This window comes from Mchenga conophoros, linkage group LG19, assembly GCF_057382185.1.
Source record: "Mchenga conophoros isolate Kocher_MC1m ecotype Shallow Benthic linkage group LG19, M_conophoros_male_GT1.1, whole genome shotgun sequence".
Classification (NCBI taxonomy): domain Eukaryota; kingdom Metazoa; phylum Chordata; class Actinopteri; order Cichliformes; family Cichlidae; genus Mchenga; species Mchenga conophoros.
The window spans coordinates 5,035,420-5,179,598 of record NC_140544.1 but is presented as its reverse complement, the minus strand read 5'-3'; the positions used below and the strand labels follow the sequence as shown (position 1 = coordinate 5,179,598).

Below are 144,179 nucleotides of genomic sequence, written 5' to 3'. Positions count from 1 at the left end.
CAGTATAAGTGTTAATAATAATGATACTCATAACTGATTCACAGTCTTATTATAGTAAGACGGCATTAGAAAAAAAACTGAGCAGAAAGGCCCGAAGCATCAACAGCACACCATACTTTTAACATCAGCGAATGAGACAAAGTAAATAAATAACACTACGACTCTTTTCAGCCGTGTTATTGTCGGCTTTGCAACACATCACTGCCGAGGCGCCTGAAAGAGAAAGGTCTGTCTAAAAGCAGGAACATGGTTTCAGGGGGTGTACACGCACTAAAATTCACATGTATACAAAGAAAACAAAACCTGGAGCTCAGTTATTTTTGGTGTCATCCCCACTTAAACTCTAACGAGTCTTTACAGAATTATCACAGTGTGCAGGTGCTTATGCAGCTGAAAACAAAACTGTCTTTGGACGTATCAAATGAAAAATGTGCCGAGAGATCAGCAGTTTTATAGGTTCAATACATACGGTTCCTCAAAAGCTGTAAAATATAAATGAGAGATTAGGCTAGAAATGAAAACAGCTTAAGGCAAATCCTGTCTTAAATTGCATCTCTGTTCGACATTACAAAGCATCAAAAAAAGAAGCACTTGAAGGCGCAACCTTTGCCAGGTAAACACTGCCCACTCTCTGGGCTGTGTTTACCGTTAAGGGTAATAGTATTGTATTGTCTATATATTAATTTTGTTTTATTTATTGTTTTTTAAACGTACTTTAAGAACTTTGTAGCGCAGTAAAAATCAGATAAAGATCAGATGTGAAAAGGCAGTAGAATTTAAGAATAATTTTGAAGGCAAGACATTTCAAGAAAGTTTGACTTTATTGACCTTGAAGAGGTCGGAGGTCCAAAGTATCGTGATATTTAGAATCTTCATATATTATTCTCTGTATGCCTAAATGTCAATACAAACAGTGGCAGTACGAAACATGGTTTTAAATAGCTCTACAGAGCATTATTATCTTGTTGACCTTCAGATCCATATTGTAGGAGAGGTCAGAGGTCAAATGTGACCTGACATTTAAAAACTTTATACAGTAGACACCACACTTGGAAGAATCATAGTTTCTAAGTTAGAAGGTATTTTGTCAATTTTCCACCAATAAATCATTAAGTTGACCTTGACGATCTTGGTGGATGTGATTATTTACATGACTCCACTCTATACGTCTACAAGGTTTTATCAGAATTCATTCAAAACCTTTTGAGCTGTTGTGTTTGCAGCCAGAATTACAGAAACGCACACGGTAGCAAAAACATTAACACCTTGGTGGAAGTAATAAGTCAGTTTATGTAGTATGAACTACTTTCAAACTTGAACGTATAATAATATGAGTCAGTGGAGTGTAAGCTGATATTGCTCCATTACTAAACAGCATATTGCTGATAAGTAACTAGAAGCTGCAAATGCAACAGAAGAGATGGCAACTAGTCCATACGTTGGTCAACATTATGACATCATCCAATGATTTTCATTCAGCTAGTAAGTAAGCTCCCTCTGCTACCAGTGTTTGTCTTCTAAATAGATTCCTTCATATTTTCTTTATGTCAAAAATCTACACATACCCAGTGAGCAGAGAACAAGGCTCATAAAAATAAACATAAGTCATTCATTCTTCTTAAAAACAGGAGTAGCAGCCAGGACCCCGGAGGCTTCTGCACGCTCTGCACAAAGTGTTTTAACACAGTTAACAAAGCTGAGTATTCAGAGCAGCAGGGGCCAACACTGTACAGCCCCTAGCTAAATATTTACAACATTAGAAAATAAAAATTCTCAACTTTGAAGCAAAAAGATGGAACAGAAGACGGGGCCAGAGCCAGGAGGGTTATCTAAGGATGTTATGTAATAAAGAGGGAGATTGCTGAGCAGACGAGCTGCAGTTTTCTGTGAGCCTTCACCTCCATCCTGACATCAGCATTCAACCTCAGTTTCCCCGTCTGCAGCTGGAAGCCAGCTCACTTGACTCCCTCGTTTTACTCTGACCTGAGTAGAAGACCAGAGCTTTGCTCTTTAGCTTTACAGTAAAACATTATTTCACTCTGACTGAAAGCCTGACAGCATCACTAGACTGATATTCATATTCATGTATGTTTTCTAGGAGATTTTTTTTTCCCTCCAATTCAGTACAACAGTTATCGGAAACCATCTGAAAAAGTCTTTAAAAACAAACTGACAAATGCACCTTGGGTACAAATGAGATAGACTTGCTTACTAATTCTTTCCAGATTAACAGCTTTCAATTAGCCTGACAGGAAGTAATCTGGCATTTAATCATTGAGGGGAAAGGAAGTGACCAGGGAGCTAAAAGTGCAGTGAAACTGACTCAACTAAATAGGTCCAAAAAATGCTGTTTGTTGCTTGTATGATCCAGGTAGTAGATGCATATGGTAGCTACAGTGGAAGAAACTAACTGAGAATATGTGAGTAAGAGAGAAAGTAGAACTACTTTTATATGTTACGTGCTTTATAAATAAGGATACCTGAGAGAACGAGGAATGTGAGCTGAATTTAATGTGTTGCAAATCTCCCTTTATATGTATACAAGGAAAAACTGTTTAAGTAAATTGTATCGTTTGGGTTAAAACAGTGTGCTATGCAAATAGTGACATATGGGATGTATCGGGGGAAAAATAGTATTTATCAGCATTTGATTCTATCCATTGTTTTTCTTAACTACTTGTCTAGTCAAAGGTTAGGGAGGTGCAGGAGTCCATCTCATTACTATGGCAACAGGACCTAATTCATACAACAAAACGAAATCAAAATTTCAGATTTTACTAAAGATTACACATCCTATCACGTATCGTACAGCATATGGGGATCTTCCTACAAGTTCACTACAGCGTGTTCAGCTCTGAGACTGAGCTGCATCTTTAGTTGGAACCTCCTCTCCCATCAAAGCCGAAGTGTGAGCTGCTTCACACCCTAGCACCAGTTTTAGATCCAGCTCTTGTCGCAACAGTCCTGGTGCCAGAAATTACAATACCTCAGGCTCTCACACACGCTTCCAAAATACTAAAAGCACTGGCTGCACAACATATAAGGATGAATCTGTGTCTGTGCTCATCTTCAAGGCATTGATAGAGAAACATTTTATGTCACTACTATTGCTGTTGAAGACTCATTTTAATATTGAGTTCTTTGTTAACTTGGCCTGGTCTTCACTGGACCAAGAAGGTCAAAGCTGCAACTTCAACTTAACTCCTGCTGCAGGTTTTGAGTCACTCTCTCACGCCACAATCCCAGGCAGCCCTCTGCAGCCCTCCCCACCTCTCCTCTCTGCAGGCGCAGCTTCAAAGGCCTCCCCAAGGACTCGGACAGCTCCCAGCTCATATGTAAATGCCTCTAAATTAAGCAGCCACAGGACAGAGCAGCGCAGATGAAAAGAGCATGAGTCAAGAGCAAGCAACGCATGTAAAATCATGGCTCATAAGCACCTGTTTATCAAAAGAAAGCATGGCGAAGAGAGACGGAGTACAGGCAGAAATTATGTGTCCATCGGGAAGCTCTTTTTCACAGTGCAGGCTTTTTCTTTTATTATTTCCACAGCTCAGGACACATTGTTGAGTATTCCTCACAGCGCTGGGAGCTTAGTGTGTTGTCAGGGTTTAATGCGACAAGCATTAAAACTCAAAATTGTTGTAAAATCTCATGATTCGACTGTGTTTTCAATTGTCCCTTCATGCAAAACAGGAACCAAAACGCAAAATCCTCTCCAAGCAGCCAAAAAAGAATGAAAAAATTATTTTTATATGGGTTTTGATCCCATATAATGTTTGATTTAACATTAAAACATGAGAGAAAATGTGAAAGTAAATATCTTTCCCATATCCTAGTACCCCAAAATAGCTCCAATAACAACATATACAATTCATCCATCCATCCATTCACTTCCGCTTATCCTTTTCAGGGTCGCGGGGGGCGCTGGAGCCTATCCCAGCTGTCATAGGGCGAGAGGCGGGTACACCCTGGACAGGTCGCCAGTCTAACACACAGGGACAAACAACCATTCGCACTCACATTCATTTGCACATTCACACCTAGTGACAATTTGGATTATCCAATTAACCTATCCCCACAAGCTGCATGTCTTTGGACGGTGGGAGGAAGCCGGAGTACCCGGAGAGAACCCACGCAAACACGGGAAGAACATGCAAACTCCACACAGAAAGACCCCGGCCTGATGTTGGAATTGAACTCAGGACCTTCTTGCTGTGCGGCAACAGTGCTAACCACCGTGCCTATACAATTCATATCTTCAGATATAGAAAGTGAGGAGACACAACACCAAAACAAATTAGCAAAAAATTAGAACAAATAATTAGAGGGCATCTTCATCACCAGTTTTGTTTTGCATCTGTTTCAAAATGGCTCAGTGTTGTACATCATTTTGGTCAGAAACTATGTCAGAGGTTAACCCTGCTAACCAGGCATGCTATAGCTAGTAAAATGTGATTTCTGTTCATTTTATATAATGCATTAACTTGCACTACAAATTTTCCCACAGCTAGTACCTGTTACATTTCTGCTCATACAGTAGGGGTCAATCTAAAACACAGTCACCAACAGATAATGCAGAGAGTGCAACACATCAACAGTTTTCTTTCGTCAAACCAGTGGTGACAACAGGAAAAGACTGAGGTGAGCTATTTAACAGTTAACTGAGGGCCACCATAACTCACATACACATACTTTCTTTTGGCTATTCCACTGAGGTTGAGAGAAGATGGCCGGTCGGTGTTGAACAGAATGAGTCAGCGAGCCGCTGATGGAATTTTATGCTTTCCAAAATAAATGAGAAGCAAATCATTTTTCACATATTTTTTCACTGCTGTGCCAAAATGTATTAAACCTATAAATGGAGAAATGCAGTTTTTGAACCATCTGTACTTTTCCTGCCATCGCATATCTAAAGGTCTGCTCTCTCCGTTCCGTGCTGAATTCACACAATGCAAAACAGAAAGAACGGGACGGGCTCTGATCATGCACTATTAATGCGATCCAAATCTTTAATGAGTTCTTCATGTGCTCATGACCTAACTTTACACAAACTGTCAAAAAAAACTGTTGTTGTAGTTTTTATTGCAGTCTTGCTGACAGACAACTGATCAAATAAACACTTTCAACCTTAAATAAGAAACAGGTTATGAAATCTCTGGAGAATCCCTCCATTTTTCCAATTCCTAACACAATTACAGGCCTGATAAGGACTTTTTATGTAATGTTATCAGTTTTAAAGTCATGTTTTCTTCAAAGCTTCGCAGCCATTTTGACACAGACTTGTTTACACTTGTGTAGTTTATATTGCCAAGTGGGTGATAGCTTACAGCTATCATTAATTTTCACATCTCTCACACTTGTGATGACAACTGAGAGGATGACTGAATGGCTTTACCACAACTCAGAGTATGATATACTGTAATACACTGTATTAAATATTAACATAAGATAGTTTAGACAGAACAATGTTATAACCTCACCATTCAATCGTTATCTAGAGCAAAGCTTGGGCTGTACACTGTGCAGCAAGTGTGCTCAGGATCGAATCAAAATAGATATGTTTTTTTTCTTATACTACTGTCTGGTTTTCAAGAATGGCAAATGAAAACAATGCTATGATATCCAAGTGAAGTTGAACTTTGACCTGTTGATTATCTATGTTAACTTGTGATTATAATCTGCGAACTAAAATGTGTAAAACTAAATTTACAATTAACGTATGAACTACTGAATTATGGATAAAAAATGACATTTGAACTTTAAACAGCAAAATTTGAATTAATTTAATAGAATCCAGTTCAACTGTATCTATAAAGCACAAATATCATCAGCTCTAGAGGTGACAACAGTGGCATAAAGTGATATAAAGTGCCTTGACAGCTCCCTAAAGGCATCTCATATTGAAACCCAACCATCAGACAACCCGCTATAAGCAAGCACTTGGCAACAGCAGGAAGGAAAACCTCCTAATTAACAGGAAGAAACTCTGGCAGGACCAGGCTCAGGGAGAAGCGACCATCTGCCACGACTGGTTGGGGATGAGGGAAGGGAGACAGGACAACGGAGATTAATAATAAGCCAGAAATTAAATGCAAAGTGGTGCATTTAATCTTTGTGGCATCTGCATTTGATGCAGAACACCTGATTGTTCTGTAAATAGTTTGAAATCGTTATAATTTTTAGGTAAATAGCTGCAAATAACTTTGTTGTTTGCAAAACTTGTGCACAAGTTTTTAAAATTTACAATTTATATTTGCATTTCAAGTTATGAAAATGATCCATTAAACATTGTTGTGGTTGTTACAGTAAAAAAAAGAACTTTTTTCTACACTGATTTTATGTTTTTGTCTGATTTTAGATCAATTGTGTTAACACGGTATGTCAAAATGAAAAAGTAACAGTAAATTCAGACATGTGAGGCCAAACGAGCCAAGGTGAAATGTAGAGGTAAAATCAAAAGTAAAACAGGCAGTTATATCCTGGACCCCAGAGGGTTAAACATTCTTTTAAAGTAACGCTTTCCTAGTAATTAGTTACTTTTATAATATTGTAACTCAGTTACTAACTCGATTACTTTTTTTGAAGAAGTAGCTGGTAACTATAACTAATTACTTTTTCAAAGTAACTTGCCCAACACTGCTCATACATAGAATCTCCCACATCTAAACACTGATCTTTGATCACTTCTCTACTGCTCCATACAGTTCTTTCAATAATAACTCATTTGCTGCAAGCGCATTCATTTCCCACTTTCTGTTATCTTCCTTCAGCCTTACAGTCTCTGTGTTCACACGCAGTTTTAATATCCCCACCCCTAGCTGCATGGCACACAGCTTCCTCCCGGCCCTGTCAGCTTGGCCAGCCATGGCTGTGGCAACATGCACGGCACGCAGAAAGGTCAGGGTGGATTAGACCTTTTTGAGCAGCCGCAGCGCCTGCAGATGCACACTGTGAACTCCCAATGGCCTTCCGGGCTCCTCTGTGACAGCAGGTGGCTTCGGGCCCGTGGGGGGTTCCTCCGTGCCTGACTCCCACACTTGCGTATCAAAGACCCACTTCAGCACACACGCACAAATCCTCATCCAACACCAACCCTGCTGCAACCTGAGGGAGAGTCAGCACCACTCCTTATGCGAGCGTTACATCATTTTTTCTGCTGCTGTGATTTTACAGTAATAGCCCGACTACTTCACTTGCTCTGTTCATGTTATTGCTGACCTCCATGCATCTTGTGTATGTGTGGGTGTTGCTATTTTTGAGCTATCTATAACCTCTATCTCCAAAATGCCAACTAGAACGAACAGAAGAGGAGAGTGGAAAGTTTTGTACAACTTCAGGGTTTTGCTCTTGTCCTTTCTAACACACTCACTATCCTGTGAAAAAAACATTTCACTCAAAGACTTAACTGCAGAGATCTTTGGAAGTGGCACCACTAACCACTGGATTCGAAAAGGATAAACACCACCAGCTGTCAGATCACGAACTGAAAAACAAACTATGAAAAAGCCATTTAACCACTTGTCTTGGGGTATCCTGTGGAGGATTCTTCAGAATCACAGGCCACTCAGTCACTGTACAACCAAAGCAAGAGCTTGGCGCATATTGCCATCAGTACTCTGGGGGGTTGTCATGGATTCTGTTCATTTTAGTTGTATTACTGTATATATATAACTAAAATGTTACCTCCACGTCCACCGACTCACTCACCTACTCAGCCAGAGACGGAGGTCGAGGAGCCAGAGGGACCTGCTGTGCAGACAGAGGGCATGGACAGAGGGCCGGAGAGTCCTGCTCAAATGGAGCTAGAGGTCAGTGTGAGTGAGGGACCTGCACAGCCAAAGCCATGTCGGCTGGTCCAACAGCGTCCACGCCAGAGGCCAGCGCGCCGTGAGGTCCGCCGGTTGCTACGCAGGTGGCCCCCGGACCTAACTCGTCACCACCGCCACTGGATACGCGGGCAGCCCCCTGAACTAAGACATCCCTGCATGCCTCAGCCGGGCGATGAGGTTATGTGGTCTGTGGTGCAGCTGCGAGGGAGACGGACGCACCTGAGCTGCATCTACAATCACACCACGCCGGCATAAATCAACTGAACTAGGTCCCGTCACTGTTATTGTTGGTGTGTGCTCGGCTGTGAGCTGAAAAACTGAAGCCGTCTCTGTGAAACAGCAGCCGTAAATAAAAGTTTATGTTGAAAAGCATGAAAATGCCTGTGGGTCTGTCGTGGATCTTTCACAATTACATATTAGATCATTTGGACAGGATGATAGAGAGTCTGTACTTTGTTGACTTCCAGATTTCATCTTTGCTTTTTGCAGATGATGTTGTTCTCTTGGCTTGGTTGTGAACTCCAGCTCGCACTGATGTGTAAAACAGCAGGAATGACAATCAGTACTTCCCAGTTCAAGATCATGGTTCTCAATGAGGGAGTGCTCCGGGATTAGACCTCTGGGACTAGTTACTATACCAGGTGGACAAAATTAAGTATCTTCTTGTTCAAGAGTGAAGGGAGAGTGATAGTTACCAATCTGTTGTGGTAAAGAAAGAGCTGAGCATAAAAGCGATGTTGTCGATTTACAAGTGAATCTACGTTCCTAACCTCAACTTTGGTCATGAACTCTGGGTAATGACCAAAACAATGAGGTCACGGACACTAGCAGTGGAAATGAGTTTCCTCTAAAGGGTGGCTGGAGTGAGAAGCTCAGTTATTCAAGACATACTGGTGTTACCTGTGGGCTCTGTCATGGTTTGGAGTTGAATTTAATGTGATGATGGGATTTTGTCAAAATTGATGAAATTATGACAATACAAAAATACCTGATGATCTATACCTAGAAGAAAGCTTGCCTAAGACAGCTCAGACTGTGATGAAGAATAAAGGTGGTCAAACCAAATACTGACTTTAAGGCTTGTTCAAATTCTACAAACTCAAACTTGTTGTTGCCTTAACTACTGTTTTTCCATGTATGTTTGTCAAATATAAAGAAGTGAGGTAGAGCTCAGGACTTTTGCACAGAACTCTATCTTCTATCAACCTCTTCCTATGTGACGTTGTCAAAACAAACTGTCACATTAAGCTCTGGGTGAATGTGATGGGCATATACAAACAAGCAAAGATTAAAAACCATTAATCACATTCCTACAAAATGCTAGTTTTTAACTGATGACAAATAACAACCTTTAATTGCTACTCCTAGTTTATGACCAGAACACCTCACCAGTGTGCAAGATGAATGTAGCTGTGTGCACTTTTTTAAAGCAGACTCAGGAAACAGCAGTGCAAAACTGGACTGATTTGTAATGCTTTACTTTATATGCTTTAGGGTTAATTTATTTTTATTTTTCTGAATTGTTCAGAAAATACTTTCTTGTTGTTTCATGTGCTGAAACAATTATGTTAATTAGGTAGATAGAATTTAATTCTTTTCTTGTTTTCACTGCTGTAATGACTTTGTCTTTTTCACTTTCCCTCAAATACCCTAAAAATGGAAAACATTTTCACAAGTTTTCTCTGTTTTGCATCGTTGTAAAGTGATTATCTCTGAGTATGGGATAGCTGGCCAGGCAAAGCAGCTCTCTGAGGACATTAGGTTTATTTTCTGACACTTAAAATGCTTCAAAGTCAAAGTCAATCATTGAAAGATGAGCAATAGAGGAACTGCATCTCTAGTTTTGATTAGCCACAATGTTAAGCAGTGTTGTGGCTCAAAGTACTGTCACTGATTGTCAAAAACAATATAATTGGGACTAACGAGCCTTGTTATTATGAAAAATACTGAACATTGCCATATGGCTATACTATGTTGTTATTCAGACAGAAAAGAAAAGTTCTCCAAACTCTGGTATCTTCTGCATATACATATATATATACATATACATATATATACATATATACATATATATATATATGGCTGGTTATGACTTTTAAGGCTCTTATGAGAGCTCTTATGACAGCCCTAAAAGTCATGCGTTTGTGTGTAAGCAAGTATGTGTAAGGATGTGTTGGCAGCACCTACATCTCACCATGCTTTGGCATGGCTTGACAACATTTGAAACCTGCGTTAAAATACAACTAAAAATACTCCCCGCCTGCTTCAGCCATAGAATGCATCAACACGAGGATGAAATGAGGCTAAAATAATTTCTGCCTTTCTCCTTTCACATTACACCTTAAGCCGCCCAAACACCGTCCTCAGTCAGCATGCATCCATTCTTCTAGCCTGCTAATACAGAAAAGCAGCAGCAAAAATGTCAATTAGGCAAAGAGGGGCAGAGAGGCTTTGACTGTGTCCTCTGGAAATTTACGTGCCATTGATTTCCTCTCTGCCTGTCTCCCCCACACTCCACTTCCTCTCCCAGTTCACTGTTGTCTACTATTTGAAAGGCAGCAACACAAAACTCCACCTAGCAGGGATCTCATCGAATCCATCAGCGACCGGCGGTGAGAGGCCGGAGGACAAGAGACACCTGAACTAACACGCAGCACAGCTCCAGACACTTACTGAATGATCCACAATATAATACATCATTCACTCTGACAGTGGACACAGTCAGCCAGCCAATGCAAACAACCACAAAAACATGCTGAGGGGGAGGTTTAAGGCTGGCTGTGACACTGGGCCATGAATTAATTACCAGTAATTCAACCCTCACGCCATGTTTCAGCTGAAATAGAAAAAGGAAATAGTTTGAAAACCCTGTAACCGTTTTCACTCAGTGTTTACTGCATATTTATGCACATGTCATTAATATGCTGTTCACTGTTAACAGGTCATAATGTAATACTGCAAGTAATGAGTTGAACTGAAACAGAAACTATAAAACATGAATCGATTCATTTAACTTTTTTTCTTACCTTTACCAAAAACGTAATATTACAATATCTGACTGGTCCAACTGATCTATGGGTGCTACCAATATATCAGCTAGTATTAGGTATTTGCAATTATATATTGGTATCATCATTTGTGACGGCAGCTAAATAAACATTTTAAACTTTCTACTCAACACTTATGATTGTTGCTATTGCTCATTTGTTCACCAGAGGGCACTCTGCAACTCCTCTGTTGGCAACGTATCTTTGCAATGCCACAAACACAACAACCAGCTGAGCCAAGCAGTTGGGCAAGAATGTAAACAAGTAATCCTCGACTTGTTGTGACAGTGAAATTAGTTTATTTTTAAACTGCGTAAGTAAGGATAAATTACTAAATATAACAAATGTAAGGGGAAATCTGTAACATATGTTGAATCTGACACGTGAAAGAAACGCAAACAGAGAAGGTAACATCGCATTTGCGGAGAAATGAATGTAACATGTCAAAAAGCCAAAGAATTGCCATTTAGAATAATTTTTTTAAACGTATAAATCTAGATAACTGCAGTATGTGTGACATTGTTCATGCAAAGTTTCATTCAGATTTCCAGAAGATAGAGTACATACAGTACAGATCTATGTATATGACAAACTGTTTAGTAAATATCTATTTGTTTCTTTCAGAACAAATGATCTCTCTAAAACACTGGGATTTTTAAAGAATTATAAAATATAAAAATACAAAAAAAGTTAATTAACAACATCTGTACATCCTGAAAATGAAAATACCTGTCAGTGTGATATTTTTTTATCTCTTCTGTGTATGATTTTGGAGATATTTTTATGCATTAGAGCTATTTGTGACAGTGACTGTATTATTTAATACTGTTGGTACTTCTGTCCTTACTGTCTTTGAGCAGCTGTAACCACATAATTTCCTCTGGGATTAATAAAGTATTCTGGTTCTGATTCGTAGGTGCACATTTAAGTTAGAAAACACAGAAAGATAACTTTGTTGTGCCTTTAAGAGCTGTTAAGAATAGTTACCAAAAAAAGCCACTAGAATGTGTGAGCATTTCAGCATGTTGTGTCAGTCCAAATGTTAACAAGAACAAAATGCCAAGAGAGGTGTGAAATGAAAAATTAATAGATGATTAAAATTCATCTGCTGGTAGTTTAAATGCTGGTATTATTATTGTTATTCCTGGCATCTGAGCACTCATGTGATTAAAGCCCAGCTTGGCAGACACACATGTATGCATGTATACACTGAATGCAAAAAACACAAGTCGCACTTTGTTTTTTCACAAGCTCAGAAGCACGTGTCACAACAAGAGCAAAAATCAAACATAAATAATTAAATGTTGAAACACATAAAAAACGAAGAATTACACGAGTAAAACTTCAGTAGATATTAGTTGTTCTTTTCATTCTACGTTCAATTGATTACTCCGTACACTCGGGCTGAAATATAATTAACTGCTGGGAAATCAAGTGGACTTGAGGCCATATTGATATAACTGCACGATATCTGATGGAGGTAAGTGGGCGTGAAAAATACTCCGAATGAGCTCGATCTCATTATGAAACCTTAACCAGAAATCAAACTCTCTAATGTGCAGGAGAACATCAGTACAACAGTATTTTCTCTAACCTCCTTGTGAGGAAAAGCTGGGACATAGGAGTTCTCCACCACTCTGAAAATCTGATGGCAGTACCTTTTAGCATGTTTAAAAATCCATGCAACTCATGTTCAGTCATTATGCCCTAGAGCAGACACTCACTTTCTTCTGGGAAGAGGAAGAGCAAATCCTGTCTCCAATATTCAAAATCTTTCCTCCTCTGTGCATCCCTTTAACCTAAAAAGATTTTAAATCTGCCAAAATACAACCTAATAGCATCACAGAAGCAAGATGAGCTTAGATTTTGCTTCATATTCGTCCCCTTCATATTAGTACATGACCCCATGTACATCTGATTTCAACATATAACCTGCAGCTGCATTTGGTATTAATCATAATTCTTGGCTTTCCAACATATGTTTGATTTCATCAAATGTTTTGATGTTTTTATTTCTTTAAATAGTGACCACACTGGACAGAATTCAATTACATTACAAGATCCAATTACAGCTCAAGCTGTGACCATCTCCAGACCTGGTTTGGCCAATGTCATCACATTTTACATTTGCATTTACACCTGAATTAAATGCCTACTTACCTTGTCCTGATAAGACGTGCAGACACAGACTGCCTGTTAATAGCAGGTGTAAATGGGGTCACAAACATTTACTGTGACTCATCTGTGCCCCTGAGCTTTAAACTCAACCAATCAGCAAACTGTGGGAAACGACTGACATAATGGCTTGATGAGTCATCATCTCGAGAGAACTTACAGTAATCTTGGAAGTATAACACGAAGCCTGATTTTTGCTGTGTAATGACATCCCTTTCATTTAGATGTAAATGAATTACGGAGCCACTAAAGCCCATGTGGTGAATCAAAAAACAATCATCAGTCATCTTCTGAATCATCTGAAAATAATCTGTTACACATCTGGCTCAAACTGACAGACTGACTACAGACAGAACAGTACCGGGAAACATATTAGTCCCTTTTAAATGTTTACTCATTTCAGCCACAAAAAGAAGAAGCCCACTCTCATACGAACCCGTCATCTCAAGATCACGCATTGAGACGAGGACTGCATGAATAGACAAAAGATAGCGAGACAATCCTAGAAGAACTATAAAGTTTGAGCACTTAGGCATTGTTTATTTTAAAAAAGCTCAAAAGCTTCTGTTCATTCACTGCATCTTGTACTTCAGTAACGATTTTTAACCCTGAAGTCTAAAGAAGGCAAAAAATTTGACGAATAGTCAAAAAGGTTATTTGAGAGGTGCACAATTCAGCCACAACATTAAAAGCACTGACAGGTAAAGTGAATAATTATATAAATCATCTTGTTACCATGGCACCTGTAAAGGGGTGAAATATATTAGGAAGAAACAGATCTATTACATTTTGAAATGGATGTGTTGAGTAGGAGGAGGGAAGAAAATGAGCAAAAGGGCCTGAGCACCTTTGACAAGAGGGAAATGTTTGGTCCTGGCATTAATGCGAATGTTACACTGACATGTACCAAAACCAAAGCAACACTGCAGGACAAGTGCACCTCGTAAAGTCAACTGTATCTTCAGCCCCATTCAGCAGAACAATGCGTACTGCCACACTTTAAAAAAAGGTTTGAGGTTCAAGATGTTGCTTTGGCTTCCAAATGCCACCTCAACATGACTCTGCATGGCTTAAAGGATATGCTGCTAGCATCTTGGTAATTAGTACAACAACGTCACCGTAACAGGTCTAATGGAGAACATACCTTGATGGATCAGAGCAGCTTTGGAAGCACAAGAGGCAGCTACACAATATTTAGACCGGTGGTTTTAATGTTGTCGGCCACTTTCAGGGCTGAATTGAGATTTAGGTTTGTGAGAATTCTAGGTAATTGCACCTCTAACAACAGTAGAAATGCCCAAACTTACCTCATCCACATTCTCAAAGGCATTGATGATGTCATAGGGCAGGCACGACAGCAGGTCGATGACGAACCAAGTCTTCAGATAGTTCATCCGAATGAGTTTGGGGTCAGAGATCACCTCTCCACCGGGCCCCACGAAGGTGGTGTGGAAGTTGAGAACGATATCCACCAGGAAGATGACGTCGACTACGCTGTCTAGCACCAGCCAAACAATGTTGTTCTGCTTGGTCTTAAAAGAGACATTGTAGGGCACCATGATGGCTGTGTAGAAGGTGAGGATGAGGATGACCCAGTCCCAAGTGGTCTTGAAGGTGCAGTAGTGAAGTATTATGTGAGGTGGTGTCTTGGGGGCTTCCTGCTTGTACTGCGGGAGGATGTCAGAGTTTAGCTGCAAAACCTGGAGGTGGTTTTGCAGATGGAAACAGCAATATGATTAGACTTCAGTTCTTCATCAAAAGCACCCTTAATCTAAACAAAATACAACAGTAAATGTACAGTATGGGTAAAAAACAGGTTAATGCTTTAGACATCTGTGGCTTTTGTATATTTAAGTGTACATTTTACTAATAACATGAATTAATAAGTGATTGCAGCTCTTCGGCATCTTTGTGTGTTAAAAACTTGTAAATATTGAACTGCCAGTTTTGTTTATGCATTTTATGCATTTCCAGCTCTTTTTTTAAACTCTGAGAATGCATAAGGGTAAGCTTTTGTTTTGTTTTTATTTCTATCTCTGGGCTCTTAGTTGATTGTCTATCAGAAACAAGTCATTTTTATCTGTTGTCTGTTTAAGAAATCCCTCCCTAAAAGCCCATTTTCACTTCATTAGCCAATTCCTGGAATCCTGCTAAGAGCAGCCGGGTGAGCCATACTAACTGTACTGCTGGACCTGCTTTTGCATGAAGTGAAAGACACTGGAAACATTGGGAAACCAGTTTCATATCAACATTGTGGCATTGAAATGAACTAAAGGAAAGCATGATGCTGCAGGTTTCCTTTAATACTGATTTGAATTAGCAGAAAATTTTATATATGCAAGAATTCCAAAGAAAGCTAAAATTCCCCTGGTTCTTTCTCCAGCGTGAGTCCGATTTATTAGTTCATTAGAGAAAAGTTTGTCCTGTCAAGCGAATTTCTAACTGTCAGCGATGTTTGTAACAGCAGTCCAAGAAAGACGGTTGCACGTTTCTGTTTTTTACTAACTACATGCACGGTTTCCAGAAAGGAAACGAGAGAAAGGGGGAAATTAAATTAGTGAAATAGATGAAAGAAAGCTCAACAAAAACAGTCCTTGTTTTGTTTTTGTTTATTAAGTCTAACGATCATCAGCCCATGGTGCTCAGCACTGTGAAGGAAAAGTTTTTCCTCTCAGTTTTAATCTGTGTTCATCACGTCTGTTCTTCTGTAAGGCTGTTGGTGACAGAAATGTATTATGAATACATTTTGGCTTGACGTGGGGAAGACACAGAAGGGGGACTGAAATTGGCAAGAAGAAAAGGAGAGAGGGGGGAAAGAATAGATGACCAAAAAATTAAATTAAAAACATTTTTTTTAAAGAATACGTAGTCTATTTCCTAGCGTGGTGATGATCACCCTTGCCAAGCTCAGCCACCTCTACAGAACAGACTCCATTAAATCCAGCAGCTCCACATGCAGATCACACATTAACCATTCGACTCATTATTTATACAAAATAATAGTCTATTTGTGTCAGCTACAGAGCTGTAATATATTCTGCCGCCGCAAACATAACACATTAACAGGTTTCTGTATTCGGTGAAAGAAGCCTGTTAAATATACATATTTAGTAGTAATACAGCTCTAATAGTAAAATTGCTGTTTTTATAGTTACTACCAATACAGCTCTTCTGGTTCTGGTATTATTGTATTTGCGATGACTACAAGTAATAACCCTAAACTACTGATACTGCATGTCATCATCATTTTCTCCTGACAAAACAGTTGGGACAGCGTGGCCTCAGTTAGCCCAAATTGTCCTCACACTGGGATTCAGTTTGATGCTAAATAAAACGATGGATTGACAGAGCTGAGGTTTAACAGCAAGCTTCATAACATCAGAGCTCAGTCACTTCTAATTCTCTTCATCAAAGCTGTCAGTCAAACTGGTCAAGAGCTGCACCACAGCTCAGAAACGAGGCTGCCAATTAACCCACAGAAGCATTGTGAGGAGAAGAAAAAAAAACACTCGCACACATCCCTGCTTACACGTGAGACACTCAACAGCATCCTTGACAGACGCCAGCTGTGCCTTTCAGACTGCAGAGCAGATGGCTCACCTGCAGTGTCTGCTGAGCACCCTCAACACATTACCCTGCAACCCATCCAGCACCAGGCCAGGAAAACGGCTAAGAGAGTGCATTAGCTTGTTATACCAGGTCTAACTTATTTCTTTTTCCAGTCCTTCCTTCCTACTTCTCTCCTAAACATTACTGCTCTTACATTATGTCAGACGATTTTGTTTTATTTCATTATATATTTTTTTGTTTATCTGAACACATACGTGTGTGTGTGTATATCTACATATATATTCGTATCTGTAAATGAAAATATATGTAGTGTGTATATATTGTTTTTTGTTTTATATGTCTGAAACAAATAAAGATACAATACAATACAATACAATACATTCTCCCACATCTCCTTCTCTCATGCCATTCTTTCCCTCTTAAGTTGCTACTTCCACTCCTTTCTCTTCCCTCTCTTTGTAGTTCTTTTTCTCCACCTTTCTCAGTTCACCTCTGTTTCACCTTTAGGACACCTGAGTCGGTAACACCTTCCCAGAAACCCTCACAACTTCTTGCATCATGCACTAAACACAAACAAACTCTGATTAAAGGCATCACACCTTCCTCAAACATTCATGAATAAAACAGGTTGATGAAAACTGGGAAAATGAACCATCTTCTTTCCACCCTGCAATCCATTTTCTAACTTTATAGCACAATCATTTGGAGTGCTCGCACCACCCTATTCTGTCTCTCCACCTGTCCTGAATGGTGCCCACAGTTCAGAGGAGCAGCAGGGAATGTGTTACTTCCAACAACAGCAGTTAAGGGGAGGGTGGTGTGCGTGTTTAGGAAAAGGTGAAGCCTGTGACTGCATATGCATGTTTTTGACTGTAAAAGTTGATGTTCTCTTTTAGTGAGCTTTGGGAATATGGTCAGAAGGAGGCTATACATCTTTTATACGGGGATTTTTTTGATGCAGAAATATTTCAAGGGTGGCAAATTTACAGTGTGTGTGTTTATACAGAAGACTCCTTCTGGTGTGACAGGGTAGCTACACAGCAAATTCAAAAGTGTTAAATGTTTTGGTGTTAATAGTCTTCTTGCAAAAGTAGAGTTAATTTTACTCTAAGTAGAGTCACATTCTTTTAATGTAACTCTGAGGTGTAAAATGATAGTAGTTAAAATCGAGTGTTAAAAATGAGTGTTTCTATGTCAAATCTGGAGGTGTTACAATGGAAACATTAACTCTTGACCTCTTAACTCTGAACTCCTAGAGGGGCTATGACACCAACAGAGTAAATTCACAGACTCCGCCCCCAGCACGGCTCCAATCGAAGCTGAAGTGAAGCCGTTTCAGAACATTTTGCTCTACATATTTGAGTTGTTTGCCATGCTTGGTAAGTCATTTTTTCAAAGATTGTTTCAATTATTATTATGAGCTTTTACTTCTGTGGCTCTTTGGAGTTGAGACAAAGCTGTGTGAAAGGCATTAGCCATGTTGCTCGGTGATAGCATAATATTCTGTTTTAGCTAGCTGAAAGGTATTGTTTGCGGGCAAATACCACAGCCTTGAAAAAAAGCTTGCATGTGAATTTTCAGTCAAATTTTTGGTCAAATACACCTAAAACAATGTCTAGAATGTGAAATGTTGGTATAATGGTGCTACTTGAAGCCTGAAAACGATCGCCCATAAAAAAAAACGAGCAAACAGCAGTAGCAGACGTCCTGACTGGTTTCTACGTTAGCATAGATCCCTCCAGAGTTTTGTGCACACGGTTTAGGTAAAAATTAAAAAGGTTGAGGTTTTACATTTAGTTCAGTATTACCTGGTGCCTGCGTCTTTGTCTTTTGGGAAAATACTTTACACAAGTAATGGCTCAAAGAGGATTCCTTTTTTTTTTTTACTGTGCTGCAATTGTTTACTGGATTATTTGTGCCATTAATTAGTGTCAACTAATTTTTATTCGATCTCCACACAGGATATGCTTGTGAAGATGGAATATGGGGGAGAGCAGAAGTGCGTTGAAGTTCCACAAAGTGATGAATGAAGGACATGCATATTGTATTGAAGAAATAAGTGATGAGAATGCTGTTATTTGCATTTACCATGTCAGACCTTTTGATAAACAAAATTCTAATGAAAGTGAGAACATGTATACTGTTACATCTTTCAGAAAATGTTTTGAAATTGTGGTGCACAGTTCAGAATAAATGTTTTTCAAAAACCATTGCGTCTTTTTAGTAAATGTTTATTTCCAAAAGAAATTTCTAGAAGTTCAGAACAGTAAAATTCCCGCTTTTTAGAATGAATTAGAAGATAACTCTTACGTAGTTAAACTAAAATACTCTTTGAGAGTTAATATATAAACTCTTAACACCAAGTGTTAAATTATCAACTCCAGACAGATTTGGTGTTTAACACTAAATCAGAGTTAACGTACCAACTCTCCAAAAAGAGTTAAATTAACACTCTCTGGTGTGGACCCATATAGACACTTTAATAGTGTTGAAATCAAATCCGACAGTGTTAATTTGGACATGCTGGATTTGCTGTGTACAGTTAGCGACTATGTTGTTTGCAGAATGAAGAAATGGGAATGATTTTCAGTTTAAGTTGAAGAACTAAGCTGCTGCTTAAATGGAACAATTAATAGAAGGTTTTGCACTGCTTAAAGGTTAGCAGGCAAACAGAAAACGCACTTAAATTTACAATAATACAATTTCTTTTTTTTTTATCAAGCTAGGATTAGCCAGCTAGCTGCTATTACTAGGTAACCAGCAAATTATCTATCTGTGTGAGCAGTTCAGCTTGTGTTACCAACTTCAGCCAGATAAAAAACTATTTGTATCTAGTGAAACCTTGTGCACACATGGCATAAGTACAATTTAGGTGAGGAAAAAAGCTTTTTAAACCTCAAAGTTGAGCAAGCTAATACTCAAATCATAACAACAGTTTCCTCAAGGTGCTTAATATTGTAAAGATACTACAATAATACAGAGCACCCTCAAAAATCAGGCAACCCCCTATGACAGGGGTGGGCAATCTCAGTCTAATTTAGCCATTTAAATCAGCTGTGTTGGTTCGAGGACACATCTAAAACCTGCAGGGACACCGGCCCTCGTGGACTAAGATTGCCCACCCCTGTATGAGCAAGCACTTTGGCAACAGTGGGAAGGAAAACCTCCCTTTTAACAGGAAGAAACCTCCGACAGAAGCAGGCTCGGGGGGCAACGATCTGCCGCGAGCGATTGGGGTGAGGGAAGGAAGACAGGATAAAAGACATGCTGTGGAAGAGAGCCAGAGATTAATAATAGCTCATAATTAATAGCCACCAACAGCCTTGCAGCATAACTAAGGGTAGGTTCAGTGTCACCTGATCCAGCCCTAGCTACAAGCTTTGCCAAACAGGAAAGTCTTAAGCCCAACATTATAAAGACATAGACATATGTCTGTCTCCTACATCAGGACATCCTGAAAATAACAAAGTAATAAATAGATGAGCACATGTCCCCTTCTTGGCCAGTTACAATGTCTCAAACACAACTTTAGATCACTCCATGAAGTCCTGTTGCACTTGTACATCTTTGGGTCATAATCTGTGGTCTGGTTCTTATCACCAGTGATGAGCCATTATGCAAAACCCAAATCTACGAGATGATTACCTTGAAGGGGCGATGTGCCAAAATTGGTTTGGGTCTCTTTTTTTTTTTTTATAGGTGGCACTGAGTAACTTTTTCATCGGACCTAGGATAAGTACCTGCAAAAAAAACTACAAAAATGTTCTTCATATAACGTATGTGCTCACCTCAGCCAGTCTGGACTGTTTATGGCTGACTTCAGGTTTGCCAATAGGCGCCAGTTGCTGTAGGGTGTTGCGGTTGTTGGTGAGTGCACGTGTTAGCCGTGCAAATTTGGTCCATCCTGAAAAAATGAGAAGTCAATTATTGCCAAAATCACAGTCATTACACTTTAACCGGTCTTGTCATCTATGTCAGCTGATACTTTATGAGCTACACAAACACAATCAGACCCCAGGCAGCTGTATGTTACCACTGCCCATGCAGTTTCCCTGCTCAAGGCTCACAGCAGTTCATCAGATTTTCACAAAATGTTGTCTACTGAATCACTGTGCTTTCATTGCAAAGCAGCACAGTTTGCTTTAGGAGGTCAGAGCCATGGATTAAGTAACAGGACTTTCACCTACTACAGTCATAATTCCAATATTTTTCAAACCACTGACACTTTCTTCATGCCAATTGTACTCTTAATTAAAAGTGAAGCTACTTAGGATTATGAAAAGATCATGGTAGCATTTAAGCACCTGTTTGACAACAACTGTGGGGAGCCTCACTTACACTTCTAGCACAGCAGCAAAACCCTTCCTAGTAAAATACATTATTTGTCTTCATGTAAACAAAAAGATGACATTTTGTCTCCATTTCACTAATTCATGTAAACACAGCGCAAAACCCAGAGCCATCCGGTGTGCCCTGACCACACAGGAATCACTGAAAATTTTGCACATTTTTGTCTTGTGAAAAAGCGAAGGCTTAGGGAACCTGCTGTCTGTATGTACTAGTCAACCAGACATTATTCCTAGGGAAATTCCCAGTAATCTGATATTTATTCACACCATCATCTGCGGTCGACCGCATGCAACACTCAGAGATCCGTACACCCTGATAGTCGTGAAAATCAGTGTTTAAATGGCAGAAGTGAACTGTCATTGTAAATTGTTCCAGTTCAAAAGAAGAAAAAGGGTAGAGAAGAGCCATCCATAACCAATCAAACACAGAAATGCTGAAGATGCATCTCACACATCTGGATCAAACCATGTTAATAGTCCGTCCCATGTTTCCCAATCAGTATTGTTAGATAGATCTTTGTTGGGTTTTTCTCTGTATCTATGAAGCGCCTTGAGGCGACTTATGTTGTGATTTGGCGCTATATAAATAAAATTGAATTGAATTGAATTGAATTTCCTCTTTTGGTCTTTTAAACTGAAGCCTTCCGTCCTATCTCTGACTTCCATTTGATTCTTTCATCTCATGGAAAAAACTAGAAAAACAAGGATTAAGATGAACGAACACTTCTTGAGCCCTCTGAGCCCTCGTGTTTGTGCGTCTTTGTCATTTTTTTAAGACATGGTCATAAGAAATATTCCAATAAATAAAGATAGTAAAAGCTGCAGTTTCTTTGGAAAATGTAATTATTAACTAAAAACAGATTCATATAAAAGTTTGTAAGTCTACCTAAAAATACAGCCATGTCAGCAGAGGTCATTTCAGTAATGACGGCCACACCTTTCTCAGTGAGAGCAAACACAGTTTTGGAGGTCAGGTGCTTCCTGCTCTATTGCTCTAAAAATAAAATAAAATATTTCAAAGAGAAAAGGGTCACACAACAGGGGCACATCACTTACAGTAGTCACACGTCGTGATCGACCCGGCCCTTTGAAGAAACCATTACGAATAAAAAGCAGACTTTGAAATGGCTTTTAACCCTCAGGCCTCCAGCTATGTGAAAATCCTCCTTTCATTCTCTGTTAGAACGGAGAGAAACTCAGGCGCTCACTTCTTTGTGCAGCGGTGTAGAAAAGCATGAGACAATGCTGTGCTGATGTCAATACGGGAGGAATATCAACACGACATCCAATTTATTCTGAAACCCAATCATCAGCTTCCCTCGAGCAAAACTGCTGCTGCAGCTATTGTAAAACTTACTGTACGGCTTCAGTTTCTAAGGCTTCTTTTCTTTTTCTACACATTTTTAAAGTTGGTGTTGCACAACCACAGAAAATGAGCCTTAATTTTTAGCTAAAATGAGTATTTTAAAGTATATATTCTTCAGGGAAATTGCTGCAGCATATGTACACTAGCATTGATTGTGTAACTCACTGTATAATATACTGTATTTTGTTGGCTGTTGATCAATTTCACTTGTTCGTCATAATCCCTGCAGTGTGTTCCTATCTTTTCTACCTCACATTCTACATCAGTGCGCTTTAATATTACCTGTATACTTCCTACGCTTATGCTGTAATGTTACCTATTACCTTTTAACAACTACAGCTAATACATTTGAAGATTCTAATTTCATATTTACACAAAAATACATGTAAACCCACGAAACATCCTGCGGCTCAGGCGGAAGACTGGGTCGGCTACCGATCGGAAGGTCGGTGAATCAATCCCTGGCTTCTCCAGTTTGTATGCTGAAGTATCCGTGGGCAAGATACAGAAAAAGGTACAGAGTTCCTCCCTGCATCCATCAGAGTATAAGTTCATGTCTGAACGATGCTATATGAACAACTTGTCACATCCTCAACAGAAAAAAGTGCTTTACCTGTCCATTTACCAAATTCACATCCCATCTCGAAAGGCTTAATTTGTTATCTTTGGGTTGTTTTTTTAAAAAAGGGTGTAGTTTTTTCTTTCCTCAAACTTTGGACTGTTACAATTAAACTGTTAAATTACAAATAATTATTACTCATCATTATTATTATTAATAATATTATTCCTATGTTTCATTCACAAGAACACAGCTGTGCTCACTTGTGTACATGTAAATAGATATTGCTGAGTAAACAACATTCTGTGCGTAGATGTGTTGAAATGGTTGCAGCAGAGTACAACAAATACAACACATGGGGCAATTGGGAAGTGATGAATAAATACAGCCCCAGAGCCTACAGGTGGATGCTGGCTGGGGGAGGGGGTTAAAGTAACATGCAGTGATGCTGAGCAGTAGCAGCTGTCAGAGGTAAAGCTGGGAACTTATGAACATAAATGTACTGTCAAAATGAAAGTAAGGCAACCAGTTTGGGAAAACAATGAGACAAATTACTGTGTAGGACACGATGCAGCTCGAGTTGATTTGGCGCATAACTGCCAATTTTTAGTCAAGGTGGCTACTGATTAAAAAATGTCAATGTTGCTCAGTGGATGCTAAATGTACCTATTAATAATATGAGATAATAATAAAAACACAATATTCTGAGACTCCTAGTTGGTCTCTCTACTGACATCATTGCACAAGTGAGACAGGATATCAGCCAAAAAAACACACTAACCCAAATAACTTCAACAAGCAAGGGAGAGAGCAGAGGCCCTCAATGCTGACCCACATTAATGTAGCACTACTAATGCATTATAACACTAAAAACTTTCTTCCTCAGAATTTTTAGGGACACACTACACACAATGCTGAGTTTCTAACTCAGGGGTGCCCAATCCCGGTCCTCGAGAGCTACCGTCCTGCAGCTTTTAGATGCATCCTTGTTCCCACACACCCGAATCAAATGAATGGCTTGTTATCAGGCCTTTGCCAAACATGATGGCATGCTGAAGAGGTAATCAAACCATTTGATTCAGCTGTGTTGGAGTAGGGATGCATCTAAAAGCTGCAGGATAGTAGCTCTTGAGGACTGGGATTGGGCAGCCCTGTTCTAACTTATAAGAAATCAACTTGGGGACAAAGCCTTTCAAGATGTGTTATCTTTGGCATTTTTGTAGATTCAGCTGAAGAGACTGGAACATATAAAATGTTTTTGATAGAGGCTGCAAGTAATTAATTCAGCAAATTTAATGTTTAGACAACACTGGATCATCCTTGAGTTGGGTGCCTTTTTATACTTGAATGGCTCATAGATCACAATAATAATAATAATGATGATGATGATGATGATATTAAACATTCTTCTGAAAAAGGTACAAGGACTAGACTGAAAATGCATGAAAAGCAATGTTTACGTTGGCTAACAAGCTGCTAACAATATAAACTAGATCATTACTAATAAAAATCTTGCTGCCTATGCTTTTCAAGTAGTTTCAATTTACTATGAAGCTGACCACTAGGAGCTGTGATCGAGGCTTACATTAACTAAGCATCCTTTTCACTCATGACAGCAAATTAATAGTCCACAACTAACTCTCTTAAACAGGGAAATCCATCATGACACGTGATTTGTTGTGAAACCTGAACTATTTCTAACACCTAAATCTTGCATATGAATTTATGTTAGAAACCGTGACAAAGAATGATTTGACTGTAGCGCCTTTCCTTTGTGATGTAATTCTTATCATTTTCATGTCATTCTTAAGACTTTTTTTCTGTGCTGCCTATAATGGCTGAATAGTTCACGGTAAAATGTGCATGCATTACAGAGCAGCACAATGCATTAACAGAAAAACAGCGAGCCGCTGGCAGAGAAAATGAGCCAATGGGCTCTTTTTCATACAAACATTTTCATCATGAAGCAAAATGGGAGAATTTGTTATGCTGGCATTCACGTAAATACATACTGACAGCCCACAGGCTTCCACTGTACATTGTGGCAAAAAAAGGACAAAAAGCCCTCACAGAGAGCATGAACGGAAACTGCAGGACAAGAAAATAAGCGGTCTTTTTCACGGTTAATAGTGCTGCGTCTGCCTATGTTTCACAAGAATGCAGCAACCGTGTGATTTATCAGACTTGAAATGGAAATTGAAAAAAAAAAAGAAAAAGGCATTCGGCTAAAAATAACACAGGAGCAGAACTAGTGCACGCACCAAAGTAAGTAGAGTCTGAGATTAGATTTTGGTTGAAAATACTACACACAGCAAACTGCATTGCATGACATGCGCCTTTATAAACAGTACATGTGGGACACATGACTTATATACATGCAGTGCAAAAGCACATCATTCTTTTTCATTTTGTAATACCTGGAAGTGCAGGTGAAAAAAGATGTCCTGTAAGAGGGGAGATATAGAGGTCACAACAGAGTTTGGCAAGAGGTCACAGACGGTTTTAAAGATTAACTCTACATCCACGTATGGCGCAGGTTGAAGCAAATTGCAGCAAATCATGTTTGTTGCTAAGAATTGAGTGGAATTAAACAGACCCAATCATTTTTATGACTTAGAGGATAAATTCAACAAATGTTAACAATATTGCTGCATAATGATAACCTTGGAAAAAGAACCCTAAATCCAAGCAATAATTTGGACATTTAGCCAAAATGGAAGTCCGATTGTTAAATGAGTTTTATGTGGCCATTGAAATGCCGTGAAGTTCACAGCACACAGTTTTTGTGCTGATGGAGATACCATAATCAGTCAGCAGAGTGTTGGCAAACGTTTCCCAGCCTCAGCACTCGCCAACCCTGCTCTGTAAATTTACGTGGTCTGCCACTTCATGACTGAGCTTCTCTGGGTCTTCACCTTGCAGTAATGCCACTTCCAGCTGATCGTGGAATACAAGCAGACTTGTTACAAAGATGGCATTCAGTTACAGCACTGTGGTTGAATCAAGTGGACACAAATGTTTGTAAAAGCAGACTGCATGGTTAGGTGCTGTGATTTTATACACGCGTGTGTTCGGGACTGAAAACACCCAAATTCAAAGATTCAACAGTGTGGTCCTATGTTTTTTTTACATATAGTGTAGCTATTGAACAATTTGTTGTAATATATCAGTGCTTAGTAAGGTTCCTTGAGCTTTCCAAGTTGTAAAAAACTTGTGTGTGACAAGTTGTTCTCACCCAAAGATGGATTACAATTAACTAACTTGGATAGTGAGACAGAGTGACGAACCCGACCACACAGTTCGCACGTTTTGACCCCTTTTATTTAGCAGTTCGTGCCTTTAATACACGGTCGCAGCTTTTCAGCTGCCAGCCACACGCACAACCCCAACTCAGGTCCCGGTACATTTCTTTATAGGGGAGACGTAATTGGCTGACGGAGCTCCGGTGTGTCTCAGCCTCCCTTGCAGCTGAGCCCCAAGCCACACCCTGCCACAGATAGATTTCCAACAAATGAAATGAAATCTATGCATTTTTTAAACACAATGGAGAACAATTCAATTAAATGTCTTCCACATTCTCAAATATTGTATTCCTTAAAAAAAGGTCACCATTTAAAAAGACTTCCGTTCTTCTCAACAGAGCGGACTGTAATTTCCACAGCACAAAACCACTTTGAGTAAAGGTAACTGTTACTGGTCAAGCTAAATCAAACTATTGGTTTAAAAAAACTGAAGGATTACACTTAGTGCCTGAGGCACTTGTGTTCCTGCCACAGTACTCGTCACTCATTGTGATCAGCCGTCAGCCTGAAATGTTGTCTCGCCTGAGGCTGAGGTAACAGCACTTTGTGAAGCACTCACAGGTGCTGACAAAGCAAAGCAGTCAACACAGCCACTCTACCATAAAACAACAACAACACAGTGACCATTATTTTTTAATAGTTCTGCTTTCCTGTGTTTTCTTTTTCCTCTTTTTTTTCTTACTGCTTCAGTCAGTGGATGATACTGAGACGAATAAGCACCGGGCAGCTGGTTCACCTTGATAACCACAATCAGCCACGTGCAAAGAAAATTGTCTCGATCCAGATGTTTTAGGTTCGTGGGAGAAGCACCATTTAAAGCTCAGTTTAAGTGGAAACATGAAGGAAAGAATGCAAATCTCTTCTCACATGCAGAAACATCCAGGTTTTAGACCAATAAATGTGTATAAATGGTTTATTTTTAGGTGAAACGGGGACACGGTGTCAAGAAAGCACACAATGAATTTGAAATCCCCTGTTAGATTTTTACTGCAATATCTCCCACTCTGATGACGCTGACATGCTGTGGCATGCCGCGCTGTGGGAGCAGCCAGAGACGGAGCCCAGAGTGAATTTTAGTCTGCAGCACGAGCCAACTCCACCAACGCCTGCAGCAGCGAATCTCCCTTCCCTACAAACGGCCTCTCCCACCCCCCTTATCACCAGGCGGGCTAAACTGCTGAACCCAGTACGCCCCTGTGTGCTCTGTGGCACAGCAGGCAAAGGCTGCATCCTCTCTGTGGCTTCTAATGAGCTGTACTGTACTGAAATACACCACAGTGCACTAGCTGGTCTGAAGTTGGAGTATGCCAGTCAAACCACCACCTGCGAGGTGGAGCTTTGTTACCAAGGAGATTGTCTTTTAAAAGGTCAAACTATACGCACTTACATGCATGTCCAGAACAAGAAGCCATATCTTTAATAGTCCATTCCTTTTTAACAATATGTTTATTTTCATGTTGAAATGTCAGAAATTAAAAGATTAAAAGTATTAAATGCTAAACTGTTTTCTGCTCAAACCAACCCTGTTTACATTAGCTTGAACTTATATTAACTGTAAATAAATTTTAAGTAAATTAGTGTTGTGTTTTATACACACAAAGCATTGCTTTGACTTTTAATGAACTATGACTTTAAAAAACTTTTAATATACCATCCAAAACTGACAGACATGAAAATGCATTTTCTTTATTGGCAGTAAATATTCATCCACTTTATTATCAGGTACACTTGTTCAACTTGTTAACATAACTATATAGTCAGACAATCACCTGGCAGCAGGTCACGAGTGTCAGTTTGGGGAAGAAATATGACTTAAGTAACTCTGAATGTGGCATGGTTGTTTGTACCAGGCAGGCTGGTTTGAGAAACTGCTGATCGACTGAGATTTTCCTGCACAACCATCTGTGGGGTTAACATAGGATGGCGTACAGGAAAAGTGAAACTATCCAGTGCAGATCCAAAATGGATAAAGATCATAGATTCAGACCAGATCAGGCCCAGATCCATTTCAGATGAGGTAATTTCCCAGCTCTTCCCATTCAGGTGAATCAAGGCGGGCTTATTTTGTCTGTATTCCTGATTTTAACCCGTAAGAGCCCAGACCAATTTTTACTGTCAGGAAAGCTATGGGAGAGTCAGTGTTGAAACTTTAACAAGAACACCTGTGTGACCTTGGTTTCTCATGGGTTGAAATAGGTCATCTCGCCAAAGCTATAATGAAATATGTCAAATCTAGCTGATGTACAGTAGACAGCGCTATATATGTCTTACAAAACTTGGAAAGCTGCATTTTTTTTAGTTAAATGTGAAACAGTTACTACTGACTGTATGACAGCTATCAGCTATCAGTAAAGGCTGATCTTAGATCAGATTAAAAAAAGGTTAAACTGGGAAACAAAGCATAGTTTTTCTGTAAATCTCATTAAGCATTTTTATCCAGTAATGGAAGAAATAATTAAATCCTCTAACATTAAAAATCAGACTGTTACAGCACATCAGTACATTAAATGCTGATTGAATTTCATTTAAAAAAAAATGAAGTGGCCATAAACTGTTACATGTCTGATGTGTCAGTCAATGTTTTTATCTTCAGCTTCTGTCACCTACATTTTTCCTCTGTTAACTTGCTGAATAATTAGATGGAATCACAAACTGTGATGTCAAATTAAGATTGCAGCTTTAGCTAATGAAAACTCACGTTAGCTAAGATAAATGGTGACCATGGAGAGCACGAAAAATGTAAATATTTGTATGCAACTTTTTTTTTCTGTGTCTGATGATGACAGAGTGAACTAAACTTTCCCCTTTTTTATTTTTATTTTCTTAAATCAATATTCTGGGCCTTACTGGCACATGTTCATATTCAGCACTGGTACAATTTACCCATAATTATAACTTGTGTTATTACAGCTCCACAGACGAGGAGCTTTTTTCTCTACGCATGCATGTAGTTAACTCAAGATGATCATACTCAGAGTCTATTGGACTCACTCTGATCTTATGGCTAGACTCAGAGTTTGATGAACCTGCTTCCTGGAAAAAGGCCCTGATTGAATACTGTTACAGCATAACTGAGGGAACAACTCAGTAATTTGGTGCCACTGCTTTTTCAGATTCTACATAGCTTTGGGGTTATTAATATGTAACAACTGTAATGTTTGTGAGAATACTTTAATACAACATTTTTAGAGCTTCTCTACAGCACCATTACTGTACAAAAATACTTTAACTTGGATAAGCTAAGTACACTCATACTGCATAAAACTTGATGCCTCACTTTGTCAAAATGTTAAGCAAAGTTTGTCACACTGTCAGAGGCAGCAGCCACAGCTAAATCACAAAGATGTCAACACGCTAATGTGACGAATAGATCCACTAAGGCTTCGATCGTTCGATTGCTTTGATTCAGGCCATGTTTTTCATGTCGCTGAGAACACTTTAAATTAATTAATTAAAAGAAACACACATGAGAACAGTGAGGAGATCTTTGCAGCGAGGAGGCAGGAATACATCAGTGCATGTGTGCGCACATGTTTACAGGTGCCTGTATATCAATGAAGGGGGAAGGGTGCATGATCCTTGTAAAAAGGGAAAACACACCAGAATGGCAGCACCAGAACTGACTCCCAAGGCGGGGAGCTGACACTGTACATCAGTCAGGGCACGGAGGATAACACCGGTACCCACTCCTCCAGTGACTCCTGACAGCATCAGAACCTTGTCAAACACAACCTGACAGCTTTGCAGGGAAACTGCAGAGAGACTTGACATGTTCCTTTTTTCACATTCAGCTTGGGATGAAAAACAAAAGAAAGGAAAAAGGTTTGTAGCAAGTACTAATCTTCTGAGACTTCTCAGCGTGAGAGAAAGGACAGAGGAGAGTTTGGTACGCAGAGTCAAAGGGAGCAGAAGGATGAGGTGGATGACAATTGAGACTAATTTGCTAATTGGAACTTGACACAAAGTGCAGGCCAGACTAACAGAAATCACATTAACTTGGAGATAATAAGACAGATAAATTTTGCCTGACGATGGCACATACCGATAAGTCAACAGATCACCAACGATATCAGGCATTTCCTGAGGGTAATGTAAATTTGAGTATCCATTTTCACAGCCATCCACTGAGAAAAAAGAACAAGTGTCAACATCATAAGGGCCCCAGGGGGAAAAACCTCTAAAGCTGCAGTTTGAAGCAAAAGTGGTGGACCAGTCAGCCAACTGGTATTGGAATGCACTGTGCCAGCAAGGATAAAAAGAATAATGGGCATAATTACACAGAGAATGTAACGGAGGTAGCAATCAGTAACCAGAGAATATCAGAGAAAATTCAATGCAAGGCGAAGACGATGACTGAGCAAAACAGAAGAAGAGAGAGAAGGATGATAAACAAAACAGGTGTTCAAAGAAAAAGCTGCAAGAACGAGGAGGAAAAGCTAAGAAACTAGGATAAGGAAGAGAAAGTCAGTACCGTAAATGAAGGGCAAGAAAAGGTAGAGAATGATAAAGAAAAGTTAAAGATAAGGTGAAGGAAGTTTAGAGAAACATCAAGTAATAAAAGGAAAAGAATAAAGTGTAGGAGTGTACATATGCAGAAGGAGATGGAGAGAAAGGAAGAAAAAAGCTGTTGAAGGACAAGGATGAAGAAAGCTAATTACACGTCCGATCACAAGCCAAGTGGCGTTAGATTGCATTGGAGCATCCAGCCATGTATTAATTTCTTTTGCTCTCAGACATTTTGTCACATGTCATGCCCTGCACTGCTCTGCTGTTATTCTTCATAGTGTGTTGCTGTCTAATAAACCAGAAACACAACACAATCTTTTCAAGTGGTTCAGAGCACCAAGCTGATCATCATCTGCACTAGGGAGCGTCGGGTTTTCAAATCTGTCAAGACTTTGGGCCCTCCGTCGTCCTCCACACAAAACTTATCTTCAACAAAAGGAGAGAAACATTTGTGCAGTGTGAAAACACCCACCTTTAGTAGTTTCATCTTCGATGGGCTGCTTGAAGAGGGTAATGTCCTTAAAAGTGCAGAGGAACAGCACCACCTTGTCATTCTCATTCCTGATGGGAGCCACTTGCATGTAGAACCAAACAGGACTTCCTGCAACAAAACATCATCAAATCTTAGAGTACATATGTCCAAAGGGAGTCACTATAAAACAAAATAACAAATAGACCCAAGACAGTGTCACCATTGAGGATTTAACATCCATGATGCTCGAAATAACCTTACCAAATGTAATCTGAACAATCTCTTGTGGAATCCTTACTAGGTTTGAAACATTATACTTTTATGTTGCTTTACTAAAAGAATTTTTCAAACTACTTATCAATGCTTCCATTAGGGGTTTGTGTTAGGGTGTCCACAAACCTTTGACCACTTCTTTCAAAATGTGAAAAATATATGTTGGAACAATTTGTGGAACAATTTGTGGAAAAAAAATGTTTTATTACTGCACTAGCTTTTATGACATCTCTGCTGTCTTTGCAGAAAACAGATTAAAGTGATTTCACATCTAAATTGCTGCTCTGGGCTTGCTCAAACAATCAACAGAGGGCAGATATAAATATAATCTAGCCATTAATTATGCTCCATTATCAGGACCAAGCAACCACATTAAGACTCTCAGAAGACAATCTTTGTGCCACTGAGTCAAATGTGGTTGGTTTCATAAGTCTGTATCAGATATTAAAATAAATGTAAAAAAAAAAAAATATATATATATATATATATATATACGTTTAAATCTATATGCCAATAATGGATTTTAGAGATATTTATCTTAATAAAGAAAACAACTGAATTACACACCAGTGTGTGATAACCATTATTTTTATATCTGGTTAAAGGGTATTTTTTTCAAAAAGTGCTTGCTCATAGGGGGTCGTCTGATTGTATATAAGCACCTTGAGATGAATGTTGTTGTAATTTGGTGCTATATAAATAAAATTTAATTTAATTTATTTTAAAAACACAAGTCAAATAAAAAGAAATATCATATTCTGCTTTCTTACTTTGAAATTTAAGCAATTTTGTGGCAATGAACATGCTAACTCATTAGTACAAAAGGCTGAGTTGAGTCCTGAACCAGCACTCGCGTGGCACTTGGGTACTTTGTGAGAGTGGTAAACATGGCAATTGAACTAAGTGGATGTGTCAGAGGTCAAAGTGATATTCTTTCCGCTTTTAAGGGGGCAGTGGATGGCACCCTAAGGAAGCCAGTAGATAAAGAAGCAAAACAATTAATCTACGTGTACTAAGGAAAAGAAGAGAAAATACTTCACACATAAAGAATTCGCCTCATTCACGTATTACACAAACGCCTCTATGAGGGCCCTGCTCTCATAATTTGTCATCAAATTTGTGCCATGGTAAAAGTTTTTATTTCCTTCTCCATTCTGCACTCAAAGATGGACCATTTTGTAGTTCCAGCTTGTCAGTTGTCCTAACACGCTGATCTAGTACCTCTCAGGTTAACATTATAAGCACTGACAGGTAAAGTGAATGGCTCATGGCTCCTGTTAGTGGGTGGGATATCCGGTCTTTAAGTGTTGACATATGAACCCTGCTTCCGGGTCCAAACTACTCTGCGTTTATTAAGGTTGTTGTGTTTTTAACGTATTTTAATGCTTTGTATCTTGTTCTACTTAATCTGAAGAAGCCTCTAAAAAAAAGGCTGTAATCACTGTCCACCTCTCTCAGTTTTTATTACCACTGTTCATTCTAAAGCTCAGTTTTTAAAACCTTGTTATGTGATTACAGCCCAGCACAGGCAGCAGTATATTAATGACTAACCTGGTATTGTGGATGGATTATCTCAGTTGTTCAGTTGTTTGGTCCATTTTCAGGATTCTGTCATACAATTGTGTTTGTCCCTAACCATCGGGAACCCTCACGTTAACTTTTATCAAGTGGAAAAAAGTTTTCACTGTGGTAATGTGTTTATAGTATGCTAACCCTAGCTGTGTAGCTAGCCACCATGTAGCACACCGTTACATACCAGCTAGCCCAACTTCAGTAGCCCTACAAACGTCACTACTGTTTAGTTTTCTGTCTTCATTTATGTCAGAAGTGATAACAGAGCTGTATGTTTTAATTTTTTCAGAAATCCCTCAGTCAGAACATGGTATGTTTAGATGGAAACTAGCGAGCTAACTCCCTGCTATCTTCTTACTCTGTTTAACTTCATAAAACCTGTTTTCATGGATGCCTGAATGTTAAACTTAATTGTTACACCTGGTAGAGCAGCCATACTGATCATTTTATTACAGATGACAGAATTTATACAGTTTTTAAACTCTCAGTGATGCTGCAGTGTTCGTTTGACTTTGGACCCGGACACAGCTCAGACTTAAAGACCTTATACAGATAAAGAGTCCATTTAGTCCTTAAAGTTAATGTGTTAGAAGAAGGAAAAAGAGGCAAGTGTAAGGATTTAAGCAACTTTCACAAGGACCTGTGACGGGCTCTGGGTTTTTCCTGCAGTGGATAGTATCTATCAAAAGAGGCCCACAGAAGAAACAGTGGTGAACCAGCAACAGGGTCATGGGCAGCCAAGTCTCATTCATATGTGTCGAGCGAAATCTGTTCCATGTGATCCAACAGATGAGCTATTTTAGCTCAAATTGCCAGTAAAGTTAAAGCTGGTTCTGATAGAAACATGTCAGAATCCACAGTACATCACAATTTGTTCTGTATGGGGCTGCATAGCCGCAGACCAGTCAGGGTGACCACGCTGACTAATATCCATGCCGAGAGCACCAACAGTGGCCATGTGAGCATCAGCATTGGAGAACGGAGGAATGGAAAAAGGTGATGATGAATCTTTTACATCGTGTGGAAAACCGGATACATCTGCGTCACTTACATGGGAAATACCTGGCACCAGGATGCACTATGGAAAGAAGTCAAGCTGGATGAGGCAAGGCAGGTGGTCATAATGTTATGCCCAGTTGGTATACTTTACTATTGTTCAAATACACAGTCAACAACACTGTGTTTACATTTTTAAATTCATTTTATCAAATTGTATCTGCCCTCCATTTATTGCCTTTATCTAACATGAGCAGTGATTTAAATCTCACATCCTTAAAGACATATAAATAAAAAAAAGTCTGTCAAGGACATGTAAAATAAAATAAAAATGAAAAGAACATGTTCATTAGAAATAATCGATTGATAGAATGTTAAAATCAGAATACAAAAACATAACTGAACTTAACATAACTCAACTGAATACACACTGATAGAAATGGTGACAACAATGCAGACAGAAGGCTATCAGTAATGTATATGTGTTAAAAAATTACATAAAAGACATGATGAGACACATCAAGAAATAACTGAAGTGAACACTCACTGTTCTTTCTGTACAGCAGGATTTCAAAGCAGTTAGATTCATAATTGTCGAACGTCTGTCTGACTTTATCGATGGTCTTCTTGTCTGTCAGCTCTCCGTACATAAAACTGTGAAGGGAAATAAGCAATATGAGAAACTGCAACAATCAATCATCAGTCTTTCATGCCTCTGTATGATATTTCATATATGTTATTAATGGTACTGTCAATGTGTTATCTCACCATCAAAACTCCATTAATTCTTATGTTTGGTTCAATAGAATAAAGTGATGCAACGGCTAAAGGATAAATTGGGCTCACAGGGATGTCCCATAAAGGGAACATTTATACATTTCTCCTACTTTGTTTTCCAAGATCAAATTCCAGTTCCAGTTTGCACATCCACACACATTTGTACTTTTTAGAGTGGGCACAGATTCAGTCACTATTTTATCCATTATGCTGCCACAGTGCAGGTGACCATCGACCATTTGAAAATGAAATACCAGTTTAGACTTTCACTTGATCTTTCCTTGATACACAAACAAACTCAGTGACCAGATCCTGATCAGTTCATCCTTGAGTTCAGTAAATGCTTTTATGTTTTCTTCCAGCTTTGCCAAAGAACTTAAAATGAGGATTTTATTAAATTTCAACATCTTTTGGTTAGAAATGCAGAGTATAGCCATCCATTTTTTTAAATCCAAATCAGGGATGCAGGAGCCAACAGCAGCTATCATACAACAAGAGACAGGGTACACCCCGGACAGGTCTACCAAAGAAAGGCTAAAGCCCCACATGGAAAGACTACAGACTGGATTCAAACCTAGGACCATTACTGTAAGGCACCAGTGCTACCCACCACAGCACCATGATGTGAACACAGAAATTGGACATTTTCAGAAAACTGGGATTTGACATCTAACCCCACCCTCTAACCTCTAATGGAATGGGCCAAAGTTGAATGTCGCCTTCTAGCAATGTCACCAGTGATGTCAGACATATTAGTAAGCAGAGTGGAAAATTCAACCTGGCCTTACTGCGAGCTGAAGACAGGCATAAGGAAAATTGTTCAGTGAAATGATGTGAAAAATCAAGCACAGCATTAGTTTAGGATTAGCTGTTGTCAGTGCCAGCCCACATCCTCCGCTGGCCTTTCTATCCATCCAATAAGTGAATCTGTGAATCAGTGTGGGCAGACTAAAGCTGCTTAATCTGCCCACAGTTCTTAAGTTAATTAATGTCATATCTTTCTTGTTCTGTATGGGGGTCTCCTGCTTTCACGGGCTTTGGCTTTCCACATTTGCATGTTGAATTACTGGGAAATCCAGCAATACACGTGTAGTGGTGTGGTGATCGGCCTATGGGACCAGTCTAAGACACGAGTCCTTTGTAGGTTGGCTGATAAAAATCCAAAAGCAAAACACTGCAATTTGTATAGCATAATGTTTCATCTTCAATTCGCAGCTGAAGAGGTCTACCTTCACTTTTTATGAAATTGTTTTGTTTTTTCCTTGACTTACTGCTATTAGGATTTTATGTGAAATGTCAGCACATCTGCACCACTGTTACCGATTCATACCTTTTGTACCACAGTTAAAAGACTAAAAAGAAAAAGAAATGTCTCTGGACCCCATTAACAGGCTGCTGTCTTCCATCAGTTTGGCAGCAGCCTGTAAGTTTAAGCTCTCAGTGGCCTCTTCAATCCTCTCAGTGTCACGACTGAGCGCATTGTCAGTCTCAGTGTCCTCTTCAGCCCAGAGCAGCAGGAAGCACAGGGATAAATCCGTGTCTCTGTTCTCACTCAGCTCAGTGTCCGAATGGAGTCTTTTTAGCTGCAGGCTAGTCAAGGCCGACCCCACCCCCACCCACGCCACACACACACACACACACACCACCCTCCAGTCACATCTGAGAGCAGCCTGAGGAAAGGGAGTCAAATTTTAAAACATCTTGACTGACAGGCGAGCAGGGCACCGTCCTCGAGGTGGACCGGGAAGAGCTCCCCTGACAGCTCCAGACTGGATTCATTTCAGACACTCACTGAGTGGTGTGCCATCCTCTCTCTACTTCCTCTCTTTCAAAACAAGAGTTTTTCTTTTGGCTAGAGGAGGACAGAATTAGGGAGGTGCAAAACAACTGACACTTTGAAACCTTTTCTTTGTTTGTGTGTATCTTTGCAGGCTAAATAGAGAACTTTGAAAGTGACAGGGTTTGAGCTGTGAATCATGGCTAGTCTGGTGTGGTTATAAATACAATAGTGTTGAAAAAAATATATAAATATATATTGGTTTTTTATGAGTCCCACTCTTCACTGAAGAATAAACCATTAAAAATGCATAAACCCGGGAGCTAAATAAGACATATGAGTCTACTAGAAATTCAGCAAAGGACTGTATGCAAATGTGAAGATGAAATTTAATGCATATATACCTAAACTGGGATTGGATTATTGCTCCATTACCACGCTATAACTAATAATGCTGTTACACAACAATACGTGCATATTTGCAGTCTTTAAAATGAACCTATTCTTATTTCCACCTTTTTTCTTCTTGGACTCAAAGACAGTAGCTCTGCATAATTCAGAGTTCAAAATAGTTGATCTCATGCTGGACCTTGATGCACCCCTCAATCAACCCACTGTCTTAAGCTGTGTTTTAGCCAACTTTCTTCTGATTGGCTGTTCCTTCCAGATGTTAGGCTCAAACAACAAGCAGGCAGGTCGACTTTGGTCGCAGCCAATCACATACAAGTAAACTGCTCTGACTGCAGTTTACTAAGTTTTTCAGTTTATTACCTGAACTTTCAGATATTTTTAATTTGAACATCCTTCAGTGCAACAGTAAATATATGCCAGAAAACAAATAAAAACATATCAGGTCCACTTCAAATGTCTGGTAATGATACAAAATCTAATTTGACTTGTACCTGCATGTGCTGCTCTTCTGCATGACCTCGGCTCTGTGGAAGCCAGACAGCTTGCAGAATCCGTCATTACTGTAAACTATGGGCCACTCCACGATCTGGGCGTTTCCCAGGAGAAAGCTGGTCTCTGACAGACAGACAGGAAAGACAGAACATCAGCTCCAGACAGCATCAAATATAAATAACAGATAAAAGGCTACAAAGCTTCTTAGCCTCTGAGGAGGACTGGATAAAGATGTGTTAGACTGGCCGTGTCAGTTTTAGTTTTGCTTTTCATGAAGCCAACATGTTGTTCTGTTTGTAGTCTTAGTGGGAAGAGATTAAAGGAGAGTCTCTGGTTTGAGGACCTCAGAATTTCAGAGGATGCATACTTTAATTGATCTTTGAAAACTGATTGTAAAGGTTCATTAAGCTTTGCTTTAAATATACTATATTATTATACTAGTAATGAACCTTTTGTTTAGCCAAACCACAAAAAAGTGATTCGACTTTAAACCGATTTGTTAGAGCTCTTGTTGCAAAGCTATTAAACCAGAGGAAATGGTTTGACCATCAATAAAGCTAAAAGCAGGTTTAGAGGGTGTTTTACACTAAAAAGACTAACTCTGAAACAACTTCTCACAGCGGAGGGGACATGCTGCACTGGTAACATGAGGAGGAACGATTACAGCAAGCAAGAACTCTGTGAGCCAGCATGCAGTAAGACAGACTTCAAAAACTCTGAACTTAAAAGCTGCAGCCGTATGTGTGCCCTATGGAATAAGGAACTGAGTAAGGCTTACTTCAAGACAGTCAGCCTGAATCAAATCAACACTGGTTAGGCTACTCAATGACCTTAATGTGCTTCTGGTGCCTGAGCAAAATGTTTTGGGTCATTGCCATGCTGGAAGCTCCATGATCCATCTTCAGTGTCTCGTCCATGATTTTAAGGGGTAAATCGACTGATTCTTATATAGTGCTTTTCTACTCCCCCTGAGCACTCAAAGCTATAACATGCACATTCACCCAATCACACCCATTCACACAAGCACATCCTTCAATGTTTACTATCTAATATTCACGCTCATTCATACTCCGATGGATGTATCGAAGAGAACTTGGGGTTAGTATCTTGGCATGCCCGGGATCGGCAGGGATCGAAGCACTAACCTTCCGATCAGTAGATGATCTGCTCTACCTCCCGAGCTACAGCCACTCCTTAATACTGTGAAGTCATCCTGTACCCTTAACAGAAAAACAACCCTAAAGCATAATGTTTCCACCTCCATGCTTGACTGTGAGGATGATGTTCTTTGGGTCATCCTCAGCATTTCTCTTCCTCCAAACATGGCGAGTCGAGCTTAATTTTGGTTCTTCTTTGACCACGACACTTTCTCCTAAGCCTTCTCCAACTCATTTAGATGTTTACTGTCAAACCTAAGATGGGGCTGCAAAATTTGAGTCCATTATAATGTAGTGTGTTACCAGTGCAGTTCTTGGTTACTGTGGTTGTCTTCAGATCGTTAACAAGCTCCTCTTGTGTAGCTTTGGGCTGATCCACCACCTGTTTTATGAGCCTCCTCAACCCTTGAGACTTGATGGAGCTGGATGGAGATGCACAGAGCTCCAGACTGAAGGCGACTGAAGTTCATTTCCTCTGTTTCCAAATAACTGAACCAAAAGTTGTCACCTTCTCACCAAGCTTCCTGTTTGCCTTTTGATGGTTTTGTAGGGATCAAATACTTATTTCTCTTAAACACTGTAACATTGTATTATAAATAATTCCCTGCCTGTACAAAGACTAACACTGAGCAGTGCTGATTTTCTAACACTGGAATATTTCTAACATTTTGAGTTATTTTCCAGTGTTAGAAAATCAGCACTGCTCAGTGTTAGTCTTTGTTAATCTTCAAAACTGACTAGGTTACTTTTAAACATATAACACTGTCAAAAGTGTTAATTTAACACTCAACAGTGTTGTATTTAACACTCAGAGGTGTGGACCCATATAGACACTCTCTAGTGTTAATTTAACACTGGAGATTTTGCTGTGTACAGTGTACCATGTAGGGCTTGCGCCATATCATACCGTTCACGGTAATACCGGTATAATGTTAGTGAAGATATAATGTTACTGACCTCGAACTGATTTTATGTGGTACACGGCGCTCGAAAATCTGTCAAAAAATGTTTTACTACGAAGCTACGAACCTGCACCGCTTGATGGATTGTCGGAGCATTACGGCTATTGTAGGCAGGAGCCTCGCGGAGTGATACGTACTGTGCTTCAACATAATATTACCCTATTGTGTGTGTATAATCTAGGTTTTGTGGAAATTATACATGGCTGAAGATATGTCGGCCAATTTCCACTGGACATGCCTTTTAGTTAAACTTTCAGCAAGGAATTTGCATTTGCACTGTTAAATTTTTATATAACTTTAATGCACATAAAAAACAGCTGCTTGTTTAAGTGAAAATATATTGATGGGTTGTGGATGTGGAGTTGTAAAGTATTTTGTCTCGCGTCATTTATATCGTCAGTTATATCGTTATCGTAAATTTTAAAATATTATATCGTGATAAATATTTTTGGCCATATTGCCCTGCCCTAATACCATGTATAGTATGCTATATATTTTGTTAGTGTTTATTACTGTTTTCATTTTATTCATTGTTTAGCTTATCAGATAGAAAAACACATCTGCATCATGAATATTTGGTCGAACTTTATGGATACAAAAATCACCTGAACCTGATTCTTCAAGTCAGTTTTACTTATAAGGACAAAATAAATAATGGACATGACCTTATGAACAAGAATGAACACAAATTCCCCCAGACATGCAATCTATAAGAATGAGTGAGAAAATCATAAACCTCCCCAACCCTCTTGTTCAACCTGAATGAGTTACCCAGCAGCTACAGTCTGGCAAAAATGAGACTGCAGAAACATCAGGGCAGAGGAAAAATACCACCAGCAGCTTCTTGCCCTTTCTCCTTTCCCTTTTTAACCACACAGACATTAATAATTCATTTGATATATTCTGCATGGTGATAGCTTGGTCACTGAGGAGAACAATGCAGAAGGTTTTGACTGTTTAACAATTAGCTGTACAAATCTCATGCACATCATAATGCTGCTAAAGTTTAACAGATGTGAGCAGTCCCAATGACATATTCAATTTTTTGTACATAAATTATCTGGAGTATATTAAAACACACACACATTGGGTTTCAGGATTAGCGAGGTTCAGTTTTTTACTCTTAATGTATTTGAGGTGTAGCGCCTGTGCTCCAATGACCAGTAAAAAAGGCTACACTTGTGAAAAGACTAAGTCCTGCATTTCAATACAATCAAAGCTAAAAATGATAAATGACTCTTTATCAGGAGCAACTATGACTAAAGAAATATGGAGGACGGGTATTGTTTGTGTACAACAATGAAATAAAACAAAACACATTATTCCTTTACTTGAAATTAAAACAGCCCATGAGAAAGATTTACTTACTTGATGGCTCTGGCCCCACTGTGCCTTTGATTCCCTCCTTGTGCCTAACCCAACAAATTATCACTGCTCATGAGTTATGCATCAACCTATCACACTAAACACAGCCCAATCAGCAGCACTGCAGGGTAGGCCAAAACTTTGTTTAATTCCTTAGAGTCTTTTCAAAGTAAAAGCCATCTAGTGCATCAACTTTTACCATCTTGTTTTTGGAAAAGCTGGAAACAGCCATGACTGCTCTTCATGCTATGAAATACCCAGATATTGCTGAACCATTTAATAATATATATAACTGATAGCCAAACTCAGAGAAATAACACCCTAATCATAATGGGCCAAGATGATCTTTTAAGGGTTTTTTTTTTTTTTTTTTTTTTGGCATGTTTACATGGGCAGCACGGTGGCACGGTGGTTAGCACTGTTGCCTCACAGCAAGAAGGTCCTGAGTTCAATTCCAACACCAGGCCGGGGTCTTTCTGTGTGGAGTTTGCATGTTCTCCCCGTGTTTGCGTGGGTTCTCTCCGGGTACTCCGGCTTCCTCCCACCGTCCAAAGACATGCAGCTTGTGGGGATAGGTTAATTGGATAATCCAAATTGCCACTAGGTGTGAATGGTTGTCTGTCCCTATGTGTTAGCCCTGCGACAGACTGGCGACCTGTCCAGGGTGTACCCCGCCTTTCGCCCTATGACAGCTGGGATAGGCTCCAGCGCCCCCCGTGACCCTGAAAAAGGATAAGTGGAAGTGAATGGATGGATGGATGTTTGCATTTATTAAATAGTAAAGCAGTGAAAATGGACAGAAAAGGGGGAGGGAGAGAGAGAGAAGAGGGAAGACATGCTACAAAGGTCCATGGGTTACTTGAAGCCAGGCTGCTGCACTCTGGCCACGAGGTTGTCTGCTCACCCGCTGAGCTAAAGAGGCAGCTGAGCTTTTAAAGTAAATAACCTTTTCATTGTTAAGCCGTGCACAACACATCTCCCAAACTCTCCTGTCGCTGTCTGTTTTATACACCTAAACATCCTCAAGCTGACAGTCAGCTGCTGCATAAGGAAATCCCAAAAGACTTCAGCTAAATCTATCCGATCTCTCCGATGTTTGCATCTCCTTGAAATCACAACAAAACACACGAGCAAGAAAATAGTAACAACTGTTTCATTTTCAAGGCTCTTTCCATTAAAAAGTAGGTGATTACAGCAAATAACAATATCATAATGTTAACAAAGTAAATAAAGGTTCACTGTAATAGTAACTAATTATATAAAGTATATTTAAGGGCTGCATGGTGGTGCAGTGATTAACACTGTTGCCTCACAGCATACACCTCCTTTTCCACCATCAGGCCGGTCTTTCTGTGTGGAGCATGTTCAACCCGTGTTTGCGTTCTCTCCAGGTACTCCAGCTTCCTCCCACAGCCCAGAGACATGCAGTTAGTGGGGTTAGATTAAATGATGTTTCTAGGTGCCCGAATGGTTGTCTCTATGTGAGGCTAACGGTCTCTTGCCTCTCACCCTAAGACAGCGCTCCCATACCCCCGGGCCACAGACCTGTACTGGTCCGTGAGTTGTTTGGTACCTGGCCGCGAGAGATAAGGCTCGGGTGTGAAATTTATGGTTTTCAGGGTTTTTATCATTAACTCTGTCTTTTCCCGTGTTGTAGTTGTGTGTCTTATTTTGAAAGAAATATTTACGCATTACCATAGCGACCAGAGAGCATTAAAGGAGGACGTTGCTCTCAATGTTGTTGGCGCATTTCAGGAGGACGCTGCTAATAAATTTACACAATTACACAGTGAATTCACATTTATTATTATATTTACAAAAGACCACAGTTTTTGTCTTGGTTGTATCATTTTATTTTGTTGTATTTGTCCGCGACACCTGAAAGGCCGGTCCGTGCAAACATTGTCTGACATTAAACTGGTCTGTGGCGCAAAAAAGGTTGGGGACCGCTGATTTAAGACAGCTGGGATAGGCTCCAACCCCAATGTGGGCCTGAATTGAATAAGCGGAAGAGAATGGATATTTATGAAGCTAACTCATTGGTTAACATGTCTGAGAAGTCAAAAAAACAGACAGCAGTATTTGGAATGAACATGCAAAAGCAGTGATGTCCCTTATCACCTGCCAGGAATATTGTCCTGGTAACTCAGAGAGACTTCTCTCTTCCAAAATAAAAACAGTTGGCTGGTAAAAGGCTGGATTTTAGGATGAAAAGATACTGTAGCAGCCAATCAAATAAGACTGCATGTATGCACAAAAAGCAGCATTTCCACCTATTCTACATTTACAGCATTGAGGAAAACTCTGTGAAACAGCATTTAAGCTCTGGAAAGACAATAAAATTTCTGCAGTGAGACACGAGCGGATGAGTTGTTGAAGGTGTGTCAGCAGCTCTTTCAGCCATTTACAGACTGATGAGTAAAACCCTCAAGCAGCACACTCTATTGATTTCACCAGTCAGCCATCTAATGATAAAAAAAAAGCGATCATAAAAACGTTCTTGCTGTAGTCAGGGGAAAACCTCTATCACTGCATTGGCCTGCCAGCACTGACTGGGTGATATTTGATTTTTAACAATTGTATATTTTTTAAAAACTCATCAGCTGAACGCCTTGCAATGATCATGTGACCACAGATATACTGGAAAAGCATATAGATGGCATTTGAAAGTGTGCGAGTATATTCAAAGGGGAACGGTGACCTTTTATAATATTAACTGTCTTCATGAAGCCGTAACAGCAGGCTGACAGTCAAAGTATCACCTGGGGCTGGTTTTCAGTGACTTTGTTTTAAAATGATATTCTCACTGATTTTATGTCTCCACTGACACGTTTTTCTTTCCTGCTACAAGAAGAGAAGTTTTTTTCTTTTAACAGCCCCTCCTGTTATGAGAAAGCGCTTCTACAACATGAAAAATGAGGAGTGGAAGGCCATATCCAAACAGGACATGGCTTGTAAAAACACCTTGAATTTTGTTTTTGTGGTTGTGGAAGCATCACGGATAATATTTTTAAACTTCACTGTAACTATTTTTTTTCCTGGATTCAATGGAAAAGAAAATCCAAGTACTGTATAGAGTGGGTTCTTTAGAGCTCAGCAGGGATATTATTTGTGTGAAATAAAACCTTTGAATCAATGTCCCACAACACCAGATTAGCTGGAAATTTCCATCAATCCACTTCCACGTAGTGGAGCCTGTCCCTGCTCCATAGGGCAAGAGGTGGGATTATACAGAGAGACAGACCATTCACACCTACGTCCAACTTAGAACCACCAATTAACCCCACAAACTGCGTGTCTTTGGACTGTGGGAGAAAACCAGAGTACCCAGAGAGAACATTCAAACACCCTACAGAAAATGGAAATGTGGTATGTGGTTTCAGGAAAACTGAAGATTTTTAAATGCACAAAGCAAAAACAAACAATTTGCTTCTAGGAGGACTTTTGGTGTAAGTTCACTTATAATCAGCTCAGCAAAGCATAACCTCAAATCTTATTCAGAGTTCAGCGAACTGATGAAAACTAAGCCAAGTCTTACACGAGTCTCAGATGTCTGCACTAACAATCTAGTAAATGAACAACTGAAAAAACTTATGGGTTGCCAATACATCTGAGACTTTCACCTGGTCTTGTCCACCTTCCACCATCTCCACTGAGCCTAATATGATGTGTTCTCTGGCACCACCCACAGGAGAACATCTCCAGATTTTTCATTCACCCAAAAGTTTAGTTTGAAACAGGCATTTGATTAAAATAACTTTTTTATTTAATTTAGTGCAAAATGCTTCAGGCTCACATGCTGATGGAGCTGAAAAATGATTCCCCAAAAAATCCGCAGAGCATCATGGGTAAGGGGTGAGATGGACAGAAGAGTCCGGAACAAGATCAGCCTCATCTGTTCTCTGCATCACTTTCCAAACAATTACTTAACAGATTTTTCAGCACTAAAGGGAACGGGAGTTACTTAATTTATCACCTTCTCGTTTTAAGCCTGAAACCTGATGACTGCAGCCTCCTGTGGGCTCTTTAAAATTAAAGTGCTGACTAAGACTTAATGCCACACACACAAAAAACACATTGAATCATCTTGACCTTTTCCCACTCTCCTCTTTCATCCCAGCCAAGTTGTTAGCTGGACTGTGGTATCTGCCCAGTATGGCTGCCTGAAGGCAGATACCACGGGAGCACCTGAAGAAAAACTAAAGCCATCGTGGGACTTTATTAAAACCCACTTTTAATAGATTATTCCAAAGTTAACAGCTCTGATTCAATTTTCAGAGAACTGTGTGACAGGCTATGAAACCTGTTACTGTTTAATTTTTATTAAAGCCGAATGAAAGAAATAATACATTTAAAGTCTTTTGTTTTTTTTAATCTGTTGTGCTGTAAGAGCTCATCCTACCAACACATTCCAATGTCCTTAAAAATGACAGGAGGTGCTTAGCAGTACTCAACTTCCAGCTGGAAATACAACCCCAACTCCAAAAAACTAGGATGCTTTTTAAAATATAAAACAAAACAGAATGCTGTGATTTGCATATCTTGTACTGACTGGGTAGGCAGAGAGCTCAGGCCGGAAAGGATGAGCAGCAGGTTAGAGCGATTGAAGATAGAGAGGGAAATGTACTAATGAGTGAAGCGTGTGTCCTGAGAAAATGTTAGGAGTGTTTTGAGGAGCTGATGAATGAAGTAAATGAGATAGAGACAAAGGTGGATGGAGGAAAGTTAACGAATAAGGAAGTGAAGAGGAACAATAAGGAGGAATCGATGGCAGCTATGAAGAGTAGAGGTTGGGCAATAAAGTTAGAGAGGCAAAACTGAGATGGTTTGGACATGTGCAGAGGAGGGATAGTGGATATGCATGAGCAAACAAAGAAGACTTCAGCGACGTTTCATAGATTTAGTGAAACAGAACATGCAGAGGGCTGGAAAAGTAAAACAAACTGCTAAAGGAACTTTTGTTAACTGGTCAGTACCATGATTGGATATAAAATTAGCATCTTAGGGAGGGAGAGTTTCTCAGAAGTGATGATGGGCAGAGGTTCACCTCAATCTGCAAAAAAACAATGTCTATAAACTGTAGAACGGAATTGAAAGAGATGCTGTCGGAAATCACAGCATCATTTTCTAGAAATCGTTGTCTGTGAGCAGAGTTCACCATGCCAGCCACAAATCCAGGTTGCAAAGAAGAAGCCATGATCCATTTTTTGGAATTGGGGTTGTATACCCATCATTACTCACTGAAGTTCTACATAAACACACTTCGGCTGCTGTCATCATTTAAATGTAAGTTTACATTTGTAAATGTAAAACGTAAATTTGAATTTTGCTATTTTTTTGGCTCTCCTTGTGCCCTTGATGGAAGAGTGATTGGCGTGTTTTCAGGCTTTTATCCTGGGACAGAACATTTTGGCACTGGTGAAGTTGTCAGTGTTACCGATGACCACGCTCACTTCTATAGGGCACATAAACACCAAATCTGAAAGTGATGTGAGCCAGGTGCTGTGAATTTTGCAGTCACTAACCTCCGTTCAGTTGAATAGTTATGGGAGATTTTGGATTTATGTGACAGCACTCTCCTCCACTATAATTAAAATATCAAATATCAAATGAATATGGTTTTGGAAAAAAATATTCCAGCACTCCAGCAGAGCATCAGAGACTTGGACAATCAATGCCAAGGTGCACTGAAACAGTCGGTGATGGATTTTGTTCAATCCTGAGGTATGGAGGAGCTGACAGGCCAGAGAACAATGTACAACATCAACATCTTTTGCTACTCACATCATCCCAGACAGTTTCATTTGTGATTTCTTAAACAGAAAAAAAAAAAAAACGAAATAACACGAGAGAAACTACAACAAATTTTTTTTTTTGACTAAGGGCAAGCGACAGAAACACCTTTCCGGAACCATCTTTTTGACCTCAATACCACCACACAGCCTGAACCTCCTCAGTTCACAAGTCATTCCGGCCAATTACCCGGCAGACGTTTTTGGGAAGATAAAGGAAAGCAATCAATCTAATAGAGACGAGAGCGCGTTTTCAGGCCGGTGCCAAGACAAGGCGCAGTTTACGAGAAAGATAGCTTTTTTCCCTCTCGTGCAGAAACAACACAAAAAAGCAGTCAACAGTGATGCAGAGTAATACCTAGCAATTCAAGGAAAGGGGGGCACGTTTTTATTATTTAACCAGGCAGATCGTTCATTCCGTCTAACTAAACCTAACGCAGATACAGCATTACATGACGGAGCATGCTATAAAAAATTCAAACCACTGTGTAGTCCTTTCAGTCTGTTCCCGTGTAATAATAATAATAATAATAATAATAATAATAATAATAATAACTTCAGTTTATGACAAAAAAAACTTTATTTTAAAAAAACTGGCGACATAATGGCCTCGCATAAACTCAATAATTTAACATGAAAAGTTAAAGGCGATGCGTAAACTGTAACTGTTGAGGGACCTTAACGCAAACAAAATCCAATGTGATTGGAAAATATTCTCATTTCTGAAATCAGCTTCTTTTTTATCTCTTGCTTGGGTTTGACGGGCATCAGCTGATGAATAATATTGGGTTCACGTTGCCTCACACGGGGAGCAAACAAATAAATGCAGGTATAAAGTGACTTTATGTGATTATATCCTCCAAACCTCCCTCGTTGCACTGATATAAAACACACACACACACACACACACACACACACACACACACACACACACACACACACACACACACACACACTGTTTTCCATCAAAGTCCTGGTCCAAGCGATCTGGTAAAACCAAACCCAAAGCAAGCTTCGCTCCTACGCGTGGACTCACCACTTGAACGCCGGACTATGTTCTCCAGAAAAGTGTTTTGCGGTGCCACAAGCCCTCTCTTTCCCCCGGGCATCCTGCTGCGGGCGGACGGAGCTGGTGTCTGTGGCGGTGTGTCTGCTGCTGGGATGTCGGTACTGACGCTGGCTCTCAGTCGGACCGATGGGGAAGCTCATTGTAACCGTGCGCTCTGGATGCTCGGTGCGCACTGAGCCACAGCAGCGGCGCTACATCCCGCTGCCTGCACGGAGCTCCAGGACGCATGCGTGTCGGCTGCCGAGTGCTCGCTCTTCAAAATAACGATGTACTGTAATGTTTGTGTAATAAATGCTGTTTACTGGCTAATATTTAGCAATAAGTGGAACCTTTATATATTTATCACACATTCGGTTTGCATCGTTAGTAACGCAGATGGCAATATCAGACTAGTTATGTTTTTCATTTGCATTTTGATGAGATTTTCTAAACAATTTACATAACTGCTCAATAACGCATTAGAATTAAAATTATTTGGCACTAGAACTGCAGCTTATTTATTTCTTATTGTTCTGATTAGGGTTAATCTGCCAAGTGTTTTCCTCTGTTGACTAATTTATTGTTTGCTCTCCAACATCACAGAAAATGGTGGTAATCAGTCATAGTTTCATGCATTTTAAGATTGAAGAAGAATTTATGAAAACAGAAAATCAGCCCAGACTGAAAGAAAGCAGCAAATACTTCCAATGGAGAAGCTGGAACCAGAGGACCAAAAGGTAGCTGTAGATTATTAATAAATCAGCTATACTTGGTCAGTTTACAGACATCAAGTTTTAATGGCAATTTCTTTCAAAAGATCTATTCATAAAAGCGTGTTAAAACCATAATACAGTTCTTTTTAAGTTGATTTCATAGACACGTCCATCTACGGTTATAGGATACACAGCATCGACAATCTACAGATCAAGAATATAAGGTTAACAATTTAACTGTTTAGGCACCAGAAAGGAAAACTTAAATGTTGGTCTACTGGAGCAGAGGGCCCAACTAGAGGAAGGAGGAAGGTATAATGAGTTAAACCTGGCAGGTTTTCATCGACAAACTTGTAACACAGCAGGAATTAATGCCAGGAGAAATAAAGAGCCAAGTGAAACAAACAACCACAAAATTCCCCTTTTTAACTTTATTTCAATTCATGCTGAGCAAAAGTGATATAGTGTGTTAATCAGTGAGATTTAGAGCTGTCAACAGATGCATTTTTTAATCTCAGGACAGAGTCAGGCTGGCTGTTTCCTGCATCCACCCTTAATAAACTATCTGTGCTTCCTAATTCAAACATGGTACATGAGAGAAATCTAGCAGAATAATTCAAAATAGTGAGCAGATAAGTAACTGTGAGTTGCTTTAGTATGAAGCAGTAAAACTAGTGTCTCCCTCTGCGAGCTTCCCCCAGGAACGCTCATTAGCTTGCATAAAGGATTAATGGGGCACCTGGGAGCAGAAGGCCTCCACTGGAGCAAGAGACCACACTTCATGCTGACGTCACCACCAGTGATGGGAATAACGGCGTTACAATAACGGCGTCACTAACGGCATTACTTTTTTGAGTAACGAGTAATCTAACTAATTACTATTCCTATCGTTACAACGCCGTTACAGTTACTAACAAGAAAACGCGGTCCACTACTATTTTTCAACAAACAGACAGTTGGAGCTGTGTTCAGCTTACCGCATTTTATATCAGTTGCATGGAAGTAGCTGTAAGTAATCTGAACGCTACAGCTTTAAGCAGCGGCGCGCGCTCCCGCAGACGGCAATCACGATCACTGTCTAGCACAACACCTGGAGCTAAGGGGGCAAAACAATCACATGAGTGCTGCTGTTTGACTGAGGAAGAATAAAGTAGTCGTGGTAAGCCAATCACATGACCACTTAAAGAAAAAAACAAAAAAAACAGGGGAAGTTTTAGGAGTGACGAGAGAGAGAGAGAGAGAGAGAGAGAGAGACCGCAGAAAAAGAGAGAGAGAGCGAGTTTTAAGATGTGAGAGATTTGTGACGTTTAGCGTGTTTGGAGTGTGTAGTTCATGTGTTGTCTTGTGTAGTTAGTGTGTAGTGTTGTGGATAGTTTTGTGTTGTGTGTCAGAACAATGAGGCGGTTGCTGTCTCCAGGTAGAAACAGGAGTGATACACCTGCTGCTGTCAGACCTGCAGGTATCAGGCTGTGATGTTCTCCTTTATAGTGGACAGAAATTATTTTTTTGGAGTGGCACAAATAATTTGTGTGGCATCTTATTGAATAAAGAACAGCTGATTGTTCTGTAAATAGTTTGAAATGGTTATTAAAAAAATCAAGGTAAAAGGTAAATTGATGCAAATAACTTTGTTGTTTGCAAAACTTGTGCACAGGATTTTAAAATTGACCATTTATATTTGCATTTAAAGTTATGAAATATGATTCATTAAACATGTTTAGTGGTTGTTACAGTGAAAAATATAACTTTTTCTACTCTGATTTTATGTTTTTTGTCTGATTTTAGATCAATTGTGTTAATGCAGTATGTCAAAATGAAAACATAACTGTAAATTCAGACACGTGAGGTTGTGCTGAAAAGGATGATACCAAACAAGGCAAATAAACTGTTTTTAAAGGTGAAATGTAGAGGAAACATCAAAAGTAGTTAAAATGGCCAATTACACGCTGGACCCCAGAGGGTTAAACTTTTTTTTAAAGTAACGCAATAGTTACTTTTCAAGTAATTAATTACTTTTAGAATATTGTAACTTAGTTACTAACTCAGTTTTTTAAGAAGTAACTAATTAATTACTTTTTCAAAGTAACTTGCCCAACACTGGTCACCACATTGTATCTACTGCACTGTACATAGCAGGTCTAAAAACTACACTAAAGCTGATCAGATTGTCTCAATCTTTGACTGTTTGCACTTTAAATACCTGGTGACCCTCTCTTCTACTGTAACCCCTAAGAAAATCAACCCTGAGTTTGAAAACTAAGTTACTAACCTTATTAAGAATTTGAATGTGTCTGTGGAGATGATCCAAAAACACAATTATAAATGTTCAAAAAGGACAAAAAACACCTACAGTAACCATCCCATTGAGCTTTAAGTGGCCATTAAAACCAACATTATGGAAACCATACGTTGACTAAGTCTTTGAGTTAACACTCAAATGTTGGACTCTATCCCAAAGTCTTACGTGCAAATCTCCCTTTTTGCACCTACTAACACTCTTTTCATCTGATGCTGTCAAGAAATCTGTCAGCATCACCTCGGATATTCCAGCATGTGTGTAAACACGCGAGGTGGCAAATGCTCTCATGGGATAACCTTAATTGGCCCAGTTGCATCATGGGGTATCAACCATATGTGACAGCACAGGTCGGACAGCTGCCGTCTGCTCTAACAGAGCTGTGCAGACGAGCCTCTCTCTCTTTTACACAAGGTGAATGTCTCTCACTCTACAGAGGTTCATTAACGACAAATCTGTTGCTGGAAAGGAACCAGTCAGTTGGTGTAGCTGACTTTATATTGAAGTGGACGGAAGAGAGTGTTTTCAGCGTGTCAACTAACTGAAGAATACTAGTGAGCTCAATATGCACCTTGTTTATGCTTGTTTGTCTGAAAGTTGTTCTGGCACACGAAAAATTAGCAGTCAGACGAGGTCATGGCATGTTAGAATGCAAAGGTGTCTGTGTCAGGGTCCTGGGTCGGAGTGACCCAGGATCCCTGAGCAGTTATGAATTATATTATCATTGTATGTATATTTGGTGTTGCTGTCCTTCTCCCTGTTTGCGTGTGTGAATATGTGTTTCTGCGGGCGCCTTCAGGCCTGCTGGTGGACTGGCCACACCCGAAGCCACACACCTGCTGCCAGTGTTGGGAAGGTTACTTTTAAAATGTATTCCATTACAGAATACAGAATACATGCCCCAAAATGTATTCTGTAACGTATTCCGTTACGTTACTCAATGAGAGTAACGTATTCTGAATACTTTGGATTACTTAATATATTATCATGCTTTTTACAACAACGTGAATGTACTATTGCTGTGTGATTTATTACTATTACTGAAGGTCCGCAACTCCGAGCTGTAGTAAAGGGACCTCTGACTAACACGGCGCGGTCCCTGTCGGCTCGTAGCCGAAAAATAGCTTTACTTTGTTGTGTGGGTCAACTTTTCTTGCGAGAGACAGAGAGAGGCGTTGAAAGACTGCTCCAACAGAACTTATTGTTTTCGGAGGAAAACACAAACACGGTGTACAGTCGAGTCCTAATAGCTTACTTACAACTGGGCTCGTCAGGCACTCTTCTTGGCTGAAGTGGTTATTATTATATTTACATGCTTCCAGCTCCCGTTTTTCCTCGATGACAACTCGTACCTTTCCACTCCCCTTTTTCTCCCTCCTCGCGCTCACAGACCCATAACGTGTATGGCAGTCCATTCTCCCTGCAATACGGACTACACTGCCCATGATGCTACATTCTTTAGAGCTATGCTTGTAGCATTCTGCCTGTTAGCTTAGCACAACAACAACAACAACGAAAAGGCGCTCTCTCACCCAGGAAACACACAGTCGCAGAGAGAGAGAGAGCGTCGCCCTGTAACCATGGCAACCGTAACGCTGCCGCCCGGAACAAAAGAACGTAGCTGTCAAACAAAACCCAAACAGTCCTGACCCGCGACAATATGAAACAGGAAAGTACCGCAGTGTAATCCATTTATTTCAACAAAGTAACTGTATTCTGAATACCACCTTTTTAAACGGTAACTGTAACGGAATACAGTTACTCATATTTTGTATTTTAACTACGTAACGGCGGTACATGTATTCCGTTACTCCCCAACACTGCCTGCTGCTGATCAGGCCTCGTCAGGGGAGCTACTTAGGAGAGTCTTGGAGCTCCCACCGACGCGGGATCATTGCGTGAGACTCCACGTTAGTCATCCTGTTGAGCTCAGTTAGTGTGTGTATGCCCGCGGTTATATGTGTCCTGACGGCTGCTTCTATTGTGTCCCCAGGAGAGGTGTGGAGTGCCAGACAGCAGCCAGCACGGGGATTGCTGAGACACGGGAGCGGAGAGCACAAACACTGGGAGAAGACACGACACGGGAGTCTGGGGAAAGCACGGCAATTTATTGTTGTTTAGTTCCATACACTGTAAATAAACGCACTGTTTACACACAGAGCACGGCGCCTGGGTCCTCCTTCCCTACACCCCCACGGTCTGCCATGCTAAACCGTGACAGTCTGGGTCCTCAATGCAAAAGCCCATAATATCCATGTGAACTTCTCAAACCACTACTGAAGTATAATCGACTTTAGAGGTTTAGGTCCATTTCCATCACACCATACCATTAGGGAGGCATCAGGTTGCAGGATTGCAATAAGTCCGAACATCAGGCAGAGTCATAACTTTAGCTAAATGTTACAGGCATGGCCCTTTAAGGGTGAAGCCTGATGGGAAATGTATTCGGGATGTGTGTTGCGGGACTACCCTGGTGTGTGTGTGGAGAGAGAGGAGAAGGGGAAAAAGTAAAGGTTAGCAACAGAAGAGGCGGAAAGAAAATTAGTAAAAGGAATATAATAACTCCCTCGGCAGCCAGAGTTGTGTTGGCGATGCTCGCTGTGAGTAAACTGTTTCAGCCCACTGTACGCGGTGTTCGTGCCTTGGAGAAGAAATAAAGTTCGGTGAAGCAGTTTTTCTACGCCTCCTTCGATCTTTTTACTAGCGGAGTTGACCTGTACAGTAAGCTAGTTGCCGGCTACGAGCCAGTCACGGAACCTTCAAGTAACTGTCAGAGGTTTCCTTACTACAGTTCGGGGCCGTGGATCTGGCACGGTAACACTGGGGGCTCTTTTCCGGGATTAAACTCCGCAAAGTGCAGAGAGAGACAGAGAGAATGGCGGCGCCGGGAGATGCTGAAGGGGATGACATGGTAATGTACTTCAGTAAGAGTAGCAACCCATTTTTGTCAGAATCCCCGGAGAGTGGCACAGTTACTGTGGAAAGTGCTACTAATGTAAATAATAGAATCTATAGCGGCAACCCCTTCATCACAGACATAGAGTTAATGCCAGCGGCAAGCATAGCAGCAGCCAATATGACAGAGTTTGAGGCTGCATGGCATCTCACCCTGCCACCTTCAGCTTACACCAAACCTTTCTTAACACCAACAGCAAAGCAGAATGCAGTGTGCAGCGAGTTTAAGCAGTTTCAGTACTCAGACTGTGAAGGCCCTGGTAATATTACATCTACACCGCTTACAGTGGGACGGCATGGCACACATGATCACCTATCTCGGATTGTTACATCTCTGCCATGCAGCCAGCCATTCACCGCCATGAACTGTACCTGCAATGTCCCTACAAAACCACAGTTTACTGAGCCAGCAAAGCTACACGTTATGCCAGGTACACCCCAACCTGCGCAATACAGTTATGAAATGCCAGCTCAGGGCTATTTTTCCCCATGGTAATACAAGCACCAGCTGGGGGGTGTGGGCTTTGTAAGCATGGCCAAGGTCACAGTTCAAAACAAGCCACGCCAGGGCCACGCGGTTGTTTAGGGTGCAAGACAGTGGCTTTGCGGATTGTAGTGCTGATGAACAGACGAGGGGCAAGGAGAAAATTCCCACATTACAACCAGACCATTTCGATGGGTCAGGGTCATGGAAAGACTTTCTCTATCAGTTCGAGACCTGTGCAAAGGCCAACTGCTGGACAGAGGAGGCCATGGCTGTCCAACTCAGATTCAGCCTGAGGGGCGCGGCTGGAGCCATAGTCCACAAAAACCCCAAATCCGCTCGCTGGATTTACCAGAGGATTGTGGAGGAGGTGGAGGCTGCCTATGGGCCGTGTTCAGAGCATGCAGCAGCCATTGGCATTGAGCTATGGCAGAGAATCAGGAAACCAGGTGAGGCTCTGCACACCCTCAGAGATGATATATATGAGAAGGTTTCCTACCCGCTCCGAGCTGGAGCAGGACTGTATTGCTGTGGAGATCTTCACTAATGCTTTGGCAGATGCTGAAATGGTCCAGAAATTATTGGAAGAACAACCATGCACCCTGGCAAGAGCAAATGAAATCGGCAACAGGTTCGAGACAACGAAAAGGGCCGCCAGGGCAGTCACGCAGCTTATGCAGCCAGGCGCACGAGTCTCTGCAGCACAGAGGGCCCGAGCAGCTGCATTACGGGAGAATGTTCATATGCTAAGCTATGAACCACCAGAGAGAGCTCAAAGACCTTACCAGCGTGGGCGCCAAAGCTGGAGTACATTTAACAAGCCAAGCAGGAAGGAGGCTGTTTGCCATAACTGCTCCGGCATAGGACATCTACAGAGGAACTGCCCCTCTCCTCGCTCACCTGCACAAAAGCCTGTAAAAGCCACTAGAGGCCCAGCCCCTGACCCAGGCACAGTGTTCCATAACGGAGGCCAAGATGTGATGTATGTCCAGATAGTAATACAGGGATGGGAAATGCACAGCGGAATGTGCTGCCCCTCCACTATTTTAACACCATCCCCGCAGAGTCAAGACCCCAGGTGCAGGCATCCATTGCTCAGACTCTACAAGGCATTGGTCCAGAGGGATTGGCCATCCTGGGTGAGGTCATCCTGCCTGTACATGTGGGGAGCAGTGTTAACAATGTAGACTTTCTTTTGGCCGACATGGCTGAGGGCACTGAAGTTATCCTGGGGCACCCTTTCCTGCAACAATTGTGCGCTTGCTTAGACTATGGCCGCCAAGAGATAACCCTGTTTGATGAAAAGATACCATGCTTTGGCTTGTGCCCTCAACCCCAGGTGCTTGTTGTCAGGGTGGCACGCACTACGGTTTTGGAACCAGGCTGCGAGTATGTGGTCCCCGGGTTTTCCAGCTTCCATTGTGCCGCTCATAGAGACATGATGCTAAGCCCCACAAAGGGCTTTGTGGAGAAGCACCAAGTGCTGGTGGCTCACGCAGTTGTGCAATCTCATAAACCCTCTAGCATCCCAATCAGAGTCTTTAACCCTGGGGCTGCAGCTGTTACCTTAAAGCGGGGTGCCGTGGCAGGGGTTCTTCAGCCGGTGCAGATCCTGGAGGGGTCGGAGAGTCACCCACCAAGGGTCTTGGCAGCCCTCGAGCTTAACAGTACTGCCCCTGCTTCTGTGCCAAGCCATTTGCAGGCCCTTTATGCTGAGAGCAGCCCCAGTTTGACTCACGTTGCCTGTTGCGAACTGGCAGGCCTGCTGCGGTCCTATGGTGATCAGAATCAGAATCAGAATACTTTATTGATCCCTAGGGAAAATTATATTTTGTTACAGTGCTCCATTATAAACAAACATTAACAGAGACAGACAATACACTAACTAAGAATAGCACAATATATACAGGCTTATATATATATATATAAAAGTCACTTATTAATAAATAGCTGAAAAAGAACATGTGCAAGAAGGGTGTAGCTGTTGCAGTAAACAGTGTGTTAAGTGGATGACCACAAGCAGGAATGATTTCCTGTGTCGTTCAGCGGTGCTTTTTGGTAATCACAGTCTTTCACTGAACTTGCTCCTGTGACTGACCAGCATGTCATGGAGTGGGTGGGAGTTGTTATCCAACATTGTCTTTATCTTGGACAGCATCCGCCTCTCCGACACCATCTTGAGGGAGTCCAGCTCCATCCCCACGACATTACTGGCCTTACGAATCAGTTTATCGAGTCTGTTGGCATCTGCGACCCTCAGCCTGCTCCCCCAGCATGCAACAGCATAGAGGATCGCATTGGCCACAACAGACTCATAGAAAATCCTGAGCATTTTCTGGCAGATGTTGAAGGACCTCAGTCGCCTCAAAAAATAGAGACGACTCTGGCCCTTTCTGTAAAGTGCTGTGGTGTTTTTAGCCCAGTCCAGTTAATTGTCAATGTGTACTCCAAGGTATTTATAGTCCTCCACAATGTCAACACTGACCCCCTGGTTTGAAACAGGGGTCAAGTGTTTCCTGGTCTTCCTGAAGTCCACTATCAATTCCTTGGTCTTTGCCACGTTGAGCTGCAGATGATTCTGCTCACACCACGTGACAAAGGAGTCGACCACAGCCCGGTACTCTGTCTCATCATCCCTGCTGATACATCCAACCACTGCAGAGTCATCAGAAAACTTCTGAAGATGGCAGGTCTCTGTGCAGTGGCTGAAGTCTGTGGTGTAGAGGGTGAAGAGGAAGGGGGACAGTCCCTTGTGGTGCCCCTGTGTTGCTGATTACCGGGACTCACTCCGTCTGGTCCAGCAGACTTGCCTGAATGAAGTCTCCTCATTTGCATCTCAACCTGGTATTGAGTGAAGGTGATGGGTGGGGGAGGGGTGTCAGGAATCTCACAGGTTTGTTCTAACACAGCTTGTGTTAGAACAAATGACCAGACATCCTCCAGCTTCTGTCTCTTGAGGGGCACCAGGCAGGGATGCCCACTCTCCCCTTCACTATTTGCAATTTTTATTGAACCACTAGCAGCAGCAATTAGACAGAATTCAGTAATTAAGGGCATAAAATGCAAGAACGTGGAACATAAAATCAGCCTTTATGCGGATGATGTGTTACTCTTTCTCCAAAATTCACAAACCAATATCTCTGGGGTGATCTCCTCAGGAGCTCCCTCTGCAGGAGGGGGAGATACAGGAGAGGTGGAGGAAGATCTCAGCCTGGGTGTTTATTGTCTTATGTAGTCTGGAAGATGAGTGGATGGTGGGGTGGGTGCAGTTTTCTCTGTGGTGGGGTTGGGTGGACTGTCCCGGGCTCTGTGGGGCCGGGCGGCGCTGCTGCACTGGGCCCGGTTCGGATGGGCCTGGGCCCCCTTTCCCTGGCGGGTCGCGGAGTATGGGGGTGCCTACTGGGGTCAGCGGGGGAGCTGGCCCCAGGGAGGGGTCACTTGCCCCTCCCTTCCTTCCCTCCCCATCTCCAGCTGCCTCCCTCTTCCCGCTCCACCACAACCACCCACACATGCAGGGCCTTGGAGTAGGGGTATGTCACCAGGGTGCAGAGGAGGCTACCCCCCCCCTCTGTCCCCTTCTGGCTGCCTCTGCCTCAATTTTATCCCACAACTTAGACATTCACATTACTCACACTCTCATTACACATACATATAGGATCTTGGGGGTGGGCACGATACACGGAGTCCAAAGTACCATCAGGGTGTACACCCCACCCCTGGCATCGTTGCCCACCTCTCAATTTTAAATACACGTAGACATTGAGGGCTAGCAGGAGGGACCATGCGCTTACCTGCTGCTCTCTGGCAGGTAGCTCCATGCCCTCCTGGGTTTTAAATGCACCTTAGAACACACATGCATCAACATTACAATGAGCGGGTGGAGGGAGGTTTGGAGTCTTCTCTCACCCCCGTTCTCTGCGACCTGCTGGAGCAGGGGGGCTAGGAGGAGGAGTTGGCCGTCCGACTGCGGTCTGGAGTGTGGAGCCTTCCTGCTGCTGCGGAGTCGGGGCGGTCTGCCTCCCCCCACCGCAGGGAAAAGGGAAACACCACCTGGGTCTGGGTGCAGTTCCCCCCTCCAGGGGCGGGGGCACCTAGACCCGGTTTGTAGAGTACGCTTGGGGAGTGTGATCGTGTGTACAACGTCTCTTTATGTCTGTCTCCACGTTGGTTGAGTGTGGAGTAAGTGCATATGAGAGCATGAGGGTGGGAATGGATGTTTGTATCTGTGTGTGCCTGTATGTCTGTGTCTATATGTCAGGTTGGGTGTCAGGCGCCACCTCTCTGGGGACATCTCAGGCCCTCCAAGGTTTGGAGGCCTATCTCCCCCTACCACCACTTCCCCTGCCAGTGGCGGACCCCCTCAGACATCGGTGCGTTGGTGGTTCTTTGTGTCCGGGGATGGGCGTCCAGGTACACACCGGCTCACTCCTTGGCGGCCGCTTATCGGGGCCTGGAGCCTGGGGCTCGCTCGGGCCACTTCGGAGGTGGGGTGCCCCCGGCCTCTCGCCTGGGGCTCGGTCACTCAGGCGCAGCTGGCTGCCGGCGGAGCTCACGGGCGCGTCACTGCAACTCCCCCTGGCTTCTGCTCCGCGGCTGCTGAGTGAGTCCTCATCTGGGACTCTCCTCAGCTCTTTCCGGGACAGTGGCGCAGCTGCCCCTCTGTTGGTCTTCCTTGGTCTCTTGTGTTCTGGGGGCCTCTGGATGTCTGGAGTTTTGATCTCCTCCACACCTGCTTCAAGCCCTGGAGGACGGGGCTGTGGCCCCCCCACACCCTCTAGCAGATTATTACATGAAGGAACCTTTTAAAAAAAACAAAAAACAAGCGCGTCCATGCTCACAGGTGTACACACGGGTGATCACACCCACAAACTACACCCTTTTTGGCTCCTACCTCAAAGCACACTGTGTTCTGTTGATCTTATGTGCTGCACAATAATGTTTAACATTTAGTATTTACTGTCATATTCCCATATATCATTGTGATGTTGTTTATTCTATTACTCTTGTTCTCTTCTGCTTGCTTTCTTTTTTCTTTCTCAGCAGGTGATCCAGGTGATTGATATATGCATTTTTTTTTTCTCTGCCCGTTCTGTTGGTTTTTGTTTTTTGCCTTTCTCCCCCGTCCCTCTTCTCAGCTGTTTCTCTTTCCCTCTTTCTTTCTCCCCTTCTTTCCCCCAGTCAAGTCTGTCCCGTATTCAGTAAGTGAAAATAAAATAAACAATAAAAGGTGAATCAAATGGACCATTACGGCAAGGCTGGGATGGTCAGTTTGGTAAAGTAAATCCGTTGGGCATCTTTCTTTGCCTTTAGACAACAATTCTGAGGGCAAAAGAGCCAAACGGGACAGGCCAAAAAAAAAAAAAAAAAAAAAAAAAAAAAAAAAAGGAATCTCACAGGAGGCAACAGCGCCATGTGAAGATAGAGGCTGGCACAGTGGTGTGGCTCTGGATTCCGGGCTGACTACAGGTGAGGTTGTGGGGGTGTGAGCAGACACTGTGGTGTCAAATCTATTGAAAAACAGATTCAACTCGTTAGCTCTATTCTCACCTCCCTCAGCTCCACTGCTGTTGGTTGGCCTGAATCCAGTGATGGTCTTCAAGATAATAAACGGATGAAAATACAAGTCAGAAAAAAAAGAATACGTAAGAAAACAGAGCTAAACTAAGAGAAAAAGCAGGAGCGACTGTAACAGGCTGCACGCTGGTTGGCGCATACGCACTGAAAAATGTCTGATGTTTTCTCCACTGGCCTGAATGACCTTGGTTGCACCAGTGTTGTCCAGCATGGCATCCTGACCACACCAGGGCCACCAGTTAAGCACCCACCGCACAGGATGGCAGGGGACAAACAAATAGCGGCCGACCAGCAAGTACAGCAGATCCTGGAGGCTGGGCTAGCTCAACCTAGCAATAGCGGCTGGGCTGCTCCAATTGTGATGGTGAAGAAGAAAGAGTCCCAGACTGTGTGTGGACTATAGACCACTAAATGAGCGAACTCTTAAAGAAGCTTATCCCCTGCCACGCATCCAGGACACCCTTGACACGCTTTCCACTGCCAAGTACTTCAGTACACTAGACCTGACATCAGGTTACTGGCAGGTAGAGATGACCCCCAGAGCCCGAAAAGCAGCTGCATTTTGTACCCGTAAGGGATTGTTCGAGTGGAATGTGATGCCGTTTGGACTGTGCAATGCACCGGCCACATTCCAAAGGCTTATGGATAGAGTCCTGGCTGGGCTGCAGTGGGAGACGTGCTTAGTGTACCTTGATGACATCATTTTCTTGGTTCAGGATAGCACCCAGATGCTGGAGCGACTCGAGCAAGTGTTCATCAGATTGCGTGGAACCAACCTAAAACTGAAATGCTGCCTGTTTTGGGAGCAGGTTGCCTATCTGGGCCATATCATCTCTGCTGGAGGTATTTCCACAGATTCCCAGAAAGTTCAGCAGGTGACGGAATGGCCTACACCGCGGACCGTAACAGAAGTGCGTCAGTTTGTTGGCTTAGCCTCATACTACCGCCGTTTCGTGGAGAACTTTGTCACAATAGCTAAACCCCTCCACGAACTCACTAAGAAGTATGCCTGTTTTGACTGGACTGCTGAGTGCCAGGAAGCATTCCAGGAATTTAAAAAACAGCTTACAGCAGCCCCTGTCCTGGGTTACCCACTGGACCAGGGTGACTTGTTCCTTAAAACTGATGCCAGGGATTGTGGGATCGGAGCAATTCTCTCCCAAGTGCAAGGGGGCGAAAAGAGGGTCTTGGCTTTTAGGAGCAGGCTGTCAGCTACCAAACAAAACGATTGCACGAGCAGGCGAGAGCTTTTGGCGGTTGTGGCATTTACTTCCCACTTCAGACAGTACCTGCTGGGTAGGCCGTTCACTGGGTAGGCCGTTCACGGCTGACCAGGCTAAGGGAGCCTGAGGGCCAGCTGGCCCGCTGGTTGGAGAAGCTGGCAGAGTATAACTTCCAGGTGCTGCACCGACCTGGGAAAAACCACCAGAATGCAGATGCATGTTCCAGGAGACCCTGCCGTGCTTCATGCCCGTGCACACTTCCAGAGCCCACCATAAACAGCGTCCAGTTTGAGCATAAAGGTGTGCAGTATAACTTAGAGGACTGTCGTACCAGCATAACCCCCCCAGGGCAGCCCCTAGTGGGGGTAGTGGGGCCTGATGGTACCAATGGGAAAAGCTGGGTAGCAGGACCAGAGTGTGCACCCGTAGCAGCGGTGGACTGTTGTCACTCAGTAATGCAGCAGATGCACGATGACCCAGTGGGCAGCCACTTTGGGGCAGAAAGGACTCTGGCACGCCTGAAGAATAGGTACTACTGGTACAACGTGAAAGATGATGTGACCCTGTGGTGCCGCACTTGCACCAGTTGTGCTGAAAGGGCGCGGCCCCTAAAATCCCCCCAGGCAGCAATGGGTACGGTACGTGTTGGCGCCCCCATGGAAAGAATTGCAGTCGATCTGATTGGACCATTGAACGAAACAGAGAGGCATAACCGGTTCATATTGGTGGTACAAGACTATTTCAGCAAGTGGGTGGAGGCTTTTCCAGTCCCCGATGAACAAGCACCCACAGTGGCAGAAAAGGTTGTTGCGGAGTGGGTGTGTAGATATGGAGCCCCACAGTCTCTGCATAGTGACCAGGGCACCAACTTTGAGTCGGCTGTGTTCCAGGGGATGTGCGAACTGTTCGGAATCAAAAAGACACGCAGGTAGAGCGTTTTAATGCTACCCTTCAGAAGGCCTTAGCCACCACCGCAGAGCACTGCCACTAGGACTGGGATATAATGATCCCATATGCTGTCATGGCTTATCTGAGAGCCATGCTAGGCTCAGGGAGACTCTGCTGACCGTCTGTCCCGCGGTCATGCAGGGACTTCATCAAGCTTGGTTGTCTGTTCTTTGTGTGTTTTGATTAAAGAATGTTAGCTACCGCTCACTGCTCGTCTGCAGGCTTTATTTAAATGGAAAACTTCCACAACAGGTAAAAAAAAAAGCTTTTTGCTAAAAAAAAAAAAAAAGATTTAGAGCAGAAGTTTTTTGCACTGCATTTTAAAATGAAAACATATTGCATTTATTTACAATTAAAGACACAAAGCAGAAAGTGTGTTACTGTTTTACATCCACAGACACACAAGAAAAGAAGCAGGCAACATGAGGTCAAGTTATGGCAATTTTATTGGTGTATTTCAGTACATGTATTTAGATTAGAGTTTTTAAAACACAAACAAAAGTGAGTGGCATGACTGCTGTCCCGCATAGAATGCTGTATGTTTCCTTGTTATTGGGGGGTTCATGTGCTGGAATGATGTTAAGGGTTTAATCATCATCCAGAGTGGGGGTAGTGTTACAGGCATGGCCCTTTAAGGGTGAAGTCTGATGGGAAATGTATTCGGGATGTGTTTAGTGGGACTGCCCTGGTGTGTGTGTGGAGAGAGAGAGGAGAAGGGGAAAAACTAAAGGTTAGCAACAGAAGAGGCGGAAAGAAAATTAGTAAAAGGAATATAATAACTCCCTCGGCAGCAAGAGTTGTGTCGGCGATGCTCGCTGTGAGTAAACTGTGTCAGCCCACTGTACGCGGTGTTCGTGCCTTGGAGAAGAAATAAAGTTCGGTGAAGCAGTTTTTCTACGCCTCCTTCGATCTTTTTACTAGCGGAGTTGACCTGTATAGTAAGCTGGTTGGCGGCTACGAGCCAGTCATGGAACCTTCAAGTAACTGCCAGAGGTTTCCTTACTACGGTTCGGGCCCGCGGATCTGGCGTGGTAACAAAAAGGAGTGAGTGATGGTATGGCCCCTAAAGGAGACCTTATCTCATTGTCACTGTGAGATTATATGAAGTTGTCAAAGGCTCTTGGAATAACTTAGGTCTCAATCACCTCACAGAAGTGCAGAAGAGGAGGTATCCCCACTGAGGGGAGCCAGTATGATAAAATTCCTGCTTTTTCCAAGTGTGGTTAGCAGTTTGTTGTAGTTTCTGGATGAGGTTAGTCAGGTGTGAAAAGACGTATGCATGTGGATGTGCAGAAACAGAAACAATATTTTGAAAAACTTTTTTTCTGAATTTAATTGGATCTTGGATGCCAGCAGGTCACAATGTAAAGACAAACTCCTATGTTTGATTAGATATGACATTGTCAAATAAAATGCAACTAATCTGCAACACAGAATATTTCTGACAGATTCACAGCATCCCAGATTTTCAATTGAGGACACAGACCACCCATGTGCATTGCCTGGTGCTAATTTCCCATTTAAACATCTGTCTTGCATCCCAAGGCAGTGCTCACAGTTCTGGTTCGTTTTACAGGTGATTTAGAAAAGTTGCACTCTTTTCTAAATATAGGCACCATCAGTTTATTTCAGCATCAAGCACAAAATACAGGACATGCTTTTTTAACTAAGTAAATTTTGCACATTTTGCAGTAAACTGTGTTGCAAAATTTAATGTTTGCTAAGGAACTCCAATACATCTGTTAAAGGGTCATTTCCAAAAATCTCTAAGTTCCCACTTCTTGTCACTGCACTCTCTTTTTAAAATGCCAAATGTACTATTTTTTTTGTTAACCGGTTTTGCAACGGGGGCAAGAGAACATAGACAACTAGGTACGTAGACAAGAATTTAGAATGAAGATGATGGTGAAGCTGGCCATAAACACCCTCCATTGATAGTCATGAATTATTCCAGGTGCAAGGACGGCAGACCCTGCCCAGAGGCAGACACAGGAAACAAGGATCCACACAGGCCACACCCAGCTGCTCACACAGCAGCCATCACAAATAGTATATGGAAGTCTAATAGTTTGTCACTATTAGACTTCCATTTATTGGGTTTGCAGACTCCTCCATGAAAAGAAATGATGAGTCAGTGCTGGTGTGTCGCTACCTAAACTCAATTAGCATTTTATTAGGAACACCTGTGCAATTTAACAATAACATAATGCCATCAAGGACAACACCAACACACAATACAGCTTAAATAATAAAGTCAAATATCACCTAGAGTATTTTCTTCATTTACTGTTATTAAACATCTTTTTTAATATCTGTACAGTGTGTTCACTGCAGGTGTTTTTGCACATCCAGCGCTATTTCAGGTTGATTTCTCTAGACTTGTCCAAGACAGCATTATTTAAAAAGGTACCTCGCGAGTGATTCGCCCGTGTTTCTTTAAACTGAATTTGACAATATTTTTTATATTAATAATGAATGAAATGACTGCATGCAATCTAACAGAGGCTGCTTACAGACAAGTAACTGCAGTTTTCTGGATCTTTTGAGTCACCCAGAAGGATTTTAGAAAAAAAAGAAGCTGATAAACATTTCCCAGGTGATCATTTTAATTCAATTCAATTCAATAAAACTTTATTGATCCTGAAGGTTGACCCCGAAGGAAATTGGGTTAAGGCTGCCGACCTTTGCCAGCGCCGACTTACCCTTCTGACCATACATACATTACACAAACATCACATGGGGAAGACAGGTCAGAGAGGTATAACAATGGAAAATGCACCACATGAGGAAAGATAAGGAGAAAAAAAATAACTCCCCCCAGACTGAGCTCCAACAGGGAGATCAGTTTGAGAACAGAAAAAAACACCTCTGCACATAGCACATGAAAAAAAAAACTCTAAATACGCCAAAGAAACACATGACAAGCAACAGGGGTGGGTAAAGGGTGAGAGACAGCCGATTTAGACAGTGCATCCGGGCCTGCGTGCGCTGGTCTCCTTGATCCACCGTCAGCATCGGAAGGGAACAAGCATCGAAGGCGTTTGGAAAGGGAGGGGGGATGAGTGTGTGCATATCAGTGTATATGTATGTGTGTGCGTGTCCAGAGTTCAGCTGAGACAGTGTCCTTCACCCTGCTAGGCTAAGTAAACAGTCTTCTAGCCAACCCAGGTGGTCTTGCATGGAATGGGAAGGAACAGTCTAAACCGGGCGACCGTGGCTCAGGGGGTTGGGAATCGCATCTGTAACCGGAAGGTCGCCGGTTTGATCCCTGGGCTCTCTGTCCTGGTCGTTGTGTCCCTGGGCAAGACACTTTACCCTACTTGCCTACTGGTGTTGGCCAGAGGGGCCAATGGCGCGATATGGCAGCCTCGCTTCTGTCAGTCTGCCCCAGGGCAGCTGTGGCTACAACTGTAGCTTACCTCCACCAGTGAATGAATAGTGGTATTGTGAAGCGCTTTGGGTGCCTTGAAAAGCGCTATATAAATCCAATCCATTATTAAACACAGTCGTTATCAGGGTGTTTTTTTGTTCGGCTCCAGCCTTGCATCCGCAGCTGGCGCCGAGAGGGTATCCGCATGAAGTGATGGTGCTTTTTACTTTAGTGCGAACAACTCATATGAATTTCAAAGCTGTTCTAACAGTCCAACACTGGTCTCTCAATCTCCTGTTGGAGAGCCACGAGCTTTCTATGATGTTATCCAAACTTACGTTCCGTGATGTTGTCGTTCTTTTTGCTCAAAGAGCAGGTTCTGAGAACTCACGACCGCAGTGCACTTCCCCAAGATGTGATCGAATTTGCGCTCAAAGGTGTTATTCGAGCTAGCCCCTCCAGATGTAATCCAGTTTTTCACTCAGAGGTCTTGTTCTGAGTATTCACGGCAGCCGATCTTCTCCAAGATCTTCTCCGTGCTGCACTCAATGAGCCCATTTTGAGAAACTCACGCCTCGTCCCGTCATTTCAATCCCAGCGGGCAGCCTTGTGGGGGTTTGAACAGCCGGTTCCGCTTCCTTAATTCTTCGATAAGTAGTGTTTGTGTTGCAGACGGGTGGAAGGGAAGTTTTTTATCCCCAGCAGGCTCACAAAACAAGTATCATCACTTGGGTGAAATGTGTTCAGGTCCATTACACACACTGAGGCTGTGTTTGCTTTTTAATGTCAGGTTCTGTTTGTAAGGTAAAGAAACAATCCATACTGCAAAGTAAGTTACGGGAGTTTTGTATATAATTATAGAAATGTCCATGAAACAGTCTGAATTAATGCTAGTACCTGCACCAGCTGAGTCTACTACATTTTTCGATCCACGGTCAAAGTATCCCCAAGGTGGTCCTGATGCTTTCATCAGGGTGCATGTTAAAAACTTGACACAGGGAGAAAGTGTGTGAGTAGAAAAGTGTTGTGTAAAAACCAGTGCGTTTACCATTTACATAAAAATTCAAGTGCTAAGCCAACATAAATGTGCAGTTTGTGCAGTGGCCACTTGTGACTGACTCCAAAAGTGAGTCCATCCACACAGACTGCCATGTTAAAATGCCTTATTTAAGATCATTACAGGCAACATATAGTACAGAAACCAGCAGGTGATATCACACAGATGATATTTCACATGCACTGTGTACATAAAGTAAAACATTGAGTTTTACACAGATGCTCATACAGACAACACGGTGTGCGATACACATGCTTCATCATCAGTGTTGAATTAGTGACTTGCAGTGTTGGTCAAGTTACTTGAAAAAAGTAATCAGTAACTAATTACTGATTACTTATTTTCAAAAGTAATTAGTTACTTAGTTTTTTTTAAAAAATATTTACAACCTGAATAGGTGATAAAGTGATAGATCTTTCAGCCCAATTCTATTTTTTCTGCATAATCCATCATATAAAATGTAATCAAATGAAAAAGTCTCTTTTTGAAACTAGTTTTATTAGTTTTAATCTTTTACTGTGGGGCAGGGATAGCTCAGTAGGTAAAGTGGTCGCCCCATGATCGGAAGGTCGGCGGTTCGAATCCACTTAACGGCTACCCTGAGCAAGGTACCGTCCCTACACACTGCTCCCCGGGCGCCTGCTTAGTGGGCTGCCCACTGCTTCACTGAGTGAATGGGTCAAATGCAGAGAAAAACAAGTAATTTCCCCATGGGGATCAATAAAGTATCCATTATTATTATTATTAACTTTACGCATCAAGCAAACATTAAATTATATGCAACATGCTCTGACTGGAAGAAATTTGTTTAACATTTAAACCTATTTTCTGCACATTCCAGCACATAAAATAATGAGCATTAAAAAAATCAGCAGGAAGAAACCGAAATCTTCTGTCTGTGCAGCTCCACGTCTCAGCATTAGCTAATTCCAGCTTCCTGCTCATTGAGTAGAAAGGAGTAAATGTCACATGGTAGAGATCAAAGGCAGCAGTGGGATGACACTGACGCCTCATTTGGGGAAGGAAAGTGGGACTATACAGAGATAGAAGTATTGAACCGCCCAGAGCCGATCAATGAACCGCCTGCACATCTGGAGGAAGGCATAGCTGCATCCCTCTTTATTGATCTCAGAATTAATTAGTGCAGCTTCCACCAGTGTTCTCACTTGCTCCTTAAAAAGGAAGAGGATCAAAAATCAAAGCGTTCTCTGCCCCCACTCAACCGCAAAGTCCACTGACCCCACCAAACCTCCAAACCCTGCCCCAGACTTAGGTCATCCTGGGAAAAAATACACCGGGTGGAGGGGGAGCTGACTGATGATAAAGGTGGGAGGAGGATGAGAATAGCATAGCCGAGGGACATGGTGGTAAATGGGGTTTATGCCATACAGACAGGTCTCTGTTGTGTTGCCAGTGTGCTGCATCAGGGGGCCAGCGGGAGGTCTAAATTGCTGCATTAGTCAATAAAAAGAGGTCCATTACACTTATTGGAGAAAGAGTTTTCTCAAGGACAGATTGACCTGTTGGAGGGATCCACTTGGCAAAAAAAAAACATGTTTCCAGTATTTCTCCATGTCCTCAGTTGACAAGCACAGACAGTGGCTGTAATCCACAGCTACAACTTGACCGCATGGGTTTAGGCATAAATCCCTCTTTCTGTGGTAAAGCAGCAGTCTCATGACCCTCAGATGTCATATGCAGGAACACCTTTATTCATTTTCCACAGCATATATCCACTGAGAAAATGATCATTTTTTTCACGTAACCATCATTTTTACAAAATAAAACATGGATAAAGCAACTCTGTTGGTAAACATCCATCCATCCATATTCTTCTGTTTATCCGCAGTCAGAGCCTGTCTTCAGTCACCATGGGGCAAAAGGACAGATGGGGTGGCTTGACTCGGGAGTGAGAGTGGTGGTTCAGTGCCTCACTGCTCTAGTCTGCATGCCAAAGTATCGTTGGCTAAGACGCTGATCCCTGATTTGCTCCCGATGTGTTCATCAGAGTGTGAGTGTTATGATTATCTTAAACAAGTTACAGTCAAAATTGAAACTAAAGTAATATTTGGGTGATTTGGATTTTTTTCTAGGCTCTGTATGATGTCATAGAGAGCAGATATCAGATACCTATGGCCATCTCCCACACTCAGGCACACAGCTCTGGCTGGGACCACAGAAACACCAACCTGACACTTTTAAACGTTCTGTTTGCCCCTACGAGGGGCAGCCAATCACAATAAAAATGCTTTCTGGAGGAAGGAGTTAAAAAGCCTGTTTCAGACAGTGGATGAACATGAGGGCTGCATAAAGGCACACAGTGCCAGATAAGAGTGTGACAGCGTAAAACACAATAGAACAACCAGAGAGAAGACAGAACTGGATCAAGTGTGAGCTATTAATGCTGCCTTTGATATTATACAACAGTACTATGATTCAGTGTTTTGCCTTGTTGCTGTTCTTATTATGGGACTTCCTCTGTCTCTCTCTGCTTTCCTGTTTTTGGATCTAACACCTAATAGCCACTTTGTGTCAGCTGGCGGGTGCATGAACAGCTTGCTGTGGCATTTAACAAAGCTTTTTCCGCTGTAGGCTAATTACTACTTCTTGAATCTGAAATGTAAATGTTTTGTTTTTTGTGTTTTTTTTCTCCCAGGCATAAGCTTTGTTGAAGCATTTGGATTAGCCACCTGAGGTAACCTGCCTGTGATGACTTTGCCTTACTGTTTTTAGAATTAGTGCTTAATTACAGCTGTTTCTGCTCCCGCTGCAGTTTGCACCCCCTCTCTCTCTCTTTGAATCCCCTTTCCTACATCTGAATGTTGCAGCTTGAATAGGCTCATTTTGGAGCTTTTAGTTAATCACTCTCCTCCTAATCTCAGATATACAGTAGCAGTTGCAGCAGTGTAAAGACGCACAGTCTCAGCAGTGGGAAACAGAAGCCTGATATCAAACGTTAGCCATATTTGAAGACGGTCAGCAAGAGGGATGAGTGTTATAAGGTTTCTTTACTTGAGAAGGAAGAAAGCCACAAGCCAGATGCTTTATATTATAGTGTAAAGACCCTCCAATATTAGAAAGACAACAATCATACAACCCTATGAGCAAGCACTTAGCAACAGTGGGAAGAAAAAACTCCCTTTTAACAAAAAGAAGCCTCAGGCATCCTGGTCAAAAATGACTCCAAGGTTCGTGACAGTATTACTGGAGGTCAAGGTAATGCCATCTAAAGTAAGTATCAGCTACACATCGTGTTTCTGAGATTTTTAGAACAGAGTACAATAACTCACAATAACAGTTTAGTCTGAATTTAGAAGTTGGATATTTTCCAGATCATCCAGGTCTTCATGTCTTTAAGACTACAATTCTAGTTCTAATAATATTACCCAAGAAAAGCATTAATGACACGTTGTGATCTCTGCAGCAAAATATTGTGGCCAACAGGGTTGAATGCTGCACTGAGGGGTAGCAGAAACAGCATCAAGCATACTGTAATTTGACCAAATGTACATGAATACATGAATATATGTACATGAATTTCCAGGTTATGATCAGCGCTGTTCAGGCTTTTTGTGGTATTTCCATTCGAATCACAGTGATAAGAAATTTCCTCTTTAGCTAATGTCTTTTATAGAAATTGCTTCACATATTTATGCTTGTCAGATTAGTGGAGGATCAGTAAGTCAAGATCAGTAAAGCTGATGTTGAATTCCTTAGACAAACTCCTCCATTACATTGTGTCGGTATTAAAGGTCCTTGGCGTGGTGTACTCATGGTCCCCAGAGGTGAAAATCGTGAACTGTTTTCAGAGTTATCATCAGAACAAAATCCTTTATCAGCACATGCACAGTATCACCCAACTTCACCTGAAATATAACAACACTCTGTAACAGTTTAAAGGGTCTAAAATGGCTTTTTGTGCCAGAGTGATAAAGTGCATTTTAAATCTCCACTGTTGCCATCACTGTCTGTCAACCTGGGAACCAAGAAAACAGCGAAGAAGCTTAGAGAATTTGTCCTCAGGGCATTGGCCATAAAGGCATGTTAACATGTGGTCACTGTTTTGAAAGGGTGTAAACTTGCATTCTTTTAACATGAACCCCAGTTTTTGTAGCTGAAGCACTGATAACAGAGCAGCAAGTAGCTAAAACATGAGAACCACTTCTTGTCAAGTTGTCAAAACGAGCTCAAACTCAGCACTGAACTTACTTGGGTCAAGAGCAATACACCTGCTAAGTTTGAAGCTGAACAGGCTGTTGATGAGATGGGTGGAAAACAGATGGCTGGAAAAAGTCTTCTTAAATTATTAGGAAGATATACTCAGAAGCAGCAGTTCAAGCAGAAACTTGAGCAAACTTTGGGTGAATAACCATCCTGCCTTGCTTCTGCCAGTGTCCAGCTGATGATTACGAAAAGAAAATCTATGTAAGTTATTCATTTATGTCTCCACGTAAGCATTTCCCCAGCTGATTACACCGTTTCACTTTCCACCTGAGGGAAAAAGAACAGACTTCACAAAAAGCTACTGGAATGACTGATGATTATTTACATCAGCAAGCTCTCAGCTGGCTGGTTGTTAGGTAATAGCAGGAACTTCAAATAAACAGATGTTTGGTCACAGGGAGACATTTTCCAGGCAGGAAGATGCACAGTGAGTCACCTTGTCGTTTTCAGTTTCCATGTCAACTAGATGGCTTACTTATAGCTTGAACGTAAGGCAAGAACGATGCATCGCAGGGAAGTGACGGTGAGAATGGAGCAGCAGTTCTTTTACTGGGAGCAGAAGAGAAGATCATGTACAAGATCACAGAAGCTGCGAATTAGGAGAAGATAATAAGAGAAAACATGACTCTGTAAGACGTGAGGTCGTGGATTGCCATGACCAAACATTCCCCAGCAGCACAGGAGCAATCTGAAACATACAAAACTCATGAAAACTCATCGTCTCACATGCTCTCACATCACTGCACCTGTCCCGTGCATCTGCACACAAACAAGCTGCTGGTTTTACAGATCATGAAGTTTTGCATCTGTGCTGTGTTCTTTCTACTACATGAGATGGCAGCAAGGAGAAAAACTCTCTGAGATACAGCTTTTAAAAAAATGCTTTGGCCCCCGAGCTTGGTCAGGGAGTTGGCGGAAGAAGGGATGTGTGAGAGTGGGGGAGTGGTTGGGAGGTTTCTACACAATCTGACAGTCTGTTTCTCAACACGGTGCATTAAGCTGTGTTAAATATTTAGCTGCGCTGCCTTCAAACAGCCAAAGTGGATGTTTAGAGTCCTTGGTGGATTTCCGACCTCTCCTGGCCTGCTTCCTAGTTTCCGAGCATTTCCTCCTAATAAATAAGCCGAGCACTGTCAGAGCGTCTGCTACGTTTAGATTAGATAGAACTTTATTAATCCCTCGGGTGGGTTCCTCTGGGAAATTCGATTTCCAAAAAAGCACAGCACCGACAGAAGTTACAGAGTTACAGAATATTATATATATATATATATATATATATACACACACACACATATATATAAATACAGAGACAATATAAATAAAATATACGAAGGGGATAAATAGAATAAATAGGAATAAAAATAAAAATACAAGTGAATTGCACATTTCAAGTATTGAGTCTATTGCACCGTTGACTATTTACAAAAGTATTGCACAAAAGGTATTGCACAGTGAGGTGAAGAGGCACTACAGCTTAGTTGTTCCCTCCTTTGTCCTCCTGTTTCCCCTCCCTCTCCCCTCCAGAGAGGAGTTAAACAGTCTGATGGCGTGTGGGACAAAGGAGTTTTTAAGTCTGTTAGTTCTTGTCTTTGGGAGAAGCAACCTGTCACTGAACAGACTCTTCTGGTTGTTTATGGCCGTGTGCAGAGGATGCCCAGCATTGTTCATAATGTCCATCAGTTTCTTTAATGTCCTTTTCTCTGCCACTGTCACCAGAGTGTCCAGCTTCATGCCGACCACAGAGCTAGCCCTCCTGATCAGTTTTTCCAGCCTGGATGAGTCCTTCTTTGCTGTGCTGCTCCCCCAGCACACTACAGCATAGAAAAGTACTCCAGCAACCACCGACTGGTAAAACATCCTCAGGAGCTTCCTGCAGATGTTAAAAGACCTCAGCCTCCTGAGGAAGTACAGTCGGCTTTGGGCTTTTTTATACAGGTGCTCTGTGTTGCATGACCAGTCCAGTTTATTGTCCACCCACAGCCCGAGGTACTTGTACTTGTTGACCACCTCCACCTCCTCCCCCTCTATCTGAACCGGTAGTGGACCTTCTCTGGACCTCCCGAAGTCCACAACCAGTTCCTTAGTCTTTGAGGTGTTGAGTTGCAGGTGGTTTGTGTGACTCCATGCGACAAAGTTCCTCACCAGACTTCTGTACTCCTCTTCCTGATCATCCCAGATACACCCCATGATGGCCGTGTCATCTGCAAACTTCTGAATGTGGCATAATTCAGAGTTGTAGCAGAAGTCAGAGGTGTACAGGGTGAAGAGAAGAGGGGACAGCACAGTTCCCTGTGGTGCTCCTGTGCTGCTGACCACTGTGTCAGACGTGATGTCCTTCAGCCTGACGTACTGTGGTCTGTCGGTGAGGTAGTCAGAGATCCAAGCCACCAGGCAGGGGTCCACCTCCATCCTGTTCAGTTTTTCCTGAAGCATACAGGGCCGGATGGTATTAAAGGCACTGGAAAAGTCAAGAAACAGGATCCTGACCGTGCCTTTTCCCCCATCCAGGTGTGAGTGGGCTCTGTGTAGGAGGTACAGGATGGCATCCTCCACTCCGACACCCGCCTTGTATGCAAACTGTAGTGGGTCCTGGGCATGTTGTACCTGTGGTCGGAGGAGGTTGAGGAAGAGCCGCTCTAGAGTCTTCATAAGATGTGACGTCAGTGCCACCGGTCGGAAGTTTACTGGGATTAATTAGCACCACAGAAATATACAGCATAAGGATGGTGGAACAGCAACAAATAAATGCTCCTAATTAAACATTTCAGAGACTAATAATGCAGAGGCCTCGGTTTTTGACTTTGTAGCATTTTCCCCGCATTTTTCAAAAGTAAATAAGCAAGAAGACACACTAATTATTTCCAGCTCAAGTCATTACAATTAAATTAGATAGAGGTAGGATTGCACATCTAAATATAGTCTTGCTTCACAGTGTAATCTTGAAATATGTGCAATATCTGGTTTGATTGTGAGAAAGGAAAACAAAGTAAATATGTAATGAGATAACTTAAATAATTAAAATGAGTCTTTAAATAAAGAGAAAAAGAAAGAAGAAAATCTGAATCTGCATTTTTAAGTTAAAATGTTTGCTTTTATTTCTTTGTCGTCTCTTAGTGGTCTGCCTGCACCACTTTTTTGTTTACATTTTTTGTTTTTATTGGTCTCCCATCTTTTTGTAATTGTCTGAAGTCCTTTTTTTGTGTCTTTGTGATCATTTACTTCGATTTCCAACAAGAATTGTTAACCATTAAGAACACAAACGGCACATATTCCTGGGACTCTCCACCAACTGCTCTTAAAACTGAAGAAGCTTCTCGGATCTGAGGTAAAACGTCTTGAAGGAAACCTAAAGAAGTCCAGACGCTTTTCTTTCCAAGCTCCTTAGACTGGATGACTGAGAACCTTCACAGACAGACAGGTATTCCTGTTAAACTAAATCAATGTGGAGTCTGAAAACAGACCCTGGCCTGCTGCAAATTATATTTCTTTGTCATCAAAAGCATGTTGCTCACTGATGTACCAGACAAACTAGACTCAGACCTGCTGATTGTAAAAGTGTGGGAGTGTCTCGTGACTCTTTGACTTGGAATATCTACACTACTGAAACATGTAGGAGGAAAGTTAGATTGTCTTCTCATCTAGACATGAGTGCTGGTGAAAGAAGACTCATTCTAAAAAATAAAAAAGAATAATAATAATAATAATAATAATAATAAGTTAATGTTGGCACTTCTTTAAAAACACGACTGGCTGAGGAGATATTTTAATAAGACCCAGTGGAGGTGAACTGCAATGCTACATTTAGACTTTGTTGAGTTGAGTGTTGTGTGTGTGTGTTAATGATTGGTGCTCTACAGCACACAGTCTAATACATTTTACTGTACATCAGACTGAACTTCACTGTATCACAAAGCCAGACACTTTGAAGGATTGTTGAGAGACAGGTAAAACAGCATGCACGCATCCCTAGAATAAAATATGCACCAAGAGGAGAGTTGTGCATCTGAAAGCACAGCTGAGAGCAGGACCCTGAAGTCAAGATGGCCCTTCATCCTTTGGCTTCTGAAAGCAAATGTTGCACTTAGGCTGTTTGTTACCCTGCTGATAGTGAGAATAAGGATCAAGTGTCACAGGAGAGGACTGCACATACCAAATGGCCAGACAGTGGTTGGACATGGCCCCTCTGACAGTAATGTAGTAAAAGACACTGGCTATGACGTATCAAAACTCCATGGCAGGGATAGATTAGCTTTAGGACCAGGAAAGATGGTGATTTTTGCAGAACTGGAACAAGGCCCGCTGATTGCTGTAAAACGTGGAGCCGTATTGTCCATCAGTGTGCTTTCTGCTACGTGGATAAAACATCACGGTACATCATCATGACCTTGTCATGTGCGCAGAAGTAGCAAATGGGAGGACTGTGTTTTGTAAAATCAAGGCTATGGCTGTGAAAGAGAAAATTGCATTACTGTGGTGAAAACTGATGGAAACCATGCTTTTTGATCACCATTATCATGCATTTAGGGTCTGCTTGCATCCAGAAGGCACCTCAATGAACATCACTGAGTTGTGTTACTTCAAGCCTTTTGATGTCCAAAGGAAATGTGGCACAACAGATTCATCTCTGCTCATATGTATGCACAGTATGTCTCATAAGCCAACATAAGGGTTGTTTTAAGCGTTTCTATATGAAATGCTGATATTTCAGGGCACATAATCTACAGAATAGTGAATAACATCACCACTGCTAAGAGTTACATGAACCCCCAACCTCAATTGTTGTACTTTAGTGTACACACAGAGTGTTGTACTTTGATGACCTTTTCTTTTGTATCATTACTGAAGTAAAAGTTCTGCTTCTTCCAGCGTCACATGTAACAACCACTAAAGCCCAATCAGCATTTCCTCACTTTGGAAAATTACAGTAATTCACTTTGAAACTTGTTAGAAAATCTCTGGGATCTTGCACTTAAGGGGGTCAGTACATCTTAAATCAATCACTTCTGGAAAAAGGGGAAGAAAAACAGCAAACCTTTTCAGTTACAACGACTCATACTAAGAACATTTTTATATATTTAATGTTCTGTAAAAAGAAAAATGGCAACAAAATTATCTTCAGACCAACTCCAAGTGTCCCAGCCTAAGGGCAACGTTACATTCTTGTAATCATCTTCGAGCCTCATGTTGTCTGTGGCACAACTTTCCCAGTTTGCCTGTGATGTAAAGAAACAGAAACAAGCACTGATACTGTAGAGTCTTGTCTGTTCGCTGATGATTCATTGGAGAAAACTTTAAGATGTGCCTTTCAGGGCTCATGTGGGAAAGGTGGCTGGTCAAAAAGCTCTATAATAATCTGATAATCTGATCCTAATCTTCTAACAACAGTAAAGTCATATTTTAACACTTATGAATGTAGCTTGTGGTTGTGAAATGGAGAAAGACTAGTGATCACGTTCTGAATAAGTTTGGAAGTATCACATCATCTCTGCTTCCTGTGACTGGAGGTGAATTAAAAAGTTCTCCATACTGTTATGTACTTCCAAGTCCATGTAACTTTGAAAGGCTTTAAATATAATATAATTTATTATTATACAAAAAAATTATTATACAAAAAAGACAATCAGCTGTTCTTGAGGGGATGAGCTGAGAGAGGCTGACAGATTTGTGATGGTCCAATCCTCCGTGAATGTTCCAAATCCAAATAAATACACAGCAACAGGTTGTGTTTTCATGGCTGTGTTATGTGCGTGTGGGCTCGTTGCTACACCGGTAGCCTTATTTATGACAGGCAAGTGGGAGGCTTCGTACCCTCTAATACCGCTGTCTTCACTGATGAGAGACAAGATTAAAAGCTTTCATCTCATTCACGTTCTTATCAAACAAGTATAAGAACATGACTTATTCAGAGTTCATTAACATGACAACAATCTTCCTCATAAAGCACATATCCTCTGTGCACTGGTGGGCATTGCATTTCCACATCACAGTGCGCTAATGTGGATTGAACTCTTGGCTGCTTCTCTTGTTTTTACATCGAAAAAAACAAAAAGGCAAAGATTAGCCCGAGGCAATATGGGATTATGAGGCTTATATTAATATACACACATTCATAACTGTCGGGGCTTTTCTCTCCTCCTCCTCCTCCACCTTAATCCCCCCCACACATGGAGAGAGAGAGAGAGAAAGAGAGAAGGGGCAAGACACCACAGAGGAAAAGGAGGGGAATGAAAAAACAGCAAGAAGAGAAAACTGATGAAGAGGGAAAAGAAAGGAGAGGAGGGGAATAAGCAAGAGGAAAATGCAAAAGATGGAAAATCACAGGAGAGAAGAACAGGACTTTGACACAAAAAGGTGGAGATCAGCACAAGGAAACAAGAAGGAAGGGGTAGGATATAAGGAAACAAGGGAGTATAAGGAAATATAAAGGAAACAGGAAACAGAAGAGATGAAGAAACAAGTCACAATGAAAGCAGGAGGGTAAAAGAAGAAGAAGAAGAAGAAGAAGAAGAAGAGTAAGGGAGTGAAATGAGAGGAAACAGACAAGTAAAGAGAAGTCAAAGGAAACAACAAAGGAGGAAAGGAAAATGAAATGAGGGTAAATTGAAAGAAATGAGGAAAAGAGATCAGAAGAAAGAAAAGCAGAGGAAACAAAGAGGCAAGTGGCAAGGTAGAGTAAGGAGGGCAAAGAAGGAGATAAGAGGTGACGATATAAGCAAAATGGTAATAAGGAAACAATAGGAGGAATTATTGGGGGGGGTCCACAAATTAATACTGCAGCATGAAAGAAGAGAGAAAAGAAATGAAGAGAGAAGAACCAGCTATGTGATGGAAGAAGCAATAAAGGCGAAATGAAATGAAGAAATGAGAGAGGGCTGGAGAAAAAGTAGAGAGGATGCTTCCTCTGCAGTGATTTGGCAGAAGCAGAGAAAGAGGAGGAGAGGTGCATTAGAGACAGAGGGGCAGAGTGAAAGAGTTTTCTGTTTTTAGAGAGGAACCCTTGGAAACAGCAGAACAGGAACTTTGTGAACTCCAAAATAAAAATGTTAACAGAGAGACAGACAGGGCATGACTCAGCTTGAAAAAAGGGAGAAAAAAACAAAAGTCAGAGTCAAAGAGATTTTCTGTTCCTACCATTGATGTAGTGAGACGGTCTCTGATGGCTTCAATCTAATATGTCTCACACAACTGGATAAAAGGTTGCAGTAAAGGTGCAGGACTGACGTAAGAATGCATCCAAATGCCGTTTCTTGTAACCCATGAGATTGGAGCATGCCGTGGGAATTACAGGTACTGAACGGTAGTTTGAATCATCTCTAACGTGAACAGTTTGTTCATGTTAAAGGAGAGTCCTCGTCACACACAAAGGTTAATCATGGAGTTCCACAGGGTTCTGTGCTAGGACCAATTCTGTTTACTTTATACATGCTGCTCTTGGACAGTATCATTAGAAGCCATACCTCAAACATTGTGGTCTAATTGTTGGGTTTTCTCTGTTTTTGTAGGGTCTTTTAATTTACTGAATTTAAATTTAATTACACAAATACACATATTATTAATAGCCAATGTGACTTAAAACTAAGTATAACAAAAGGTGCACAGAAAAGACAAAAACAGAAAAAAAAAATGCATCTTTATTGCTGGTAATAGGCATGTGACCTCAGCATAGACACTCCCACAGTCTGGCTGTTATTTGGTTACCAGTTTCTACTCTGACAATGTACAGTGATGCACCGAGAAGGCCACATGCAAGATAACATTTATCGTTACTGTTGTTGCATAATTCATATCACGGGAGAAATAAAGGCACCGCTTAATGCTGGTAAAAGAAGAAAGCAGGAAGTTGGGTTTTACAGCAAATGAAACGGAAACGATTGGAGAAACATTCAGATACACAGATCCTGGCTGTCTCTGGCTCAGAAATCCATGCATTCAAATGGGAAAGTATAGGAGATATTCGCCTGATGAACGAATTCAGCAGATACGTAGATGCAAATGATCTTCCTTTTTCTTCTTCCCTCCTATGTGACTGTTTTGGGATCAAAGAAAGTCTGTACAGAGAGGAGAAACAGGAGTGTATATAATTATCAGCAGTGTTGTTACTACTTTATTCTTTTATTTTTTTTGCTGTAAAGAGCTCAGAGCCAAATGTGTCCAGGGGCTTTGGGAAAATTCCAGGCAAGAAGCCTCATGTGAGCCACCAGGGTTTAGTGTTTGACTGATGATCCTAATTAGATCCTAACGGCAGTCCACAGCGTGCCCAGTCTCCTGGGTGTGACCAGCACTGAATCAAGCACAGACACAGGAGCTCAGATTCTGTGCTACATGAGGCGGCACGGTAGCACAGTGGTAAGGATTATTACTTCTCAGGAAGAAAAATTCTGGGTTTGAACCTCTTGATAGGCTCGGGCCTTTCTGTGGGGTGTGGATGTTTTTTAGTGTCTATTCTTTTAAAGGTTTTATTTCCCTGTATAAAACATAAACAAACAGCTTGTGTGAATGAACTTTGGTTTTTAAAGTGTCGCTTTAACTGTGACCGACTCACCAGATCGAGTTTAAACCTGTAAACTGTAGGTCTCTGCTGGCCTCTGTTGACCACCTCAAGTACTGCAACACACCACAGTTCAGTTCAGAGGAGCTCTCTGGGCATGTTTTTGGGTTGTGGGGGAAAACCAGCACATCCAGAGAAAACCCATGTAGGCAAAAGGAGAACATGTAAACTCTCCATAGAAAGGTACCAGCAAGTTTCACCTCTGACAAGGATCTTCCTGTGTCAGGGGTGTTTCTTCTTGTTTTAGTGCTCTCATTGGTCTTGATCATTTGACTGCTCAGAAAATCCATGACAGTCACCTTGGTCTTCAAACAGCTCTTCAAAGCTTTGAGGTGTGTTGGGGCTCTTTGGCTTTCTGCTCACAGCTTGAACGCAGAGGGCTGGAGCAGGTCTCTGATGAACATAGTGCTGATTGGTTACTGGAGGTGTTCCAACTCCCATCAGCCGTCCAGTCTCACCACCTCAATAGTTTGGAGTTGGTTCCTGTCTTGGTTTACAGATACTTCTTTCTCGTAGGCAAACTCAACCTGTAAAAAATGGAGTCTTACTATTTCTGCATGTGTTCATCCGGTAAACATGCTTCCTTTAAGTCTTCCTGATCTTGGTTTGGATACAAATGATCCAGTTTGGTTAAAGTGTTTTAAAGCGCAACCTCTTAGATGCTGTGAATGTCTACTAAAACTTTCTCTTTCAGATTTGTTTAATGTTTCAAATGCCTGAACTCTCTTAGGTAAATATTCTTTCAATTTCTTTTAAAGTACCCTTCAGAAATAGTTCAATCTTCTTGAAGGGCATTCAAACATCTTTTTTGGATGTTGGCTGCCTTTTGTTCTGTTCTCTGTCAGGATGATCCCACACTGCTTTAAAGATGATGTCCGAGCTGTGGGGAGACCCACCTTGAGTGTTCATTGTGTATCTATGTGGCTTTTCTTTCTATCCAGGTATGATTTATTGCATTAGGTGTGTTTGGGATCATTGTCATGCTAAAAATTGAAGCCCATTAGAAACTTTCCTGATGGTACTGCATCACTTTATGTTCATAATTTCATCAGGTTTGGTAAGATCTCCAATACCACTGACTGAAACGTAGACATAAACCACGATAGAGCCTCCACAGGTTGTAGACATTCACTACTGTACATCTCTCCCCCGTACTGTGATGACTTGACTTAAAAATGTCAAATTTGATCTCATCACAACATAATAATGTTGCCACTGATTTTCATTGCAGTTCCTTCTGTCATTTGGCATACCTCAGCTCTTTCTCCCTGCGACAGTCACCCTTCAATTCCGCTGAGGATTCGGTAGATGATCAACTGCAGGGCCAGAAGAATCTCTCAGGTCCCGTGTCCGGTCTTTTGGATGTTTTGCTGTTTCTTAAGTACATGACTTTCAGGTACCGCTCATCTGCTGTAGATCATTTCAGCAAAAAGCTCTTTAGAATTATTGTGTTAGTGCAAAAATACTATTTTATGGGACTTTTGTTTTGTTTTAATCCAGCTAAAGAAATGTGAACACATGATATAGTTTTGCAACAGGCTGCAAAGTGTCTACATACAAAAAGTAAAATTGGATCTCAGTTCTCACTCACACACATTCACACACACACACACCCTGTGAACCCAGTGAAATAAAGCAATTCAGCATCTGGGCTTTATCACAAAACAGGTTTAATTTAATATCTCTTTATTTTTTAAAATAATTAAACATTTGTATTTCTCCAACCCTTTTTTATCTTTTTTTTTTTTCAGCTTTTAAATCATATTACATCTGGGCCATTCTAAAGCACACATTAATTCTGCAAGGGAGGAGGGGGTGAGGTTCACTGTCAAAGACTCCCAACAGGGCAAAAGTGGTCTGCTCAGTGCCTTCCCTCTACACTCGCTTCCCTCCCCCCTCTGACCCTCTCCTGCCTACCTGCCCTCACCCCTCCCTGCTTTCCTTCCCTCCCACCCTCCCCTCCCCAACTAAAAAAAAAACAACAAAAAAAAACAAAGAGAAAAATTATATATATATATATATATATATATATATATATATATATATATATATATATATATATATATATATATATATATATATATATATGTTCAAATGGTCAAAAGAAACTTCATCAAAATATTCAAAATGAGATAAAAACCAAGAGAAGCGGGAGGAGTGAGACAGAAAGAAAAAAGAAACAGACTAAAAGAAGGGGAAACACTATCATAAATACCAGGAAGTTGTTCCATAATACCTCTTTATATACTGGATACTCCTCTCCACAGTTTCCTAAGCAAAAAACATAGGCTAAATTACTACAAGATACAAGATTATCAGTGTACTGCATTCAATAACAATTTACAGGGTTGTCTTTTTTTGTCACTGTTGCTGTAATACTGTGAAGTCAACGCGGCGCCCCCCCAGTGGGCTTAGAGGGACGAGGCGAGAGGGGCGGGAGGTGATGCGAGGCGCTCGTCTTTTCACACGAGGAGTACTTTTCTTTTTTGGCGCTCCTTTGAGGACCCGTTATCATGTGTGTGTGTTGTGTGTCTGTCGTTAGCTGTGAGTCCCCCGTTATGGCCAGACAGTACCAGTGCCAGACTGATACCAGCGATACCTGGTATGGCAGGAGGGACGGGGTCAAAAACAGAGAAGGAACGTAATCAGCTAATGGAAGGTAGCCTTTTTTTTTTGGAGAGGGGGAAATGAATAGGAGTGTGTTTACATGCAGATGGTTCTGGATTCAAATTGTTTCTGGTTTGTATGTGTTAATCTCTTTCTGTTATAACATCGGGCAACCAGCCACATTGCCAGGGAAGTTAATAAAATGAGATGCTGAATAACTATAAAAGACTCAAAAGAGACACTCGTCTCACGGGACAGGTGAAACAAAAGCACCAGGAGAAAGTTTGCACAAAGCCCCCATCACCATTTCAGTTATTGCTGTGTGGAACATTTATGACTGCACACGTTTAAAGTTTGTTTTGAGCCTTTTTGTTGTTGTTGTTGTTTTTAACATCATCTGTATTGGCACTACCACCAGAGGGCGCCAAAGTAAAGGGGGGAAAAAAGAACCCTACACTTACTGCTCAATTTTCAGCATTTCAAATCCCAAGTTTGACAGTTTTAGTCAGGATTTATGTAGTTATGTACTCTCCTGATTTGCATGGACACACATGTAAACACATTTAAAGAGTCAGTGGTGTGTTTGTGTGCACTGTGAAAGGCCCTGTTGTCAGATTAATGTGTGTTTGTTTGTTCGATTCATTGCCTGTTTTAAACAGGAAGCAGAATTCGGAGACAGGTTGGTGAGGCCAGGGAGATTAGGGGTGTTCTTTGGATGGAATGGGGCGACTGTGATTGGTTCACTTGGGGCCTGGTAAGACCGAGAGGGAACAGAAAGATGGAGGCAACAAGAGGAAAAGCAAAGAGGAGAACCAAGAAAATAAAAATGACATATGGGACTACACTGAAGAAGACTGGGGTGAAGAGTTAAAATCAATCTAACCTCTCTTTTTTGTGTTTTTTTTTAATATTTTCCAAGGGTTCATTCCATGTCCTACAGTCCAAAAAGTTTTTTTTCTTGTTTAAATTCCCCTCCCACACAAGTGATTTTCTCATTTTCTATTTTTTTCTTCCTTTTTTATTATTATTATTACTGTTTTGTTTTTCCATTTGCAATAATATCAGTTTAAGGGAGAAAAAAAGAAAAAAAAACAATTATTTACAGTGCTGTTGAAATAATGAAAACAGACGTAATGAATCTACTGTAAAGTAAGTCGCACAAACACAGGAGGAAAAAAAAAAGCATAAGAAAAAAAAGAAAGAAAGAAAATTAAGAAACCAGCGAGCGCTCTGTGTCGATCCAGAGACGACAGCCTGTATCAGGAGCTCTGGGCAGACATGGCTAATGTCGAGGGCAGGAGAGTCGGGATCAGGGCAGAGGAGGAGCGGGGAGTCGGATGGGGAGAGGAGGAGGAGAGGAGCAGTAGGACAGGGGAGGGACAGAGGGGAGCGCGGCGCTGTCTTTGTTAAGTTGGGATGATTCCGTCGCTCCTAAGGCCCCGCTTCAGCTCCAGGTCCTCCAGCTTCTTCCACAGCTCCTCCCGTTCCTTCTCCTTCTTCTTCTCACTGGAACACAAAAACACATAAGCATTAAGCACAAAAAAAGCATTAGCTCCAAGTGAAAAAAATAAAGAAATGTTTTTATTGAATCAGTCACTCTAAACGGAAGTCTGGTGCTCTAACTCAAAGTATTTATCAGTGTGGCTTTTCTTTAACCAACATCTAATATTGATCCTGAGACTGACACAGTGGGGTGATAGTAGCACTGTGTGTGTTCCTGTAATGTGTTAAGCAGCTCCCTGGAGGCATCACAAACTATCACATTATTCATGAGTCCCCATCACCCCTGCTGCTGCTGCTGATGTGAGCAGCTTCTTACCGCTGGCGGTCCGACTTGTAAGTGGCTGTGAGTTCATCAAATAAGGTACTGTTCATCTCCATGAAGGCCTTCAGTACGTTGTATACCAGCGCCACGATTGCCCTGAGAGGGGAAAAGCACAGACAGAGTAAGACAACTTACAGCGGCACATTTTTATTGCTCCTTCAGACTTCTGTGGTGGCAGACACAGAGCTTCCAGCCTTCATTTTTGGATAAATTATGGAGACATCCAGCGATGTGTGCCCAACTGATTCGCAAACTAACAAACATTTTTTTCCATTTGAGATCAAAATCAAGCCCATTTGTAGATTTTTCCAAACATTCCACATTTATTCTTAAAAACAGGAACATGCTGTTCCTATTAGCACTGGAGTATAACCCTCTTTAAGATCCATATGTGCCCCATGCACCCCACAACAGGCACAGCCAGCTGGCATGTTTCGATGACTGGTTGTGTCTACAAACGTATCTGAATAATATCAACACTTGGCAATAAATTCGGAATAAAACAACCAAAAAACAGGTACACGATAATGAAGTATTTTTCAGTAATTTATATTTTCACCACTGGCCAGCTAAAGTCTAATTTGCTGAAAATCAGGAATAAATGAACGTGCATGCATGTTTTCCTGTGTTAGAGCCCTGACTTTGCCTTAGGAGAGGAATCCTGAGGTGACTAGTAACTTAAATGATCATATGCAGTTTCAACAATCTACTTGTGATCTTCAAATTAACACTAATTCCCAATTGATATCAGTTTTTTAAGCTATATTTAGCTGTTTGGAATTCAGATTTTTCTCAAGAATGTGGACCATTGTAATGCAATTCTGCTGGGGTACAGAGGGTTGTATGTGTGACTCTACTCAGGTCTTGAAGTATACATTTCCTAATGAACATCAGTAGAAAGTGAAAACATTAAGCCTCATCTATTACACAGAAGTCATGCTACTCACGGGTTCCAGTGCTCTTTGGAGATCCTGTAGAGGCTGGCAAACATGATGGGCAGGATGACGCTGGAGTTCTCCTCAATCAAACTCATGATGTACTCGTTGTTCCAGTAGTAAAGAGCTCGCTCTGCAACCTGGGACGAGACGGACGCACACTAACTGAGCCATGTCTTCATGCCACCAATAACCACTCGTCACTCTTTAATAACCAATAACTGTTTAAGCACAAATGTCCCCCATGATACAAATTAGGCCACCCCCACCCCACAGGAAACGTAGGCATTGTCACAATGAGTCATCGCTGACCTGGAAATGTGGGCTGGAGACACATCTGGAGATCTGTTTGAAAAGCGGCTCCTGGATCTTGACGAACTGTGTGGGTTCGATGACGTCCAGAATCTCCTCCAGCTCCCCTAGAAACATCACCTGCAGTGCCGTGGAAGAGGGACAATATCAACAACACACAAGATGATTGTTATTGTTGTTGTTTTGGGGGTTTTTTGCATTTAGCAACAAATGAGCCTCACCTCTTTTTGACTGCAGGTTTTTGGCCAGAACTTCAGTAAGCCTCTGATGACCTGAGAGAAGATGCCACAGTTCATACAGTTGGCTCCTTTCCCCCCCCCCCCCCCCACCCCCTTTTTTTTTTCTTAAATACAAGTATTTGAGTTGAAATAATAATAACAGTAATGTCATTCTTTACATTTCTGACTCTGTCGTTGATGTGAAACACTTTCATGACAAACTGGGAGGGGGAATAAAAAATGAATGTCACACAAAGATGACTGATAGGAGGAGTTGTGCATAGATACTTACTGGTTCTGTTAATGTTGGGTCTTTCTCTAGGAATTGTACAATGCAATACGCCAACTGTGAGGAGAGGAATCCGGAGGTTAAAACTAACATCACATTAAGCCTCGAGCAAGGCTTACAAGAGCAGCTCAGACGTACAAACACAGCAGTGAAAGAGCTTTCAAATGATTTTACTTTTTAAACCACTGTGTTTCTGCTGATTTTCACGGCTGCTGTCAACTATAATATTATTACACATTTAGATTCCTTCCGTGTATAAAAACACACAAACATACACATAAGCTATAGCACGAAAGCACACCTTAAAAAGCAAACAGGATACTTTTCGAGGTTCCAAGTTCTGTTTGTGGATAAACTACGCCTGGGATTCCACCAAATCTAAAGGTGGCAGATATTAGCTTTTACCCACATACTCTATACACACTATTGTTACCTGTGCATGGAAGAGGGACAGACTCCTGACAGTGTGGAGGGGAATCAACACTTTGACCAGAAACTGTTTATGCTCTGCTTTCAGTGGCAGAGCAAAACCATTGATTATACTGGAAGAGAGAAGGAGGAGACAAAGAGGAAAATGTGAATATAAATTAAACAAGAACACATAAAAGAACTTTATTGTGACCCTATGAAAGCAAGTGGAAGATCAATGAGCTGCAGACCAAAAGAACACTGTTTATACGGGTGATGTGGCCTGGGGAAGAAACACAGACCTGATGATCCTCACAAAAATCGCAACAATCCTGTTTGTTTTACATTGTGTTGTATCAGATTCGTGTTTGTTTAAGCGACAGTGCTCCGTGTCTATGCTGTGTGCCAGACAAATGTCAGAGATGTTATTGAATGTATGTGCCAGCAAGCTCTCCAAGGAGAAGCCCGTCTCATTCCCATAGTTGGAGTGTTTCTTCTGGAGTTGGTTTGACTTCATCTAATGTTGGTTGATTGGTTTGTCACGCTCGTCCAGGCTCTCCCTGACAATCAGTTGAAGCTTTGATAGTCAACAACAAAAATGTATGACTGTCAGAGGTCGGACTGCGGATCATGTTCCATGAAACACATCGTGTAATTTGTTATCTGCCGACCTTAACGTCATATACATATCAGTGTTTTCCGCGGGTTAACCCTCTGTTTGTGGCACAAACACACAAGCATGCATTCCTAACTGAGCTACTAAATAATACTTTTATTTTTTACGTTCTTTGCAATTATTTCAATTGGCTCTATTTTGAATGAGTCTCATTGCAGTCCAAAGCTACTGTCTCAGACTGCAGGTGGTGAATGCACCCCTGAAGTCCTTGTTGTTATGCAACCTCGACGACCTTGGCAAAAGGTCACATGAGCCAGTTCTCCAACTTTTTGCAGTTTCTAGTTAGAATGGCCCTCAGCTCACAGTGGAGCTCCAGAGGAGAACAGAGACTGCTGTTGCTAGCTGCAGTCCAATCAGTGTGACCACAGGATGAGATCTTCTCCGAAGAAGCGGCTGAACGATGTGGAAAAATGGTACAAAAGCAAACTCAAAAGAGCTGACGCTAGAGATTGCCTCTCCCAACTTTCCTCTTATTTAAGTTCAAAGTCTGATTACAAAATGTTTTTAAAATGGTCAGAGTGGGCACCCAAATGTTAAGTAATGTCTGTGTAAAACACTGCAGGTTCCAGAGCACTGAAGACGTTCCAAGGAGGTTATCTGGATACGTTTCTGGATATTAAAATATTTTTATTAACAAATAAAGTATTACAGAAAAATGCCCTTTTCTCTGTCTGACCTCAAACAACTCGAATCACAAAGTCAATGTACTTTCTATCTTGCTTCACTGCTTAAAAAGACTGTTAAGCTGAAAGGAGGATTAATTTACTTCTCATCTCCAAGTCAAACCGTGCTGCTGGAATTCACTCTGCTCTGTTAAAATCCTGTTTTTATGGAACCTAATCATTCAGCGTTTTAGTTCCATGTCTTTAGCCTCCTTGGGTATCTTAAAAAAAAACTAACTCCAGCTTGCCTGATTAAATTAAAGATGTTAAAAAAAAATCCTCATTGTTACATCTACAAAACCACAGCAAGATAGCAGAGTTGAGTTGAGTTCTGCTGTCGCTCTCAGGTCTCAGTCACTCAGGCTAAAAGCATCAGCAATAACAGAGCAGAATGTAAATGTGTGTCTGAGGCTCAGAGGCCCCCCACATACCTCCCCAGGATCTCCAGCAACTCAGCCACCCCGTTGAAGTGCTCCGTCTCATAAACAAAACTGCAGACAGACAGCGAGGGAGGCAGACCGAGGAGGAGATGAGAGAAGGCACACGATGAAAAGACACAAGCACTAAAACTCTCAAAGAATGGCAAAAAACAGGTAATTTGTAAATTAACACAAATAATGCACACACACACACACACACACACACACACACACACACACACACACACACACACACACACACACACACACACACACACACACACACACACACACAAAGAGGAGATCCAGGTTTGAACCAACAGCCACAGATATTTCTAACATCCTTCTCATCCTTTGGCTGTACAAATAATCAGAACAGAAGCAGAAGAGTCTCCGTAAACTCTCAGTGTAAGCTTGTTTGCAATAACTGGCTCTTTTGGGTAAGCGCATACTTTATTCATTTACACATTCAGCAGACACACAGTGCCATGATCACTTATTCTGGGGTGGGTTTCTCCACGTTTGAGTCCCATATTCTCTTTATTGTGGCCTTTACAAACTTCTGAGGAACACTGACACAAATGTAATTATATTAAAGGAAAAACCGTCATCGGCTTTCAACAGTGTCATTGTGCCTGGGTACTGACTCTATAGATGGCAGGGATAAACTTCGTTCTTCTGAAACATATTTTGTAATTTGGAGTTTGGATGATTGTGAGAAATAACAGAAAAAGAGTGAAAAAGAAGGTGTAGAAGAATAAAGTGAAGAGGAACATCAAAGGGAAGGTGAAGGGAAGGTGAGGTGAGGAGGAAGAAAAACAAGATGAAAAAAGGTGATGAAAGTGAAGAATGAGGTGAAAAACAAGGAAGAAGGTCAAGAATTATTATAAGACGAAAAAGGGGAAGGAGATGATGATGAAGAGGACATAAACTTCCACGTGATGTCACCAACAGGAGAAATCAGGTTGGGACGCTAATCAGAGTTGTCATTTTTCACATGCATCACACAGCAGGAGACAGTCCACTTTAGCTGCGTTTCCACTAATAGAAATGTTTGGTTTATGGAGGAAATGTGACCCACTCATATGACTTCACTGAACAATTAGCTGCTCTATTCTTGCATACGATCCAATCAGAAGTTTGGTGCAGGGTGCAGGACTCAGCCTGCTTAACAACATTTGTGCTTTCTGGCATTTGTTGGATGATGTCTACGAAAACTCGGGGCTGCTGTGCATGTGTGCAAAGGGCGTAGGACATTGGTCCATATTTCCCACAGGTGTTCAGCTGACAAGACCATAGCTTACAGCTCACATCATTTTCACTTGAACAGCACCGTCATCCAGGAGAACAGGGTACACATCATAAGATGAAGGAGATCGCTCAGAACAAGTCTGTATTGATTTTCAGTGACCTTTCCCTATAAGGTGAGAAGTGGAGCAAAGCTCTGCCAGCAAATATTCTCTACTGAATAAGAGAATATTCAGTAGATCAGGGGATCAGAGATGTCTGCTCTGATCCCCTCACAGCAGACATCAAGAATTCAGCTCTTTGCTTTTATTTGTGAGCCTTGTCTATTCGAATTTTTAGCTCCACTCTGTTGACTGGCAACTTTCTACCGTGGCTTCCTTCTTATCGTGAAAAAAAATTCCACTCACATACAAACACAAGCTTTTTCCAGCCCAGGCATCTGAAGAATTCATGTTTACTCACCGTAGAAAAATATTATTGATCTGTTTTCGTATAAAAGCCCTCAGCCCCAGGAATTTGCCGTAGATTCTATGCAAGACTGTCTTCAGATAGTCTCTCTCCCGAGGGTCCTCGCTGTCAAACAACTCCAAGAGCTGGACACAAGGTGAGGGGGGAGAAAAGTCAATTTTAGGGAGTAAGGCAGAAAAAAGCAACGTGCCTTAAAAGCAAAGAAAGATACGAAAACGCTAAACTGACAGTAAAGAAGATGATGAAGTAGAAAAGCAGAATTCTGAAGGTGACTCAACAACTCACCTGTAGGACAAACTTCTGGTCTATGTACTTTTTGGCAATGCTGGGCTGGAATTCCTGACTCTCCAAGAACCGAATGAAGAACTCGTATACCAACTGGAGAAAGAAACACGGTTGATAAAGAATTCATGTTAACCTCCAACGCAAACAAAACTTTGTTTCACATGATAACAGGTGGAAAAGAATAGAAAAGTCCAAAGGCTCATCGCTTCTTCTCAGATATTAGTGCATTGAATTAAGCCCATAAATACTCAAACAGAACTGGATTAAAGGGAGAAACGGCTCAAAAGTCACAAAAAGCAGAGTAATCTGGGATGAGCAAGGTAGAGAAAAAAAAGTCCATTTAAGTTAAATGGAGTTTAAATGTATATTCTGGGAAATATCATCATCCATTTTTCCATATAAGAATGAAATAACCACTCTCACAACCATCATAAGACTAGAAGCATGGGGGCACTGCTAGCCTGCTTCTGTTTGAGATTCAGCAACAGGCCTGCAAACACCTCTAAAGCTCACTAATTAGCGTGCTACAGCTCTTTCATGTATTATGTATTCAAACACAACAGTACAATTTGGTCTTGCTCTTGTAGGCAGCCACATACACCCTTCTCCACACGTGGACTTTCCAGGGCACACCTCCACCCCTCTACCTGCTGCCAACTTTCACTTCAAATCACATCATTATCTGCAAAGCTACGGTCCACAAAGACTTTCTGCAGGCCTGCTGCCTTATTGCCATCCTCACCTGATCCTAGCCAGTTCCTTCCATTTTATGATTTCCTATCTCAGGATAGTCCAACCTTCTCTACTTCCAGCTTTTCAGCACACTCTCTTCACTTCTCCATCACCTTAACTTGTGGTACAACCTTCCCAGCTTAGCGCCTCCTCGTGTTGCCACATTTCTTATTAAACACTGCATTGTTTGCTCATCCCTATATTCCCTCCTTTTAGATTCCTAAATTTTCTCCTTACATCTCAAGACTCCTTGACACCCTTCCTCCAACTAGATCAAACACCTGTATCATAATGACTGCCTCCTTTGGTTGGCCATCTTTCCCATAACTCTCCAGTACTACTTTGCTCTTAACTTCCTCCTGAACTCTACCCACCACTGCTCTTGCTTCAGCCTGTTCTAAGGAGCTTTACCTGGCAACTCACTGATAACTGCACAGAAATGTGGGTATATAGACAAACTTAGCAGACGTTAGTAAAGAAATTACACCAAAGTACCCCTAAAGGGTTGTCATTACACACACACACACACACACACACACACACACACACACACACTTTACCTGTAAGTGTGGCCAGGAGGCCTCAAGTGTGGGCTCATCCTCTTCAGGGTCAAACTCGTTACTGTCACTGGGCGGAAGGGTCCGGAATATGTTGTGAGACACCTGGAACAAGAAAGCGGGAACTTCATTCCAGTGACTGGAAATTGGGGTTCTGACCCAACATATAGATGATAACTGCTGTTTACATGAGGGATGCTTCAATGCAGGGAACTGTTCCCTCTTGTCTAAAGTCTAAATCTTATGTACACGTAAACATTTTAACTGAAACTAGGTGTCAGTTTAAACAACTTTCCAAAACCACATTTCAATTCATGCCTTAATATTTGAGCCTCTGCTTCAGTACTTCAGTTTTTCTTCGAACACTTTCTTCGAGTGGATTGACAGGGTTAAAATTTAACAAAACATTTTTTGGGGAATTATTACACACAACCATGGACCTCCTTGTCAACTATTCTGATGCATTTCTCCATTGAACAATCTTCAAACACTGCATCTTTAACCAGACCAGCATGCTTTAAATCTGGCAAGAAGTCAGAAGTCTCACAATCCTCACTGCAGCATCTACATATGTCTACACTTCAGCTTTAGAGTACTTAATTATGTGTTCATAGTCTACTAGATACTAGATACTAGCCACATACAAAGCAAACCTAACAGAGTTTAGTGTAAACCACATCAGTCCAGATGTGTGTGGCAGGTGATACATTAGATTCACTAAGAATAATACAATGAATTACAATGCTGTCCACATTAGGGCTGGGCCATATTATACCGTTCACGGTAATACCGGTATAATGTTAGGCAACGATAGGAAAATGAAATATCGCGATAGAATGGGAGTAAAACGCGCATGCGCAGTGCCTTTGTTTTCATACGCACATGGCCGATTGTTGAGTGAAACAGATGAACCAGAATTGGTTTGTACAAATGGTGCAACTTCAGTGATGTGGAACTGGTTTGGTGTTTGTCCGTCAGATACACGACAAAGCACATTTTTTTGCAGAACATGCAAGCGGCCGTCGTTATTGTCGGACTAAGATGCTCTTAAATCTGGGAGTAATCTGGGTCCTAAACTCCGTATCCTTCTGGTCAAACGAACACTGCAGCATCACTGAGAGTTAAAAACTGTCTAAATTCTTTCATCTTTAATAAAACGATCAGCATTGCTGCTTTACCAGGTGTAACTATGAAGTTTAACTTCCAGGCATCCATGAAAACAAAATTTATTACATTTAACGGAGTTAGAAGTTAGCAGGAAGCTAGCGGAAGTTAGCTCGCTAGTTTCGCTAGTTACCTAAACATGATATTGCATGTTCTGACTGAGAGATTACTGAAAAAAATCAAACGTACAGCAGGATGCTGTAAACGGACCAAACAACTGAGATAATCCATCCACAATACGAGGTTAGTCATTAATATACTGCAACAACATGGGAATAGAGCAGCTGCCAGAGAATTCAACATTAATGAATCAATGGTACAGAAGTGGAGGAAGCAAGAAGAATGAGTTTAATAAAGTTTGATTTATCTGACTGCTTTGTTTCGCTTAATGTGCCTTATAATCCCGTGCACCTTATGGTCCGAAAAATACGTACTGCACACTGCAGTTTAATGTTGCAAAGCACCTCTTTTTAACTTCAGTGGATATTATACATGGTTATGCTCAGGACATGTCAGCCCATTTCTACTGGAAATGCCTTTTGGTTAAACTTTCAGCAAGGAATTTGCATTTGCACTGTTACATTTTTATAAAGCTTTAATGTACATAAAACCAGCTTCTTGTTTAAGTGAATATAAATGGAAGGTTGTCTTTTTGCGCTAGTAATGTTGTGGAGTTGTATTTTGTCTCGCATCAATTATATCGTCGGTTATATCGTTATCGCAAATTTTCAAATATATATCGTGATAAATATTTTTGGCCATATCGCCCTGCTCTAGTCCACATGTATGTCTCTTCTTAATGAGACCGACTTTGTTAACTCTTATCAAAGAGTTGTCATCAGGCAGAAACCTCTGAAAATAATATTGTGCTGTGTCAGTTTTTCTAAATGTCCATTAGACCAGTATGTTTTCTGTCTCAGCACAGGACTGCTTCTTTTACAGTACCTGTATGTACTGCAGCAGACCTTCAGTTATGACTGTCCTCAACGGCCTGAAGATATACTCTGTGGAAGGCTCCAAGTAATTAAACATAATAACAACTTGGTGCACTAGGTTAAAAAAAAAAATTAGCTTTGAGTACTTCAGGGCCTCTGTTCATTGTGGGGTCTGTGTTCATTAGCTGAACATACACTCAACAAAAATATAAACGCAACACCTTTGTTACTGCTCCCATTCCCCATGGGATGGACGTAGAGACCTAAAATTCATTCCAGATACACAATATAACCATCCCTCCCAAACAGTGGTCACAAATCAGTCCAAATGTGTGGTAGTGGGCACATCTGCTATATTGAGATAATCCATCCCACCTCACAGGTGTGCCACATCAGGATGCTGATCTGACATCATGAGTAGTGCACAGGTGTACCTCAGACTGCCCACAACAAAAGGCCACCCTGGAATGTGCAGTTTTGTCTCACAGCAAAATGCCACAGATGCCACAAGCAATGAGGGAGCGTGCAACTGGCATGCTGACAGCAGGAATGTCAACCAGATCTGTCGCCCGTGCATTGAATGTTCATTTCTCAACCATAAGCTGTCTCCACAGGCGTTTCAGAGAATATGGCAGCACATCCAACCGGCCTCACAACCGCAGACCTCGTGTAACCACACCAGCCCAGGACCTCCACATCCAGCAGGTTCACCTCCAAGATCGTCTGAGACCAGCCACCCAGACAGCTGCTGGAACAATTGGTTTGCACAACCAAACAATTTCTGCACAAACTGTCAGAAACCGTCTCAGGGACGCTCAACTGCATGCCCGTCGCCCTCATCGGGGTCTTGACCTGACTCCAGCTCGTCGCCGTAACAGACTTGTGTGGGCAAATGCTCACATTCGATGGCGTCTGGCACGTTGGAGAGGTGTGCGCTTCACTGATGAATCATGGTTCACATTGTTCAGGGCAGATGGCAGCTGAGAATGTCCCAGTTCTTGCATGGCCAGCATACTCACCGGACATGTCACCCATTGAGCATGTTCGGGATGTGCTTGACCGGCGTATACGACAGCGTGTACCAGTTCCCACGAATATCCAACAACCTCGCACAGCCATTGAAGTGGAGTGGACCAACATTCCACAGGCCACAATTGACAATCTGATAGACTCCATGCGACGAGGTGTTGCACTGCATGAGGCAAATGGTGGTCACACCAGATACTGACCGGTTCTGGGTCCCCAGACCCCCAATAGCGCAAAAAACTGCACATTCCAGGGTGGCCTTTTGTTGTGGGCAGTCTGAGGTACACCTGTGCACTACTCATGATGTCAGATCAGCATCCTGATGTGGCACACCTGTGAGGTGGGATGGATTATCTCAATATAGCAGATGTGCCCACTACCACACATTTGGACTGATTTGTGACCACTGTTTGGGAGGGATGGTTATATTGTGTATCTGGAATGAATTTTAGGTCTCTACGTCCATCCCATGGGGAATGGGAGCAGTAACAAAGGTGTTGCGTTTATATTTTTGTTGAGTGTACGTAGCTGCCAACATGCACACCAGCTCCTGTTCTGCTCTTATTTTCCTCCTGTGTATCTGCTCATCTCCTATGTGTCTGTACACAGAGCACTCAAAAATCACTGCTATGCCCCTGCTGAGCTAGGAAAAGAGGGAAGCAACATTTCAACCACACAGGATTAGTTATTTATTCTTTAGTAGTAGACTTTACATACTAAACCCAAAAAATGGACGTCCCGTGGGGCTGGATAGGGTCTGTGGCTGCTGCCAAATCAAAGAACAGAACTAAAAGTGAACTAACATAGCTCATAAATTTGACTGACCTACAAGAGAGAAAACGAAAAACAACTACAACTACTCCTTCCCTGAGAAAAGAACACAGCAACACCCACCCGCCTGCTCTAGTGAGTCTAATTAAAGAATCAGACTGAAGCTGAATCAGTTTCCTCCCACTGAATAATGACAAGTAACAAATTTAAACAGAACATTTTCACTATGTCCACTCACACCTTTACACCATCAGTGCTGAGGGCTGCAGGGGGCCGACATTTTCCAGCCGTGAGACAAAACATGACTGCACAAAAAGACGACTGGGAAAAGTGAAATCTAATTATTACAAAGAAGCTTTTCTTTAAGAAGTAAGCTTTGACCCAAAGGAGGCACACTATGCAAACATGTCTGTCAGTACTCATTTTCAGCACCATTGGCTTTACACACCAACACTACCTACAAGGGCCACACAGCACTGCCCCATCAATGACTCGAAATTTCAAGGTGCATGCTACCTTAATGTTTCACGTGTGTCAAAAGACAGTAAAATTCTTTAGATATGGGGATGACACGCTAAGACAGGAAACATCTCCAGACCCCACTGACAAAAACAGACATTTTTACCTCATTAAATGTAATAAAATTTACAGTTTTTAGTACCTGCTCCAAAGAGGTTACAATTTTGGTAGCAGTCTGTGAAAAACGATAGATTGTAAAGTTTTGAATGAATGGCGAACAGTCCATTAAAATTTAGATTCCATCCACAAGGTGCTCAAGGTCAGCTTAATGATTTATTGGTCAAAAATTGACAAAAGGGCTTTGTGCAGACAAACCAACACCCATCACTGCAAACTTTCCTCCATCTTTGAGATGAAGATGGTGTAAAGTTGTGAGTGGACATGGCGAAAACAAAAAAACTGAACTTCAGTGTTCTGTACAGACAGAGTGCAAATCTACTGTTTACGCAGAATGGGCAGATTCATTCTTTCTTACCATTTTCACAACCTCGGGGTAGGCCTGTTCTGTCAGGTAGCCCCGGCTTACGGTCACGTAGTCCACCAGCTCGTTGAGCGTGGAGCGCTTGTACTCCTTCATCTTGAGGTCTGACAGCGTGTCCATGAAGTCAAAGACAGTACAGCACTGCTGCAGCTTCTTCAGGAACAGCTCCGGCTGCTCCGCCGCCGGCACGTCTAGACAGGCAAAAGCAAACACAGGGGAAAGAGAAAGATGATGACAAAGGTTAGATAAATTGGTAAAGACACATATCTGGAGCGAGCAGATGCTTCTGACTCCCGCAGCTACCAGAAAGCTGTAATAGCAAACACCACATGGTCAAAGACGGGCAGAGTAAAAACAGGGATTTGAGCAGACCTGGTGGGACAGAGGCCTGACACACAAATAACCACATTAATATTTATTGATTTCTTTTTTCATTACCATTTTATGAGAAAAGCAATTAATGGTCATGGTCAGGATTCTACCCTTTGAAGCTAAAAACCTGCTTTCTCCATGAATTTACAAACTAAACAATTAGCACAGCAAGTTGTTGGTAATGAAAACCATTTTTAGCCACATTGAGATCAAGTTATACTTTTTTTACTTCTTAGTCAATTGTCTACAGGCAGATTGGGTTAAAGACACATCCAATACCATGTAGTAGTTAAACTGTTACTGATCTGCCCTCATCTCGTGCTGATTTTGTCGCTTCCTGAATCACCTGTTTTAATATTTGGAGCGAAAGCAGAGCATCTCTGTTTGGTGTAAACACAAGATGAAGTAGGTGGGTAGTTACAGCCACAAAGAAGAAAATGTGTGACTTTGCCTAGAAGAAGAAATCGAAGTTTCCGAGCTCTCCAACAGATGTTCACGGAGGACTGTTCAAAAGAAACGAAGGATGCTACCAGTGCATGCCTCAGTTGTAAAAGTGTGCTTCTTGCTCTGCAACAGCTTTTAACTTATTCATCTTCCCTGCAGACCCCTGTCTGCACAGGCAGGATGAGTGTGACAGCCTCATTATCCAGCAGCGAGTGTTTCTGATGGGAGAGGCAACGCTGTCACGAATTGTGTGGATGTGCAGGCAGAAGAAGGCGGCAGGTGTCTTTATTCTGATCCCACTGTGACAGACACGACAAGAAGGTCGCACAGAGTTCAGACCTGTGGGGGAGATGAGCAACAATCTTCCCAGATCGCCACAACTCAAGACCCGGTGCTCTCATCCCGGCAGGACTGGGCCATTATTATGTAAGAGATAAGCTGCTGCTCTGAAGACAGCACACTGCTACTACTGTGCATGTGTGCGCTCCACAATTACACTTCAAAGCGCTTGGCTGCATTTTGAATTCTATTGCTACTGACGATGAGTCACAATATACATGTAAATGAGCGAGAAAGTTAGGGAGTACCGGTGAAATGACTTTTTCACCTCACCATAACATGCAGGTTTTGTGATAATGAGTAGGTGATTCCTTATTTTACCTCTGAAATACTTCATTTTTCACCATTTTCAATTTTACAAACCAAATAATAGACTGAAAGAAGGAAATATGCCTATTTTATAGAAAGAAATGCAAAAGTTTTTTTGCATATTTGTTGATTTTACTGAGCTCTCTCACTTGAGCAGGCTCTTTCCAGTAGTAGAAATAGTGAAAAGCACTGATAAGCGACATACAGATACACAAACTGTTACATCAAGTCTAGTTTTAACTACAAATCATTATGAAAACAAAGAGAAATTCAATGCGATGCCTTCCTTTAACGTGCTTCCTGTCAGTCTGTGGCAGCTCCAGTTTAGCCTAAACTAAGATGACTTTAGTCAACAAAATCCAAATCCAATTCAGCTTTGTAAAAACTCTGACAAGAGGGGAACTAATAAAAGTTCAAGGACACATGATGTGTGAAGCGTCTATACATCGGTGTTGCTGTTATGAAGAAGCAATCACTGTGAGGCTGAATAGTGCATAAACTGTTTGTATGGCAGAGAAGCAGAATCATATTAACGTATGACCAGAATACTTCAACTGTGCTGTAAGCATCCTGTGTAGCAAACCTCAGCATCCTGTTAGAAATAAAAAGGGTTTAAAATGTCTTCTACTTTACTTCCTTTAAATAATATTAACTTGGGAAATTAGAAAATGATCTGCGGCTGAAGAAACATAATTAAACTTCTGTATAAATGGATGATTTGGTTCATTCTTCCTTTTTTGTCAGCTCATTACAATGAATGGCTAAAATCCTCTTCCTGAAGCTCTGACCGTTTAAAGAGAAAGTGCAGTTTCCTGTCCTGGGGAAAAAAGTCCTCTGCAGATCTCCTTGAGCGCATTTAAAGTGATTATGCTGAATGTGTTTTGATCCAAATGCCACTAGTTACTCACGACCTGCTGGCCTCCTGCTTTAGCTCAGCTCATTGAGGATGCATCCAACCGGGCCAGTCACAATCAAACCCAAACCCTGGCTGACTGGCAGCAGTCCTAATCCCTGCTCCACTAACTTCCACAATAAACGTTCATTTATCAGAGAGAATGCACAGCAAGCTGATTTTAGCTGAATTTTTCACGTTTGGTTGAGGCGTTACAACACACGCAAAAATATTCTTATCCTGCCAAGTTTACTCAGCGCTCCAAATAGCCCACAAATTGTGCTGCAGTCTTATTGTACACATAAGAGGGATTCACTCTTTTCTGCTCAAATTAAACAATCTGCTTGATAAAGAACATCAGAAATTAAGACAACTAGAAGATTCATTTGCACTACTTTATTGCGTTGCTGACCCCAGGGATGACCTGGTTTTGTGGTGTTTCAGCATCCATTTCTGTTCACTGCTTTAGCTTAATGGCCTGCAACACAACCCTTATTTGCTCACTCTTATCACTCATCAGTGTTGGATTCAGCAGTAGCAGACGGCAAACCCAAATAAACCAGCACACACAGTAACACAGTAAACAACTTTCCTGACCTATGGTCTCTCTAGGTGAAGAACGAAAGATTTTTTGGGCTAAAATAATGGTGTGTCCTCCGTGTTCTATCCCTGTATGTTCCTCTCCACATCTAAACCTGTTCCTTTAGATGAGAAGAAAAAAGGGCAGGTAAAGATTGTCCTACGTCATGTCTGTGTGTATGTAGTCTTCTCTTTGAACACATAACTGCAAAACAGGAGAGTAATATGGCATCAAAGTGGTCCCTCTTCTTCCACGTCATGTGTTGCATGTGAAACACCCTTCATGTGCATGCCTATGCATCGTGAAATATGAACTGTGGGCTGGAAAAAAGTGCATGCATCTTTATCAAGAAGGTTTCATCTGTCACATTGTTGTGTAATATGCATGTGGGTGACAAGGCTGTATACAGAGGACAATGTTCAAGAAAGTGCTATACAGTGTATAGTGAGTGCAGAGGGCAGTGTGCAATACAAGAATAAATATGCTGTCCTCTGAAGATGCACCTTGATATCTAGCACGATCTAGCCAGATGTTAGTAACAGTGCTGTAAGACGGTAGCGTCTGAGAAACCTGGAGGCCAAGTCAACACTTCAGAATTGTTGTGCTCCTCAATCCATTGCTGAACCATTTGTGCTTTGTGGCAGAATGCATTATCCTGCTAAAAGAGGTTTTCCATGAAACGGTGTACATGGTCTGCAACAACACTTAGGGAGGTTGTATGTGTCAAAGTAACATCCACATGTAAGGTAGGACCCAGGGTTTCCCAGCAGAACACCTCTGCCGGCTTGCCTTCTTCCCATAATCCATCCTGACTCCAAGTGTTCCCCAGGTAAGCAACACATAGTCACCTGACCAGCCATGTGCTGTAGAAGAAATTCTGATTCATCAGACCAGGCCAGTTCTCACATGCCCATCAGTGCTTTTTATAATTTCTGCTGCCATCACCTTTTATGGTGGTGGACAGGCATCTGCATGGGCACCCTGACTGCTCTGCACCTATGCAGCCTCATACACCACTGTGATGCACTTTGTGTTCTCACGCCTTTCTATCAGACCTTTTTGGCTCCCCACATGCATCAATGAGCTTTGGTTGCCCATGACCCTGTTGCTGGTTCACCACTGTACCTTCCTTGGACCACTTTTGACAGATACTGACCGCTGCAGAACGGGAACACCCCAGAAGAGCTGCTATTTTGGAGATGCTCTGACCGAGTCGCTTAGCCATCGTAATTAGGCCCTTGTCAAATTCGCTCAAATCCTTACACTTACCCATTTTTCCTGCTTCTAACACATCAACTTTGAGGACTGAATGTTCACTCGGTCCGTAATATATCCCACCCACTAACAGGTGCCATGATGAAGCGATAACCATTGTTATTCACTTCGCCTGTCAGTGCTCATAATGTTATACGTGATGGGTGTATATCTGAGGTTCATCACCCCAGTGGCATCAGAAGAGAGCTCTTTCTTAGCCTCTGTATTTTATGTTTGGCTGTGTATGCGCCTGCAAGCTGTAACAATATACATTATTATGTAGTCCAATTTGTTGCACATCGCAGCAAAAAAACAAAAACAAAAAAAAATGTTCTTGCTTGCTTTGTGTGTACTCCTGCACTCTTTGGTGTGTATGTGTGAGTCCTTCCTCTCAGTACAGCAGTGTACAGTATGCTGTACATCATTACTGTAATTACCCGCTTCACAATTCGGGGTCGGATTGTGTTGGAGAGCCCGGGGCCTCGGAATCCTGCAACTCTGCTTCTGTTGAAGCATGTGAACAGCCTTAAAGGAAGCTATTAATAGACAGATAATCACAAAGGACAGAGTAATCCCTCCACACAGACAAAGCGAGGGGGCATAGCTAAACGGCTTGGAGCTGGCTGAGAGACTACCAGGGTGAATGAGGGGAGAGAAGCAGAGAGAGCTAGAGACACACTGTGCATAAAAATGTGTGCAACTGTACTTAAAAGTATGTGAGAGAATAAGCGCGCGCGTGTGTGTGGCCTAGGATAACCCAGAAACCACCCTGATATTGCGCGCACACATATAATCTCAGTTAGGCCCAGAAATCAGCACAAAGAGCAGCCTGTGGTGCAGCCGTATATGAAACCTCTGAAAGGGGTCCCAGAGAAGGTTATTCTCTGTGTGTATGTACATCAGAGTGGATATCAACAAGTAATCTTCTGTAAAAACAGCCTAAATGATGGAGGGGGAAAAAGAAAAGAAGAAGAAGAAGCAGCAGCAACAAACCAACCGTATTCCATCAGCATTTTCTAGTAAGATAAAACTTCAAATCTTCACAAAGAGTTGAAGGTGAGGTCTACTAAATACTTGTTCGGTCAAACTAACAGTCCAAAATCAGAGTTTATGTTTAGCACTGATGATCAAATTAAATAACTGTACAATGTGGAGCTCCCTGAATGCAAAATAACTATGATGTTTATGGTTCCACATTTTTCATGCCATGCTCCCCTCTCCTGTCTGCCTCCTCACAGCCTATTATCTGTAATTTAACCACAGCAGCAGCTAACAAATATTGTCATTATCCATTGTAGTCACTGGGTCTTCAAAATGCCAGAAAAGGCTTTTAAAAAGTCCTGTGCGAGTCGGCAGTGCATAAGGTGGCATATTCAAAAATATTCAGCTTAGTAAAATAGAAAAAAATTTAAATGTTCATATTTAACAACTGAAACTGGGGGACTTTTGGCTTCCTGGCCTCATTAAAAAGAAACATATCCATCCCTCAAAATTTTCTCTTGTAATTTCCTTTCAGTAATAATCAAATTATTTATTTCTCAGCTACTGTCTGCTTTTTTTTTTCCTGTAAAACATTACGGTGTTAATTTGAATATGGGAATAAAAATGCATTCAGAATATTGTAAAATAATGTCATTCTGAGAGCAGAGTAGTGGGACAAATGCAGGAGAGGGTCCATTCATAGCCATTAAAAGGTTACACTCCACTGCAGACTGCCACGTTGTAGCTAATGCTTCCTATTAAAAATGATCAAAATCATCATGAAGGATAACACCACACATTATCTAGTTAAACATTCAAACATATACCAGCTTCAGTAAGACCCTTCCAAGTTAACCTGTCTCTTTAAAATCACATCTCTGTGTCGATGCAGAGGGCGGAAAGTGATTTTAACGCAAAGCCGCAAAGCAAAAGGACGAAAGGATAGAAAAACAATTACTTGCCCACACACAATCTAATTGTATGATTAACCACAATAGCCCCATTCAAACAGCCAAACCCACTCACCTTCATGGGCTGCATAACCCTACTACCAATGTTTGCAACTGTAAGCATAACTGATGAAGTTGATCTCATTTCAGAGTGTATATAGTTTCATATATACAACTACCCATATCACAAAGGGCTTTTTACTTCTACCATGCCTCTTTATCCCCAAATCCATTTAGCTGGTACAAATGTGCTCTGTTTTTTCTTTAATCCGCCAGCCACTCTGGACAGTCGATGAAACTCATGAGCGTTTAGCGGTTGCTGATCCACACTGTCAGTCTCTTTGAGCAACAGCAAGCCATGATTTGTAGGATCGGAATGACAATATGACTGCAGCAGAGGCTAGTAAAACGTAGGCTGCAAAAGAAAATAGTTGGAAGGAATACGCCTGCATGTATTCTGTTTTTTCTTATATATCTAGACTTGCTATGTCTGGTAGCTTCAATACCTTTATGATGCTTAGGTCAAGAACAGCTTGGTTTACATTTGTGGTTAAGACTTGCAAATCGAGAAAACTTTGGGGGCACTTTTAGAAATTAATACTGGCTATCAAATATAAGTCAAAACAGTTGGTGCCCATGGATTAGCTAAACTTATTTCAAGCTTTGTAGGTGGGAAGTACACTGACCAGCATACAGGGACCAGGAAAAAAGAAGAAGAAGAAGGAAACCCTAATGCACAAACACTCACAGCTTCTCTGCAAGTCTAACACAGACGAAGAACGTGATCTATTAGATGCATGCAATACAATGTTAAATACAACATTACATGACCGTCCCTGTTACACCATCTAAAAAGGCGCTGTAAGAAGTAATCGCCCATAATGAAATCCTGACAAACATAAATCAATAGAGATTGATATGCTAAGATTTTATTTCTCTAATTCAACCATTTATTCCATCTGAGTGAAAAATCCTCATACTAAGTGCTGCCAAAGCTTCTAACCAACTTCATTATCACTTCATTATTCAGCCTCAGTCTAAATGACAAAATAATAAACTCTCTCAGATTATCAGCAAAGGCAAAAACAAGCACTGCACCTGAAGTCATTTGTGTTGTCAGCTTCTAGATTACTTAAGTAGCCTGAGAGGTGTTTATTAGTTAAATAAACTGTAAGATTTATAGCAGGGTGAACATATTTGCTGCACTCCTTTCTGTTCCCATTTGACTCACAACTTCACGCAGACATCATTAGACAAACAGACCTTCAGCCACAATAAGAATATTAGACAGAGGTTTTGAACACTCCACAATACAGATGTGAACTTCATAATCCAATGTTTCAGGGGTATCAGTCTGGAGTAACACTGTCATATTCAATTGTCCAAATGAATCTTTCTGACTCAAAGAGCAATTTCTTTAGAAACCTCACAGACTTTAACTCTGTGTCCTTGAAAGACCATCAAGCATGATGGTAGACACTAGGTCACAGAACTAGAAAAGCTTCACAACTTCTTGCAAAGCAAACTGCTCTCATATCAACGAAACTATTCTGAGATACTTTATGAGCGCGGCTCTGGCCTGCGGAAACACTGATGCACCACTCTGGCTTCAGCCTCACCCTGATTTTCTCCTCCTCCTCCCTGCCCTCTTAGTTCTGTTCCGTTTCTCAGCTTTGGAAGAGACTCTCATCTGGGCTCCCTGGCAGAGGAAGAGAGAAGTCGGTGCTGCTTAATTAATGGTGGAAAAAAACTTAACTCACAGCACGAGAGAGCAGTTGGATGTCTCGCTGCAGGAAATCCTATAAGTCAGGCTAATTACATAACAGCATGAACCTATTGAATGAAGGGTCAGAATCCAGCAGCTTACATTTGTAATTGTCTATTTTAAAAAAAAGCTTGTAAAATCTGTTGTTTAGTAAGCTTATCATTCAGCCATTTAGCAGAAATTCTGAAACGCATGCTCTAATGAGTTGGCAAAAATAGTGACTCTGCAGTGGAAGCAAGCAGGGCACAAAAAGTGTTTTTTTTTTTCTCCATCTACCAAAGCATGGCATGCCTTTCACATTACAACAGCATCTCATCATTAAATTTAGGGTGGTGGGTGAATGAAACAGGGGAATTTTAGCATTTAGCAAAGGTGATTTCAAAAGCAAACAGTCATTTCCTCATTAATAACATGAACGAACCGAGATATTAAGACTAACAAGGGAAAATATAATGTTTGTGCCCACAGCTAATCATGTGAGTGATGACGTCTGTCCTTGGAACAAGTGAAGTTGAGCTGAAGCAGTCAACTGTTTCCGTGTGGCCTGCGGGTGAACTCCGCATGTTGACGGGGTATAAATACAAAGTGGGGCACGGCTACTGGGATAAATATACACAGAAAACTAAGGCTTTAAGACAGCGGCAGGTTTGGAAACAAAGAACAAGACTGAATCAAAGCCTTTGGTGAAGAAATCCTTTGGAACAAGAATAAAAATAAATACAAACAAAAACACAATAAAAATGTGTGGGGGAAATTATCTCACCCCCTCACTCTGATATGAATGAAAATGTAATATCGATTTTAGCACAATTTAGCGCGCCAATAAAATTTGAGGAGACTATTGAAATGCTAAGTGTCTCAATACTATCCTTCACCATCTTTTAGATTATACTATCGTCCGTGCAGTACAGGAGAGACTTTAGTGGAAGTACAAATCTAGGAGGGGAATCATAGAAAAGTATCAGGTGACCAGGCGGCACACTCTTTAAGAAGAGTACACACACACAGACACACACAGTGTAAATGGGAAAGTCCCTCATCTCTAAAAGCAGTCAATGTGTGTGACCGGGTGAACAGGCTTGAGTTACAGCAGGAGAGAGAGAGAGAGTAAGAGTGAGAGCAAGCACAAGCGGCTGCAGCACATGGGCATAGTACGAAGGTTAATTTGCAGAATTAGTCCTGTGAAAGAGAGAGAGCGCTCTATGTACACACACACTTTGTCTTCTGCCAACGCAAACAACAGTCATAAAGGTATAAACAGTCAGGACTGCAGATAAGGAGTAAAGGCAGACATACCCTCTGATGGAGGGATGCTTTGGGTGTGGCCTTTGCACTTCTTGCTTCTGATTGTGGCTTTCAATTAATGTTATTTACGCTGATAAAAAGGTGTTGATTCTTTATGGAGAGAGATTCGCCTCAAAAGGGTTGCAAGTGTGTGCAATGGGATTCACAAGCATTAGCTAAGATTTACAACTGTGTACAATGGTCTGTGTGTAACTTTGGAGGAGTCACACATGCATGCATCAATCCACACACAAATACAAAGCAATCTGACCACGTGTGACTCCACAAAAGTTACACACAAATCATTGCACAGAGCTGTAAGTCGTAGTTTGAGCTTGGGAATCATATCGTTCACATTTGCAACCGTTTTCAGGCAAATTTCTCTCCATAATTTTTCAGCCCCATCCCCTTTTAGCAATTGAGAACAAATAGCCAGTGAGAGAGGAGAAAACAGGGATTAACTATGCCTCATCAGCAGCTCTACAAAAAAATGACAATTTTCACTTTGTCATCTCCAAAAAGAGGGCAACTAAGTGGATAAAGTGCTCAAATACTAAGCTTTTAACATTGTCAAGCCTGTATTGTTTTGCAAAATACTCTCTTTGCAAACAAAAATAGAAGAAACTGCTAGTTTAAGGGGACCTTTTATGTTCATTTTCAGATCTATAATTTTACTCTTGCACTCTGCTAAAGTAGCTTTGATGATTCATGCTGAGCCATGCTGACTTGATAGCATCATGAAGATGCTGCAAATTTGTCAGCTACAAATCCATGACGCAGTTTTCTACAGTTCTAGGGGATGAGGGCACTGTAGTCATAAATGGATGGACATGGTCAGCAACAATACTCAGATAGGCTGTGTCTAAATGATGCTCAAACGGTACTAAGAAGCTCAAACTGTGCCAAGAAAAAATCCACCCACACCATTACAACACCACCAGCAGTCTGCGCTGGGATGGATGGATCCACGCTTTCATGTTGTTTATACCAAATTCTAACCTTACCACCTGACTGCTACCCACTAATAGTAGTGCCAGTTACCCCAAGGCAATGTCAAATCTGGCTTCAAACTTCAGCAAACAAAATATTTATACAACTGTTTAAATTCAAAAAGGAACTGTGTGTTTTCAGTCTCCCCTTTCCCAGCATTCACTGCTGTCAATACAGGGCCCATGAGCCAAAGAGGTTAAACATTACATAAAGGATTAAAGTGAGATGAGATGATAAATGCTCACTGTCATAACATCTGTTCGGTTTTGGTCTTCAAACCAGGACAGACGTGACCCAGCAACATCAGCTGTCAATCCCAACCTCAACAGGAAGCTGATTCACCACCAACTAACAGATGATCACGATGCTGGGCTGAAATGAACGCAACTCAAGTTAAAGGGCCACTGTAACCATGGCAACCAAATCAAACAAAGGCTGAAATGGTTCAAAGTGCTGCTGCTTAAAGCAATTACACTTTCAATGCAGAACTGAAATGTTCCTTAGTTTCACCTGTATAGAATGGCAAATGGGCAGTCTCCTTTTCTTTTTGGACATACCTCCCTGACATTTCACTATACGGACAGCTTCCTGTCAAATGGTACATGTGGTTTAAGGATCAGATAATTCCAGTACTTCTTATCACATTCTGAAGGAAGATGAGGCACCAAAGACATGGAGGGAGGCGATCATTTCAATTATACCACACACAAAAAAATTTAAATATATAGAGACCAATTTAGGTACAGGAAGACCTTGGATAATTGATCAGGTGAATTAGGAAAATATTACAGTAATTAGTAAAGATGGCAAAAGGCCTCTCTCCCTGAGACAGCTGGGATAGCATCCAGGCCCCATTTAGTTTATTAAATGCATCAAAACTTTGTAAAACTTGCCAAATACCAGGATTAAAATTAGCAGGCACCTCAATCAGAATAGAAACCCAGAGAGGGGTTGCCAGCACGGATGCCCACTTAGCCCTACTCCATTTGCTTTGTACACTGAACCCCTAGAACAGTTAATAAGGGATGATGCGAAGCTAAAAGGAACAATGGTCAGAGACCTTGAACAGAAGATTTGTTTATCTTTTTGTTGTTTGTAACCACAACAAAGGTTACCATTCCCAAACTCATGTTTCTGCTGAGAAGATTTAGAACTTACTGAAGCTATAAAGCACATGAATTTCACAACTACACATGCCATTAATGGGAAAGAAAACTCTATATAGACAGCACACTGGGAGCTAAAACCAAAGGTCACAGAATGGTCACAGTGAGAACTGATGGAAGGTTTAAATATTGAAATTAGATTGTATCGATTCCTAGCGTTCAGTTTCGTCAGATGGAGAACTGCACTTCTTCCAGGAAATTCATATAAAGTTACGGCTCAGGTACTTTAGAAATACAACGTACTTTAATAGTAAGGATGGGAATCAAAGACTTGTTCTTGTAGAGAACTGGTTCTCAGTAGACCAATTCCTTGGAATCGTTAGTCTGCCTGTATATCAATCCCGCTTATCGGTTCGTGCACTCTCGCTGCAATCAGATGATTTCAGTTTGTGTGTCAGTGGAGGAAAACAGTGGATATGGACATTACTTTTATTTTTATTGCATAAAAGGGTGGGAGCTTTATGGTAAAATAAAGCCTGCTCCAGAACAAAGATGCATCGTACTGTTAACACAACTTCAGCTTTTTACAAGCACGTGCACAGACAGCATGCTAAGGCTAAGCTAGCCAAGAAGGCAGAAGGATGTTAAAGCTGAGTTAATGCTGACCCCAGCCCAGCACTGTGATAAAGTGAGCTGCTGCTGAACTTCAACAGGTAACAAACTGTTGACTAATCAGGCTGCAGCCTCTATTTCTACCTGTTCATGTGTCTGCAGTAGAATCACGGGGACGATCATTTTGAAGTCTCTTTGTGTTGGTTTTCATCTTTGCTTTGTGTTCATAAACACTAAAAGAAAGATCATATTTGTGTCCTCATTAGGATAGGAATTTGTGTTGGTGTGTGGGGCTGTAGCCTGCAGGTTTATATTGTTAAATAGCAATTATGGTAATGTGTGTTTCAGATCATTTTACCAAGTAACATGAAAGTAACGTAACAAACAGTAGTATAACAAAGTCTTTAACCTGGGTGTAATTAAGTATCGTACTGCATTACTTTTAAGAAATGTGTTCTGTGTAATAATTACTTTTTTGAGTAATGACCCCAGTAATGATCACAACCAAGAGGGGAAATACCTTCAGCATGCACAATGACAATCAATAAGGAAATCAAAAATGAATGGAATCGATAAGTGATATCAATAATGGAACTGGAATTGCGAAATTCTTATCAATTCCCATCCTTATTAAACAGTAAAACCAATAATGAGCAGGAACAAACTTCTTACTAACATTATGAATGGGGGAAAATGAACTAATAAATTGAAATCTAAATGGAAGAATGAGTGTAGGGTTTGTATTTCAGACGATGACTGGCAGAATGTGCGTACAAACGATCTAAACAAGCAACGTGGAAAGTAGGACTCAAAACAATCTGCAGATGTATGGGATTTTTCTAATCAACAAAATAAATGTACATTGCATCAGAATAAAGGGATATAACCACTCAGTGACCATTGCATAATCATACTCAGTAGGTGAGAATAGTAGTCTAAATTTAAATGAGTTGATTGTGATATTCATAACCAAAGGGCAGTCCAATTTTCTCCTATAGAGTATTTCTGGAGGGCTTGCTGACTTTAGCTTATTCCCCTTTTTACCCACAATCTAGAGCGTGCAAATAGTTCATACAGCTTTGTTCATATTAGCTGGGTCACCTTTACTAGTTATTCTTAATCTTCTACTTACAGAGGGCATTTCTAACAGCTCACTGAGCTCAGCAGCAAAGATTGCTCTCTTATGGTCCAATGTCCAAATACAGCATGCATGAATGAAAGGTGGGGGCAATGATGTTGAGATCACCAATCAAATGATCAAAATCATTTCTTTTCAACAAAACAAAACCAAAAACAGAACTACAATCAGACATTATGTGATCTAATACATTCTGATGTTTCCTTGTTTGCAAAGGATTTACATGATTTGGATTTACATATCTTCCCGAAATAAAGTTGTACATACAGTACAGGTAGCAGGGTAGGACTGGTGTAATGGAAAAACCTGAACATAAATATATATTCATGACCCAGATACAAACTCCCTGTGCCCCTATCTCTGTGTTCTCAGGTCTCATATAAGAGTTCCTGCAAGGCGCCAGGACGCTGTCAATCATTAACACATGCACTTGTCCTGGGTAAACTTTGCTCCCGACTGCTGCAGCCAACAACACAACAGATGGCAGGGCCATGGAGGCCCTAGTCACTTTCACTCAATCACTCTGATAGCACTGTGTCACAGGTACAAAATGCCTGAAATATATTTCATTGTAAAACAAATGCAACTTCTGCTACAGATATAAGAAAAGGATAAATGGAACAGCAGTGCAGCCTACCCCTCTGAGGTTAGGTTTGCAGACCCTGCAGAGTTCAACTTGTATACATGACATATAGCTATCACAGTGTGCATAAAGGTTTCTATCCCTGCTCATCCCTGCTAATAATGCTTGTGGATAATGAATTTCATTTTGAAATAGCAGCTAAATATGCATAACAATGTTTTAAACTACCTCTGAATGAATAGTACCTAAAGTGGTAGGTAGGTTATGGGCTGTTCAATGCAGTTAGCATCAAGCATCAAGCCAAGGTCAATTCATTAATATAAAATGAAAGTGTTACCTAAATAAATAATCCAAAAAAATAAATAAAATAAAATAAAATGTCTCGAGACATCAGTATTCAGTGTAGCAGCAGTATTTCACATAACTGAAAGGTCAACTATTTGGACCGGCTGACAGCTGATGTGTCATATCAAAGTTTCCTTGAGTAAGACTCTGTTTTGAGAGCATCAAGTCAAAGCCTGAAAACTAAAATCTGCTCTCTGAGGCAGCAGCAGAAGCAGCAGCAGCAGCAGGGACGATCACCTGGGATGGTTCAGACAAAGACGCTCTTCACGAGTCTAGGTTAGAGGGCCAGGATGCTTGTAGATCTCACATAGCGGGAATTCCAACAGCTGTTAACACCAACACAGCACAAGACAGGAGGTACCCATCCCTCACTTTAAGCTCTCTCGCTACCCGCTGCTGCAGTGTTTTCCAAAAACACAACCGCCACGTCAGGAATTCCATCAGCACTTTTTGATAGGCCAAGTTCAAAAGGCAGGTTATGAAATGTTAATACTACATGTGTGTAGTACCATTTCTACTACCAAGTAACAAGAGAAACCTCAACACAACATCAAAACAATGATTAGTGCCTTTTTTGACAGTTACAGGATCAAGAAAGTCAAGTAATTGGTTTATTAAGTTTGCTGGAGTTATACACAAAACTACCACAAGTCCATTAAGTTTTGATGCCATCCGATTTTAGGATGACCAATGTGAAAGAATCAGGGTTATATCGCTAGCCAAAAAAGAAAGAATGAAAGAAACAGAAGAGATAGAGGTGATAAAGACAAAAAATGTTTCAGACTTCAACTAAGATGTGCCAGGGGATCACTTCTTTATATCCTCCAGCTGTTATAGCCGAGCCAAGGGGAGTATAGCATGTAATGGAGGACTACCAGCTGTGCCCCTGGCAATGATCCAGCAGGTAGACTTATCATGGTATAGTCTACATGTATCATACTTGATGTGCTACCCACGTTTATTAGACCAGTGTTGGATAACATGGCCTTAAAATGCAACACTATTCAGTTATACAGTATGTTGATATCTGAAGTGTTCTGCTAGTTCAACACTTTACAAACTAAACTCTTATTTAGCCACTAAAAATGTTATTGAACAATCCACATCTGTAAATATTATACATGTGCACTGACCTAAGCTTAACAATAATGCAGATGGAAGTGCAGCAGCACAGCTAACACCTGCTATGCTACAAACTCAAACATTCCACAACCTGTAGAAGAATGTTTTCACTTTCAGGATAATATGTCCTCCTTCCACCAGCGAACTTTCCATTCTCCTTTCAGCCAGCAAAAACACTCATCTTCTGTTACCATTCCCATTCCATTTTAAGTCTACCTTTCCGTCTGTCTCACACACACATGACAGGCTAGGCCGGCTGGTATCGGCAACAGCCCTTGACAGCAGAGGCTAACTTTAACACTCAATGCTCATGGGCTAGCAACTATGCACTCCCACACAATACTCACACATAAAACTGTCACTCACTTAATCAGGTTTCCTCTCCCTATTAGGAACCAACAGCAGAAACCGGCAGTCATGGACGTCACTATGTGAGCTGGTCTGAGTCGAACATGTGGACAACAGAAGTTTTGGGGGACCCGTGCTCTTGTTGTGGCTCGTCTGTACCGAGTCGGGCTGAAAAAAAAATGTAAAGAGACACCTCGCAGCTCGGGTTTCTTCTGAGGAGAGGACGTGAGTGGTGGGGGACGAGGAAGCACGTTGGTGGGATTCATTGGCCGAATAGAGAACAGAGGCAGCCGCAAAGAGAGCTACTGGAGGGTTGTGCAGAATTCTACATCTCCTTTTAATTTTTTCTCTCTTTTTATTTATTTTTTTTCCTTTAAAGACTGCTGTCCAAGGATAGGTCAGAGACAGACCAGTCCTCCTACGCCAAGTGGACATGAGCTTAAGACATGAGGGGAACCTAATTTGGGTTGAAAATGTCAAGGACACGTTCAACCAGAGGAGAATATAGCCCACGTTAGCCTGCGGTTAATGTCAAAACCAGATATAGCCATTAAAAGGCTTCTATTGTTATAGTTTTTCCTATTTCTACTACAGCAGCTGTAATTAGAAGGAGCTGACTATAAGACATCAGCGTGGCATGAGAGGAAAGCACCTACACGAGAGCTGGGAAGAGGAAAAGGACACACCTCACGCCACTGCCATTCTCATCCATAATCTTGTTATCTCTAGAATTGACTACTGCAACTCATTATTATTTGGCCTCACACAAAAATCTATCAACAAGCTCCAACGTGTCCAGAACTCTGCTGCCCGTATTATTACTAGGACTTCTTCTACCCACCACATCTCCCCAATCCTGAAGCAACTTCACTGGCTCCCGGTCAAATTTCGCATCCATTTTAAAATAATTCTGTATACATTCAAGGCTATTCATTCTCTCTCTCCACCGTACCTCTCTGACTTATTACAGATGAAGCTCCCATCCCGCTGCCTCAGATCTTCATCTTCTCTTTCTCTCTCTGTTCCCTCTGCTCGTCTGATCACAATGGGAGGGAGGGCCTTTAGCTGCTCTGCCCCTCGACTTTGGAATTCCCTACCCCCGGACCTCAGAAATATTAGTTCATTCTCTCTTTTTAAGTCCACCCTCAAAACTCATCTGTTTAAAATTGCCTATTCTTAAATTTCTGTATGTTTTAACTTTTATCTTCTATTTTTACCATTGTGTATATTTCCAGTTTTTATCTGTTGTACAGTGTCCTTGGGTGCTTTGAAAGGCGCTATTTAAATAAAATGTATTATTATTATTATTATTATTAATGTGCAGGAGTGGGAAAGGAATCCTGAATCCTAAAGGAATTCTCTCCACACAGCAGTTAGAGGGCTTCAGATCTGCTGTAGTAATTCTACTTCATGGACTAAGCTCAACAGGCACAGGCAAGTGTTAAAACAGCAGGTGAAAGGTCCTTTTTGTGCTCAGACTAGAGCTGGGCGATATGAGATTTTTTCATATCACGATATGTTTTTTTCATTTCAGGCGATAACGATATCTATCACGATATAAGCCAAATAACTTGTAAGAATTTGTAAGATTTAAATGTGCCGTTGCTCACAAGTAAAATGTGAAATAATCAGCAGCTTGTTCTTATTTAAATATTTATTTCCCATAATAAGTTCGACAGGGTAGATGTACTTAAGGAACATGAGACTTTTTCAGATAAATAAAGGCAAATATTGCAAACTACACAAAAGGCAGCCGCTAAAGCGTTTAAGTTTCAAAATAGAACAAACGAAACAGACTAAATTGTCAATTCCACTTAGAAACAAAATATTAATTCTAAAAATAAATCTTAGTTTGTTTTACAGAAGAACAGACAAAACTGACTAACTTTTGTCAATATCAAATAAACTGAGAACTAAAAGGAAATTCTCAATCTCTCCTTGTTGTATAGCTTAGCTTTTCAAACAGTTTTAACAGTTACTTTAGTCTGACAAAAGCCGAATGACGAATTAGCGCTTCCAGTCAGAGACTGAGGCTACGTCCACACGTACACGGGTATTTTTGAAAACAGAGATTTTCCGTTTTCGTTTTAAAAAATAATCCCGTCCACACATAAAGGCAGAAATGAAGGAAAACGCTGCTATGAACATGCCAAAGCAGCAGGTGGCGCTAGATTCCTAACCGTGCAGAAATGTTGGCCAATCAGAAGTCTAGAAGCCTCGGTGGGAAATAGTAAACAAAGCTGGGGCATAGAAGCAGAACTGAGTCGTATGTGTGGAGGGACAGTAACTGTGTGTATATGTAAGCATTTAAACACTGCAGAGAGTAGAATTAACAGTAACAGTATTGTAGAAATTCATTTCACCGAAACAATAACGTGGCGCACAGTGTGACGCATGCACCAGTTTATTGTATTTCCAGACTTGTTTTCGGCACAATTTACAGTGCACGCTACTCTGTTTTTTGTCAGACTTGAAATAGCCGAAATAACTTCACACTACGGAACTTCTATGGCTCTTCCGTTTGACAATCTCTCCGGCATTGGAACCATCATCTGTTTTCTCTTCGGTCCCGCTCGGTTGATTTTTCTAGTCGGCGCACTCATTTCCTCCATTACCCGCTGGCTGCTTCCCAAACAAACACACGTGCGGCTTGGCACTTGTGCTGTACGTAACAAGTCACGCGACGTGACGCTGCGGCTGTGATTGGTTCGGCTCTGCGCTACTTAATTTGGATTGGCTGACCTTTTTTTTTTTTTTTTTTTTTTTTTTTTTTTAAAGAGGACAAGAGCGGCGAGGTCTATCGCGATAGCTTAATTTCTCTATCGAGTAAAAGTTATATCGCGATACATATCGTTATCGTTCTATCGCCCAGCTCTAGCTCAGACTGACTGAAAATAATCACTTAACCAGAATAAAACTGATGAGACAAAAGACATAAAAATCAGTCACTGGTTCGTTTAAATCTCAATCTTATCTGCCGATGGATTGAAGGCAGTCAGCATAGTAAATATCAATTCATGAATCAGGACATCCTTAGTCATTTTAGCTCTCAGGAAAAGGTGAATGTATTAAAGTTTCAGCGTCTCTAACTAGCTCCTTTCCCCAACAACATAACATTAGAGGACTCTTATGCCTTCCTGCAGGTGACCCACCAGGCTGATCACCACTCTCTGCCTCTGCTTATTCATCCTGCCTCCTTAAATGAATGTAGCCAACTGTAACAGGAATGTAAATTAGATTATATAATTCTGTGCATATTTACAATGTCACAGCAGTATCCTTTAACTGTGTAACTTGCACGCTGGATGCATCCAGCTAAAGGGATGATTTTGTTGCTATGCCAACTCTGACAGTAAGTGGGGATCGTGCTGGCAATTTTTTTCTGCCTTCCTCTTGTGAATGTTTATCACGTTGGAGAAAACTTTTACTACGCACAAGCACAAGTAGCAGCAAGCTGAAACTCTTAAAGTCCCCAGAGGTCTGCAGAGAGCACGAGCCGTGTACCGTTTCCAATTTTCATTTCAATCTTTTAGAGGAGGGAGCAGTTGGCTTTCTATTTAAACTCTATTGATTCAGAAGAACCCGGCTGGGTCGTCATTTTTTACATTTTTGCTTCGCATTCACAGTTATGCAGCCCAGCCTGGGAGATGTGTAGTACAAATGCAGTCTTGTTTGGGAAGATTTAGCTCCTTGCTAAAGGGCAGTCTGCCAAGTGGAAGCTGAGGAGCCAAAAGCAGCATCATTCTCAGTCTTTTTTGGGATGTTTTGCTAATTAAAAGAATGAAACCAACGACCTCCACTGTCTACAGAGTACAAGCTGTAACTGCACATGCACCCATTCCAAATCAGGACACTGAGCCTATGCAGGCTTCTTCAGTTACACTTTATTCAGCTTGCACGGTTTTGAGTGTATAGTTCACCCAGTCACATTTGGCAGTTACTGTTTGTTAACTAATAAGCTAAAATCATTTATGATATAGCATATATACCCAAAGATTGTTCTATTAATTATTAGACTTAATGTCAATAACAAGTTATTATTTTCAGACATCAAAAAGCCAACAATGTTAGCAAACAAGGTGAAGAATGGCATGTTTGTACACGTCAAACACAACATTACTGTTACTGAGTTTCTCCAGTATACATTTGTTTAATTTGGTAAATATAGCATACACCCTGAACACAGACGCTCAGTTATTTGTTCTACACAAAGATACGCCAAACTACATCGTCAATTAACTATACAGCTTGAAGGGAGGCGTTGATTTTTATTTTTAACATTTTGCTATGTGAAAATCTGAAGAAGCAGCTACATTCAGCTGCTTCCTTATTCACAAGGGGCCATCACAGCGGGTATCTCCGCATGTTTGAGCTGGCATTTTTACAGCGGATGCCATTCTTGAAGCAAAACCCAAAGGAATATGCGTCTCCTCTCGGGATCGAACAGGGGATCTTTTTAAAAATGTAAAAATATGACATTTTTATTTTTATTCATGTCGGATGTGGTGTACACGGTGCACAAGGTGCACACATTCTCGTGATCCTGTTAATCATTACAATACCGAGAAATGTGTATACCTGCAGAAGACGGGGTGGTGTCATTCACCGGGTTTATTGTGAAAATTCCTGGCAGTGTGCGTCATCCTTTCCCCTCCTCCCCAGGATTCCCTTGAGGAGACAGTGTCTTACTTGTCTTCCTCTAAATATCCAGGAATGAGCCTGCTGCCAACGACTGGATTTATGTAATCCACCGTGCCTCATCAAGACCCTGCTTGTCACTTCTGGCTCAAGTCTGACCTGTGCCTGCAACTGACCCACAAAAAGGAGCAGGAGAAGGAAATGGAGAGGGAATACGATATGATTTGTGCATCCTGATGATGTGCTTTTGCAGTCTGCTAAACCTCTAAAGTCAGAATACACTAGACCAGATTAACGCCCACCTCTGCTACACACATGTACACCTCAAGGCAGGAAGTAAATATAGAGAGCTTATAGAAATAAACAAGAAACGTAGGAAATGAATCATAAAATACGCACCCCACAAGACTACACGAAGGATGTGAAAAGAAGAGAAAATCATGAAAAATCAAGTAGCAGGAATTTCAAACTCAAACTTCAAACAAATAGGAGACATGTCTTCAAGGCAACTAAAACAATCAAAAACTACAACAAAACAGTAGAAATGTATACAAATGTATAATATATATGCCCCAGTTCTTTCTCTGAATGCTGGTCTAAAACACTCCCAAATGGTTTGAGTCATGGTGTGAACTCTGTAAGCCAGTTAATAAAATACAGCATAGTTGCCCAGCACACCTCTTCCTGGCAGTTATATACTGCAGAGAGATTAGAGGTAGAAGTGCCTGTCAGTAATTAAACACACACACACACACACACACACACACACACAAGGAGCGGGGCCAACAAATGTCAGTCCTTGTGTTCGCCACCTGGAGGCCACAAATGCATTATGATCATCTGACGCTGGCTCTGTTTGTCTTCAATGACTGATTTCATGTATTAACTCAATTTTACTGGTTGGTGCCTTAACACTGGGCTTTTGGTATTCGTCACAGAGGGCCTGCTGTTTATAGTGTAAAGTTCAAAACAGACAAGTGGAAGAGACAAACTTAATCCTTGTTCTTTCACTTGGTTTAAGTGGACATGTATGGGAGTGGAGGGAGGCTCAGAGGTTGGTGCAGTCGTCTTGTGATCAGATGGATCCAAATCCTGGGAAATAAATGAGACCGTCCGGGTTCTCTCCAAACTCAACGCAGCTGTATATTTGCATGTAGACACCAGCTCACGGTGAACCAAAGGGCACACGAGTGTCATCAGTGTGCTCTATACACCAATGCTGACAGTAAAGCTGGTCTGAAACCTCTTTGATGTGTTCTTTCAATCAGGTAATGCTGACAAATCACAAAGTGCTGAACCATTCCTTAAAGTCTATGTAAACTAACAATTTAAAGCTTTTTTTTTTTTAATTTCAGTGGATTCCATCTACATTAAGACTCATTCAGTATGTACAATGTGTAAAAACAGCCACAGTCAACAGTTAAGCAAAACTGTGTCAAGTCACTAAAACTGTCACAATAAGTCTTAATTATACTGTGTTGTGGACAGGGACTGCTAAAGGCACGATGGCCGAGCTGTTATTCCTGTTCTACTTACACTGCCTGGGGTGCAACGTAATGAAAAGTCTCTGCAGACAAGTTCATGCAATCATTTAAAAAAAAAAAACAAGCAGGCATGCAGACGTTAAGACCCTTAAGCCTACCTTCTGATTATGAAATGTTACGCATGTTATTTTACGCAGACACACGTGGATGCTCAGGGACTTGCAAATGGTCTTTAGTCTTTACAAGCTAACAGCAAACATGAGGCTCACATACTTGCCCAAACCATTTTTCACAAAATGTGGTGCAAGAGTGACATCTGAATGAAACAGGAGTCACTGACTGATGGGTCTAAATAGCAAGCTTAATTGTTGAAATTTCCTTTAAAGCCAATACTTGTGCTAACTGGCTAATGCTTGTCAAGCGTATGAAGGAGGCGATCAGGGCTGGGAGCAGAATGGCAACATTAAAATGTGTTCCCGGCACAGAACAGCTTGATCACATCGCAGGGTTGAGCCCATTGATACATTCAATTAATACTGTCGTTGTGCTGACATTCATAATAAATTAAAATCTGCAAAGCCCTAGTTTCACATCATGCCTGCACATATAACCGACACTTGCAGCACAGACGTGTCAGGGCGCGCACACGGGTTCACACCCGGACTTCTGTGTGTGCTTTAAAGTTAATGTGTGAGCTTGGAGCCAGTATATGGATCCATCATAATCATCATCAAAGAGCGAAAACAGGAGGACATGGATACTTCTGACTGTGGATTGACTTTCAAAATCAGTGTGATTTGACTGTATCTGTGCTGACCTTTTTCCACTGGGTGTTATCGAGGGACAATGAAGAGGGCAATAGAGACAGATAAGGCACAAAAAATATAAATATATAAACTGGACGGATTTGTAAAAGTAAAGGCCACACAGCGAGCGCATTGCTGAACTGCCCAAAAAAGAAAAGAAAGAAAGAAAGAAATTTGTCCAGTGAAATTACAAAGTCTGTGTAATCGGCTGCATTAAGAATCAGTATAAAAACAATCTTTTTACACAGACACGTGTTTAATGCAGAGGTTTCTGTCTACTATTGCAGGGTCTTTACCTTACAATATAAAGCACCTTGAGGCAACTGTTGTTGTGATTTGTATTATATAAATAAAACATTAATAAAACTGAATTGAATTGGTGCAAACCTCAGGAGGTCCATGTTACTGAAACATTTTTTTTTTCTTTTTAATTTTCCCATGAGTCTGTGCTCAAAGAGATTCTGAAGAGAATCCAGTATAGAGGCAGGAGAAAATGAATAACAGCAAAAATTCAAATCCATAATAGGTAAAGAGACCGTCCGGGGCTAAAAGTGGAGCTCCAGTGGAGCTGCTGAGGCAGTGGTCAGGAGCAGCAGACTGTGATTGTACTGAGGAGGTGGGAAATGTGTGGATGTGTGTGAATGCAAAGTGAACGTGTGAAACTGAACCATGGAAGTGTTGAAAAAGACGGACGGTGTGCCGGCTCAGTCACTGAACCACAAATAAATACAGTAAGACTGTAAAATAAACCACTGTTAGCTGTTTACATACACTTCATTGGTCACTATTAAGCTATGTCTGCACTAGCCCACATATATTTGAAAACGGCGTATACGTCTGAAAACGCTCCGCGTCCACACTATCGTTTTCATAGAGTTGTTCATCCACACTGAAACGGGTGAAAACACTTACGTTCCAGTACTGCGCATGCGTGAAACGCAATACAATTCGACCTGCCTCATTTCTGTCTGCTGTTTATTTACTTTCCAGCTCTTTGAAACGTTGCTGCAAAATGTCGAGGAAAAGCACAGAGTTTTTTTTAAATGGACCAACAATGAGGTGGAGTTGTTGGTGCGAGTAACACAAAAGTACAAGGTTGCAAAAGCGAGCGTGAATTAAAGAACTTGAAGAAAAACTATCTGGAGCATGTACACACTGATATTAAATCTTTAATAGAGCTGTCAAAATTGAGAGCAAACAAAACAACTGCTGTGTAATGCCCTCCACTATCTTAGTTTAATTGGTCACATGACTGCATCACATGACTAAAATATGTCATCGTTTTCGAAAAGGCTCCGGGTTCGCTGTCCACACTGCGCCGCGAAAATAGAGTTTTCAAATGAATCTGCTTTGGAGAGCGTTTTCAAAACGCTCCGTTTTTCCTGACTGAAAACACCGTCTCAGTGTGGACGGAAGGCCAAAATGATGCGTTTTCAAACCAAAACATATTAGTGTGGACATGGCCTTAGGTACACCTCTTAACACAGATATCTAATCAGCCAATCACACGGCAGCAACTCAATCCTTTCAGGTATGTTAGACATGGTAAAGATGGCCTTGTTTAAGCTTAAACTGAGCATCAGAATAAGGAGTGGAAAAAAAACAAGGTTATTTAAGAGTTAAGAGATTTGTATCGTGGATTTGGTGCCGACAAGTAAGCAACTGTGTGATGTTATCGTGTCAGTATAGCCAAAAACCTGAGAAGTGTTTTAAACAGACGGTGAAAACGCGTCATAATTATTACTGTGGCAACTACGCTGTCAGTATCAGAGCTAAACATGCACGTCAGTGTTAAAACATTTTGATAAATCTAAAGTAAGTACTGGATGTGACTCTCTTTGAGGAGATACAAAATATTAAAAGACTGATCAAGTCAATAAGGACATCATTGGTAAGGACAGGTTTAATTGTAAAAGCATGACTGTTTAAAGAACAAATTGCATCTGGGTTGTCACTTTTAAAAAAGAAACTGACTCACAGGTTACTGGGTATGGTTTAAATCACTAATCGTATCAACCACGTACTCGAGGACCTGAGGTCACACTGAGTGGTGCTGCTGTTTAATTATCAACCTACTCTATCAGATGATTCCAGCATTTTTTGCAGTGGTGGTTTACTGGGAGGACAACAGGACAGAATTTCCTGAAAGCAACCTTTTGAAGAAGAAAGCAGAGCCTTTTGCAAAAACAGTACAGGAAATATGATCCGCTGTACACTTGCTGCTTTTTAACGGCTTCACTGCACAAAAACACTTGAGAAGGGGGATTCCTCTCTGACACCATAACTGTGGTTCCACACACTATGGTTCTAATTGTATTTATCACTGAAGCTGTTTCTACACATCAACAGTCTCCTCTAACCACCACGTCCCTAGTTCAAAGTCTGTGTGACTTCCGATGTATTCCAGAGAGGGTAACTCCCACCGTGAATTCATGGCGACTGAGTGGACGTCATGTGTCCCACCTTCAGCATGTTTTATTTAATAATAATAATAAGAAGAAGAAGAATAAACTTTATTTATAAAGCACACTAAAAAACCAAGGGTATACCAAGGTGAAGTTTAGTCTGCGACCTCACCTGAAGCACTCTTACCTGCTCTGTTTCTTGTTTTTTATTTCCTAATATTATCATTGTCCAGGTGGATTTGCTGTTCTGCTTTTCCAAAAAAGGAAATGAAGCATGGCTTTCTATTAAATTTAGTTCTGCATTTCTTTGAAACATTTAGAACTACCCTGATGTTTTTGCTTCTCTCTTTAGCAGACAGACTATACCTCTTTACTAAAAATATCTGCAGCTCATGGAAACCACAGTAATCAACACAGGTTTGGAGATCAAGCGTGTTGCTGTGTGCTGACAGAGTCTACATATACAGCACAGGTGTCACTGAATATAAGCTTCTATGAGATAAGAGAACAGAACCATTTGACAGTTAGCACAGAGATTATGATTAACTCAGTGCACCAAGTGTAGTAACTTGTTAGTTTAATGTGTAATAGACGATGACCTTAACATAGTTTTAAGACAAGAGAGCCTACTGTTATCTTCAGCTGCCTTCATCAGTCACTTCTGCCTCTTCCTGCATCCTGAGATGGAGCTATGAAGTGACTTTCCCTCAGTCTCAGAGAGGAGGAGGATCTGTCTGGTTTCTGTCTGACAGCATTCCTGCTGTCACTACCAAACCACACCACCACACTGTTGTATTTACTCAGGTGAAACGTCAGTGTAACACATTGTGTATTACTACACCCAGCTACATAGCACAGATGCCTTATTCACTTAGCATGTCACAATGCAGGTTAAAGTTATATGAGATGTGACGTTTGAACACATTCCATTACTTATTAATACACTGAGACTCTTTATCGAACAATTTAGAGAAAATGCCCTTATAATGCGGCATGATCAAAAACATACATATGGGTGTAGATCCGTTTAAATCGATCTTTGCCAGTTCCTCCTAACCTGAGCCTCTGGACTTTCTCAGCGGTTCTATGATAACTGAAAATGTATCCATGTTTCCAACTTTAAACTTGAAAAAACCTCTTGCTTAAACAAAATGTGAGGAGCCAATCTCTGTTCAAGGCAGTTCAAATGTTAAGTCCATTTCATCATGACAGCCAAATAGCTACATATAACAAGAACAAGCTTAGGGTATATTATTATTAAACCATTTGAGGAATCAGAAGATTCCTCATATTTTAACCTATGATCTTCTTATTCCTCACATACATCTTGCATTTAATGAGAACATCTTTAGACTGATATTTTTAGCCAGTATTAGACATTTGCTGATATAATGGTATCGCAAACTTATAATGAATGAAAACTCAAAGTAAAGAAGAGACGGGGGAAACACCCTTCAACTCTGTTATGACTGTTGATGTCACACAGCGTGCCAAACAGAGGCCACTTCCCTCTTGGTAAGACACATGCTTTAAAACCCACAAACTCAACAACCAGCTGACCTGAGCAGAATCGGGCAGAGCAACTGAGTAATCCATGACTACTTGTGACAATAAAATAAGATTATTTTTAAGGTGGACTGTCTTAATACCACAGTAAATTTTAGAATGGGTCTTGTATAACTTGTACAGGTCGTCCTCTAGCACCAACCTGCTCTCTGCAATCATCGAAATGATCTGCCTGTCTAGACATGTCACTAATAAAACACTCGCATACAGAGAATAGTTGGCATAGAAAAGCAGCTGCATTCAAACAGAACTAAACCAACCAGACTATACAGAGCAATGCTACTAAATTTGCCATCAATGGGCAGAGACAAAACACAAATTGAAGGTGAGTGTCATGATTTAAAAAAAAAAAAAACCCTTTCTGTTTTAATGAGCCATCTACGCTTAAAGCCCCTGGAAGGTCCCCCTTTTACAAGCCTGTGTTGTGCACTTAAGGTAGGAACGGTGTCCACACAAATTATTCACAAGTGAAAACATCATGCAGTTGCTTATTTTCTGTCAGATACACTACTGGTCAAAGGTTTTAGAACACCCCAATTTTTCCAGGGGGGGGGGGGGGGGGGGGGGGGTGCCACACCCAAAGCCCTGAAAACCCTGAAGAGAAGTTTAACACTACCACGAATGAATCTCCACTTCACATTTAAGACATTTTACTTACCTAAATATCAAACTTCATGGGTTTACACATAACTATCATCCGCTCTGCTCAGCTTGATTTTAACTAATCAGAACAAATCTGTATTCTGAGTAATTACTGCTGTAGCCGCTTAAGCATAATGGGGGAAATTTGCCATTTGCTGGCTTAGTTTTCACTTGGGGTGGGCAGATTGATACAAATGATCAATGCTATGAATACCATCATTGTTATTAGTATTAGTTGAATACCTGTGTGATGTGATCGATAGCCTACTTTCATTTAATTTCTCTGCTGTATGTTCAGAACATTAGTATCATTTCATCAAAGAGTAGACGTGCACATTTTATCCCCTATTTCTTTGCAAAAAAATACTGCAAACTGTGTGCGTTTATGGAGGCTATTTGCTAATGTGGCACTGTCATCAAATTATTTAACACATAAAAATGTGAAAAAGAGGAAGTCCCTGAAAGAGCCTCTGACTAGTGTAACAGATATAGAGGCAAAGCATATCCAGTTAGCTTATATAGTGGTGAAAATAATATTCCAGTCATGACTTATCAACTGTTGGATCTTCAGCATTAGTTTATGTTGATTTCGAGTGCTCATCACAGCTGTTATTTCAGCTGATTGATTAATGCTAGACTAGCCTATATCCAGACATTTATGTTACATTAATTTAGTCATTAATTTTGAAAAAATATACTTGTGAAATATGAAAATGTCTGAATATAATAACACTTTTGTGTACATTACACGCAATGAAACTGAGTCAGTGAACCAGGGTTCAAATTCAGTACAATTAGATTAACAGAAGCAAAGCTAGAGGGGCCTTTTAGATGTTACTTGTATTTGATTTGGTCATCATCCCTTGTGCCTCTCACCCCACAAACCACAGATTTCTCTCACATACACGCAAACATGTGTTTCTACTTACCCTTGAGCAGGGGCAAGGGCGTGAGCTCTATAGGTTTGCCCTGAGAGCGGAACTGGGACGAACTCTGCGACCGCTTCTGCTTGGCCTTCCTGACAGACTTCCGTGAAAATCCGTCCACTTTGTCCACAGAGGGAGCTGTGGTGGCTGCCGAGGACATAGCCCTGTTGAGAGAGACACAGGAGAGAGGGGGGGGGAGATGAAGTCACATTAGACGTGTTCAGAAAGCTCCAAATTTAGAAAGCCAAAGTGATTAACCACAACACTTTTTCATGGGACAGTTACATTTCATAACACTTTATTTGTGATCATTTTTAATGTCAGTCATCATGCTGCTGGTGCCATCACCGCTCACTCCTCCTCTCACTTCTCAGCCAATTGCACGAGCTTGTGTTGATAGCCATGTGCTTCAGTGTGTTGACATCGCTCGAAATTATTTTCAAATTTACTGGTTTGTTAATGAAATGTAGTGATTTGTCCAGAAATCATTTCTCTCAAGCTCTGAATTATTCCAAGAATTTCAGCATGGAAAGCAAAAAAAGAAAATCTTTAAAATCATATAAGAGATCAAATAACCCCATCTTAAAACAATTATTTTTAAAAGTAACAAACACACACACATATATAAAAACAACCTATATTAGTGTAATGCCAGTATTGGCTTTAAATTAAGCATTCTCATTCCAGTTTGAATTTAAGGCACAGGAAGCACATTTACAAGTTTTTGTGTGCGAGCGTGTTCGTGCACTAAGGTCATGCAGGTCAAGAGTTCTTTTTTTTTTGATAGTAAGCGCATGCAAATAGAAAAAAAAAGAAAAAAAACAACATCCCCTGTTACAGTTTTAGCTCTCTACGAGTTCATTTTCCTGCAGCCAAAGCAGACAGCCTCATTTTCCCAGCATAGGAGACACTTTAGACTTCAGTTCAAGCATGGTTACAGTACACAAACAAGCGGCACTCCTACCTGCCAGAAGACCATCAAAGTATCTCAAACACACACACAACTTTTTAAAAAAAAACAAACAAAAAAACACACAAAACCCACACACACACATACACAGCGGCACCGACAACAATGGAGCTGGTTCTGCAGCTGCGAGCTATTGACACAGTCGGAGGAAGCTGAGGAAATGTCAACTGCTGTGTGTGCTGGCTGCTGATTGCATGTTAAAATAACAATTAAAAAAAGAATCTAACAAACTAACTTCTCAAGCAACAAAAACAAGCCGCAGCAGAAGTCACACTTGAGACTACTTTTCTGCACCACACCCAGGAGCACATGTTTGGAAGAGCACACTCAGGATTTGTTTTTGGCTGTCAGAGGTACAGATCCATAGGGTGGCCACAAATGTGGGTGTGGTGATGTTTTTTTTTTTTGTTTTTTTTTAAACCTCTTATGGGGCTAAACTTTTTCTCAAAGTTTCACATATGCAAACTAACCCTGTTTTTGTGGTCCTCTGGTTACATTAGCATCTATGATGCACACTGCTCAAAGATCTGCTGTCATCCTTTGATATAAGCACGATACCCTAACTCTGCAAACAAGTAAATATTCATACATACACCAAGCTAACATGCTAAGATTTTCATTAGTGTCAGTTAGGCTGGTGTACTAGCCAATTCAGTTGTTCAGGTAGTTCGCTAACAACCTATAAAAATACAAACAAAACCAATGAAACATCCATTTAAAAAAAACAAATGCGCGCATGGACAGCCTGGAATGTCCGAATCTTAACCTAAATTAAAGGAAACACAGTGATTAGAAGCCTGAGTTGTCACAGTGTCCCCATAAAGTGTGAATCCTGACAACATGTGAACCATCACAACAAGTTTCAAATAACCTTAGAAGGAGCATGAAGTCATGAACTCATCTTTTGGGCCCTGACCAATTACATGTATTATAGCATGACTTAAAAAGGACCACTCAAGACATCCAGGAAAAACATTTTTTTGGAAGAAAAACGATTCAACGTTGTTGCGCCAGTGTAATAAGTAGTGGTGCAACGGATCACGGTTGATCCGTAATCCGAACCGATCCCACTCCACGGTTCGGAACGCACGTGATCCGAAGATTCGAAAAAGAAGAAAAAAAAAGTATGTGTATGGTGTGCGTGGTGGGTCTGTCAAGCGATAGTTATGGCCAGCGCTAGCCGTCCAAGTGGAGGAGCAGAGGAAATTGCGGTATTTAAGCAGCCCTTTACTGCCCAGTCCGACCGGGCTAAAGTCATTACAAAAGCTACTGGGGTGTTTAGCTGCAGACAGGAGGCCGTATTCCGTTGTTTAAACTATGATGAACGTGCTTGAGACACGCTATGATATCCCGTTGCGCATCCACTTTAGTGGCAAGATCGTTTCAAGCATGTACGAGCAGGAACAGTTTAAAGTTATGGCTGAACCGTCCCAGGCATCTTCTGTTGCCCTAACTACTACAAATGGGCAGACCTCCAGGGCAACGGAAAGCTACGTGACCATGACAGCTCATTATATCACAGCGGAGTGCGATATAATGAGCGGTATGTATTATTGTAGGGTCTACCTTACAATATAAAGCGCCTTGAGGCGACTGTTTTTGTGATTTGGCGCTTTATAAATAAAACTGAATTGAATTGAGTGGTAGATACAAAGCCCTATACTGCCCTATACTGTACCATAGTTGTTTTTTTTAATAATTGCGTGGAATGAGTCTTGAGTTGAATGTTTTTAACAGGCAAAAAATACTTCAATAAGTGAATAAGTAAATGTTAATTTTTTCTCTTGATCCAATTGATCCAATCTGTGACTTAAAACCGTGATCCAATCCGAACCGTGAGATTTTTGATCCGTTGCACCACTAGTAATAAGTAATCACAGGATAGAGGTTGTTGCTGTTAAAGCTTGTTCTTTGAGAACTCAGGAATTCAGCCCGTAGACAAAGATAGAAATTAATTTAATCAAAGATGTGAAAAGTACAACTATTTAGTCAGATATGAGTGTGTTTTCCTTTAACTGACCATATTTCATTAGTACTCCCACTTCCTTCTTGCAACAGTACTGTACATGGGAAAAATACAAAGCTCAATATCAACCACAAGCCACAACAAAACTGGCCTCTGCTAGTTAGCATGAGGCTAATATTTTTAGTTTATTCAGGACATTAGGAAGCTAAATGGACTCTGATTTCAGGAGAGGACAAAGAGCCTGATCACTAACTGACCTGGATGGCATGGGGTGGCTGAGAGGACATAAATTAGAGTGCTAACAAAAATCCTTATATAATAAGACATGAATGAGATGCTGCAGGCTGCGGTCTGTGCTGGCAGCAAATGTTCTGTCAAAGTCAAAAGGCTGTCATACAACATGCCCACCAAGCCTTGTATACAACAGAGCGAGGAGAGTTACTACAGGCTTGGACTTCAGTACAAACACGTACATACGCACATCATTCATATGGATAGTCGAAGCCTTTCAAAAGCTCCCTGAGGATGCACCGCTTACTGTCCGTCATAGTAAAGAATCTATAGTAGTTATAATGACTGTAGACAAGCAACATGTACATCTGTGGTTCTCTGTGATGAAACTGTCAGCACTGATGCAATATAACTACAAGAGGAAGAAGATAAAAATCAAGAGTGCCAACTGTGAATATAAGAAGATATGGTAAAACAGCCTCAAAACCACAGTCCTCTCATCTTTCTGCTAAGCATTAGATTGAAGATGTCAGTGTTTAGGACAGTTTGTACACATTTACAGCATACTGTCATTACAGACTGACTATATGTTTGTTTACATTACAATGAGCCAGTCAGCAGGAGAAAAGGCAGATTCCTCCCAAGGACATGGGCTTCCAAATTCAAAAATCAGTCAATCTAGGATGACAATTAAAAGTTCTGGAGATTTTCAAATGGCAAAGCCTCAAGTTTAACCATGAAAAAAGTTTTAACGAGCTATAAAAGAACTTGCTATTGAGCAATCAGTTTTTCCCCTTTTCAAGTTGTAATGCAAAACTACTTTGTTCTTTTTTAAAAATATATATATAGTTTTGCAATTGAAAATCGCAACAGACTGTAAGGTCTTACTTTAAAAATATGGCAAATAGATCCAAAGACAGCTGTCAGTGATAATCATCACAATCTTCCAGGTAAACTTTCAAATATCTATTATCATTGTTTATCATTTGAATGCAGATGGAGACCCTGCTTCAAGCCAGACGTTTTGCACAACTACAACAAATTAGCACTAGCACATAGGTTTAATATAGACAGAACTACCCTGAGCTAACTCAGTGCAGCGCGCAACATTCTAAAAGGAAAACAAAAGCCTCAACAGCTCACTTACAGAGACAAACAAGCTTTTTCTATGACGAACTACAGCACATAATAGATCCCAAGGGACGGCTAAACATCTGTCCACTGTGCTGCATGCATCAGACATGAAGCCAGACTTTGATGGTCTAGTCAAAGGTAGTCGTGTCATATTCATTATTTCTGAGTGAGTGTATAAGTAGACTTGTCAACCAGGGAAAAAAATAAAAATAAAAAAATAAAACACAATCTACCAGATAAGATACAAGAAACCATTGGAGTAGATATTCATTTACAACAGTACTGATGCAACACTTGCTCTAGTTGACACACAACTTCACACAGCACCACTGAGGCTAATCAGGCACAAAGCTCCTCCCCTCACCATGAGGTACGCATATGAACAATATCACTAACAAACCTCCACAATCATTCTCATAAAGACTGACAAAGAAGCACAACAGGATCAACTATGTAGTTGTTTGAGTCCATAATCAAGTACAGTTTAATCAAAGCTCATCAACTTTAAGCAACAGAAATATGATGCACCAGAAGTCACCAGAAACACAAGTAATAAACAAGGCTGTACATGAATATATTTTCTGCAGACCATTGCTCAAATCTTTATTTTAAAAACTAATGTATGTATATATATATATATATATATATATACATATGTTTGGCGTGCAGTCATGTAAGTCATGACTGTACGCCAAACAGGATACACAGATTCACAAATGACAACACCAATTATATGACAAGAGAGTCATCTGTCAGTACTATTCACGGTCTTCACTTTCATTGTCACTCAGCAGTTAATGATCCAGCTGTGTGAATGCCTTCTGTTTGGCATCAGCACTGTCACTGTCTTGGAAAATACCTCCAGCTAAACACTGATCTCTCCTGTGGTTGGTTAGCATCAGTCAGCCTGGCAGCTAACAAACTTAAAATTCTGCTTTAAAAAAAAAAAATACTATGGTCGAGGACAACACACGATAGACTTGGTTTGTTTGTTTTTTCTCTGTTGAAAGATTTCCTGCCATAGTTTTGCCTTTCAAAACTATTCAAATGTGAGCCTAAAAAGCATGTCGGCTTTATCACAAGGCTGACATACCCTACAGTATAAACATGACAAAAAACCTTGCAAATTGACACCTTGCAACTTGTTCTCTGTGCTGTTGCTGTGGGTACAGAGCCTTACAGATACCGGACAAAGCAAGGCTGAGGCGTCTAAAAATCACCTGCACTCAGCGATAATCCCCGGCTAATGTCTGAAAGTGGACTAGCTCTGACGTACGTACTCTTTGACACCTCTTGGATAATCAAGTTTTACTCTTATAAATGGTTAAATCAGCACTTCCAGCTGTCTTTTATAATGGCAAATGGTAAATGGCCTGTATTTGTACAGCGCTTTACTAGTAATATATAATATTACATTTTAATATTCTTGCTCTGTTTTGGGGGTTTTTTGGCATGGGCAAGGGTGGTCCATATCAGCTCCAAGATTCCACCATAATATTATGGAGAGACTTTCCAGCTCTTTGTGTTCATGATTTCAGGCAATACAAGTTTTAATCTCTGCTATGATGACAAAGAGCATCATTCAGCTCCAAAAAATAAAATAAAATAAAAAAGAAACAAGGCAAAGACTTAATTTCAATTTCTACCTGCTACATCACAAATGGTAAAAGTAAACAGTACAAATTGGTGCTTTTCCACTGCAGCACCACTGAAAGTGACAAAATTGCGATTAGTCACATTCGGAACAATCTAAAAACTGTACAGCCACACTACTTTTCTTACCTGTGGATAGGACCACTGGAATCCCTGTGTACAACCATCAGTGCCTCACGTTCAATCGTTCTCTCTCACTAAGCAGCTAATGGCGACAACACTACACAACACACGAGGGAGAGCAAGACTATGCCGCCTGGTCAGGCGTATGGCACCCAAGCACCAAAGCCATTCTCCTCCCATGCCTCTTACATAAGAGAACAGATGACATCCAAACAGGCTTGGTGAGGGTGGGATTAAAGAACAAGGAGGAAGGAGAGAGGAGGGGTGCATAGCAAGCAACAGGGAGACCAACCGAAAGGGAGGGAGGGAGGGAGGGAAGGAGGAAGAGGAGGGAGGGAGCTGCTGTACGACAGGAAGTCAACAAACAGGCAATGGCAAGGCCGAAAGAAAGGAGCTGGAGTAAGGGAACAAAAATGCACACACAAATATGTACAGGAATGCAGTGCTGTGGATGAGAGGAATACCAGCTTGAAACATACTATGCAGTCCTATAAAAAATTAAGTATACACTTACTGCTTTCTAAGGAATTAAGAATAGCTACATGCTGCTGATCAAATGCAGTTGGTTGTTGATCATTAGCAAGTGTGAGCACCTCAATAAAAGCAGAAGTTTGAGCAGTTTGCTGGTCTTGAGGATTTGGGTGTGTCCTAGCTATGGGGTGGATGTGTCTTGAGTTTTTTGCAAAAATCACAAGAGCTACATTTTAGACTCTACAGGCCGCAATTAGCATGTTAAATGTTAAAGTTCATGAAGGTACAATTTTTAAAAACAAGATACTCAACAAATATGGCTTGTTTCAAAGTGTTGCCCGGAGAAAACCTCTCCTCTCTAAGAAAAACGAGACAGCATGGCTCAGGTTTGTAGAGTTGCATCAAAACAAACCACAAAACTTCTTAAACAACGTCCTTTGGACAGATGAGATCAGAGTGGAGATGTTTAGCCATAAAGCACAGCACGATGGTTAGAGAAAACCAAACACAGCATATCAGCTGTGTGCCTTATTCTAACTGTCAAGCACGGTGGTAGAGGGGTGATGATTTGAGCTTGTCTTGCAGCCACAGGATCTGAACTGGTCCACCATGAACTAGTATTCTGTAGTCAAACATGACTGTGTGACAGCTAAAGCTTACCCAAACTGGGTCATGCAACAGGGTAATGGTGCAAAGCACACCATGAAAATCTACAACACTATAGCTGAATAAGAACAGAATCAAGGTATTGCAGACCATACCCTGATCACAGAGAGGTATGCATTAACAAATGTTCACAAACCTCAATGAACTGAAGCAACGTTCTAAAGAAGAGTGGACAAAAATTCCTACAAAGGGATGTGAGAGACTTATAAAGGCATACAGAAAACTATTCATTCAACATACTGCTGCTAAATGATTGCACAAGCTATTGATTGTGCTGTGTACTTAGTTTTTCACAGGGTTGCAGTGTCCAAAATTTTCATAATACGACAAGAGTCATATTTTGGTACAGCCCAACTGCTTTTCTTTTTATTTCATGGAAATAAAAATAATAATAAAAACATTTCCTTGATATAGGCCTGCAAAATCATTATCTACATTGTTAGAAGTACATTCGGCTTATTAAACATCACAGAAGTAGTAGAAAATAAAAAATAAATAAAGTCATAAATAAATAAAGCCTTATGCAACAACAACAGCTGTCTTGGTTTGGCTGGCCAACACTCAATAACATGACTCTGATAATAACTTGCTTCAGAAAAAAGATCCTCAAAGACACTTTTTGGTTGTTAATTAAATTATTTTTTCAGCTCATCCATACCAAAAGAAATCTATAAATGCACAGACTGTTTTATTTAACGTACTTTTATTGTTATTTATTCTACTTTTTTTTGCTAAGGAAAACATAAGTGTTCATTATAATAAGTAAAAAAAACATTTTTTTAAGTGTTTTTCAATATTTACTGCCAGCAGTAAATGTCATCTTATCAGTCAACAAAACTGAAAATATATGGTGCAGTTCGACATATAAGCAGTCAATATCAAACTGTGTGTTTAACTTTGTGTAAGTTAAACACACGATATGCCCTTAAATCCAATAATTCATCCTGCTTTGCAGCTTTTATTGCCTCCCAAAAACCAGAGTCATGCAAGTATCATGCAAGTCACAGCAACATAAAGAAGACAGGTTACTTTACATATCCATCCAATAAAAATTGCTAACAAATTGAACTAACAATACCAGTATGAATCCCTGGCTTACTGTACTGAATCCTCATACTTCCGAAAGTCTCCTGTTGCTACTATCAGCTGAATGCTGCAACCTGACAGCCCGTCTAATTGGTGTGATTCATTCATGGGTGAATTGCGCTGTTCACACATCTAAGTACAAATGAACTCAGCAACTTTCAAACACACACACACACACACACACACAAAACCACACAGAGCTGATAAGGAGGAGGCAGTTAATGTACCAGCCTTGTCATAAACACAGAAGACTTTGGATGTTAAGTTATCTGAGTTAAGGTTGGACCTGTTAACAACATGGTTAAACTCTAGAACCTTAAAGGTGAGCCAGATGTGTCACGGAACAGGAGTAAACCCTCCTAAAACACAGACAGTGCAATATGAGTATATGAAAGGCCACACCTGGCCTCCCATAAATGGCTGGGGATGTAGAGACTAGGCAAAATAAAAGCAAGAGTAGGAGTAGTACGATAATACTTTAAAGTTAGCCCGATGCATTCCACTCATCACCACCACCTCTCATCTACAATGTCACTACATTGTTATTAGAGGTGATGATCTCTCTCTCCCTCCTAACGGTTCTATACACATTACTCAACATGTAGAAACAATGGTGGTCTGTGCAAGAAAATATAAGATGACAAGTTTAGAGGTACGAGCCTGTCAGAAACAGCCTCTTAGTGCACAGCCAGTCAAAGTTCATGTAGGATTATCGCCACACCGTTTGACAGTTGGCTTCACTTGACAGGAAAGCTAAACTTGTCTCATGCTGGGTTCATGGGGCTTTTTCAACTCACGAGGATTAAACAGCAGCATTTACTTTGAGCGAACCAGCCCGTGGGCCGCTGCATACAGCAAATAACTCAATAAACCCTAGTTCCTGTACAGTGCAATTTGATGTCACATATTTACTGCTGTTATCAGCTAGAGCAGCAAAGTAGACCATCAACTCTAAGGTTAAAAATGAAGCCGTTCGGGAGAGCTGGCGTTAGCTTGGGCAAATCGGGCCTGGCAGCGACAGCAGCAGCAGGAGGAGGAGGAGGCAGCGCAGCATTCAAAACTTGACAGCGCGATAGCCTCACTAGCGTTAACTAGCTAGCAGTGTTAGCATCTCGAATAACCGTTACAAAGCCGCATTGAACGCTAGATAGTCGTCTCCAAAGAACACATAAAGCTCTAAGATAGTATAGCCATGAAGATAAAGCGGCTTTCATTTCAAAGCTTTGAAGCTTTACTTTAGAAATTATATTTTTGGTAGCTAGCTAACGTTAGTGCAACGGTTATCGCGGGTTAGCTCAAGTTGAACATGTAGCCTTAGCTTAAGACCCGCCACCAGTCAAAGGAAACACAAGAAGCTGATTAAAAGAATGAAACCTGCGATTATATCAAAGCCAATGTGTGCTAATAAGATAGAGTTACCTGGGCGGGCTCGGGCGATCACCCATCATCCCAGATGTAAATACGGGGCAGTGCTAATGCTGCTACCGTTAGCTAGCGCTCACAGACTGACAGAGTGACCAGGCTGGGAGACACACACCGTCCCGAGTCCCGACCCGAGCCCGACAAGCTGCAGCCGACCAAGTGGCTGGTAGCCCTCCAATCGTAGTACTTTACCTTGATCCTCTGCGGTTCGCAACGGAGACGGCGGCGAGGAGTTATCCTATGTTTGGAAAGCTATCGGGCTATTAGTTAGGCTACCTCCAGTTCGGTAAGAACAGCCTTTCCCCAGCAGCGGCGGAGCAGCAGGAAAATCTTTGGCCTGAAACAGCCAAACCCACGAGTAGCCTTCCTTCCAACTGAATAATCCTCAAACTCCCATTAATTACAAAATACACCTACGATACACACAAACGATTACGTTAACGCATTTACATTCCTGTTATTGATTCACTCGCTCGTCTTCCCCAAAAACCCTGGATTTTGGTGTTTTCTTTGCTCGTCTATGATCCGGGGCTGTTTCCTTTCACCCTATTGTCAACACTGCTGGGTTGAGACCATGGCACACATAACAGAGACACAGCGTAGAGTGCTGGACGAGCATCTGAACCACGTACAAAGCTGATTGGCTGCAGGGAGCGATGTCCGCAATTGTGATTGGACAGCCAGAACTATCAATCACAACACGGAGAAACGAGGCTCCGAATCCGTCGGTTAGGTAGAGGAGAAGGGACAAGGAAAAAGATCGAGGCAGAGAGCGAAGTACAGTGTGTATGTGTGGAGGCTTCACCAGGCAGCGTGCTGGAATGAGGCTAAACCTGTCCGAGGCCCGGCCCTGCACCTCGCTTCTATGTATCCGCATTTTAACGCTCGTTCTGCCCAATCGTTTATTGCACATTTATAAGTGTTTTTGAAGACCTCCTCACAGCCGAGGCGGTGCTGTGTGAAAGACGAGTGCATTTCAGCCCTAGAACCGAAATTAGAGAGGAACACAGCGAGAGTTACATAACTGATATATAGGTCTGTGAATGCGCTATATAGCTAATGCTAGGGCATGCATGGGTGTTTCCTTTACTCGCTCACGTATTGGTTTTCTCTCGCTTGATAGGTTTTTAAAATAACACATTTGCAAATAGTTTCTGCTCCAACTTTACAGCAAATTATACAAATAATTTTTTATTAAAAAAAACAATATACCATATAATTCATATTAGTCACTATACTGGAAACGTGTCAACTGAAGTGCTACATAGGCCTAGCTATATCTTATGTATTTGAATTACTGGTGCATTAACGTGTAAGTAGCAATAATTATTAGTATTAACGCACTGTGTCCAGGGGTAGTTTTATCTAACGTGTGGATTACTGGCCAATTATGAGGCAGTAGGCCGTGTATAAAGGTTTCGCACATTTCATACAAAATAAAAAAAAACTTCATACCCCAGTGTTTTTCTATGACTGTGGTTGCTTTGCTTTTTTAAGTCGTAATTTTAGTGTCATTTTTCCTCATTTTATGTAGTCACAGCATCTCTTGAGAGATTCCTGCGACTTATTCGTGATTTTTTTTCATCTGCTTCCTCATCATTTTCATCCTTCTAGCTGCGTCTCTTTGAGTTTGCTGTTTTGTTATCATTTCCCTCTCTTCTAGTCCTTTGGCATTTTTTAGTCAAACTGGTGTTTCATAGTTTTCAAGGAGTATCTTTGGTGAGTGTAATGTTGGTTGTGATTTTTTATTATTTTTTGGCTTCATTCAGAACTCCACAAGATTTGGTATGTCTTAGGCAGCGAGCATTCTCAGCAGAATCTCTAGTGAAGTGTTTTCTCACCATTGTCACTAAGGACAGAAATAGCAAAACTGCATCATATTGACCAGTGAAACCACACTTTGGTTTTGCCACTGTAACAATGAAGCCTGCTAGAGGCCTTGTTCATACTAACTGAAGTAAAATTACATTCACACAACTTAGAGGAACCATTTCTCTACAGCTGTATTTCCCATATCAACACGTTTTAGTAGTAAAACCTAGTTTGTAGCAAAGTTAGCGTCACATCTACACTGCTAAATTAGGAATCATGGACTTTATCAACAATTTTAAAAGAATGACCTTAGAAATAGTTCTGTATTATGTTTTTTAAGCAGTCAGGGGTCATATCAATTTGGTTATCATATGAGTGAACAAATAATCATGTGGGTGACCAAAAATGAGCAGTTAGGCATACAGTGACTTATCAAGAATATAAACAGATATTTAAAAGAAAAGATGATGTTTCTCCATCACCCCATTCTCAGTAATGGTCTCATTGTGGTCACTCTATAAAAACTGTGTGGCTCCATCACTGTCTTTCAGTAATATCTGCAGTTTAAGTTTACTCTTTTCTGTGCAATTATATATATATACAGATGTGAAGAAGTCAGTTTTCCTGGGGCTTTGCAGTCGTTTAAAAAACCTGTGACTGAGTAGCTCGTAGAACCAATGTTAACAGAAATAGCTCTTTATGGCTTTAATGACTTTATCAGTCTTTCACATCATTGTAGAGGAATTTTACCCAGTCGTCTTCAAAATGTTGTTTCAGTTCATTGGGCATTCGTTTATACTGAGCCTACTTAAGGTCCAGCATTTCAGTCAGCTTGATGCTTTCCTTTTTCAGATATTCTGTTGTAGATCTGCTGCTGTGTTTGGAATTACTGTCCTGTTGGACCATACCCTTGCAGCCAATCTGTTGGACAGATGACCTAACATTTGACTTAAGAAAACTTTGTGTACAGAGGAAGTTGTGGTCGAGTCGGTGACTGGAAGGTGGACGGGTCCTGCAGCTGCAAAACTAGCCCAGGTCATCACCCTGTGCTTTATTATTAGCATTTGTGCTGATATGCTGGTACAAGGCTGTGTACATTTTGGCCAAACATCTCCCCTCTCCTCTCGTCTGTCCAAAGGATGTTGCTCCAGAAGTCTTGTGGTTTGTTCAGATGCAACTTGACAAACTTTAGCCACGCTGCCATGTTCTGTTTTGAGAGAAGAGGCTTTCTCCTAGCAACCCTTGCAAACAAGACATACTTGTTCAGTATTTGCTAATTGTGCTGTCATGAACTTTAACGTTTAACTTGTCTGGGCCTGCAGACTCTGAGCTGTGGCTCTTGGGGGTTTTTGTCATTTCTCTTCACGTTGCACAGTCTGACCCTGGGGTGAATTTGCTGTGATGTCCACTTCTGGGAAGATTGTGGGTTAATGCACAGCTAAAACCGCCAAAACCTCTGCTGTTACAGGGCTGCTCACGCTTTCTGATGATCAGTTAATCGAGTGCATCTGATCAGCAGCATGTGGCTGCTACTTACCCTCTTAAATCCTGTGGAAGCAGTGAGGGTGTACTTAGTTTCCACAGAGTCCTGTGAAAACTTCACATTAAGGTACCAAACATTTATAGTAAAACACAGGATGTGAAGTCCTCTCTGAAACTGAGTACATTAGGTACACCAAATTTGGATAGCTTTTTCTTTCCTTTTACATGTAAATATCATTTAGCTTCCAGAGTGAGACTCCAAAAAGACTCGTCTTTGTTTTGTCTGTCTGTATTTACTAATAGAATGTAATGACTCAGCTGATGTTTTCACACTGCAAAAAATTCATAGAGTAATGAATGGTTAAAAGAATGCAAAGATGAAGCCTGAGTCACCGCAATGATCGCTAATGTGAATGAGATTCACCGCATGACTCCACTGGCTAGAATTAAACACACACACAGACACTTGCACTGCCAGTCTAGTTATTCCACTTGCTGCCATTTGAGAAGGATAGCTGCAGTCTCAGCGTGATCACACTGTGCCGGGCAGCTCGGGTGACTTTCAGGAAGTAATCCAGTAATAACAGCTGGCCAGCTGAAGGAATCATTGCAACTAGAAGATAGAAAGTGTAAAAATGGATATAGGAGGAAGCTGTCAGTATGTCATACTATACAGTGTAACATGATTTAATGCATAGTATGTTTCATTGTACTTAGTGGAAATCAGTCATCGGGGAACTTTACAATACCAGTTAAACCTCACTTATAACAAACAGTTTACTGTTTTTAAGATGTCCTTGTCCTGGAGATGAATCCTTGTGTTTGGAGACGTATTCCTGCACATGGTGGCTCTTATTTACTATTGACTGCGCCACATCTGTGCCACTTTTTACCAGTATTCTGCCATGGAAACCCTTAAATATGTGCTACAATGGTGTTGGAAGATAATCTGGGCAACTTTACTTTACTACAGTTTACTTTTCTTGTAGTTATTCTGCTCATTTCTGACCTTACTGGGGGGTAGGCCTAAATAGCTCTCATTGTGGGTTTGATCAACCAGAGACTCAATCATGTCAATGCTCAGTGTCAGTAGACTGGCAGTGATATGCTGTTTATTAGTAGTAGTAAATGTGAGAATATGCCAAGCAGGGTTGCGGATTATTACTTCTTTTTTAAATTCATTGATTGATCATTTGATCCATGTAAAACAAACACCCACATCAACATTTCAAAGCTGAGAAATCATAAAAAGTCCTGTATTGCCCAACCATCGATTGCAATACAGCAAAATGAATCAAAAACAGCTGAAAATCTGATGCATTGTTTTTTACAGAAACTGGACACTTCCTGCTCATTTCCAGCTCCAGATTTTTATACTCGACTTTGCTTGAGTAGCTTTGCATGATTCCAGTGTTAGAATAATGCTTATTTCTCTCATCTGTCTCAAACAAGCTGTTTTAACTCCTCTTCTTTTAAGTCAAATGAAAATTTTAAACAGCAGGTGGGAGGGTCCTCTGTCCCCAAGAGTACCATGTCAGGAGCTGACACTGGAGCTAGTTTTAAATTCTAGTCATTTTTGGTTGATTAACTATTCTATTAATTGACAAATCATTTCTAGTCTAAAACATGAGTGACACCTGTCAAGTAGCTACAAAAGAGCAAGGGTGGCAATGAATGTGAATCCCAGCAGCATACGATTATGATACCAGCAAACAGTGACGTCTCCTCGTCCGCTTTGTGTCGCTTTCTGGAAAACATCAGATGTAAGCAAGCACATAGGGCACAGGACAGATGAATGTGAGAATACAGACATGAAAAGCTGCTTTTATGATTCAATGAACATAAATCACTAAACCAATCAGTGGAAAATGTCCAGCCAAAGAGAACTAAGGCTGTCCAGAGCTCTCAGGATGGTGGCTGGTGATGTGCTGGAACAGCAATTGTAGCCTAAAAACTGAGATGTGCTTCTAGAGAAATGCTCCAGTCCTGTGTGCTACAAATATAATAACTATAAAGACTGATTGTTGTGGTGCAGTCACACAGCATGCCAAAGTTTTTATTAAACACACACAGCTCTCTTCATATTAAAATACTTGCCCTGTTTGTTAGCTGGGGCCACCAGATCTTTATCAAAGACTAAAATACAATTTGCCTTTCAAAGTCACCTGGTCGCAATTTTCCTGCAAGCTGGTTTCTTTGTAAACACTAAAAAGGTCCACATTCAGGCTGCTATGACACACAAGAATATGTTTTGCTTGTAAACAGAACTGCACAGTAAAAACAACAGCATCTATCAACAGCTGAGGCAAAGATGAACACCATTTCATCTGCTTACTGACATCGTCCTCAGCAGCTGAGCTGCTTTAAATTGTAGGACACAGGGCTGCTTCAGTCAGGTTCACTTTGTTCCTCTGCTACGCCGTCTTCTTTTCTCTGTGGTAGCCGTGTTTTTTATGAGGTCTGGATTTGAGTCTTAGAGCTGACTCGCTCTTCATAGACTCCCTTTTCCCTGGTGTGAGCTCCTCTCCACCCGGTTTCCACAGCAGAAGCTGTGCATCCTCCCCCCCGGTGAACAACGCCTCCTCTGCTGCATCCCACAGGAAGCAGCGCACCGTGGAGGCGTGGCCACCCTCTAGGCTCCTGAGCAGATGAAGACCCCTGGCGTCACACTCCATCAGGTGGAGGTCTCCGTTGTTCTTCCCGCCGACCACCAGCAGCTTTTGGGTGTCCTCTAGCCACCGCCCCCCCACCAGGTAGTCCACGCCTCGCCCGTCAGCCAGTAGAGTCAGGCTGCGAGCGTCGGAGGTGCTGAAGATGGTGAGAGGCTCATCTGTATCCAGCTGGCCCAAATCCCACAGGTGCAGCCCCTCATCGTGGCTGAGGCACAGCAGCTGGGTGCAGTTGGCCCCGGACCAGCACACTGAGCTCGCTGATGAGTCGCTGTTGCAGGTGGCGAGCAGCGCATCCTCCTCCGCCCCCCGGCTGAGGTCGAAAACATTAACAAGGCCATCTGTGGAGCCCGAAGCCAGGCGGTCCTTATCCCGGGGATGGAAGCGCACCTGTGTGATGTCATCGCTGTGCGACTCAGAGTATACCCCAAGAAGCCCACCTGCCGGTTTCCTGGAATCCCAGAAAATGAGGAAGCTGTCCTCGCTGTCCACTTGCTCAGTGCCGGCACACAGGAGCATGTCACTGCAGCTCAGGTCGAAGCTGCAGTAACAGTGCGCTGGATCGCTTTTAAACTTCTGGGCTGCCTCCGTCCCGGGTTGGCGGACGTCCCACACGCGGACCGTCCCGTCAGCAGAACCGGAGTACAGGAGGTCAGAGGAGGTGTGGCCAAACGTGACCCCGCAGAGCCGCCCATTGTGGCCTTGATACTCTCCCACTTGCTTCAAAGTGTCCTTGTTGTGCAGGTGGATGGTGAAGTTGGAGCAGGACACCGCCAGAAGGCCACTCGGCTGCAAGGCAACATCCAGCAGGTAGGTGGGTTCCTCCGGACAGGACCGCCTAGCGATGGACAGAACTTTAAGCTTCTCCTCCAAACCCTCCATGGAAGCTCCTGATGAGTTCCTAATGAGATGGAATAATTAAAAAGACACAGAACTCTGATCAGCAAATCCAGCAACTTTGTCTTTCACTTCCTGTCAGTGGTTAAAACCCTGAGATCCACCTGTGCCTGCAACTCATCGGTTTTATAATCTAATACAGAGCTGCTTTTCTACAACTGTGTAATAACCAGCAGTTCCACAGCGGTCTGAATGTGCCCATGTTTATTCATGTGGAAGGAGACTTGTGGGAACAGTTTCTCCCACTCACAGATAATTGTGAATATTCTTCTAAATTATGCAGCAATAACAGTGCTCCTACACCACAGTGTTATCAGTCTGTGTGTAGCTTCACTGGGGAAAATACAAAGTTGTTTTTGTTTTAATATATCCTAAACTTTTTCTTTCTGAAACACCAAAGTAAAACTGCTTACAATTCAGTCTCCTATAACAAGACTCAATAGCAAATGTATATTATCTACAGCTTTCTTTATTTGCTACATACATACGCATATGAGAACACAGCTGATGATGTTTAATAAATTGCCTAATCCAATTTTGTAATTCGGCCCCAAATTAAAACACTTCCAAAACCGCTCCATTATTCATGTTTTAGCTCTAAACACGAGTTTTAGGGATTTTTTTAGAGTTTGGCGCTGGGGTCTGTAGCTCCACGTTCATCGCTCATCGCTGTGTAGTGAATGTTATCGTGTCGCGTGCTGTTAAAGCCGACCTTCCTACCTGCTACAAATGAAGGGAAACTCCCGGTGTGTTACACACTAGTGTTTGGACACGTCCGCCGCCATTCTGGACACAACACAACAGCCCACTGCCACGTTATTACAATAAAAGACTTTGGCGTTAAAGCTCTTAAAAACACGTAACTGAGTTCATTTCACCGAAAACTACGCATGGAGGAAGTGCTTTGTGTCACAGTGTGTACAGACCGGGTGGAAACGTTCTTCATGACATAGTTCCGTTTGTGCGTTTCGTACTTATTACTTTTTTCATATTCTGTTTTTATCTTTATTTTTAAAATATTTATTATGAATTTATTTCCCTCACAGTGCACTTTATTATAACGTTCCTTGTGAATAGTTAATATTTAATTTTTTTAATAAAATGAAAAATGTGGGAAATGTCACTATTACACTGTGCTTACGTAAGAAAAGACATAAAAACTGTATATATTTACATTTCTTGATTTTTAATTTATCTCAGCTAAAAATTGTGCAAAAATGTCTGTTCTCTCTTTCTCTCTCTCTTTAGAATTTAAAGGGTTTAATGTATCTCTGCAGTGAGTCAGCCAGTCTCAAGGCTTGGATTTAATCAAAGAGCAGAACTGAGACGTTATACTCAACAAGTAAATTACGAGGTCCTTAAACTGAGACTTGATTCATCATGCACCGGGGTTTCGTCTAATTATTTTGCAGAGGAAAGATTAATCAGCTTATTCAAGAAACACAGCTGCCGCGCATCAGAAATATAAATTAAATATGTAAAACGACCTATGAAGCGTTGCAGCAATCTCTTATTATATTTTTCTTCAATTTTTTCTTCTTAAATCTGTTTTTTTTTTTTCGCCTTTGGCAATTTCAGATGGCTTTTTGTTACAGACATACTTTAAAAAAGGGAACAGAACAAGAAACTCAAACATATCATCAAAACAAAGGGGCAAAGCTGATCTGGTTCTACTAGAAGGATTGCCTTAGGATGAAATAAATTCAGGTGTGATACCTGTGTCGTCCAGCAGGTGGCAGCAGGAGCAGCTCTCACAGGTCTCAAACTGTTCGAGGCTTTCCAGCTGACCCAAATCTGACATTGGAGCCACACAGAAACAAATTAAAGACAACCTCAGTCCTTCGGGGGTACTGGAGTAAGAGGAGGAGAGTGAGGGAGACTTTTTCCTTTTTATTATCCGTCATTTCAGACAACACTCACACAGCTGACATGACTCACTCTTGTTCTGATGTCTTTCGTGTTTCTCAAAGCTCTTTATATAATCCCACCTTCCCCATATTTGCATCTGCTTCAAACAAATCTACTTGCTTTGTCTCTCAATTTGCATCTTTTTGTGGTCATTTAACGTGTGTTCATACTCACTGTGCATCACTTTGTATTCTGGTTTTTGACACAGTGCCCCTGTGCGGCACATTTTAGTCCTTTTGTGGGTCTTTTGTACTCATTGTCATATTTGTTTGCAGTTTATTGTTTATTTTGCATTACTTTGTCATGTGTGCTTTGTGTTCCTCAATGGTCCATTTGAGTCTTTTTGCACCAACACTTCACTTTGGTATCATCTATCATCTTTACAGTCCTTCATCTTTTTTGATGACTCTTTGTGGTAATTTTATGTCTCTGTTCTCACTTTTGGTGTTTCTATGGCTCTTTTGTGCCTCTTTGAGCATTTTTTGTGTGTGTGTCTGCAACTTCAATTTGTTTGTGTTGTGAACCTCAGTGTCTCCTGTTAACCTGGAGACAAATGAAGGATTGTGAGCAAAGGTTAACTACAGTTTGAAGTGTGTGAAGTTTCTGCAGCTTTAGCCCGGACTGACACACTTGTCTTTCCCAGTAAAACATCCACAAGGCTTCAGCCGCAGTCTTGAGCGCTGTCACGTTCTAAAGCAAAGGAAAAAAAGAAGTAAGGGAAAGTCTTTCATGTTCAGGCCAGTAGCTGGAGTTTCTCTTCCCCTCCTCAGCTGAGCAGCTTTGGCAGAACAAAGTGGAAAGTTGGTCCTCCTGTGACACATCACAGCTCTGCAGCAGGAGAAACAAACACAGAAGAGACTGCGTCATCAAAAAAAAAACCAACCCAAACAGTCAAGTTCTTATGCAAATAGTCACCTGTTCACATGTTCTTTTACATGTGGACTGAATTTGACCCATTTCAGGATTACTGTCCTCACCAGCACAGGTTTTGCTTCGTGAGACTTCCTGATTAAAGCCGCTGCAGTTTGGTGACAGATGAATCAGAGGTCTGTTAGTTTTTCCATCATGCCTCAAAGCAAAGCTGGGCTGACATTCACACATGCACACACACACATACACACAAATCATTTATCCATGATAAAACAAAAAACACTGAAAGTTTGGGATGGCTGCATCCAAAGCATGGGAGAGCTGACATCACACAGAACAGTTTAGGTGGACCTGGATGAAGTTATTTGTTGAAAATTTCTTTGAACACCTTTTAAAAGCGGGCAGCTTAGTGGCACCGTAGTTCGCACTGCTGCCTCACAGCAAGAAGGCTTTGAGGTCAAATCCACCATCTGGCCGGGGGACTGTCTGCGTGGGTTCACTCTGGCTTCCTCCCACAGACGTCCAGCAGCTGAAGGTGGCATGTCCACAACTCCACACGCACACGCACGTTTTCATTCTGCAGTCTGTCACTGCAGGGAATAACTGAGGACAAGCAGGCACATATTTGATTCTCTCATTTATTATTCTCAGTTAATTCACACAGACAGAAATAAGCCACATTTTCAATCACAGATGAAAACCAACAATAAAGCCCTGCAGAAACATGAAGAAAATACTGTGAAAGTGAGCGAGACTTCACAAATAAAGAAGGAATCATGAAGGGTTTGATTACAAGCTGAAACTCACAAGAGTTCACCTCGTCTCTCTACTCTCTGACTGCGATTTGGAATGAAAGCCGCGAATTATCAGGGAGAAAAAGGCAAATTCATTTCTGCATCAAACATGTAGACTTAAAGACAAAGACTTGCAAATTTTCCTCAAGACAGCAACTAAAAAGCAAAAGTAGGGGCAATATTAAAAACTGTTCTTGTTTTTTTTATAAACAGGAAACTTGTCATCCTCCCATATTTATATACATCTACAAAGTGCAAGAGGCAACATGACGGCACAGAGCTGAGGACAGAGGAAGGCACTGACGTGTAGGGCAGTTTAGCTACACAGTTTAAATACTGCATATTTGGTCAAGAAAGACGTTTTTTCCTCTGAGATCCAGTATTTAAAAAAAGAAGAAATCAAATCTCCATCTTGTGA

General features: G+C 41.3%; 3 protein-coding genes and 1 long non-coding RNA gene across 9 annotated transcripts in view; 1 reads left to right on the top strand and 3 right to left on the bottom strand.

The window, feature by feature from the left end:
• The window catches only part of kcnh5b (potassium voltage-gated channel, subfamily H (eag-related), member 5b), a 206,470-nt gene extending 158,508 nt beyond the window's left edge, over positions 1-47,962 (bottom strand). Inside the window, exons 1-6 of the mRNA XM_085256476.1 lie at positions 47,786-47,962; positions 37,473-37,596; positions 34,564-34,670; positions 31,176-31,304; positions 20,410-20,525; positions 14,359-14,751 (exon numbers count right to left, since the gene is read on the bottom strand). Coding sequence (XP_085112602.1) covers positions 14,359-14,751; positions 20,410-20,525; positions 31,176-31,304; positions 34,564-34,670; positions 37,473-37,596; positions 47,786-47,858 — 942 coding nt within the window. The 5' untranslated portion in view covers positions 47,859-47,962. The remainder of the gene's footprint in view (positions 1-14,358; positions 14,752-20,409; positions 20,526-31,175; positions 31,305-34,563; positions 34,671-37,472; positions 37,597-47,785) is intronic.
• LOC146551526 (uncharacterized) lies at positions 17,672-18,644 on the top strand. The gene is made up of 2 exons (XR_014889883.1): positions 17,672-18,000; positions 18,583-18,644. It is a non-coding gene; the product is annotated as an uncharacterized LOC146551526 (long non-coding RNA).
• A 33,318-nt stretch (positions 47,963-81,280) lies between the features above and the next one.
• Positions 81,281-133,955, bottom strand: ppp2r5eb (protein phosphatase 2, regulatory subunit B', epsilon isoform b). 6 transcript variants are annotated; one of them, XM_085258252.1, is made up of 14 exons: positions 133,327-133,955; positions 123,611-123,771; positions 95,721-95,917; positions 90,834-90,935; positions 89,542-89,634; positions 89,251-89,381; positions 87,553-87,612; positions 85,809-85,917; positions 85,379-85,432; positions 85,090-85,140; positions 84,869-84,988; positions 84,569-84,696; positions 83,616-83,717; positions 81,281-83,302 (listed from the first exon to the last, which is right to left on the bottom strand). In XM_085258252.1, exons 1-14 carry the CDS (start codon positions 133,353-133,355, stop codon positions 83,203-83,205), a joined length of 1,437 nt encoding a protein of 478 aa, XP_085114378.1. In that variant the 5' UTR covers positions 133,356-133,955; the 3' UTR covers positions 81,281-83,202. The 6 variants fall into 6 exon arrangements, with proteins under 6 accessions (XP_085114378.1, XP_085114379.1, XP_085114377.1 ...); XM_085258253.1 differs by having other exon boundaries at positions 133,522-133,955; XM_085258251.1 differs by lacking the exon at positions 133,327-133,955 and adding an exon at positions 129,691-129,848.
• A 3,754-nt stretch (positions 133,956-137,709) lies between these two features.
• On the bottom strand, positions 137,710-141,093 carry wdr89 (WD repeat domain 89). The gene is made up of 2 exons (XM_085258048.1): positions 140,910-141,093; positions 137,710-140,193 (listed from the first exon to the last, which is right to left on the bottom strand). Exon 2 carries the CDS (start codon positions 140,172-140,174, stop codon positions 139,038-139,040), a length of 1,137 nt encoding a protein of 378 aa, XP_085114174.1. The 5' UTR covers positions 140,175-140,193; positions 140,910-141,093; the 3' UTR covers positions 137,710-139,037.
• Positions 141,094-144,179: the final 3,086 nt, after the last annotated feature.

What these genes read in the sequence shown, in the direction of transcription:
- wdr89 (XM_085258048.1), bottom strand. Translation starts at nt 140,174, where the DNA reads ATGGAGGGTTTGGAGGAGAAGCTTAAAGTTCTGTCCATCGCTAGGCGG.
- ppp2r5eb (XM_085258251.1), bottom strand. Translation starts at nt 129,728, where the DNA reads ATGGTTGTACACAGGGATTCCAGTGGTCCTATCCACAG. An exon ending in TCCAGTGGTCCTATCCACAG is followed by an intron (nt 123,772 to 129,690) that starts GTAAGAAAAGTA and finishes CTCTCTCAACAG; the next exon opens with GGCTATGTCCTCGGCAGCCA. An exon ending in TTGCTGGAGATCCTGGGGAG is followed by an intron (nt 85,918 to 87,552) that starts GTATGTGGGGGG and finishes TCTCTCTTCCAG; the next exon opens with TATAATCAATGGTTTTGCTC.